Genomic DNA, 144,179 nt, shown 5'->3' on the forward strand with positions numbered 1-144,179 from the left:
TGAAGACATTTAGAAAGTTAAGGTAGAAGCATATATTAAAAAGGAATGGACATCACTTTTCTCTCTCCATTTTCAACAATTTTAAGCCCTCAGTTTTCCTCCGACACTGCCCTTTATCCAGGACTGTGAAGAGTTACTTCAATGGAACACTCCAATCTTGGCTACTATCTTTCCCTACATGGAAAAAGAACTCTCTGGATCTGTCTCCACTCGACCTAACAAATAACCTACTGTACTTTCATTCTCATTATGAGCTGTGACCTCTCCATTGAGATCTAAATATTTCACTTGATAAACATCTCATGTTTTATGTCTGCTTCAAAGATTGGCATTTTACCTGGAAATCTTTATCAGATGCAATGGTCCTCTAATTTTAAGCAATAATTCTTGATAGGCTGTGAAATACTAGATTCTATGGCTAAGTATGTTTTAATCTCCCTTGATATTGCTCTAGGTTGGTAAGCCTGAGCATATTTTTTAGGTGGGAAGGAGGTCATTGTTACAGGAATTTAGATAGCTAAAACTACTCCATGATTCCATTCTTAAGTATGATATTCCTTTGGGGGCTTATGTAAGAGCAGTTCCAGGCTAAAGTTGATGAACCAGTTGCTTTTTAAAATTAACTGTACATAGCTGTTCAGTGAACTCTATGGGTCACAAAAAGGTGGGAAAGCAATATATCCTATTAAGAAGCTTATGAAATTGCATCAGGATGCATAATTAATAACATGATTAGTAAAGTACAACTATGCATAAGTGTTATTGAGGACAACAGAAAAGAGTCATCTCTTGGAGGTGAGATTAGGCTAAGCCGAAATATAACCAGTGAAATTTATTTTAAAATTGACCACAATAGAGAGAAGAAATATAGATTTCTCAATGTGAGAAAAATGTGAACAAATGAAATTTCAGGAAGGAACAATAAAAATAATTAAGGGTCTAAATGAAATGATTAATGGGTGGAGACTAAAAAATAGCAGGCATTTAATTTGGTGAAAAGACTAATGGGAAACTCAATCACTTGAAAGTATCTGTAGAGTAAAAAAGAGGGGAGATGGAGCAAATTTTCTGTTAGTCAAGAGAAAATAACCAGAAGTAATGGAATAGAATTGAGTATAGGAAATTTTTGAGTGACTATCATAGAAAAGGAAGGCTTGTTAGGTCTATTAGGCTGAGGAATTGTTTCCTAAAGGACATAGTAAAAAGCCCCTTTGCTTGAGCCATTTATGGAAACCAGACAATGAAGTGGGTAATGGTATAGGAAATAATTCTATATTCATAAAATTATGGTCATTATGATCTAATAGCTCCTACCCTCCCAGCACAAAAAGTCTCTAATGCATATAACTCTTTGGCTTCCAGCTTCTGTATTTTCTCTTTTTAGGGAAAACTGATAGAACACTGAACAGGATCCTGAAAATGAACTTCTTCAATGTACTACTTCAATGGCTTTTGTAATGGCATCACTTCCTTATATCTATATTATTTATTATATTAGTTTTTGTGAATTAAGATTCTTTAAGCAAGAGAGGTATTCAAATTTATGATTTCCAAATAAATTTTGATTTGCAATACAAGAATCTTAGTGACATATTTAATTGATCTACTAACGAACTTAAAATTCAATAAAGATTAGTCCTTTGGTTTGATCATTCCTTCAAGATATCTTACAATCATAATAAACCTGTAACATATCTAGTATTTAAACAACTGAAAAGTTTTTAGCATATAAAATCATTTTCTTTACACATTGCCCCATGAAACTGATAGTCATAAAAATGATTTTGTGATACATGTAAGATATCTTCAGAATCATCTCATTGACAACATGTATAGTTTGGGTTTTTCTAGTGTATTCAATCTGATTTAAAAAGGCGGAAATCTATGTATTTGATGAACATTGTAAAAAGTTATCATCTAAAATAACTTGGTCCCTAGATGTGCTGGACAAATAAGAAATGTTTGTCTAAATAACCTAATAATTTTTTTGTTGTTGTTATGAGGGCTTTTATCCAGGAGCATAAAATGATTTACTTGACATTATATATGAAGTAAAGTAGGACTGAGCTGCTAAAATATAGTTGATAATATTTCAAGGTTTTAAAGATATATCTAATATTCTCCTGTGTAATCTTCATTATCATCCTCTAAGGAAACTCCAGCTCAAAAAAATTAAGTGACTTGCTCAGTACCACTGGGTCAATATCAGAATAGGATGCTGAAATCCTGTCTTTAGACTGTAAACAGTGTTATCTTTAAACCGCATCATTTTATCTTTCATAACAAAATAAGCAGTAGACTTTCTCAAATAATCATTTCATTTTCAGTTTGTGGGATTACCCTTCTTGGATAGGCAACAACACGGAATAAATGAAGAAGAAACAGACTGTAAGTCAGAAGTCTGGAATTCTACCACTGGTTCTGCTGCTGTCATAGCCTGGGTAAATGGTTTAATTTTGTGAGTCTCAGTTTCCTCAACTATCACATATTTGGTTACATAGAGTTTAAGAATATTATTCCACTCAAAATTTGATTCAAACTCTAATGGCATAGCTTTCAAATAATGTAAGACCATTTAAAAATTATGTATGTGATTTTATCATTACAATTTTGTATTTAGCACTATCTTTAATTCTGAAAAGCTAGTCAAAAAACTTGAAATATTCCTCATTTGTCCAATAAATTAAATTAACTCACTAGATGATAGGCATTTTTAATGAATAAGTAAATTGCAATTAATAATGAATATTAAGAAATTTCTGTAAAAATATTTCTAACATTTTCATGTTTTAAATATTTAAAAATTTTCAGCTTTTGAAATGAGTGAGATCAATATTTGTATTTTCTCCTGTTAGATACTAAAAACATGAAGGAAGGGATTTATATTTTTCAAAATATAGGGATTTATATTTTTCAAAAGTATCAGAGTGATAGAGTTTATGCTCTTGCTCTCGTCTGCATTATCAATTTCCAGACTTGGCACTTTAAGAGGAATATAATAACCTGGGGTATTTCTAAAGAATGACTTGGAGGATAAGGAGAGCCAAAATATAATATGCTTACAATATTGAAGAAACTGGGGATGTTTATATTGCAAAAGTAGATTTAGATAATTTTTGGTAGCCAATAAGTTACTTTTGTCTTTACTATGATCAATATCCTGGAGAAAAAATTATTGTACCAATACAAAGAGTTGCATGCTAAGGCAAGGTCAAATTTTCTCTGTCCCCTTAGCATGAGGGTACACACTTGTGCACCATTAACTACTATACACAAATTCAGTATGATATGATAGTCATATATTAGTGAAAATCACAATTGTCTGTAATTTTTAAACTAATTTATTTATCTGAGAAAGAAAGAAATGGTACCTCTGGAAGATTCATAAATGTATGGAGCTGTCAGGCACTATGTTAGTCTCTACAGGTACAATATGAAAGCAACCTACACATTTTGACCCCATGGATTGAAAGAGATAAATATGAAAACAAATAGAATTCAGAGTAACTACAGAACATGACAATTGATATGAAAAAATGCAGATAGATAATCAAGAAAAAAAAAGACCAGAGTACATAAGATGGGCAGAGAAAGACTCTTTGAGGAAATGACACTTAAGTGAATATCTTACACATAAAAACAAGTCAGCCATGTGTAGAACTAGAAGAAACACAACTCTACAGGGATGAAAGAGGAGAAAAAGTGGATTTAGGAAGCATAATGAAAAAATATCAGTAACTAGGGTAGAGGATTAGGCTAAGAGAGGATCTATATGAATGCATGGGGAAAAGAGCCATGGTGATAATGGATGGATAGGGGCTTGTTATTTTATTAGTGGCAGAAATAAACATGGAGGTAAGATATGAGTGAATGATTCCTGATATCTATGCCAGAGATAGGAGAACAATGAATTTCAGAATACTATTAAGTCTTGGAAAATTATCTCAGAAGTACAGGGACTTTTGAAAATCATCTTCTCCTATGTCCCATATTCATTATCTACACAAAAACTTGCATACCGATGTCTTTTAGCAGCTTTATTCATAATAGCCAAAACTTGGAAGCAGCAAAGGTGTCCTTCAGTGGGTGAATAGACAGATAAACTGTGGTACTGATACATCCAGACAAAGGAATATTAATCAGCATCAAGAAGACATGAGCTATCAAGCCATGAAAAGACATGGAGGAAACTTAAAAAATGCATATTACTAAGTGAAAGAAGCCAATATGAGAAGGCTACTACTGTATGATTCCAACTATACAACATTCTGGAAAAGGCAAAACTATGGAGACAGCAAAAGCATCAATAGTCACGAGGGGTTGTGAGAGGGAGGGATGAATAGGCAGAGTACAGAGCATTTTTAGGGTAGTGAAATTATTCTTTATGATACTACAGTGGGGACACATGTCACTACATATTTGTCAGAACCCATAAGAATGTACAAGAGCAATAGTGAACCCTAATGTAAACTCTGAACTTTGGGTGATTATGATGTGTCAATGTAGGCTCATCGATTTTAACAAATGTACCACTCTGATGGGGGGTTGAGTGTTGATAATGCAGGAGGCTATGCATGTGTGGAGAGCAGGAAGTATATGAGAAATCTCTGTGTATTCTTCTCAATTTTTCTATGAACCTAAAACTGCTCTAAAAATAAAGTCTTAAAAATTAAATGATAATACTTTATTAATAATTCAATTTTCAAATAATAATATTTAAATATGTGAAAGGCTATGATCTGTGTGGGTCTTGACCATTCTTCATTCATTCATTTATGCAATATTTACTGAATATTTCTTATGTGTCAGGGACTCTTCTAAGTAAAGGGAGTAACATAAACACAAATGCATTTCGTTATTGAGCTTGTCTTCTAGTGGAAGAAACATTCAGTAACACGTTAAATGTCGTATAGCTATGATAGTCATTTTCCTAGTTAATTTCAGATTCATTTCCTGCCCTTCTCTCCCCTGATCTGTATATCAGGTAATTAATTCCCCAGGCTTCCTTAATCTCAGACTCCCAGGGAGGTTTTTCCAGTTGGGAGCACTTATTGAATGCTGGGTGTGAGGAGAGGAAAAGCCATGGTATATCATACCCTCTTTCTAACTTGGGGCTACTCTCACAGCAGCTGTGTCTCTTGCTTCCTCCAGATCTGTCGCTCCTGCTTGACAGTTCCCTGAGAAATGCAAATTAGACGCAAATTAAACACATAATGAGATATCATTTCACATCCAGATTGACAAAAATTTAATAATCATACAAAACCAAATGTTATCAAGGATTAGAAGCAATGGAAAAATTTCTACTCTTTCGGTGAGAGCTAAAATATTTTGAAAAAAACTCTGAATTTTATAGACAAGTTGAAGATAAATGCTACTACTCATCAATGCTAATTATACACTCTAAAGATGAGTTTGCACATGTGAACCTAGAGAAATGTACAAAAATGTCCCTAACAGTACTTACTTCTTGTAATAGAAAAACAACAAGAAAAAAAAAAAAAAAACTGCAAATCATCCTAATAAGCATTTAGAGAATAGATAAATGAATAAATTAATTTTATTTATGTGCATTCAATGGAATATTCTATCACAGTACAAATTAATAAATCAGAGATTCCTGCATTAACAAAGATAAAGTTTTTATTTTTATTTAAAAAATTATTTGAATTTTGTTTTATTTTATTTTATTATTATTATTAATTTTTGTGGTATGCAGGCCTCTCACTGTTGTGGCCTCTCCCGTTGCGGAGCACAGGCTCCGGATGCGCAGGCGCAGTGGCCATGGCTCACGCACCGCGGCATGTGGGATCTTCCTGGACCGGGGAACAAACCCGTGTCCCCTGCATTGGCAGGCAGACTCTCAACCACTGCGCCACCAGGGAAGTCCTGTTTTATTTTATTTTTATACAGCAGGTTCTTATAAGTTATCTATTTTATACATATTAGTGTATGTATGTCAATCCCAATCTCCCAATTCATCCCCCCCCGTTTTTCCCCCTTTTTGTCCATATGTTTGTTCTCTACATCTGTGTCTCTATTTCTGCCTTACAAACCAGTTCATCTATAACATTTTTCTAGGTTCCACATATATGCATTAATATACGATATTTATTTTTCTCTTTCTGACTTACTTCACTCTGTATGACAGTCTCTAGGTCCATCCCCATCTCTAAAAATGACCCAATTTCATTCTTTTTTATGGCTGAGTAGTATTCCATTGTATATATGTACCACATCTTCTTTATCCATTCATCTGTCGATGGTCATTTAGGTTGCTTCCATGACCTGGCTATTGTAAATAATGCTGCAATGAACATTGGGGGTGCATGTCTCTTTTTGAATTATGGTTTTCTCTGGGTATATGCCCAGTAGTGGGATTGCTGGGTCATATTGTAACTCCATTTTTAGTTTTATAAAGAACCTCCATACTGTTCTCTATAGTGGCTGTATAAATTTTCATTCCCACTAACAGTGCAAGAGGGTTCCCTTTTATCCACACCCTCTCCAGCATTTGTTGTTTGTAGATTTTCTGATGATGCCTATTCTAACCGGTGTGAGGTGATACCTTATTAAAGTTTTGATTTGAATTTCTCTAATGATTAGTGATGTTGAGCAGCTTTAGATGTGCTTCTTGGCCATCTGTATGTCTTCTTTGGAGAAATGTCTATTTAGGTCTTCTGCCCATTTCTTGATTGGGTTGTTTATTTTTTTAATATTGAGTTGTATGAGCTGTTTATATATTTTGGAGATGAATCCTTTGTCTGTTGATTCATTTGCCAATATTTTCTCCCATTCTGAAGGTTGTCTTATCATCTTGTTTATAGTTTCCTTTGCTGTACAAAAGCTTTTAAGTTTCATTAGGTCCCGTTTGTTTATTTTTCTTTTTATTTCCATTACTCTAGGAGGTGGGTAAAAAAGATCTTGCTGTGATTTACGTCAAAGAGTGTTCTGCTATGTTTTCCTCTAAGAGTTTTATACTGTCTGGTCTTACATTTAGGTCTTTAATCCATTTTGAGTTTATTTTTGTGTATGGTCTTAGGGAGTGTTCTAATTTCATTCTTTTACATGTAGCTGTCCAGTTTTCCCAGCACCACTTATTGAAGAGACTGTCTTTTCTCCATTGTATATCATTGCCTCCTTTGTCATAGATTAGTTGACCATAAGTGTGTGGGTTTATCTCTGGGCTTTCTATCCTGTTCCATTGATCTATATTTCTGTTTTTGTGCCAGTACCATATTGTCTTGATTACTGTAGCTTTGTAGTATAGCCTGAAGTCAGGGAGTCTGATTCCTCCAGCTGTTTTTTTCCCTCAAAATTGCTTTGGCTATTTGGTGTCTTTTGTGTCTCCACAGAAATTTTAAGATTTTTTGTTCTAATTCTGTAAAAAATGCCATTGGTAATTTGATAGGGATTGCTTTGAATCTGTAGATTACTTTGGGTGGTATGGTCATTTTCACAATATTGATTCTTCCAATATAAGAACATGGTATATCTCTCCATCTGTTTGTGTCATCTTTAATTTCTTTCATCAGTGTCTTATAGTTTTCTGAGTACAGGTCTTTTACTTCCTTAAGTAGGTTTATTCCTAGGTATTTTGTTCTTTTTGTTGTAATGGTGAATGGGATTGTTTCCTTCATTTCTCTTTCTGATCTTTTGTTGTTAGTGTATAGGAATGCAAGAGATTTCTGTGCATTAATTTTGTATCCTGCTACTTCTTCAAATTCATTGATTATCTCTAGTAGTTTTCTGGTGACATCTTTAGGATTATCTGTGCATAGTATCATGTCATCTGCAAACAGTGACAGTTTTACTTCTTCTTTTCCAGTTTGTATTCTTTTATTTCTTTTTCTTCTCTGATCAACGTGGCTAAGACTTCCAAAACTATGTTGCATAATAGTGGCGAGAGTGGACATCCTTGTCTTGTTCCTGATCTTAGAGGATATGCTTTCAATTTTTCACCATCAAGAATGATGTTTGCTGTTGGTTTGTCATATATGGCCTTTATTGTGTTCAGGTAGGTTCCCTCTATGCCCACTTTCTAGAGAGTTTTTATCATAAATGGGTGTTGAATTTTGCCAAAAGCCTTTTTCTGCATCTATCTAGATGATCATATGGTTTTTATTCTTCACTAAGTTAATACAGTTTATCACATTGGTTGATTTGCATATATTGAAGAATCCTTGCACCCCTGGGATAAATCTCACTTGATCATGGTGTATGATCCTTTTAACGTGTTGTTGGATTCTTTCTGCTAGTATTTTGTTGATAATTTTTGCATCTATATTCATCAGTGATATTGGTCTTTAATTTTCTTTTTTCATAGTATCTTTTTCTTGTTTTGGTATCAAGGTCATGGTGGCCTTGTAGAATGAGTTTGGGAGTGTTCCTTCCTCTGCAATTTTTTGGAAGAGTTTGAGGAGGATGGGTATTAACCCTTCTCTAAATGTTTGAAATAATTCACCTGTGAAGCCATCTGGTCCTGGACTTTTGTTTGTTGGTAGATTTTTAATCACAGTCTTAATTTCATTACTTGTGATTGTTCTGTTCATATTTTCCATTTCTTCCTGGTTCAGTCTTGGAAGGTTATACCTTTCTAAGAATTTGTCCATTTCTTCCAGGTTGTCCATTTTATTGGCATAGAGTTGCTTGTAGTAGTTGCAGGATGCTTTGTATTTTTGTGGTGTCCATTGTAACTTCTTTTTCATTTCTAATTTTATTTATTGAGTCCTCTCCTTCTTTTTCTTGATGAGTCTGCCTAAAGGTTTATCAATTTTGTTTATCTTCTCAAAGAACAGCTTTTAGTTTTATTAATCTTTGCTATTTTTTCTTTGTTTCTATTTCATTTACTTCTGCTCTGATCTTTATGATTTCTTTCCTTCTGTTAACTTTGGCTTTTGTTTATTCTTCTTTCTGTAGTTCCTTTAGGTGTAAGATTAAATTGTTTATTTGATATTTTTCTTGTTTCTTTAGTTAGGCTTGTACAGCTAAAAACTTCCCTCTTTGAACTGCTTTTGCTGCATCCCATAGGTTTTGGATCATTGTGTTTTCATTGTCATTTTGCTCTAGGTACTTTCTGATTTCCTCTTTGATTTCTTCAGTGATCTCTTGTTTATTTAGTAATGTATTGTTTAGCCTCCATGTGTTAGTGTTATTTACATCTTTTTCCTGTAATTTATTTCTAATCTCATAGTGTTGTTGTCTGAAAAGCTGCTTGATATGATTTCAATTTTCTTAAATTGACCAAGACTTGATTTGTGACCCAAGATGTGATCTATCCTGGAGAATGTTCCATTTGCACTTGAGAAGAAAGTGTAATCTGCTGTTTCCAGCAGAATGTCCTATAAATATCACTTAAATCTATCTGGTCTATTGTGTCATTTAAACCTTGTGTTTCCTTATTAATTTTCTGTCTGGATGATCTGTCCATTTGTGTAAGTGAGGTGTTAAAGTCCCCCACTATTATTGTGTTACTGTCAATTTCCTCTTTTAATGCTGTTAGCATTTGCCTTATGTATTGAGGGGCTCCTATTTTGGGTGCATATATATTTATAATTATTATATTTTCTTCTTGGATTGATCCCTTGATCATTATGTAGTGTTCTTCCTTGTCTCTTGTAACATTATGTATTTTAGATTCTATTTTATCTGATATGAGTATTGCTACTCTAGCTTTCTTTTGATTTCCATTTGCATGGAATATCATTTTCCATCCCCTCACTTTCAGTCTGTATGTGTCCCTAGGTCTGAAGTGGGTCTCTTGTAGACAGCATATATATGAGTCTTTTTTTGTTTTGTTTTGTTTCCATTCAGTGAGCCTGTGTCTCTGTGTTGGAGCATTTAATCCATTCACATTTAAGGGAATTATCATTATGTATGTTCATGTTACCATTTTCTTAATTGTTTTGAGTTTGTTTTTGCAGGTCCTTTTATTCTCTTGTGTTTCCCACATAGAGAAGTTCCTTTAGCATTTGCTGTAGAGATGATTTTGTGGTGTTGAATTCTCTTACCTTTTGCTTGTCTGTAAAGCTTTTGATGTTTCTGTCGAATCTGAATGAGATCCTTGCTGGGTAGAGTAACCTTGGCTGTAGGTTTTTCCCTTTCTTCAATTTAAATATATTGTGCCACTCCCTTCTGGCTTGTAGAGTTTCTGCTGAGAAATCAGTTGTTAACCTTATGTGATTTCCCTTGTATGTTATTTGTCATTTTTCCCTCGTTGCTTTTAATAAATTTTCTTTGTCCTAAATTTTTGTCCATTTGATTACTATGTGTCTCAGTGTGTTTCTCCTTGGGATTATGCTGCCTGGGACTCTCTGCACTTCCTGGACTTAGGTGGCTATTTCCTTTCCCATGTGAGGGAAATTTTCAACTATAATCTCTTCAAATATTTTCTCGGGTACTTTCTTTCTCTCTTCTCCTTCTGTGACCCCTATAATGCAAATGTTGGTGCATTTAATGTTGTTCCAGAGGTCTCTTAGTCTGTCTTCACTTCTTTTCTTTCTTTTTTCTTTATTCTGTTCCATGGAAGTGAATTCCACCATTCTGTCTTCCAGGTCACTTATCTATTTTTCTGACTCAGTTATTCTGCTATTGATTCCTTGTAGTGTATTTTTCATTTCAGTTATTGTATTGTTCATCTCTGTTTGTTCTTTAATTCTTCTAGGTCTTTGTTAATCATTTCTTGCATCTTCTGGATCTTTGTCCCCATTTTTTTCCAAGGTCCCGGATCATCTTCACTATCATTATTCTGAATTCTTTTTTGGAAGGTTGCCTATCTCCACTTCATTTAGTTGTTTTTCTGGGGTTTTATCTTGTTACTTCATCTGGTATGTACTCCTCCACATTTTCTTTTTGTTTATCTTCCTGTAAATGTGGTTTTCATTCCACAGGCTGCAGGATTGTAGACTTTCTTGTCTCTTCTGTATGCCCTTTGGTGGATAAGGTTATCTAAGAGGCTTGTGGGAGCTTCCTGATGGGAGGGACTGGTGGTGGGTAGAGCTGTGTGTTGCTGTGGTTGCAGAGCTCAGTAAAACCTTAAACCATTTGTCTGCTAATGGGTGTGGCTGAGTTCCCTCCCCGTTGGTTGTTTGACCTCAGATGATCTAGCCTTGAATGCTACAGGCTCTTTGGTGGGTCTTATCTTATGGCAGACTCAAGGAGGCCTCACGTCAAGGAGTATTTCCCAGAACTTCTGCTGTCAGTGTCCTTGTCCCTGCTGTTAGGCACAGCTGCCCCCCGCCTCTGTAGGAAACCCTCCAGCACTAATGGGTAGGTCTGGTTCAATCTCCTATGGGGTCACTGCTCCTTCCCCTTGGATCTTGATGCACACATTACTTTGTGTGTATCCTCCAACAGTGGAGTCTCTGTTTTCCCTAGTCCTGTCGATGTCCTGCGATCAAATCCTATTAGCCTTCAAAGTCTGATTCTCTGTGAATTCCTCCTCCCATTGCTGGACCCCCAGGTTGGGAAGGCTGACATTGGGTTCAGAACCTTCACTCAAGTGCTTGGACTTCTGTTGTATAATTGTTCTCCAGTTTGTGAGTCACCTACCCAGTGGTTATGGGATTTAATTTTATTGTTATTGCACCCCTCCTATCATCTCATTTTGTCTTGTCCTTTGTCTTTGGATGTGAGATATCTTTTTTGGTGAGTTCCATATTCTTCCTGTCGATGATTGTTCAGCAGTTAGTTGTGACTCCACTGCTCAAGAGGGAGTGAGTGCAAGTACTTCTACTCCACTATCTTGAACCCAGGATAAATTTTTTAAGGTGCACTTTGAATGAAGCAAAGCAATCAATCTATCATAATACACACATACACATATTTTAAAATTCCTTTCATCTAGTGCTCAAACTGTATAAAAATAGATATTTTTTCATATGTGCAGACAGATAAGCTAAACTATTTATTTATAAAAATAAAGCAATGATAAGAACAAAAACCATGGTAGAATTTGTGGTGGTGGTAGCGTTTAGGGAAGAAGATGAATTTGAGGATGGAATCTCAGGCATTTACAAGATAATTGATATTCTCTCTTTTAAGATGATGAGTGGGTACATGATATTTATTTTTGAGTATTCTTTCTTTTACTTATATCTTATCTAAATATTATTTTGTATTTTTATAATTTTTCATAATTAAAGTGGTTCATGTTGCAAGTGTAAAGTTCTATAAGATTAGTATCAGCACCATGACATTATAATTATTATTGATGATAACAATAATAAATAATATTTTCTGATACATAAAACACCTTTCAAATATATAAGATACATAAAACAGATTTCACAAATATAAGAAACATATAGGCAATTCATAAGTCAGATACAGTAAAGACAAACCAGCAAAGCTATTCTAGCAGAGAAAATATTAAGTACCATGGACATTTCTATGCCTGTTCTGTCATTCTCATGGAAATTGGTTATCTTTGGGTACTTATAATCTTCACTTTCCCATTTAGTTTTAAGTAGACTATATATCTATATCTATCTATCTATCTATCTATCTATCTATATATATATATATATATAGTTTTTTTCCATTTAGTTTTAAGTATATATATGGTTTTGAATAAGCAGGGATTATCATAATTACAAAGTATTTTCCTGTAAGGATTCTTCCTTTTTTTTTTTTTTTTTTTTACTAACAGTCAGAAATACAAACAAAATATTTTTCTAAGGGTTTGAATCCTCAGGGAATACATCAGTAAGATGGATCTAGTTGTCATCACATACGCCTGTTTTGATAATGCAGTGCATTCCTAGAAACCTCATCTTTGGTTATGCTAACAACAAGTAAAATGTTTAACACTATTAATTTATCTGTCTCAAGACATTTGACATTAATGGCAAAATTATCAACCAAATGTGTCAAATTTGACTTACTTGGCCTTTGATGGATATTGGTGTCTTGGCAATGGAAGCATGCATTCTATCAGAAAGAATAGCAACTCTTTAAAGGCAAAATCTTCCCCAACACTGGAGGAGATGAAATTTTTCTGTTCTACCCCATTTCCCTCAACCAAAGTAGTTGTCATTACAATCTAGAACTTTCCCATGTGTGCATAAAGGATTCAGGGTGGGAAAGGTTTTGATATTTCTAAAGTATATTCAATATCTGGAATATCTCAGTGCAGTTAAAATGATATTAATAACATCAAATACTCTAATAGTATTTACGTTTCAGGAAATATTCTAAGTACTTTAAACATAATAAATCATTTAATTCTTAAAATTTCATGAGGTAGTAATATTATTAACTTTATTTTATAAATGAATAAACTGAAACACAGAGTAGTTAAGAAGACCTGCATAAGAGAATTTAAATGCAAGAATATGCATTTAAAATTTCTTACTCTTAATTGCTAAATGACACAGCTCCAAATGCATTTAGAAGGTGGGCCGAAGCTAGAGCGTATGCAAATGTAGACAGGATAAAAAATTTAAACTGGTTAAAGTTAACTCTCTGGGAAACTTAACTATGGATGGGGGCAGGGATAATAGATTGGTGCCAGCAAAATGCGTCATAGCTACTGTCAAGAGGATAGACTTATCGAAAAAAAAAAAAGACAGGTGGAAAAAAGAGGGCTTCAGATAAAAAGGTCAAAGTGAGGTTAGTTGAGTTTCATTTAGTAACTTGGAAAGTTCCCTGGGAATGCTCAATTTAACCTCTGAAGAATTTGATCTGCTGTCTTTTAGTTTTACATTCTCCAGGTGCAGAATTAGTTTTCCTTCCTTGCTTACTCAGTATTTGTCTTTTTAAAATACTTTTGTTTTGAAAAATTCTCCAATTGAAGAGAAAGTTTTAAGTGCATAACAAAGATGTTTCCCTATCTCTAAAACATTTGAGAGTAACTATCAAATTGTGCATAATTTTGACTTGTCCCTTTGTTGATGATGTTAACTTTAATCAGTAATTAAACTGATGTCTGATAAGCTACTCAATTGTATTACTCTTTTCCTCTTTGTAATTAACAAGGTTTTGTTGGGAGGTATTTTGAAAGTATGTAAATAATTACAGATGTAAAAGTAAATACATACAAACATATCTCCGTCATTCTATGAGTAACTCTTTGTGTCAGTCTGATCTTACAGCATCTCTGCCCCAACCCTAAAATCAATATTTTCTTCAGAGTCATGACTCCTATTATCACATAATACATACTTAAATGTATGTACATGTTTGTGTCTTTCTCTATGTGTAAATATATGTATAAATAGAGTTAACTCAATCCCTTATATATATCAAATCTCTCTTGACTTCTGCTGTCCTGTCCCCCATCCATGCAGACATCATCCTTACCCTACTAGTTTTCTGATACCCCATGCTGAGCTACAGTGCCATGGAGAAGTCCTCACTCTGCCAGGACTCTAATACTCCGTATCTGGATGGCCTAGACTCATTTTTCTTTTTTTAAGACCAAATAACTATTTTAATTCTTTCAAAAATCTTTTTACGTTATATTAGATAGAAAAGATATTTCTCACCTGACTTGATTGGCTAAAATGTTGTATAAAACCCCAGAGGGGCAGGTCAGACTATTATCTCAGTTTCATTATCCCCCTGATTATTAGGTTTTTCATATTCTTTAGGACAAAACTTCACAGGATTGTGATCCTTCCTCCTTTTGTAATACCGCTCTGTCAAGCTGGGAGAACACGTGCATTCTTTTATTCATTGCTTATGGCTGACTTCATAAGGAAGTACTATGAAAGGGGCTGCAAACTTCCAATTACCAGATATGAAAATTCTTATGAACATAATAAATATAAGTAAGTCTTCATAGTTTTTTAAACTACAGAGTCTTCATTTTTCTCAGTAAATGGATTAGTACAGGCTGTGAGGAATTTTGTAGTAGTCAAATTGACAAGAAAGAAAATGAAAGCATGAAAGTCTAAGTGCATGTTTCAGGATTAAGGTATTTAATGTTTAAAGTTTTTTTTTTTTTCTTTTAAGTGCTTGAAAGATGGCAAGTAATCAATGAAATGGAGCTAAAGCATCAGCAATTTTAATATTCTAGGCTCAGGGGTTTTCTTGAATTTGTAGAAGTCAGTGTGTTTCTTTTGTAAAATTATACTTTGATTCATTAAAATGTTGACTTCATCATAGGAGTTAGTAGTCTGCGCACAAAGTTATTATGAGAGAAGGGAGTAGAAATCATCATCAAGGCTATAAATTAAGACAAGTTATTTATTCAGAGGTTGCGTGAGAGATCATACCATGGAAATGCAAAATCTCTTTAAGAGATAGGACTGAAATCATATTTTATCTTGGCATCTCCAGACCATGTTTGACTGACACATAATAATCATTTAACTGATGTGTATTGAACAATGACCATAATAAGCATATTAACACTAATGGGAATCTCTGGCATGTTGTTAAATGGACAAGATTCATGCACATATATGTGTTATCACAGTGAGTATGTAGGTGCAGTGTCATGGAATTCAGTGTTATGCCCCACAAAGACCACGGACCTTGCTCTAGCAGCAGTGGTTAATGTTAACTGAAGTCTTTACATTACAATGGGTCCTTATCCTCCAGATGGTGTCTGTGTTTGTGTGTGTGTATGTTTGTGTGTGTGTGGTGTGTGTGTGTGTTGTGTTTTGCCTCTGTGTGTGTAAGACCATTAACTACCTAGCGCACAACCTCCTAGAGTCATGATCACCAACAACCAGGATATTCTGATGGGTATATCCAGCATGAACCACTGGAAGGAAGTACGTCATAGCTTTGTTTCAGAAAAAAGATTCAACTTATACATAAGCAAACCACATATCCCTTAGTTAAGTATTATGCTTCTGGATCTGAGTACAGTACTAAACTAGTCATTTTTAGTATAAAAATACTCATAGGAAAAATTACCATAGTTAAAATGGTATACATAAAATCCATCTTAACCTACTACTTATCTTTTGCTCCTGCCCTAATTCCTATATCCTCTAGCCCCAGTCTCCAGAGGTAGCAGAAGACATTTTTCAACTTGGTAGAATAGAATTTCTAGTGATAAGGATGGACGTGGATGTCCTATTCTTAAGTGACTTTGAGTTTCCAAATAATCCTGGTTATCAGAAGGCACTGCATAAAAAGAAACATTACAAAACTGAATCCTGCTAAGGCTAAGATTATCATATTTTAAATAATCCCATCCTGATATGGAAGAGTATATTTGCTCAGTGTTAATGATAAAAAGAAAGAAGTGAACAGAACTTTATGTAGATGAAATCTTGCTTTAGTAGAAGATAAATATATTTTCTCATTTAGTTGATAAGCAGGCAAAATAACAGGGATAGAATTATACTGTTTTTTGGATTTTCTATTGAGGTTCCTTCTAATGAACTATGTAGGATCTTTAAGATATATTTGACTTTTCACCTGAATTCAGTTTGAATAATTACGTTAGGTGGTCATCCTTATGTAAGCATTCCATTCACTCACTCACTCATTTGTCCATTTTTTAAACAATTATTTATTAAGCCATTCTTTGAAATTTCCCAATTTAGTGTCCTTCTCATCCTGTGCTGTTCAAAAAGATTAGGAAAAGTTAGGGAGTAATATATGTTGCAGACCGTGGATTTTAGTTCAAATATTTCCTTATTTAAGAATGAATAGTCCTGAAAAACAAATAGTAGCTTTATTACAATTGATCTCCTCAGCTGTATTTGGGTCTGGGCCCATTGCTCTCCTGGGAGAGAACTTTGGCCTGTGGCTCTGCTGAGTTACCAGAAACTGTGATTAAGGATGTGAGGCTGTCATTCTGTCCCAGGAGCTGACTTTAGAGCCAAGATTAACTGGTGCCAGAATGAGAAATAAAATTCAAGAACCTTGAACCTTAAATAAAATTCAAGAACTCTGTAGACTTGCCTGGGGTTAAAAAATGTTACTAAGCATCTTTTTATTTAGGGTTCAAAATACCTTCAAAACTGCTTTCTTATGGTGGTATCTCATTTTTAAAATTTACATAAAATAATTTTTAGAAAGAAATAAAATAAGGACAAAAAAGAAAATAGATGAATGAAAAGATAAATTTTCCATGCAAAATTACAAATGCAAAGAAAAATCTAAAAAGGCTGCAATTAAAATTTTCACCTAAATGATATCATCTTAATATCATGACTAGCAAAAGTCCTGTGTCTCTGTGTTTAAAAGCCTCAGGTTATTTTTCTGGGGGAACACAGTATTATATACCTTTTAGAATTCTGAGATTTCTAAGCCACAGGCAAGAATTGTTAGCCTACCACTAATTAATTAATCTGTGTGTTCATACTGTGGTTTACCCTGTGGGTGATAAAAATTTGTGCCACTATTTATTTTGCAGATGACTTTAGGATCCACAGTCAAATCAAATGAGATGGAATTAACTGTCCCAGCCTTCCAAAGAGCAGGCTCATACAAATGACATACTGTTTTAGCTCTTGGAAGATGACATTTGTCTTAGTAATTTTGAAATATGAATGTGTTCTAGATAGCAATAAATGCACTGTAGTGTTCACATAGGAAAAATATAATAAATGTGATGTTTGAGAGAAGCTCTCTTTCAGTTATAAAGTCTTCTTGTCTCACACTTCTGACTTTTCCATCTACACAACTCATTATTATAAGTTCTATCTGCATTTATTTTTTACTTCTATATGGTCCAAAGTTTCATAATAGTTCTTTACTTTCAACTTTGTCCTCACTGTCAGTTTTCTCATTTTTTTGGGTTATCTTGTTTGATATACTAACATTCTTCTATTCATTGCCTCTTCATTGCCAGAGTTCTCCTCATTCTGGTTTACAGGGCTGTTTCCACAATCCACACGTCATTGTAATAAGATTAATTATTTATCCATAAAGGGTCTGGGCATATTTATTTTTCAGGTTAATAATGAAAATGTAATAATTGAGTCCTATATAGTTCACACTTAGGAATGATGATCAAAGCTATTTATTATTAAGAAGAGTTACTGTTTTCCAGTAGCTGTGGACTATATAAACTAACCCCAATATGAATAGTCATTAAATTCTTTACACTTCTGGTTAAAATTAAGAAAGTAAGCTATAATAGAAAATAATAGCTCTGAACACACCAATACATTTTCAGGAAAATTCAAAATGAATGTTAAGGGTAATGACATTAAATGTTGATGCCTTTTCATGATAGATTTATAGTAATCAAAAAGTCCAAATAATTCACTTTTAGATGAAGCATGCTTTGATTTTACAAAAAAAAAAGGAATCATTCCTACAGATAATAAAGATATCAGTATTACAAATTTAATCTTAGAGGTTAAAAATTTATTTCTGAAAATGTCAATCATTTGGGTATATAAACTAAATTACAATTTTTCTATAATTCTAAAGATATTTGCTTTACCTCTTCAGTAACTTGTTATTTTCCAGAAAATCTAAAGGACAAATGCTTTTCTGGATTTCTTCCAAATCAGTACATTAAATGACCTTGGTTGTGCTTAGACTTTCAATTTGAAACCTCTAAGCTTGGATATGAATTCCAGTATAAGGTTTTTGTGAAATTTCTACTGAGGCAAGATGTGTAACAATACAAAACAAATAGTGGCAAAATAAGCCTCTAAAATAAGCTGTTTGAGGATAAATGAAAAAATAATAAATTGATTGAACATAGGAAAAGAAGGATATATACATATATAAATATATATTTTTACATTTAAGATTCCTTCTAACTGTAACATTTAATCAAGAATTCCCTTTAATATTCAATTGGATTGACTTTTTTGATTTTAGATTTTTTTTTTCTGAGTACTAGAAATAGAAAATCACCTGAGCTGGTCATGAAAGAAGAGGTTTTCAATAAATCATTTTTCTTATTTTAATTTCTTTTCTTTGTACATTTTACTAAAATCCTACTTTTAACAAAGCACCTACATTTTTCATGTTGATCCCTTGAAGTTTGCCAGCAAATACTATATAGAATTTAATTTAAAAATATTTCACTGTGTATCCCTGTGATTATTGCTGAAAAAATAAAGAGAAATGAACACTGGTTTGTGCTGTCTCAGAATAGTATGCCTCTTAAAATTGCAGTGATGAATGCAGTTGGAAGATACATACACATTCTTGGGAAACAAGTGACTTATGCTTACAAATGTTACCACAAACTGTGTTAGAATAGAATCTAAATCAATAACTTTGAAGAGTCTATCTAGCAAAAGCTTTGAGGTCTTGGTAAATACCTGGTGAATGAGTAAAGTACTGACTTTGCAAATCACTTTCATAATATTAAAAGGATTAAGCAGTTACCTTATGAAACATTTTAATTCACTGACAACAACAACAAAAAATGTGCTGAGTAGAATGAATTTTTCGTATTGTGAAGTATACAAAGAAAGTGTAAACTTATGTCCTCGAAATGCTCACAAACTTACTAGGAAAAAAATAATTGGTTTAGAATGAGAAAAAAATAACTGGTTTAGAATGAGACAAAAATAATTGGTTTAGAATGAGAAAATACTCTGTTATTATGTGTTAAATTCATATATTCTGTGCAATGACAATCGTTAACTTTTATTGAGAGTTTTACCTTCTTTATCACAACAGCCCTATGATATGATAGGCACTCTTCTGATTCCTGACTACATGGATGGTAGCTGAATCAAAACATATTCATAAGCTTGCCCTGATCAAAGACTCATGAACTCAAGCAGGCTTACTGCAGCATCTAAGCTTTCATACACTGTGCCACAGCTCAGCCTATGTTAGATGGTCAGGAAAAGTTTCATGCAATATGTGGACCTTGATTTAGGTTTCAAAGAAGAATGCAAATTTTGATAGTATTAACAAGCCTGGAAAGCCTATGGCAAAGACCAAATTTTTTACCATATGGGCATGGTAAAACTGGGGGCAGAGATGAGTCTAGATTGAGTAGGATTAATAGGGTCAGAATTTTATTGATTTTCATGACAGTAAAAACATTATAGATTTTACACTCAGAAGTGGGAGATATTGACTATTTGGGAGACTTATACAAATTATCTATAAACATTTCATGCACAGGCCCAGCAGTCAATGTTAAAGAGTAGTCTAAAGTAAATTACTGCGATATAGCCTATAAGATATAATAACAGATACATATAAATATGCACAACTAAACCAGAGAAATTGCAATAAGGCCTCCAGAATAGGTGATATCTGAGTTTTGTCTTGAAAGAAAAAATAATGTTTTAAAAGATTCTTCTGACACTAATGTAAGAATGAATTAAAGAGGAGAAGAACTTGATATTGGGTAGAAAAGATAAGAGACATTGTAGTAAAAGATATAGTTTGTGGTAGAGGCATAATCAGATGCCAATTTCTTTTAAGCATGATAGATTATTGGTGAGAAAGAGTTATTCCTAAAGAATTATAGCTTTAGATTAATATTATGCATAAATAAGATGACTCTGGGACAGTTAATTTACTTATACTAACATGATGTTAATAAGACCAGGGTTATAGGGTTACTCATTCTGTTCTGTGACCTTGGAGTAAAGGCCAGCCAGGAATTTTAGAAATCTTTCACAGAATGACAAAGACAGATAGTGTGAAAACCTTCATAAATTTCATGCCTATGGTAGTCAACATTGAAAAAATAAAACCCTCAAAAACATTTATTCAATTAAATGCAGACCAAGTGTGGGTATCGTCACACAGAATTCTAGTGTAATAATAAGATTTCCTCTGAGCTTTCCAGATACAGGTGAATATTGAATTTTATTTACATAAGGTTTTATTTGTTCATGCATAGTACCTCCAGCACTATCACTTAGGTGATCTTTACTATTGCTGCCTAAAGACAATGATAACAATCACAGTAATAATAAAGAGGAAAATATCTATCATTCCTCAAATAGATTTGGAATTAGGTAGAGAATGAACAAATAGCTATAATTCATTTAGCACATAACATATTGGCATAACATAATTTAATTTTTACATTTCATGAACTAGGAATTTTTATGTCTATTTTGCAGATGAATAGACTGAAACTCATAGCTGGTGGGTGTCGAAGCTAGGATTCAAACCTGGGAATATCTGCCCTCAACTCCAATCCTTTGAACAACATAAGATACATCCAATGATCCTGTCTTACGGGCTTCCCTACTATAGACCCTCAGCCTCCCATTTCTTTTACCTTGGGCTGTAACATTGGGTTTTAATTTGCAGTGCAGAGAGACAGTAGAGTTAAGACTCCAACGCAACAGCATTTTGTCCTAATTCTTCACTCTGCTGTCACCAGAACTGGCTTCAGTAGTTTTCCCAACTGCAGTTACTCTCTCCATGTGCATCCTCTTTAGGCATCCCATCAAGGCAGGCAGAGGTAAAGCTGCATGTTCTCCAAGGTCCAATCCATCTCTAAAAATTCTACTCTTTTAAGAAAGTTAATGAATGAAGTTGACCCAGTACTATTGATGTTCAGGGAATTCAAAGCATCTGGAAATTCTCTCTGGAATTTCTCTTCCTTTAAAATTTTGTTATTTACAGAATTTATCTTGCTGTCTGAAATTTTTGTCAGTGGTTTCAAATATTTACTATTAATTTGTTTAAACAAGTGATAAGTAATATGTGTCAGGTCCAGTATAGGCATTGGGGATAAAGACCCAGGAGAATTTATTGCCCCAGGAATCCAGGGCATATTTGCCATATCTATGGCTTATGACCTAAAAGTCTTAGTAGGGGAGTGAGAAAAGTAAACTGAAATTATATGATATGTTTTCATTGATATTTTTTTTCTCCCAGATAGAACAGCTTCTGATGATGAGCAAGGCACCAAGGGACATACCGTTTGGGTGGGGATGATCGATGATTGGCCACCAAAGTTTGCATTATAAAACTAACTTCAACTTTATTGTAAAAGTATAGCTTTGAATGGACTTCTAGTTAGCTACCAACAAAGTTTGTTGAATCAACGTTCTGATTAATTGATAACAAAGAGATTCCAGTATTATCTGCCTTATTAGAGTACTTATTTTTACTGGTACCAGTCCCAGCTGGCTTTCATTTGCTGGCTGAGCTTGGGTGAGGCATGCCATCTAAGCCTCATTTTTCTCAATTGTCAAATAACCCTAGCAATATTACTATGAGAACTAAATAAATTCATGCATAAAAAGTACTAAACATACTATCTTATATATCAAGGCCTTTTAATTGTCTATATTTCAACCCAAATTTCAATTGCTTTTTCAGTGATATTTGTTGGACTCTAATAGTCTATACTGTATTAAAAAATTAATTCTAAGAGATAAATGCATTTAAGTAAAATGAAAAATATTAAAATATGAAGCATGGTACATTGAGACAAAAATTAATTATTGCTTATTCTCTGGAAATTGATGAATTAAATATTTTAGCTAGCTCTATCTTCTTTTTTGTGTGTGTGGCTGTTTTTCAATCTGATTTCACCTGAATAACCACAGAAACCCCATGCTAAGTGATGACTCAGACACACTTTGCTATAATAGCTATGTTAACTGACTTTTAATGCTATTTTACTTCCCAGTTGCTCTCCACATGTCCCCAAAGTTTAATAAAGCTGAAAACATTTTATATTATTGTCTCAAACTATTGATTATCTGTTTAATGTAATGTTGAAAACTCTGTGATATATTGCCTTTGCCACAATGATTAAATGAATTATCTTAAAGAAATAAGAGTTCTGCTTTAAAGCAAAGAACCCTAATGTAAAATAAAATTGTTTCATTCCGACATTACTTGGGGCTCCATTAGAAAGCATACAAATCTTATTCTCAGTATTGCAAAGAAAAGGAATTTGATTGTTTTACAACTGATTTAGATATTCCTAGGGGCACTGCACGACAATTTAGATTTCTACTTCTTGATTTTATTGCCAACATAAGCTTATTTAAAGAAATGAATAACAGAGTCACCGACTTCAGAGAAATGGAAACATAAGAAAAAAAAGTCTTTGAATTTTGACCTCATAAACAAACAAACAAATAAACAATTTCAGCCAAAAGAAAGCACTGTATTTGAGCAAGACAAAAGATATGTCACAATTTAAACCAATCTTAAGAGTTATCTAATATTAATACAGAGTAATAAAGAAACAAATATGCGTGAAATACTGTGTTTGCTAGAGCTGTTGTAAAAATGTACTACAGACTAGGTGGCTTAACCAACAGAAATTTATTTTCTAAAAAAATAAATTCTGGTCTAGAAGTCAGAGATCAAGATGTCCACAGAATTTTTGTGTTTTTGTGATGTCCCTCTTTGGCTTGCAGATGGTCATCTTCTTCCTCTGTCTTCACATGGTCTCCCCTCTGTGTTTGTCTGTGTCATAATCTCTTCTTATAAAGACACCAGTCCTGTTGGATTAAGACTGGCCCTAATGATCCCATTTTAACTTAACTACCTCTTTAAAGACACTATCTCCAAATGTTTAGGGTTTCCATACATGAATTTTGGCAGGACACAATTCAGTCCAAACAACTACTTAATGTAAAAATGATGTATGTGAGTCACTTCATCTAACTTGAGAATGTGGCGTTGAGACATGGTTTTTGTTAACAGACTTTATTTGCAGGCATGACAAACACTGCAGAAACACATTCCCCTGACCACATAGCCCTGACTGTGGACATTGCTTTTCCTCCCAATACCTCTTCCTTATCACAGGAATAGTATATACATTTTTCAGGGAACAACTCCTCCTCCTCTTTTCACTGTAGTATCTAAACATGTCCAAATAGGATTATCCTCTTCTTAAATATATTCACATGCCTGACCAAACTGATTGCTTAAGGGGAGAGCATGTTTACTAAATCATCCCACTACATTTTTAGATCCAGAGCTGAGGGAAGGGACTGCTTCTTTCTGGAGAGAAAGCTGAGAATATGTAAGCCCAGAAATTCCAAAGTGTGCCAGTTCTGGTCTTCTGGAAAACACCAGTCTGCAGGGGGAGAGAATGAAACTCATATGCAAAGATTACAGACAATGGGCAGATAGTCTAGAAAATTCAAACTTTTTGATCATCTCTAACTCATCAATGCACATTGTGGTCATATGAATCAAAAAATTCTCCGTTTTTCCAATCCTGGCTTAAATTTAGATTTAATAGCTTCCAAGAAAAGGTTATAGTTTTGGCTCCAATGAGACAAAAATGAAGAAGCACAGCAACAGAAATATAATCTCTTGCTACTTTATTTTGGAAACAATTTTTGAAAATACCGTGACCAGTGTCTTTACTGTGAGTCTTTCTATGGGAAAGTGTTTCTACTGGTTCTGTCTTGAAAAAAGCCTCCAGAGGTACATTGTATTTATTTAATTTTGCTAATATGGAAGATGAAAAGAAGCAGCCTCATCAAGGAAATGTGAGTTAAAAAAAAAAAAAGGATAAAAAGAATGAGTCAGTCTGTGTTTCCCCATCAGGGCCCCTGATGCTGAGACCTGACCATTTACATGGTTTCACTTAAAGTTACACACTCAACAAATAATTTACTAAAAAAGTGAGACAGTTGCTGAATACATCTGTGAATACTAAAAAACTCTTTTACTTAAGTTGTGTTGCAACTTTCTCTTGTTAACCTTAATAATAACACCCTCCAGATCATGCTACCAGAAAGAGTTGCATGAACACATCCCATAGTGTGAGCAAGGTACTTTTGGTTATATTTTGCTGGATAAAGTGAAAGTCAAGATTTCTAATACATAATGGATGGGTTGACATGGCTTCCCTACTTAGTCTCAGTGGCAAGTATCCATGTGTTTTCTATGCTAGATGATTCATTTTAAGGAAAGTGTGTGAATTCCAGAATGGTGAGAATTGATAGTAGTATCCTGATTCATTCATCCACTTTCAGCATAGTGCAACAAGTTGCATTTTTTGTATAATACTTTAACTGTGTTTTTAAATTATATTATCTGGTTTTAAATAACTTAAAACTGGAAATAGACACTTAGAAAATGCAGGTTAATACCAACTATAAGAGCACAAGCAAACAACAATGGCAAAGTTGACATTGCTAGTGTGGGTCATTCTTAAGTCACATTAGAAAGGTAAAAATAAATCTTAAAGTAAAAATGATCAAAAATATTGGCAAATAATTTGGAAAAATGAAATTTTTAATAGGACACTTTGAAACAAAATTACATGCCTTATAGCAAATTATAAATTTCACCCTAACACTAATATTTATTCTCATATCTAATACTGGTATGAAGCCATAATGACTACCAAAATATTTTTACAATTTTGCTTATAATATTTTAATCTCCTCCTTAGAAGTATATCATCCGTGTATGTTTAATAATATAAATAATATATTAATATTGTAGTACCTGCTTATAATTTACAAATAACTATGCATATTTTTGCACATGTTCAAAACGTTTTATTATTCTGGTACACAACTAGAGGTTAAATTCCAAGGGATCTAAGTAATGTCAATATTATGCATAGTGTACCTACAGAATTTATTAAAAAGTTAATCTTATTTAACTGAAAAAACACTAGATATACATTTATGTGTGCTCCTTTTTTATAAAGTAACTTAAAAAGATAATAAGCAAAAGGTGCATAAGACAAGAACAAAATTAAGAAGTAGTTTTCTATAATAGTGTTTGTATTTAAGATTTTACAATAGCCATACATGAGGAACCCACTTAAATGTTCAGATACCAGGGCCTCATCAGAAATTTTGATCTTAATCTAGGCCCCAACAAATGTAGTTCCAAAAAACTTCCCTGGTATTTCAAATCAATAATTCCCATTTATAACATTATGAAATATTTATTCAGATATTTTCATGTATTGATGTAGAAAATCATCTCTCTCTTTTTTTCCTCTCTCTCTTTATTCACTTTGTTTCTGGAAATACACCAGAGACAGATCTGGTATTGCTCTGTAATCCTTAGACTATAATGAGTCCTCTGTTGGACGTAGTATTGCATATATCATTTCTTACTCTGTGACTTTTTTTTTCCACTCTGTTAATAAAGCCTTTTGATGGTCAGAAGTTCTAAATCAAATGCAGTCCAGTTTATACATTTTTTGCCTTATGATAAGTGTTTTTGTGTCTTGCATGGAAATCTCTGCCTATTACATCATGAGAAGTTCTCCTATTTTTCTTTTAAAAGTTTTGTTTTTTACCTTTTTCACTTAGCTCTGCAATCCAATCAAAAAGAATTTCTAGTGTTCAATTCTAGATACGCATAAAACAGTACAGGGAACCCAGAGAAAAGAGGTAGGATAGTTGGCAGGTAGAGATGGGGCAATAGACTGCTATATTTCAAAGGCCAGTGAAACAAACAGAGGGCATTTATTCTTCTTTGTTACTCATTATTTATTTTTTTTTTCAGTCAGTGTCATTTGTTTTAGAGAATTTCCCACATTCTGAATCTGGTAAATTACATCCCTGTAGTAAGCCATCATTATTTTTTTATCCCAAATTTACTATACAAGATAGTTAGATCCAGAAGAATGATTAGATTTAAGTTCTCCGTCTCTTCCTCCATCTCTTCTTTATTCTACGAGAATACTTTGTAGATGAGCTTTTTGTTTTACCTTCCTTCACATTAAGAGTTATACAATTTCTAGATGTTTTGCTTTTACATCTGGATGTTTTCTGTCACTTGATGTGAAATTGATCAGTGGATCCAGTTTTTGTGTGCCAGTTTCATTCGTGATAAAATTCTCTATTAACCTTCCACCACCTAATGGTTTTATTTTTCTTTGATGATGCCTAGATCTGTTATTTCACAGTAGCTTGTTGTTACTGTTGTTATTGCTTGTTTTATTTTGTTTTGTTTTAGTTCTACCTTTTCTTCCATATTTATTATTTGGAATTCTTCTCTAAACAAAGATTTCCTCTCATCAACTATTTGGGTATAGTAAAATACAGGACAAACAGGAGGAGCAGGATGCATTTTTATTATTTCCCTTTATTTACTAATTTTTAGAATAGAGTCAAGTTATAACAGTTTTCAAAGTTGACCAATGATATATTTTTTAACATATTAACTCAAGGATTTTTAAAATATAGTTGTTGATATGTTTAAATTTAATGTACACATTCTTTCTGATGCTCAAGCTATTGCATCTTTGGCCAACGAGAGTTATTTCAAGTTGACTTTTGTGTCCTTTAACTAATCTTGGGTAGTATTTGAGAGCTTTGTTTTCTGGAATGAAATTTTCTTTTTTTCATGGAATCCTGATTCATTTTAGTGGAAATTTTATTTATTAGAGTCTACAATCTAGGTACCTAGGTGTTAGAAATTCTCATTACTACTTAATATTTTATTTTATTTTTTCTAGACCTTTTCAGTGTACACTGAAACATATTGGCAAATACTTTTTTTCAAGAAAGAGAAAGGTAAATGAGTTTATATTGATATTTATAAATCAAATTAAAGATTATGAGATAAACCTATCATCTATCTATCTATCTATCATTTATCTATCTGCCTTTCTATTCTTCCAAGTTTAGTTGTTTCAATTAATTTTTAACTTCAGAGGTTTTTTACTTTTATACCTAACTTAGTTTTCAAATTAAATACTAAAACAACCAAAACACAAAGAACAAGGTACAAAAAAGTTATAACAATGTGAACCACAGAATTGGAAACAACAGAAAAAATATATTAATAATAATTATTATTTTTATTTTTTACAAATTAAATCACCATGAGTAGGTCTTGGGGAATATGTTAAAAGTGTAAGCCTACTCAGTGAAATAACAAATTGAATAGAACATGTATTATAATGTAATACCAAGGAAACATTTATTATGTACAGTTAGCTGTATTTCCAGGCTTTATTGCTATGCTCTAGTTAGGTCAGAAATTTTTGTAGTATCCATAACATTTTTAAAATTTTATTTATTTATTTTTGGCTGCATTGTGTCTTTGTTGCTGTGTGTGGGCTTTCTCTAGTTGTGGAGAGCAGGGGGTACTCTTCATTGTGGTGCACAGGCTTCTAATTACGGTGGCTTCCCTTTGTTGCAGAGCACCAGCTCTACTCGCACTGGCTTCAGTAGTTGTGGCTCGCGGGCTTAGTTGCTCCATAGCATGTGGGACTTCCTGGACCAGGGATCGAACCCATGTACCCTGCATTGGCAGGCAGATTCTTAACCACTGTGCCACTAAGGAAGTCCCTATCTATAGTCCTTATTTGAGAATCTTAACTGTTTTTTTGCCTTAATTCTTCTCCACTTCACTTACAGCTCTAACCTTACGTCCCTTTCCTGGGCAAAACTCTCCAATTGCCTCTTATGTCTCATCGTAAAAGTCAAAATCCTTGCTATGCTCTATTAGTTCAAGTATGATCAACCCTTCCCAAGCCCTCTAATTCATAGTCCTCATCACTGTTTACTTTCTTACTACCTCACTCTCTGTCCATATTGGCCTCATTTCTAATTGCTAAGAATGCCATGTATATCTCACTCTCAGTGCACAAAGCTGGGTTTTAATTGATATTGGAGAGATACACAAAATCTTTTGTCATCTAGTGTTGTAGATATTATCTATGATTTCTTTTGTATATTTTTGCTTTGTTATTTACTTAAGTTATTGTATTTTCTCTACTTTCCTGGTGGAGTAAGTAAGCAGATTAAAAAATTGCTAGTATCGATTTCCAGAATATGGTGATCTGTTCTTTTGTTTTTTGAGTAGGCACTCTCCTACTATTTATTGAATGGAAGTTGATGAGTTTATAAAATTTCACAAAATGTCCAAAATGTTATAAGAGGGTGAGATTTCTTATACATAATTCTAACGACTTTATTGGATCAATGATCTGTGTTTTAGGTGAGACCCTCCTTTAGGGAGCAAGGAAAAGAGGACCCAGGAAATAGTTACAAAGAGAGCTTTCGGAGAGATAGGAAGTCTCCAAGGGGGACTTGGTTTCAATATATCAGAAGATGAAAGAGGAAACACGGACATCAGCAGTATTAGTTACTTCAAGAGGTAGAGGAAACTGAGAAAAGTGGTAGGTTGATTTTGGAGTAATCCTTTTAATAGTATAGTAAAAGTAGAGCCAGAAATTATCATGTTGCTGTCCAATGTATTATTGAATAATATTGAACATTAACATGCAGTGGCTGTGTCTTTCACAAATATTTATATTGCATTCATTATTTAATAGTGTTTAATGCAAAGTCAGAAGATGAAAACAGAGACTGTCTTATATGAGTGGCATTTTTTATTGAAATTTTATTCTGAGGTTGAATTTAATTGTAAGCCATATCTAAACACATTAAACTCAAACCTTAACCAGGTGTGACTTGCATAAACTGGGATGATTCAGAAATCTTTTTTTTTTTTTTTTTAAGTAGAGCACATTTTTTTCTTCTTAATGTTGGAAGTAGGAGTTTTTATTAATTAATTTTTTATTTTTGCTGTGTTGGGTCTTCGTTTCTGTGCGAGGGCTTTCTCTAGTTGTGGCAAGCAGGGGCCACTCTTCATCGCAGTGTGCAGGCCTCTCACTATCGTGGCCTCTCTTGTTGTGGAACACAGGCTCCAGACGCGCAGGCTTAGCAGTTGTGGCTCATGGGCCTAGCAGCTCCACGGCATGTGGGATCTTCCCAGACCAGGGCTTGAATCTGTGTCCCCTGTATTAGCAGGCAGACTCTCAACCACTGTGCCACCAGGGAAGCCCCAGAAATCATTTTTAAACATAGCTTTAAAGTAAACACATTAACATGATGAATTTGAATAAATGTTCTCTCTCCTGATTCATTTTAGAAAACTTTCCATTTAAAGTAAACATCTACAGCACTATTCATTATACTTAGAAGTGTTTAATTAATACTATTTTTCAAAAGTTCAGATAAAATTTTTCTTTAAGTACTAACTTTGGATTAAAAGTATGATGGAATATTCAGCAAAACATAACTACATGTAAAATTTAGACTTAAAAAACTTAAAAATTTTACTCCATGATTAGTGAGAGAAACTAATTTACGGTATACATTTGAAATGTCAAGTATTTAGGTGATGTTGGAAATCTATTTCAACTATGACCACACAATTTTCTTAAATGTAAGATTAAAAAGAATTACCTTATTTGTACATTTTTAGGAACATATATAACTCATCAAATGATCTTAATTATTTTATTATTATAATTACCAAAGAATTGTAAAATTTTATACTAAATACTTTTTCAAATAAAAGACATTTATTTTGAAAAACAGAAACTCCAGATAACCACTTTTAATATTTTGCTTTAACCAATTCTGAATCCCCCCCATCAATTTTATACTGAATATACAATTTTATACCCTGGCTTTAAAAATTAAACATATTTAGTAATATTTCCACATTAGGAAATGTGCTCTTATGGTCTCTTTCTTGGTGGCTGCATGGTATGCCATTGAATGGATACAGAATAAATTTTTTAGTCAATTGTTAATTATTGGTGTTTGTCTATGATGAAAAGAAAGTTTCGGTGAATATCATTGTAACTATATCTTTGTTTATACAGTGACTTCTTTACAAAAATATCTAGAAGATAATCTCAGGACTAAACTGTACTTACCTCTTTAAGATTTTTGTTGCATAAATTGTCCTTGAAAGTTTTTATTTGCAGTGTAAGAATTTTTTTACTCCATTCTCTTTGACCTCACTGCATAGTATCATTTAAGTATGAAACCAGGTACAATAATAAGCTATGCCACAATAATGCTGCATAATAAGATACTTCAACACTCAGTGGATTTTAACAACCTTCTTTTACTTATTTGTTCACAGCACTTATCCATGCTGTGGAGTGGTGGGTTTGGTTGCAGGCTTCAGACTGCTCTCAGGCTTCTTCCTGGTCCAGGTCTACTTCACATGTCTCTTCAATTCTTCTGGGAACTCTGTTACCTGGGCATGTTTTTCTCATGACCACAGATTGCACACGGACTAACAGGAATACCTGATGCCTGCAACCTTGGCTTTGAACTGACTGACATATTGTTGTTTCTGCCAATACCTTATCTGAGCATGGGTCATGTGGCAAAGTCACATGAAAGTGGCTGGAAAAGGAAAAGTGATGGGAAAGGACATCCACCCTGCCCAAAGAGGAGTAGCGTCATTTGCTGAATAATCTGAACTGTTACTTTTAGTGATTGGTTAAGTTTGCATTATTTTATCATTAAGTGTTAATATTTGGGGACATTTATCTTTTTGGTGAATAGTCCACTTATGATTCAGAAGCCTAAAAAGTGTATGTATTCCAGTCTACAAAACATTATTCTTTAGGATTTCTGACACAGATATAATTTTTATCAGATGCTTCCTTATCAATATACCATGTAAATATTTACTTATAATTTTTTCTGGTTTCCTAAAAATTACATATTGTTACTGTTGCATAACATATGTTTAAACATTTACTTCATCTTAATGTGTTTTGGTATATGTTGTGAGATAGGAAATTGGTTTAAAAAGTTACCAGTTATATTAATTTATTAAATATTTAATTTATTATTTATTTATTTCATTGATGTATTTAACAATTCAAACTACCCACTACAGTTTTGCTAGTTTTATTTTATTAAATACTATATTATGCATATTATTGCTGCCTGCATTTTTGTTTCTTATTCCTCTTGATCACAATAGCCAGAAGTCTAACTATTGCACCGGTCAATTCAAATAATTCTCATGTAAATTCATAAATTCTACCTTCTTTTCTTTCCTCTTTCTCATTAATGAATTAATTCTAATACCTATATACAATAAATGTTTTTGTCTTTATTAGCTCTTTCTGCTTATGTTGCTTATTTATTTTTATAGCTTCTTGAACATAATGCTTGTTACTTTCATTCATTTAAAATATAAACAGGTTTAACATGAATTTTTCCCTATGATATTGGAAGTGTCCAATAAATATTAGCATTAGTGCACCTAATGTGCTGTCATTAATATCTAAATCTTTTGTATATAGTTTGGCTTTCTTTATAAATCAGAAATTATTTAGAGCATAGCTATCAACTATGTATGACCTTGATTTTAACTCTTATACTTAATATATTTTTAAATTTATACTTATGTTTGCATTTAGTTATGGTAAATTGGTTTTGTCATCTTAGTTTTGATTTTTTCTATGACTCAAAAGATATTTGCAAGATTGTTCCCTTGTTTTTGAATTTCTAAGTAGCTAAAATTGTTGGTCTTACTTTTGTTACTTATTTCTAATATTTGTGTGATATGATCAGAGAATGTGACTTGTAATAGTTTTATTAAAGTTGCTGGAATTTTCTTTGTGGTAAATTACCTTAGATTCTGTGAAAGTATGATACAGAGACTTTCTATGAAGATGCATATTTTCTATTTTTGTGTGCAGATTTATCTATAGACCTAATTAGTTATTTTACTATTTTATTGTAACCCCGTGTCCTTATTTATATTCTATTAAATATATTATTTTACATTCTGATAGAGGAGTTTGATAGCTATTGGATTGTCTTTATTTGGGGCATGAAATGAAATTGCTCTTTCCTATTCATGTGAAATTAGACTTGCCCAAGTCACTTGTATTGAACAATGAAATATTAGGGAAAGTAATATGTGTCACTCATTTTTGGTTGAAAAATTTAATTGCTTAAACTTGATTCCTATATTTCCTTTGAATATGGTGATCTTAGAAGAATGAAAAGAGATTGAATTTTTTACCCCAGATACTTGAATGAATACAATGAGCAGAAGATTTTGCCAACCCTCTTTGGATAAGTGGCACGAGAAAGAATGAAATCTTTGTGGTTTTAAGCCACTATCTCACTCTCTCTATATATATATATTTTGCGGTACGCAGGCCTCTCACTGTTGTGGCCTCTCCCGTTGTGCAGCACAGGCTCCGGACACACTGGCTCAGCGGCCATGGCTCACGGGCCCAGCCGCTCCACGGCACGTGGGATCTTCCTGGGGCACGAACCCGTGTCCCCTGCATCAGCAGGCGGACTCTCAACCACTGTGCCACCAGGGAAGCCCTAAGCCACTACATTTTTGAGGTTATTAGTTTCCACAGAAATTTTCATTGTTGTCCACTGAAATCTTGCCATGGATTTTAAAATATAGGCAGGCAATCAAATTTAAAAGAAAACAAAAGATGAAGGGTAATGTAAGGCAGATAGAGCAAAGATAATAGTGGGCCAAATTTGATGCATGTGCCACAAGATAAATATCTCTGCATCATTTATCCCACTATGACTGATATTTTGCCAGCTCCTTTGAATTTCAAATAGATCTGTTTTATATATATTTATACAAAAGTTTTTGCTGGTTAATTTTTCAATGCATATTTACTAAAGTATACTAATTCTTTGGCCAAGCAATTTATAAAACACAGAGTGTTTAGAAATGAGAAAAGTACTCACAATCTGTAATGGAAGATAGAACATATGTATATGTAATATGCATATGTGTATATAAAAATGCATGTAATACATATATATGGGAATTTTTTTAACATCTTAATTGGAGTATAATTGCTTTACAATGGTGTGTTAGTTTCTGCATTATAACAAAGTGAATCAGTTATACATATACATATGTTCCCATAACTCTACTTTTGTGCGTCTCCCTCCCTCCCACTCTACTTATCCCACCCCTCTAGGTGGTCACGAAGCACCAAGCTGATCTCCCTGTGCTGTGCAGCTGCTTCCCACTAGCTATCTATTTTACGTTTGGTAGTGTATATATGTCCATGCCACTCTCTCACTTTGTCACAGCTTACACTTCCCACTCCCCATATCCCCAAGTCCATTCTCTAGTAGGTCTCTCTTTATTTCCATCTTGCCCATAGGTTCCTTTTTGTGTGTGTGTATGTGGTACATGGGCCTCTCACTGTGTGACCTCTCCCATTGCGGAGCACAGGCTCCAGATGCACAGACTCAGTGGCCATGGCTCACGGGCCTAGCTGCTCTGCGGCATGTGGGATCTTCCTGGAATGGGGCATGAACCCGTGTCCCCTGCATCGGCAGGTGGACTCTCAAACACTGCACCACCAGGGAAGCCCCGCCCCTAGGTTCTTAATGACTTTTTTCTTATTTTTTTTCTTTTTTGCTTAGCATCCATATATATGTGTTAGCATATGGTATTTGTTTTTCTCTTTCTGACTTACTTCACTCTGTATGACAGACTTTAGGTCCATCCACCTCACTACAAATAACTCAATTTCATTTCCTTTTATGGCTGAGTAATATTTCATTGTATATATGCACCACATCTTCTTTATCCATTCTTCTGTAGAGGGACACTTAGGTTCCTACCACGTCCTGGCTATTGTAAATAGAGCAGCAATGAACATTTTGGTACATGACTCTTTTTGAATTATGGTTTTCTCAGGGTATATGCCCAATAGTGGGATTGCTGCATCTTATGGTAGTTCTATTTTTAATTTTTAAAGAACGTCCATACTGTTCTCCATAGTGACTGTGTCAATTTATATTCCCACCAAAAGTGCAAGAGGGTTCCCTTTTCTCCACACTCTCTCCAGCATTTATTTTTTTGTAGATTTTTTGATGCTGGCCATTCTGACAGCTGTGAGATGATATCTCATTGTAGTTTTGACTTGCATTTCTCTAATGATTAGAGGTGTTGAGCATCCTTTCATGTGTTTGTTGACAATCTGTATATCTTCTTTGGAGAAATGTCTATTTAGGTCTTCTGCCCATTTTTGGACTGGGTTGTTTGTTTTTTTGATATTGAGCTGCATGAGCTTCTTGTAAATTTTGGAGATTAATCCTTTGTCAGTTGCTTCATTTGCGAATATTTTCTCCCATTCTGCATGTTGTCTTTTGGTCTTGTTTATGGTTTCCTTTGCTGTGCAAAAGCTTTTAAGTTTCATTAGGTCTCATTTGTCTATTTTTGGTTTTATTTCCATTTCTCTAAGAGGTGGGTCAAAAAGGAACTTGCTGTGGTTTATGTCATAGAGTGTTCTGCTTATGTTTTCCTCTAAGAGTTTGATAGTGTATGGCCTTATATTTAGGTCTTTAAGCCATTTTTGATTTTATTTTTGTGTATGGTGTTAGGGAGTGTTCTAATTTCATACATTTACATGGACCTGTCCAGTTTTCCCAGCACCACTTATTGAAGAGACTATCTTTTCTCCACTGTATATTCTTGCCTCCTTTATCAAAGATAAGGTGACCATATGTGTGTGGGTTTATCTCTGGGCTTTCAACCTTGTTCCATTGATCTATATTTCTCTTTTTGTGCCAGTACCATACTGCCTTGATGACTGTAGCTTTGTAGTATAGTCTGAAGTTAGGGAGACTGATTCCTCCACCTCCATTTTTTCTTCTCAAGTTTGCTTTGGCTAGTCGGGGTCTTCTGCATTTCCATACATATTGTGAATTTTTTTTATTCTAGTTCTGTGAAAAATGCCAGTGGAAGTTTGATAGGAATTGCATTAAATCTCTAGGTAGCTTTGGGTAATACAGTCATTTTCACAATGTTGATTCTTACAATCCAAGAACATGGTATATCTCTCCACCTATTTGTATCATCTTTAATTTCTTTCATCACTGTCTTATAATTTTATGCATACAGGTCTTTTGTCTCCTTAAGTAGGTTTACTCCTAGATACTTTATTATTTTTGTTACACTGGTAAATGGGAGGGTTTTCTTAATTTCACTTCCAGATTTTTCATCATTAGTGTATAGGAATGCTAGGGATTTCTGTGCATTAATTTTATATCCTACTACTCTACCAAATTCATTGACTAGCTCTAGTAGTTTTCTGGTAGCAATTTAGGTTTCTCTATCTATTGTATCATGTCATCTACAAACAGTGACAGCTTTACTTCTTCTTTTCCTATTGGGATTCTTTTCTTTCTTTTTCTTCTCTGATTGCTGTGGCTAAAACTTCCAAAACTATGTTTAATAATAGTGGTGTGAGTGGGCAACCTTATCTTGTTCCTGATCTTAGTGGAAATGGTTTCAGTTTTTCACCATTGAGGATGATGTCGGCTGTGGGTTTGTCATATGTGACCTTTATTAAGTTGAGGAAAGTTCCCTCTAAGCCTACTTTCTGGAGGGTTTTTATCATAAATGGGTGTTGAATATTGTCGAAGGCTTTTTCTGCATCTATTGAGATGATCATATGGATTTTCTCCTTCAATTTGTTAATATGGTGTATCACAGTGATTGCTTTGTGTATATTGAGGAATCCTTGCATTCCTGGGATAAACTCCACTTGATCACGGTGTATGATCCTTTTAATGTGCTCTTGGATTCTGTTTGCTAGTATTTTGTTGAGGATTGTTGCATCAATGTTCATCAGGGTTATTGGCCTGTAGTTTTCTTTCTTTGTGATGTCTTTGGTTTTGGTATCAAGGTGATGGTGGCCTCGTAGAATGAGTTTGAAAGTGTTCCTTCCTCTGCAATTTTTTGGAAGAGTTTGAGAAGGATGGGTGTTGGCCCTTCTCTAAATGTGAGAATTCACCTGTGAAGCCATCTGCTCCTGGACTTTTGTTTGTTGGAAGATTTTTAATCACAGTTTCAATTTCATTACTTGTGATTGGTCTGTTCATATTTTCTATTTCTCCCTGGTTCAGTCTTGGAAGGTTATAACTTTCTAAGAATTTCTCCATTTTTTCCAGGTTTTCCATTTTTATTGGCATAGATTTCCTTGTAGTAGTCTCTTAGGATGCTTTGTATTTCTGCGGTGTCTGTTGTAACTTCTCCTTTTTCATTTCGAATTTTATTGATTTGAGTCCTCTCCCTCTTTTTCTTGATGAGTCTGGCTAATGTTATCAATTTTGTTTATCTTCTCAAAAAAACAGGTTTTAGTTTTATTGATCTTTGCTATTGTTTTCTTTGTTTCTATTTCATTTATTTCTGCTCTGATCCTTATGATTTATTTCCTTCTGTTATCTTTGGGCTTTGTTTGTTCTTCTTTCTCTAGTTCCTTTAAGTGTAAGGTTAGATTTTTTATTTGATATATTTTTTATTGCTTCAGTAGGCATGTATAGCTATAAACTTACCCCTTAGAACTGCTTTTGCTGCATCCCATAGGTTTTGGATTGTTGTGTTTTCAGTGTCATTTGTCTCTAGGTAATTTTGATTTCCTCTTTGATTTCTTCAGTGATCTCTTGGTTATTTAGTAACATATTGTTTAGCCTTATGTTTTTGTCTTTTTTACATTTTTCCCAGTAATTCATTTCTAATCTCATAATGTTGTTGTCAGAAAAGATGCTTGATACTATTTCAATTTTCTTAAATTTACTGAGGCTTGATTTGTGACTCAAGATGTGATCTATCCTGGAGAATGTTCCATGCGCACTTGAGAAGAAATTGTAATCTCCTGTTTTTGGATGGAATGTCCTATAAATATCAATTAAATCTATATGATCTATTGTGTCATTTAATGCTTCTGTTTCCTTATTTATTTTGATTTTGGATGATCTGTCCATTGGTGTAAGTGAAGTGTTACTATCCCTCACTATTATTGTGTTACTGTCGATTTCCTCTTTTTTAGCTGTTAGCAGTTGCCTTATGTATTGAGGTGCTCTTATATTGGGTGCATATATATTTATAATTGTTATATCTTCTTCTTGGATTGATCCCTTGATTGTTGTGTAGTGTCCTTCCTTTTCTTTTGTAACATTCTTTATTTTAAAGTCTATTTTATCTAATATGAGTATTGCTACTCCAGCTTTCTTTAGACTTCTATTTGCATGGAATATCTTTTTCCATTCCCTCACTTTCATTCTGTATGTGTCCCTAGGTCTGAAGTGGGTCTCTTGTAGACAGCATATATATGGGTCTTGTTTTTTTATCCATTCAGCAAGCCTGTGTCTTTTGGTTGGAGCATATAATCCATTCATGTTTAAGGTTATTATCGATATGTATGTTCCTATGACTATTTTTTTAATTGTTTTGGGATTGTTTTTGTAGGTCCTTTTCTTCTCTTGTGTTTCCCACTTAGAGAAGTTCCTTTAGCATTTGTTGTAGAGCTGTTTTGGTGGTTCTGAATTCTCTTAGCTTTTGCTTGTCTATAAAGCTTTTGATTTCTCCATCTAATCTTCATGAGATCATTGCTGGTTAGAGTAATGTTGGTTGTAGGTCCTTTCCTTTAATCACTTTAAGTATATCATGTCACTTCCTTCTGGCTTGTAGAGTTTCTGCTGAGAGATCAGCTGTTAACCTTAAGGGAGTTCCCTTGTGTGTTATTTGTCGTTTTTCCCTTGCTGCTTTCAAGAATTTTTCTTTGTCTTTAATTTTTGCTAGTTGGATTACTGTGTGTCTCAGCGTGTTTCTCCTTGGGTTTATCCTGTATGGGACTCGCTGCCCTTCGTGCACTTGGGTGGCTATTTCCTTTCCCATGTTAGGTAATTTTTTGACTATAATCTCTTCAAATATTTTCTCTGGTCCTTTCTCTCTCTCTTCTCCTTCTGGACCCTTATAATGTGAATGTCGTTTTGTTTAATGTTGTCCCAGAGGTCTCTTAGTCTGTCTTCATTTCTTTTCATTCTTTTTTCTTTATTCCATTCCACAGCAGTGAATTCCACCTTTCTGTCTTCCAGGTCACTTATCTGTTTTTCTGCCTCAATTATTCTACTATTGATTCCTCCTAGTGTATTTTTCATTTCAGTTATTGTATTGTTCATCTCTGTTTGTTTGTTCTTTAATTCTTCTAGGTCTTTGTTAAACATATCTTACATCTTCTCCATCTCTGTCTCCATTCTTTTCTGAGGTCCAGAATCATCTTTACTATCATTTTTCTGAATTCCTTTTCTGGAATGTTACCTATCTCCACTTCATTTAGTTGTTTTTCTGGGGTTTTATATTGTTCCTTCATCTGGTACATAGTCCTCTACCTTTTTATCTTATCTATCTTTCTGTGAATGTGGTTTTTGTTCCACAGGCTGCAGGATTGTAGTTCTTCTTGCTTCTGCTCTCTGCCCTCTGGTACATTTATTTTTGATTTGGTTGATTCTTTGTGTTTGTGAATATATGCTTACTAGTCTTTCATAGTGATATAATAAAAGCTGACAGTTTACTACACCATTTACATTTTAAAAACCTAACATGGATGGTATGAAAATAACAATTGCTTTGGAAGAAGAGAAAAAGAGAGAAATGACAATGATGGCATTATTTAGAAACATTTGTAAATTTAACTAAAAATTTTTACCCTATTCCATCTGAGTTTACAGGTTGGAACTGCTCTTTAAAATAATTACTAGTTCAATATCCCTGGTGATTTTTCTACTGCGGAGAAGAGATATTCATACCACTGTAAAGATATACTAGCTACCAGGTCCAAATAAATGTCTGAACAATTTTATGACAGACATTGACATTCTTAATACCTAAGTGGCATGAATCTGTAACTAACTGACTAATTAATAGGATGTTAATGTGTCCAATAGCTGAGTTGTGATGGAGCAATTCTGTATGGCTTATTTGGATTTGTATCTGCTTCTTAAAGAATAAAGACAAAATATAAACCAAAGGCAAGAGAACATTGCTAAATAATAAATTTTATTTTACTCAATTTTAAAGGAAAAAAACAATGCAGCAGCAAAGTGGATAGGGTCATTTAATAAGATATTTTCTCAGTCTATTTTTAAAAGAATAGTTGTGAGTCCTTAAGACCAAAAGTTTTTTAATATCCCTGTTCTTACATAGTGATTAGGGAAAGATGTGACAAATCTGATTTTACAACATCGTATAAGATATTATAGGCAAAAACAGTCAATGAAGGAAGGACAAATGGCATCCCCTTGAAGATCTTGGATGGAGCCAAGCTTCCCACTTCCAGGATCCATTCTGTGGCTTCCTGGTGCTTCAAGTGCAAGTATGGACATAAGTCCATAGATCTTGTGGACTCAGCACTTGTGACCATTCCCATATAGCCAAAGAAGAAAAACAAGAGTTAGGATCCACCTGTTCTATAGTCATATGTGCATGAATCTTTCCATACCCTGTCCAACATCTCTGAGCTGAATCTGAGTGATGTTCCCTCCTTATCTCCCAGGACATACACTCTCTGATATTGCATATAATTCTGTAGAAGAGGGAATTCTGCCTGAACCAGGAGTAACATAAGACACACCTAGAAGTGCAGCCTCTTATTTGTCATGCAGAGCAATGTCTTGGTGCCCAGCTTACACAGCTAAGGAGAAGTTCTTGGTACTGAAGAAGCTAAGGTACCAGTGCTAAGCCAATCCTAAGAATTGTAGGAGGAGCTGGGCCACCTGCACAGCCAGCTTGCTAAAGAAATGGCAGCTGAGGGGTTCAAACGTTTCCTCTCTTATGTTTTGGATCCTATGTTTACAGCTCTATAATTAGCAGCATCATAGAAGACATCTCCATACTGGTGCCTGGGCTTTTACAAGAAACCTTCTTTTTATATGCCAGACCTACTGAACTTTGCAGTCATGATAGAAATCCTAAAGGCTTTTTCCCAGATGACACAGTGGCAAGTTCTAAAGCAGAGTTTATTACAAGAAGAAAAATATCCCACCATCCTCATATCAGAGGCTTAAGAAGGAATTTTGCTCACTCTCGGAAGTTCTCCAATTACTAAGTTCCTCATCACTTTTTTTTTTTTTTTTTTGCATCTAACTTAGGAATTTTCTTCTGTCAAAGCTTTGCTGACAGACTAGAGCTTGGGGCGTAACAAAAGACGTGACCTATGTTTCCCCCACGGCCTAACTTAGCAGAAGCCTAAAGCCAATATTTTGAACTAAGACTTTTTTTTTACAGGTAATTGTGTTGCTTGGAGTGTTTTAACTTAAAGGATGAGAGAAGTTTCTGATTTTTCCATGCCCTGCATGAAAATAGATCTTAAATGAATGACTTGTGACACACGCTACACTCTGTAACTGGTCTCATTATCCACTTTGTGTCTAACTATCACTTATTCTCACTTAATTCTTTGTAGCTTAGCAGACTGAGAGAATACTGCTAGATATATGTATGTGAACATATGTACATGTACGTAAGCAGAGGAAATTCTTTTCTGCTACGTTATAATCCCACACCATTGCTCAGCAATCCTGTTTCTCCCTACTTGCCCAACATCAAGAGAGCGGTCAGGTTAGTCTACCATGCATATTCCTGGATTGCTGATGGGAGAACTCTTTTTCTTAAATCTAACATTTAAAAACCAAGTCTCCTTTCTAAAGGCTCTTAGGTCTTATCAGTTCCACTGCACAGAAAAGTCTTGTTATGGACTTTGTACTATAGACAAGTTCAAGACTAGCTGTGAAACATTCAAGAACAGTTAGGAAAGTACTGAAAAATAGAGGTTATTAGGAGGGGTTTACCTTACAAGATAACCAGAACATTTTATGAAGCCTGTGCTATGTAAACAGTATGCTAGGCACAGATATGAACATATAAACTTGTAAAATAGACTAGAAAATTCCAGAAATAGAGTCATACATATTCAGAAATTTGGTATATAATAAAAGTGTCATTCAACAATGAGAGAAAAAACTGAATATTTTAAGAAATGAGTCTGGGACAACTGAATAGCCACTTAGGAAACAATAAGTTTAGACTCATATTAAGTGTCAAACCTAAGAATAAACCTCAAAATAATCAGGGATCTAAATGCAAAGAATAATACCATGAATTAGAGAAAAATGGACAAATTGCTCTATAATTTATATATTGGGAAAGTATTCTGACTATGACTCAAAATCCAGGTGCAATAAAAGTAAGGATTAATACTTATAACTATCTAATAATACTATTAACGATGATAATAAGAAATTTTTCATGCAAAAACACCTGAAGCAAAGTCAAAAAAGAAAAAAAAAGAAAGAAAAAAATACTGGCAGAAAATATTTGCAGTATATGCTACCGATAAAAACCTAATGGCTCTAACATATAAGCACTCTAAACAATTTACTATTCAAGAAATAAAATAAAACCAACAAATATGGGTTTAAAAAGTAAAATATTTTCCAAACAGTAATATATAACTTTGTTTCCAATAAATCGTCACTACATTGATGGGGACAAAACAGTATTCTAAATAAATTATGAATAATTTATTTTTATTTGTAGTCATAAGGGTTAGCAATTCTCATAATATTTTCTGCATAGTCTATAATTAAGTACATAAGTAAAATATATTGAGAATAATGGAAGCCACATTCTTGCTGTTGAGGAAAAGTATTATAAAGAAGGAAGACTAGAATGAATCCTGTGCTATTGGATTGGAATGGGAGGTATTAAGATGATCTTATGAATTCATAGTATATTTATCTGTATCTATATAATATTTATCTATGTCTATCTAATACCCATATGTATGTGTGTTCATGTGTGTGTGTAAGTGTGTGTATGAGAATAATTTCCAAGCTCAGTTCACTAAAAGGGCCTAAAACCAATGACATACCAATGTCACTGAATACACCTAATAGTCACTTAAAATAATAAGGGTTTCTTGGAGAAATTGACTTATTCCTGGACTAGAGCAGGAAAAAAATAAGCCTGAAATATCAAATTCCAGAAATTAGGTCAGAGAGTAAAAAGTGCTCAAAAAATGCTGAAAACATGTCAAAGGACACAGTGATCAGCTTGTATGGGCTCTCACTAGCCAAATGTGGATTAACTTGAACAATTAAATAATGATAGTAAGAGGTTTTAACCCCCCACTGAATAAAATAATCTATCAGTCTACACTGATATAAGCAAATAAATGAATACATGAATAAATGGGGATGGGGAAAGCTTTACATTACAGACACACAACAATAAATTTAAGTTGAATGATGGAATTAGAAAATCATATTTTATCTTAATCACAGTACTAATTGATGCTGGCAAGAATAAGTAACAGATGCTAATATTAATGGGTAAAAATATGATGAGGAAGAGGATATTTTTATGGTCTCAAAGTATCTCCCCACAAGTTATTTATTCATTACAAAGAGGAAACACATATTCGTGTGGAGAAACCTGGCAGACACTACTTTGTCCAAGTGATTAATATAACACTAACAATATTGGAACAAGTCGAAGTTATATACCTCCTGATGTGAAGCGCAGAGAAAGACAACATCACTTCTGTGGTATTTCTTCCAAAATTGTGAACATAAATCTAATTATGGTGAAATATAAACTAAATGGATCAAAAATGTTAACAAGTGGTGAATCCCAGTTAAGGATACACCTGTATTCTTTGGGCTAGTTTTGCAAATTTCCTCTAAGTTGGAAATTACAAAAAAATAAAATAAAAGGTACAAAAACGACAGGCATAACTACCAAGGGTTACAAATAGAAATGATTGGTGGCTGGAAATAAAACTGTATGTATGAATAAGCATATAATTTTACATTCCAGTAGTTTGTTACAGATTTAAGGCATTTGTAACATGAACTTATTCAGTGAGAGAAATGGTGTTTTTCTTGTGTGAGAGATGAGTAACCTGAGGCATGTGGATATTTTAAACCCAGATTAAGATCACACTAAATAATCATATGATTTAATATTAAATATCCTGATTTCAAATGCGTTCTTTTACTTTTCTATACGGCTATGTCTTTTGGGTGGGAATTCTCACCGAGGCTTTTTCCCCTACCATCCAGAGCTGAGACCTAGTTAAGCAAGATTTCTTCTCCCTTGAACAGAACAGATGTTGTTTTTTTGTTGTTTTTTTTCCTACTTTAAACTGTTCATGTCAAATTTGGAGTTTTGGGTTTTACTCAGGTCTCTGATATAAGTTCCCAACTTTTTGTGATACTCAGCCTTTGTTCTATTCTCCAGAAGTGGTCCGTTAAATTTTCAAACATAGTTTACAAGGAATTGACAGCTGCCTGCTTGAGCGCTCATCTCTCTGGACTCAGGCTTTCTTACTACTGTATTCCGTCTGCCTTTGAGAATTTCGGTTCTTTCCTATTAGCTCAGCAATGAATTTTAAATGTTTTCTTTAAAGTCTTTATCCAACATTTTTAGAGGTTTGACAATAGAGAGTTTCAGAAACATTAATTTGACATACTGCCTAAAATGGAATATTCTGTTTGTTGTTGTTGTTGTTTTGCGGCACACGGGCTTCTCACTGTTGTGGCCTCTCCCGTTGCGGAGCACAGGCTCCGGACGCGCAGGCTCAGCGGGCGTGGCTCACTGGCCCAGCCGCTCCGCGGCTTGTGGGATCTTCCCGGACCGGGGCAGGAATCAGTGTCCCCTGCATCGGCAGGCGGACTCTCAACCACTGTGCCGCCAGGGAAGCCCCTGTTGTTGTTTTTTAACAACAGTCGTGTATTAATGGTCAGTGGTGGCACAGTTTATCTGGTGATTTGGTACATTTATTATATGGACAAAAGTAAACACACTACATAATTTTCTTAAATTTTACTTACCCACACTCAGATCTAATTAGATTGATTGTAGCTATCAGAAAATGTGCTAATCATTTTCATTTAATTGTTTTCAAATGTTTCAGGTTTGTCTTACCAATATAATATTGCAAAATGTAATATGTATGTATATGTTTAATTTTAACAAAATCTACATAGACATTGTCAGAGGAAGTTAAGAATTTCAATGAACCATGAGCTCTTATAAATTGCTAAGAGAAGCACAACAATCTAATAGAAAAACTGCTCAATGTTTATGAAGAAGCTTTTTGCAGAAAATTAAATCAAAGCAAAATAAATATGTATAAAACTATGACTAACGACAATAAATCATGTCCTATCTTTTCCTGAAAAACAAAAGAAGACCAAATATACCATATTTCTGCCAGGGCTTAGGAAAAACAATACTCTCCCATACCCAGGTGCTAATGACAATTGTTAGTTTCTGGAAAACAGTTTGTTATTATCCATAAATTAAGTTAGATTTCATAAATTAAGTTAAAGTTACAAATATTCTTCAACAAAGAAAACCCATTTCCAGGGAATCTACCACTCTTAGAAAAGTAAGCAACAATAGGAGAAAATATAGATGCAAGGATGTTTACTGCAGAATTATTTTTACTAGCAAGAAACTGCAGACATTGGCAAGTCCAAAGCATGTGAGTAATTGAAAATTTTGATATAGTTGCAAACTGGCATATTATGTAGCCATTAAAAATAATCATTTTGAAACCTTCATTTAATGACAAGACATATCCATAAGATATTGTTAAGTAGAAAACGATAGTTACAATGGAATTTGTACAAGTATGTTACTATTTTAAAGGCGAGAATGTCAAGATTTTTATATATACAATATTCTATATTCATATAACAGTTACTTAGATGTATACAGGATATGTATGTATGGTATATAAATGCATGTCATATATTTGTGTAAAATTATATGGGCTTGGAGAAAAAATATGGAAATATACCTAAGAAGTAGTTTTAAAAGTTTATATGAAGAAAAGGGAAAGGTAAGATGAAAAGAAGACAAGCAAAAAAGGAAACAAAATCTGTATTCTTTAAAAAACAGAATTACTTGAGAATTACATACATTATATGTAAAATATATATGTATGTATGTATGTATATATATGATACTTAGAATGCCCCAAATATGCATTATATTAAACATTGTTTAAAATAAGTTATCTTAAAATGATCAATGCTCAATTTAAAATGCATTTCTTTTAAAACTTTATTGCATTTTCTCCACAGAGTGTTAGCTGTTGAGTCTTAGAGGTGGAGTAGACCTTAGTTTACAAGTAGATTGATTTGACTCTCTGTAATTTTAAGGTCCAAATGGTTAAAAAATTGCATGGGTAAATGAGCTTTTTACATAATATCTTTGATAATGCTATAAATGTCAATCAGCTATACATTTTTTAAGGGAGAAATTAAAAACCTTGCAGACTTAAACTTAATTCAGATGTCATTAAAAGTAATGTGAGCATAAGTGAATGTCGGGCTGCACCCTGCAGGCCTAGCTTTAAGAACAAAAAAGAACCTGGATTCAGCAATAAAGACATCAATGGTTTAATGGATGTGGGGTTTTACAGGTCTGAAGCAAGGTCCTGGAGTGACACCCCACCAGGTGCCATGGACAGTGGGCAGGACATGGCAGTGGTCTTCACTCTTGGGGGGAAGGGGAGATTGCCAGTTATAGGCACAATTGACATCAGGTTGGCTCATCGGTTACCAAGGGAACCAGCAGAGGGACACTTCCCTCACTGCTCCTTTGATAAGTTCTATCTGGGGCCTGGGGCAGGTATGTGCAAAAGTCAGTCATGTGAGTAGGATATAGGTGAAGCAAGCACTGGTTGGGAGGGGCTGTACAGAGAGCAAGAGAGTAGACATCTTGAGTGGCCCGATCATGCAGTGAGTTTATCCCCACATTTTGGAGACTTCTCAGCTCATATCTCCATGGTTTCAGGCTCTCTCTCCTCACCTCCTCTTAGCAGGCTTTGTAGAGGGAAGTGGTCAGCAGTACTCAGGAACTAGTTATTAACTCCTTCTCCTGCCCTGATGTGCTCCTCAGGTTTCGCTGCCTACAAGATAATGGGGAGGGTGGATCTTGCCATCCCTTTGCTGGCAGAGTCCTAGATGAAAAGGACTTTGCTTCTCTGCCTGAGCTGCGTACTTCTGTGGCCTCAACTTGGTACAACCCTGTGTCGCATGTCACTGCACCCTTTCAGTCCTCTGTGCTCAGGCTTCTGTACAAAAATACCATGCACTAGGTGGCTTAAGTAACAGAAATTTATCTCTCACACTTCTGGGGCTGGGAAGTCTAAGATCAAAGTGTCAGCTGATTAGATTCCTGGTGAGAGAGCTCTTCTTGGTTTATAGAACCACTTTCTTTCTGGATCTTCACATGGTGGAAAGAGAGAGAGTGAGCAAGCTTTCGGGTGTCTCTTCTTTTAAGAACACTAATCTTAGGGCCCCGCCCTTATGGTCTCATTAACCATAATTACCTCCATATAGGCCCTAACTTCGAGTATAATTACATGGTGTATTGGAGGGTCAACATGTGAATTTTGAGAGGACACAAACATTCAGTTCATAGCAGTTACCTGAGGCTTAAAGCAGTATTGCTCTTACTTCCAGTCTGACAAAAACTCTCATAAAAACAGTTCTTTGCCATCAGTACTCAAAACTACAGCACTGAGTCTAGCAGAAAGTAGATGTCATGCTTTTTGTTTGATTGTCCTTATCACTCTCATTGTTTTGTCCCATGAGTTTATGAACCATCTTTTCATCTTCAGATACATATATAGTACATATATAAATATATACATATATACATACACATCTATCTTGTAAATAGAGGCATAAGTGTGGATGGGGATGGGGTAGGTGTAAGGAGTCTTCCTGTCCCCAGGATATTTAATCTTGCTTATGGATCAGCCAGAATAGCATTTTACATGTAACTAGCTAACACTATTTGAGAGTGTGTATATAAACTTAAAACAAAACTAAATCAGCTTGTCCCAAGGGAAAGCTCCATAATCAGACCATTGGATCTTTAGAGCCTAAAATGGAAAGTTGAAGAAAACCGAGTGTATAAAACATAATATTGTAATCATGATAAAGAAATATAATTATTACTTCCTTTAAGAAAAAAAGAAGAACATATATACTAAATACTAATGTAAGTAGCAAAAGTATTAGAAAAATCACAATTATGATTCTTAGGGCAAGCATTATTTTATTTTGTTCTTGATTTGGTACATTTCAAAAGAGTCGACAATTCTTAACAAAATTGTTATATAAAATAATGGTATACTCAAAAGTGGCAGAATAACTTGAATGACAAAACTTATTCAAATTAAATATCAATAGTATGAAGCATTGTTCATTTATGAAGTCACCATTATTACCAGTTAGAATACTTGACCAAAAGAATCCAATACTAGCAGTGACCTTGAGAAAAGTGACATGTGTGTTTTATATCATAACATTTCAGAATTAGCAATAAGTAATGAGGTTGGCAAACATAACCATCAAATAAAAAACATAAGTAATTAACTGCAACAATGTTGAGAGGATACATGAGTCTGGGAAATGGGCCAAGATAAAGGTTACAGTCAGTGTGTTTTTTAAAATGAAGGATAGGACCTAGAAAGTAAAGGAAAAATTTGGTGCCAAGAAAGTACATTGGTGCTATTAACTCATGACTCTAGATAAAATAGAAAATGGGTAAAGGAAAAAACTCATTACAACTGGCCTGCAATCGAATTTCAAAATCCCCAAATTAATTTTACTTTCCTAATAAATATATGACTTCTTTCCTTATTTTGTAAAGTCAACTGCAATCTCATTGATTTCAAAACAAACAACTGTAAGTTATGACACATGCATTAGGCAATTTCACTTAATGTGTTAATTCATGCCTTAAGCATAGTGACCTTAAATTTACAACTTAACATGTAAGTAAGACAATACTATGCACCTCTAAGGCAGCCTGAGATGCTTCATGATACGTAAAGGGGAGGGCAGTTAGTAAAGAATGAAAGTCTTTCAATACGTTAGGGCACAGGAGGACTGTGAATGAATCCGAAACTCAGAGGTAAATGAAGTGTTGACACTCCAAAGAATCTGGAAACTAAAAAGAGAAGGTCAAGGGGGCAAAAGTAGGGCAAGAGAGAACCTACCGTAAGGAAGTAAGCATTCTGGGGGAATTATAGAACTTGTGCAAGATAGCAAAGGTTTAGGTGGAAGTACTCCCCAGGAATCTAGAGAAATGGAGCATTCTGCTTACTTTTCTCACCACATACACACACACACACACACACACACATACACACACACACACAGGCAAGCACCCACACAGGAGCAAGCTACTATGATAACAATGTAAGAACTATACTTAACTCACTGATATTCTAATACTTTGAATTGAGGAAAATGCCACAAGGAAGGAAGGAAGATGTAGTAGATTTTGAATAATAACATAACAAGAAACCCCAAAGGACACACATTATTTGGCTTTTAACCAAATTTAACTTCAACTTTCAGTAAACTTTTCTGTGAGGAGTGACCTGGACACTCAGCTTAGCAGACTATTACTAGAGCTCAAAGTGAGTTTTAATGTGAGTGTGAATTCACATTCAGCCTTCTGTCAGCTGAATGAGATGAGGCAAAGGAGAATATTGGTGCTACATCTTGTGAATTCATAATTCTAACCTTCATCTCTGACCATGGATAAGTCATTCAAGCTCTGTTGAATCATCTTAGTTAAATGAAAGAAATGATTATTATTTTTAATTACATTATTTTACAGGTTTATATTTAATCATACTTTTGGCAGTACAATTTTACAGTTTTACACACTTTTATTTATTGAAATAGCACTTAAAACAAGGGTTGTTGTAATTAAATAGACCATGACCTTGAACTGATAGGTCTATAATTTGGAAATTACACTTCCTAATATAATTATTAAATAAATTTTGCATATATCAAAACTCCATCTTAAATACAGTCAGCTATTATCCTGGAGTTGTAAATCCAATTTACACATGAGGTCTATAACTCTCCCTACTGGCTATATTATTTTGGCCCTTTAGCTGTTTAATTATTCATGAATCCACCACTTTGAAGATCCTTTTCCTGTCTGCAATTGTTATGACAAAGTTGTGTAAATAAGTAGAGCAAATTAATAGCAAATATTTTATGCATTAGTATTTCCATTATTGTTGGCTACACCTGTTGAAAATTTTTAAACTAAACTAATAAATGAAAATTAATTTTATTTGGGTTTAAGCATTCTTTAACTATAAAAATCTGCTTATGTTTTGAATTAGAAAATTGCATTTATTTTTCATGTGCTTGTAAACTTTTTATCATAATTAATACAAAGTAAGACAATATCAAAATTGTAATAGAGTTCTGGTACTACTTAGGATATAGGAAGCATTGTTTAAAAGATGATTAGAAATTAAACTGTAGGGTTTTAAAGTCTTTTTCATAACATCACCGGCCTTTATAAATTACTATGTTCTAAGAGGAGAAAAGGTTTTTATGTCCTATACATCCTGTATCTACAACTCATAACATAGAGAAGGCTTTTAACATTAGTTGAATTACAATACAGCTTTTTACTTATCCAAGTAAAGGAGGCTGTCAGTCACTCTACTATCCCCATATTTGGGTCAGAATTAGGATTAGGGATAAGAATAGGTTTAGACTGAAAAATCTGTGTATCTTTGAAAAAGATTATTATAGACTATATATGAGGAAATAATTGCTTTTTAATTCTTTGGTGTTAAATATTTAGGCAACTGAAAGATTTGAATAAAAACACAATACAAATGATAAAAATGGCTACTTCAAAGGTATTACATGGGGAAAAAATACAACTAATGGCAATATCTTGGGAGAAAAAGTGATGGTTTAGATATGATAATTCCAGTCCTCAGCAACATGGAGCACAGGAGAGAAGGCACCTGCTGTCTGATCTGGGATGTGGATCAATGTTTATGGCTGCCAAGAGATCCAACTATGTAAGCACTCCCTGTGGTTGGAGGAGAGTAATAAAACTAGCCAACATCTGGGTTTTGAATTAGCTGAGTAGAAGGTTTCTTTCTCAGGAATCAGGTGAAGGAGCCTCCATTTTCTTAGATTCTTCAACGTCAGTAGGTAGACTGTGGGTTGTGTTAGGGGTTATACTATAATCACTGGGAAGAATGTGGCATGTCCTAGTAGGGATCAAGTTCTATGGATTGACAAATACAGCAAATGAAAATAGTGCAGGAGAGCTGTGACACTAGGTGCTTGTTGACATTAAAGGAGACCTGGAGGATTGTATGGAAACAGACAGTTAACATAAGTCTCCCAGACATTAGACCTTAAAATATTTTTGAATGTTTAAAGAGAGCATAAGTCAGCACAAATTGGAGAAGATGTCAAGGTCAATTCAGTTAGAAAATAGAATCTTTGCCCTTGGTCTTCTTTCTTACTTCCAGCTGTACATAGAAAATTCAAGAGCCACAGGTCTTAACTGAAGCCAAAGTCATTTCAAAGTTTCTCCTTAATTATGACAGAGATGTTAGGAAACTTCTCCTCCCCACATTTTTTTTCCTTCCAGTTATCCTGAGATAGAGTACATGTCTTATCCACTGGCTTTAAAGGAGAAACAAAACAAAAGAAAAACTAAGCAAACCACATCTTGACAGCATCCTGAATAACATAATATCTTTGATAAACAAACCAAAAAATAATTTCCTAGGATGCTAGAGCTCTGGACCTTAATTCTGAAACAGCTTAGCAGTGATTTTTATTTGTTTATTTCCTAATGGAAGTGTTAGTTTTCCTACTGATTTTCAACCTCTCCTGATAGTATTCTTAAATGTCTGTGTAGTCTGCCATATAAGGTATAGGTTCATGCTGATAGAGTCATCTACACCTATCAATGAGAAAGGATTTACTAAACATAGGCTAGGTACCTGGTATTCTAGGAAATAAGAAAGATGTGTAGGACACTCTTCTTCCTCTAAAAGGATGAACCAATATTTTGTCATAATCAATAATAAGACAGTGTGAGTATAAATAGAAAGTATATTATCTGGTAGAGGATATGATTTCTCTAGATGCGTGAAGAGAGTGTGGAAATGGAAATGGTAAATTTGGCATATTGGGTCTTTGAGCATAGGACATTTTGCTATTCTATGTTTTTTCTTGCTTTTAATTTATCAAACTTTCAAGAATGTATCTTACTCTGTTTATTTTTTCAACTACCTTTTGACTAACACTGAATTTTACTCTCTGCTTGGTCTAATTTTTAGATTGTAACTTTACATATGTTGGTACTCCTGGTTTGGGGACCAATGTGATGTTAGCACATGTGATAAAATGAATAGACATATTTGCTGACCCTAGCATGATTGCTTATTTTTCTATTCTTTAGTGACTTGGGGGAAATTACAGGATACAAATATCTTCAATTCTAATCCCTGGAAGCTTAAAAATATAAATTAGAACTTCAACTAAATAGACTCATTTCAGTTTCAGGATATGTTTGGCTATGTGCATTGGGGACATGGTATGAGGTGACATCCTGTATACAGTAACACCATGAGTAGGATAAAACCTTTAGTTACTATTATCTCTTTTTTTAATTTTTTAATTTTTTTTATTAGTTTCTGCTTTATAACAAAGTGAATCAGTCATACATATACATCCGTTCCCACATCCCTTCCCTCATGCACCTCCCTCCCACCCACCCTCCCCATCCCACCCCTCCAGGCGGTCACAAAGCACCGAGCTGATCTCCTTGTGCTCTGCGGCTGCTTCCCACTATCTATCTACCTTACATTTGGTAGTGTATATATGTCCATGCCTCTCTTTCGTTTTGTCACGGCTTACCCTTTGCCCTCCCCATATCCTCAAGTCCATTCTCAAGTAGGTCTGTGTCTTTATTCCCGTTTTACCCCTAGGTTCTTCATGACATTTTTTTTAAATTCCATATATATGTGTTAGCATACGGTATTTGTCTTTCTCTTTCTGACTTACTTCACTCTGTATGACAGACTCTAGGTCTATCCACCTCATTACAAATAGCTCAGTTTCGTTTCTTTTTATGGCTGAGTAATATTCCATTGTATATATGTGCCACATCTTCTTTATCGATTCATCCAATGATGGACACTTAGGTTGTTTCCAGCTCCAGGCTATTGTGAATAGAGCTGCAATGAACATTTTGGTACATGTCTCTTTTTGAATTATGGTTTTCTCAGGGTATATGCCTAGTAGTGGGATTGCTGGATCATATGGTAGTTCTATTTTTAGTTTTTTAAGGAACCTCCATGCTGTTCTCCATAGTGGCTGTACCAATTCACATTCCCACCAGCAGTGCAAGAGTGTTCCCTTTTCTGCACACCCTCTCCAGCATTTATTGTTTCTAGATTTCTTGATGATGGCCATTCTGACTGGTGTGAGATGATATCTCATTGTACTTTTGATTTGCATTTCTCTAATGATTAATGATGTTGAGCATTCTTTCATGTGTTTGTTGGCAGTCTGTATATCTTCTTTGGAGAAATGCCTATTTAAGTCTTCTGCCCATTTTTGGATTCGGTTGTTTGTTTTTTTGTTATTGAGCTGCATGAGCTGTTTATAAATTTTGGAGATTTATCCTTTGTCAGTTGCTTCATTTGCAAATATTTTCTCCCATTCTGAGTGTTGTCTTTTGGTCTTGTTTATGGTTTCCTTTGCTGTGCAAAAGCTTTGAAGTTTCACTAGGTCCCATTTGTTTATCTTTGTTTTTATTTCCATTTCTCTAGGAGGTGGGTCCAAAAGGATCTTGCTTTGATTTATGTCATAGAGTGTTCTACCTATGTTTTCCTCTAAGAGTTGGATAGTTTCTGGACTTACATTTAGGTCTTTAATCCATATTGAGCTTATTTTTGTGTATAGTGTTAGGGAATGATCTAATCTCAAACTTTTACATGTCCCTGTCCAGTTTTCCCAGCACCACTTATTGAAGAGGCTGTCCTTTCTCCACTGTACATTCCTGCCTCCTTTATCAAAGATAAGTTGGCTATATGTGCGTGGGTTTATCTCTGGGCTTTCTATCCTGATCCACTGATCTATCTTTCTGTTTTTATGCCAGTACCACACTGTCTTGATTACTGTAGCTTTGTAGTATAGTCTGAAGTCAGGGAGCCTGATTCCTCCAGCTCCGTTTTTCATTCTCAAGATTGCTTTGGCTATTCGGGGTCTTTTGTTTTTCCAAACAAATTTTGAAATTTTTTGTTCTAGTTCTGTGAAAAATGCCAGTGGTAGTTTGATAGGGATTGCATTGAATCTGTAGATTGCTTTGGGTAGTAGAGTCATTTTCACAATATTGATTCTTCCAATCCAGGAGCATGGTATATCTCTCTATCTATTTGTATCATCTTTAATTTCTTTCATCAGTGTCTTATAATTTTCTGCATACAGGTCTTTTGTCTCCTTAGGTAGGTTTATTCCTAGATATTTTATTCTTTTTGTTGCAATGGTAAATGGGAGTGTTTTCTTGATTTCGTTTTCAGATTTTTCATCATTAGTGTACAGGAATGCCAGAGATTTCTGTGCATTAATTTTGTATCCTGCTACTTTACCAAATTCATTGATTAGCTCTAGTAGTTTTCTGGTAGCAACTTTAGGATACTTTATGTATAGTATCATGTCATCTGCAAACAGTGAGAGCTTTACTTCTTCTTTTCCAATTTGGATTCCTTTTATTTCCTTTTCTTCTCTGATTGCTGTGGCTAAAACTTCCAAAACTAAGTTTAATAAGAGTGGTGAGAGTGGGCAGCCTTGTCTTGTTCCTGATCTTAGTGGAAATGGTTTCAGTTTTTCACCATTGAGGACAATGTTGGCTGTGGGTTTGTCATATATGGCCTTTATTATGTTGAGGAAAGTTCCCTCTATGCCTACTTTCTGGAGGGTTTTTATCATAAATGGGTGTTGAATTTTGTCAAAAGCTTTCTCTGCATCTATTGAGATGATCATATGGTTTTTCTCCTTCAACTTGTTAATATGGTGTATCACATTGATTGATTTGCGTATATTGAAGAATCCTTGCATTCCTGGAATAAACCCCACTTGATCATGGTGTATGATCCTTTTAATGTACTGTTGGATTCTGTTTGCTAGTATTTTGTTGAGGATTTTTGCATCTATGCTCATCAGTGATATTGGCCTGTAGTTTTCTTTCTTTGTGACATCCTTGCCTGGTTTTGGTTTCAAGGTGATGGTGGCCTCATAGAATGAGTTTGGGCTTGTTCCTTCCTTTGAAATTGTTTGGAAGAGTTTGAGAAGGATGGGTGTTAGCTCTTCTCTAAATGCTTGATAGAATTCGCCTGTGAAGCCATCTGGTCCTGGGCTTTTGTTTGTTGGAAGAGTTTTAATCACAGTTTCAATTTCAGTGCTTGTGATTGGTCTATTCATATTTTCTATTTCTTCCTGATTCAGTCTTGGCAGGTTGTGCATTTCTAAGAATTTGTCCATTTCTTCCAGGTTGTCCATTTTATTGGCATAGAGTTGCTTATAGTAATCTCTCATGATCTTTTGTATTTCTGCAGTGTCAGTTGTTACTTCTCCTTTTTCATTTCTAATTCTATTGATTTGTGTCTTCTCCCTTTTTTTCTTGATGAGTCTGGCTAATGGTTTGTCTATTTTGTTTATCTTCTCAAAGAACCAGCTTTTAGTTTTATTGATCTTTGCTATCGTTTCCTTCATTTCTTTTTCATTTATTTCTGATCTGATCTTTATGATTTCTTTCCTTCTGCCAGCTTTGGGGGTTTTTTGTTCTTCTTTCTCTAATTGCTTTAGGTGCAGAGTCAGGTTGTTTGTTCGAGATGTTTCCTGTTTCTTAAGGTGGGGTTGTATTGCTATAAACTTCCCTCTTAGAACTGCTTTTGCTGCGTCCCATAGGTTTTGCCTCGTCGTGTCTCCATTGTCATTTGTTTCTGGGTATTTTTTAATTTCCTCTTTGATATCTTCAGTGATCACTTCGTTATTGAGTAGTGTATTGTTTAGCCTCCATGTGTTTGTATTTTTTACAGATCTTTTCCTGTAATTGATGTCTAGTCTCATAGCATTGTGGTCGGAAAAGATACTTGATACAATTTCAATTTTCTTAAATTTACCAAGGCTTGGGCTTCCCTGGTGGCGCAGTGGTTGAGAGTCCGCCTGCCGATGCAGGGGACACGGGTTCGTGCCCCTATCCCGGAAGATCCCACATGCCGCGGAGCGGCTGGGCCCGCGAGCCATGGCCGCGGAGCCTGTGTGTCCGGAGCCTGTGCTCCGCAACGGGAGAGGCCACAGCAGTGAGAGGCCCGCGTACAGCAAAAAAAAAAAAAAAAAAAAAAAAAAAAAATTTACCAAGGCTTGATTTGTGACGCAAGATATGATCTATCCTGGAGAATGTTCCATGAGCACTTGAGAAAAATGTGTATTCTGTTGTTTTTGGATGGAATGTCCTATAAATATCAACTAAGTCCATCTTGTTTAATGTAACATTTAAAGCTTGTGTTTCCTTATTTATTTTCATTTTGGATGATCTGTCCATTGGTGAAAGTGGGGTGTTAAAGTCCCCTACTATGATTGTGTTACTGTCGATTTCCCCTTTTATGGCTGTTAGTATTTCCCTTATGTATTGAGGTGCTCCTATGTTGGGTGCATAAATATTTACAATTGTTATATCTTCTTCTTGGATCGATCCCTTGATCCTTATGTAGTGTCCTTCTTTGTCTCTTCTAATAGTCTTTATTTTAAAGTCTATTTTGTCTGATATGAAAATTGCTACTCCAGCTTTCTTTTGATTTCCATTTGCATGGAATATCTTTTTCCATCCCCTTACTTTCAATCTGTATGTGTCTCTAGGTCTGAAGTGGGTCTCTTGTAGACAGCATATATATGGGTCTTGTTTTTGTATCCATTCAGCCACTGTGTGTCTTTTGGTGGGAGCATTTAGTCCATTTACATTTAAGGTAATTATTGATATGTATGTTCCTATTCCCATTTCCTTAATTGCTTTGGGTTCGTTATTGTAGGTATATTCCTTCTGTTGTGTTTCTTGCCTAGAGAAGTTCCTTTAGCATTTATTGTAAAGCTGGTTTGGTGGTGCTGTACTCTCTCAGCTTTCGCTTGTCTGTAAATGTTTTAATTTCTCCATGAAATCGGAATGAGATCCTTGCTGGGTAGAGTAATCTTGGTTGCAGGTTTCTCTCCTTCATCACTCTAATTATGTCCTGCCACTCCCTTCTGGCTTGTAGAGTTTCTGCTGAGAGATCAGCTGTTAACCTGATGGGGATTCCCTTGTGTGTTATTTGTTGTTTTTCCCTTGCTGCATTTAATATGATTTCTTTGTGTTTAATTTTTCACAGTTTGATTAATATGTGTCTTGGCGTATTTCTCCTTGGATTTATTCTGTATGGGACTCTCTGTGCCTCCTGGACTTGATTAACTATTTCCTTTCCCATATTAGGGAAGTTTTCAACTATAATCTCTTCAAATATTTTCTCAGTCCCTTTCTTTTTCTCTTCTTCTTCTGGAACCCCTATAATTCGAATGTTGGTGCGTTTAATGTTGTCCCAGACGTCTCTGAGACTGTCCTCTGTTCTTTTCATTCTTTTTTCTTTATTTTGCTCTGCAGCAGTTATTTCCACTATTTTATCTTCCACCTCACTTATCCGTTCTTCTGCCTCAGTTATTCTGCTATTGATCCCATCTAGAGTATTTTTCATTTCATTTATTGTGTTTTTAATCGATGCTTGATTCATCTTTAGTTCTTCTACATCCTTGTTAACTGTTTCTTGCATTTTGTCTATTCTATTTCCAAGATTTTGGATCTTCAAATAGAATCTTGTATCAGCTTTACTATCATTATTCTGAATTCTTTTTCAGGTAGACTGCCTATTACCTCTTCATTTGTTAGGTCTGGTAGGTTTTTATCTTGCTCCTTCACCTGCCGTGTGTTTTTCTGTCTTCTCATTTTGCTTATGTTACTGTGTTTGGGGTCTCCTTTTTTCAGCCTGCAGATTCGTAGTTCCCATTGTTTTTGGTGTCTGTCCCCAGTGGCTAAGGTTGTTTCAGTAGGTTGTGTAGGCTTCCTGGTGGGGGGGACTAGTGCCTGTGTTCTTGTGGTTGAGGCTCGATCTCGTCTTTCTTTTGGACAGGTCCACGTCTGGTGGTGTGTTTTGGGGTGTCTGTGGCCTTATTATATTTTTAGGCAGCCTCTCTGTTAATCGGTGGGGTTGTGTTCCTGCCTTGCTTGTTGCTTGGCATAGGGTGACCAGCACTGTAGTTTGCTGGTCGTTGACTGAAGCTGGGTGCTGGTTTTGAGATGGAGATCTCTGGGAGATTTTTACTGCTTGATATTATGTGGAGCTGGGAGGTCTCTTGTGGACCCGTATCCTGAAGTTGGCTCTCCCACTTCACAGGCACAGCAGTGACTCCTGGCTGCAGCACCAAGAGCCTTTCATCTACCCGGCTCAGAATAAAAGGGAGAAAAAGTAGAAAGAAAGAATTAGTAGAAGAATGAAAGGAAGAAGGAAAGAAAGGAGGGAGGGAGGGAGGAAGGAAAGAAAGAAAGAAAGAAAGAAAGAAAGAAAGAAAGAAAGAAAGAAAGAAAGAAAGAAAGAAAGAAAGACAGGAGGGAGGGAGGGAGGAAGGAAAGAAAAAGAAAGTGAAAGGAAGAGGGGCGGGAGGGAGGGAGGAAGGAAAGAAAGAAAGGAGGGAGGGAGGGAGGAAGGAAAGAAAAAGAAAGAGTGAAAGGAAGAAGGGAGGGAGGGAGGAAGGAAAGAGAGAAAGAAGGAAAGGAGGGGCGAAGGGAGGGAGGGAGGAAGGGAAGGTAGGAAAAAAAAGAAGAGCAGGTAAAGTAAAATAGAATAAAGTATGAAATATAGTAGCGTTATTAAAATTAAAAAGTAATTATTGAAAAAAAAAACGGACAGATAGAACCCTGGGACATATGGTGGAAGCAAAGCTATACAGAGAGAATCTTACACAGAAGAATACACATACACATTCACAAAAAGATAGCAGGGGGAAAAATCAAAAATCTTGCTCTCCAAGTCCACCTCCTCAATTTGGGATACTTCGTTTTAAAAAGAGGAAAAGGGCGAGAAGTCTGAAATCTTGCTCTCTAAGTCCACCTCCTTAATTTGGGATAATTCGTTGTAAAAAGAGGAAAAGGGGGGAAAGTCTTAAATCTTGTCCTCAAAGTCCACTTCCTCAATTTGGGATGATTCGCTGTCCATTCATGCACTCCACAGACGCAGGGCACATCAAGTGGACCGTGGAGCTTTAATCCGCTGCCTCCGAGGCTGCGCAGAGAGATTCCCCTGTCTCTGCTCTCACAGCTCCCGGGTCTCAGCCTTGGACCTGGGCCCGCCTCTGCGCGTAGGTCGCGGGAGGGCGTCCGTTCTTCGCTCAGACAGGACGGGTTTAAAGGAGCCGCTGATTTGGGGGCTCTGGCTCACTCAGGCAGAGGGGAGGGAGGGGCGCGCAGTGTGGGGCGGGCCTGCGGCGGCAGTGGCCAGCGTGACGTTGCACCAGACTGAGGCGCTCCGTGCGCTTTCCCGGGAAAGCCGTCCCCGGGTTCCGGGACCCCGGCAGTGGCGGGCTGCACAGGCCCCCCGGAAGACGGGGCGGACAGTGACCCGCGCTCGCACACAGGCCCCACGGTGGTGGCAGCAGCAGCAGCCCCAGCGTCCCACGCCCGTCTCCGGTGTTCGCGTCTTTAGCCGCGGCTCGCGCCCGTCTTCGGTGCTTCCCAAAGCAGCCCTCTTAATGCCCTCTCCTCGCGCACCAGGAAACAAAAGGGAAGAAAAGGCCTCTTGCCTCTTCGGCAGCTCCAGACCCTTTCCCCGGACTCCCTCCGGGCTAGCCGTGGTGCACTAACAGCCTCAGGCTCTCTTCCTGCCGCCAGCCCCAGTCCTCTCCCTGCGCTCCGACTGAAAGCTGATACCCGAGCCTCAGCTCCCAGCCCCGCCCGCTACGGCGGCCGAGCAGACAAGCCTCTCGGGCTGGTGTGTGCCTGAGGGCACCGGTCCTCTGTGCCAGAATCTCTCCGCTTTGCCCTCCACACCCCTGTTGCTGTGCTCTCCTCCGCTACTCCGAAGCTTTCCCCCTCCACCACCTGCAGTCTCCGCCCGCGAAGGGGCTTGTAGTGTGTAGAAACCTTCCTTCCTTCACGGCTCCCTCCCACTGGTGCAGGACCCGTCCCTATCCTATTGTCTCTGTTTATTCTTTTTTTCTTTTGCCCTACCCAGGTATGTGGGGAGTTTCTTGCCTTTTGGGGGGTCTGAGGTCTTCTGTCAGCGTTCAGTAGGTGTTCTGTAGGAGTTGTTCCACGTGTAGATGAATTTCTGATGTATCTGTGGGGAGGAAGGTGATCTCTGCGTCTTACTCTTCCGCCATCTTCCCAGGGTCTACTATTATCTCTTAAGCATTCCCTCTCAAGGTTATAGTTTACTTTCAAACCTAGTCGGGTCATTATTTCCCCATTTTTCCAAATAAGATAATCATACCCTCCACTTGGCCTGCTGCTAATGGCTACTCTTTTTCTGCTGTGTATTCTAGCTTCAAAATGGAAAAATCCCCCATTTCCCATAATTTATTCAGATTTTCCAGATCACTCTTTATGAAAATATAAAAATAAACCCACAAGCAAGAAAGCACAACAGGGCAGTAGCAAGCAAGAATACAGGGTATTTTTGTAATCTAGAGTCAAGCCACGGCTTGACACATCTGTCACAAATATCTGGCCACCGATATATACAAAATTCTATCACTATGTTGGCCAGAGCATATTCTATAGCTCTGTAGATGTGGGTGGGTCTGCTTCTCTGCAATTTGCTAGTCACCTAATAATAGTGGGTCTAATTGGTTGATCTCTCTCTCACTATGTGGAAAAATCTTGTGAACTACTTAACTTGTGTCTGATTTTTTTTTTCTATTACAAAAGGGCATACCTTTATCAGGTTGTCCCAGTAACTTCTTTGTAATATATATTTTTTACATTTCTTGGATGTTTCCTAAGTCCCTTTTTTGGGTCACTTTTAGTATCTATTCCTCACAAATCAGTAGATCTTCCTAAACAGTTTCAAGGAAAAGGATTGCATACTTGAAAACAACTAAGTAAATAAATAAATAACAATATAATCAATAGGGTTAGAACCCTCTCGGTGGGGAGGGAATTTTGGGACAAAAGAGAAAGAGAAAGAGAGAAAGAAGCAACAAGATCTGTAGCAAGGAAACTGAGTCACAATTTGCATGTACTCCACTACTTGTTTGTTTATTTTTAGTAGGCAGTGGTTATGCAAGAGAAAAAGAAAAGAGTTTTAAGGCCCTGCTTACACTTCATTTTAAAATTCCACAGGATCTCCATTCTTGGGTTTTACAAGATAGTCCTCAAAGTGTTTTTGTAACTAGATACCAAGGGTTCTAGTAAATATACTTCTCTTTCCTGACCTCATAATTTTCCTTTGATATTTGTTAATTTTCTAACCAGAGAAAAAGGAACTAATTAATGATAGACTCTTTCAACTTTTCTGCTCCTTCTATAGAATGTCATTGGCTTTTTTAGATTTGACACTTATTGTAGAGAATTAACTTTCAGGAACTTTACCTGGAGACTCACAATACAATTTTATCATGCCTACAATAATAGTAGTAGGCTAAACTAGATACACAGAGAAAGATAGAGCATAATTTGGGGCAACTATTTAAATTTTCCATTCTGTAAAATGAAGGAAACTGGTATTAATGTTCTCAACTTTTCTCTCCTATTTCCAAGAATTTTCACATATGCATGTATACATACACTCTCTCTGTCTCTCTTACCAGTTTAACAGCCAATTTGTAATCTGAAAACATTTTAAAATTAATTGAAATAATATTGCACTGTATTCCTCTCATGATACTAATATATATGGGTTACTATAAAATATTTAGTATGTGTCAGAGACACAGAAACACTGTATTAGTATGGTGGGTGAAAAAGGCATTGCAGTTAGAATAAAGTAGTTCAGGGTTTCTTGGTAACTGGAGAATTTACATGACCTCTCTGTACTTCAGATTCTTCACTCCTAGGGCTATTGTGAGAATTAAATAAAATTAACTGACTAAATGGTGTATATGTGTGTGCATCAATTTTCAGAGACTTATACTTTATTAAATAGATGCCTTCTGTTTCTTCAGCCTTGATAGCATGATCTTTTGGGTTGGATCTGGTTAAATATGGGTATAAGTGCATTTGAGAAAATAAGTATATTTGTGTATATATATAATTATATATAGTTATAAGTCATATATATTTTAATTATATAATGATATATAATTATATATTTATATAATATATATTATATAAATATATATTATATAAATATATTATGATATATGCAAATAATATATAATTTAATTATATATCTTGTCAATATATTTTAATATATAAATACACAAAAATATTTTGTTAAGTCCATACATCTAGGACCAGTGGAGAAAAAATTGGTAAGTCTGACTTCAGGAATGCTACAATTTATAAGTCCTTTAAGGGCAGTAACACTATTCTTTAGATGTTAGAATTTTCCATACTTCCATATACAGAATATTGCATAATTGGTATTTGTTATATGTTTAATGAAAAATGGTTACCATAGAATAAAAGTACTCTCCTGACCTCCTATTCCTAATTATTTGCTTAACCTACACATTTTCACAATTCTGTAGAGCTATGGGTTGCTGACAAAGTTTTAAATATTCTCGGTCTGGTATTCTAGGCTAGGCAATTGCTTTTTGAAAAGTAATTGTGCCCTGGTCTCTGGAATAACTGGGTACACCTCCTTATGCACCATCGTCTGTTTAGCATAAGTGCAACGTTTCATAGAGCAATCCTTAGAGCTTAACAATTTGTCTGTAGTTGCCACTTGGAGGATATTTTTCTCTAACAGTTTCCCCACTGGATTAGAAGGACCAGGCTGATCTTTAATAAACCAGACGCCAAGGACTTTATTATCATTGCCCTGGGTGTACTTGAAACTATCTCAATAATCTGATAATTTCTACAGTGCTTGTGACAACCCCAGCTGCAAGTCAACCCGAGGTTTTGTTTTCTTGATGCTGTAGCTGTGCTACAGACATTCCCTTGATCAGAAGTTCATTCATGTGTTTACCCAGAGTGAAAGAAATATTAATACTCAATAATATTGAGTATCTGCTATGCTCAGGCTATGGTTCAAGGCACAGGAAATGCAGATCCCACTTTGCCACTGTGGAGCTTACGTCCTAGTGGAGGGGCAATGATAATTTCAGCCACAGGAACTATGATGCAAAATATAAAAAGTATGTACAGATTAATCAGAGAACATATGTCATAGTGATCCTCCTACTATGAGGTATTAAAAAGATATTTATGAGAAAATTTGAACTGATTTTGGAATTAATAAGTAAGAATTTAACTCAGAGAAAAGGGGAAGAGCATTCCAGGCAAAGGAGAAAACATGTAGTAACAGAGTAGCTGAAGGGAGCAGTGAGCATTTGCTAAACTGAACTAAGTCTTATACATCTGAAGCCAGCAAATGAAAAGAATAGGGAGAGATGAAACTGAAGATATTTTGAAACACTGAGCTCATTAAGTATCTTAAAGATCATGCTAAAGTTTTGGACAACATTTTAAGGGTCATAGGAAGCCAATACAAGATTTTGCATGCATGAATGTGTGGGTGGGCGGTATATGGCATGGTTAGCCTTTTAGTTGGAAAAGATCATGCCAGCTACACTGTGAAAGGGAGACCCAATTGCAAGAGACAAAGAGAACAGCTAGTGGACTACTCCTGAAGGCCAGCTTAGAGTTGATTGAAAAGGATAAGATTTGTAATAAAGGTATGGGTGAAGTAGAGACATCGGAAAAACTTTAATGAAATAATACCTGCAAATGTTATTAATCAACAATATTGGGGAGATGTAGACAAAAAAAAGACAATGTCTAAGATGATTTCCAGATTTCTGGCTTGTGTACTTGATTTTCTGGCCATGTCAGTTTGTTGATATAGAAAATACTGGAAGAGTTATATGAGCTAAGATAATAATTCTGTTTCAGAAATAATGTTTCAGGTTCATATGCAGTATACAATTGTCAAGTTTGGTATAGAGTTTAGTTACATGTGGTTTGAAACTGAGATAGGCCTAGGCTAGAAACATGGGTGTAGAGTAATATATGATAATTGAATCCATGAATGTCGTTGATATTGACTAGAGAAAAAATACAGTAACAAGGTAACAGGTTCCAGATCAAATCTTAAAGAACTTCAAATGTATTTACTAGGTTGAGAAGGATAAATGAACAGAGTACACTGTTTAGAATGGCCAGGGACATCAGGAAAGTGGTATCATGGAAAACAAGACACAGTGTTTCCAGAAGGGCAATGTCAAAAGTCTTAACTGCAACAAAAAGTTCAAGTAAATAAAGACTATTAAATGTCTATTGGCTTTAGTGACAAAGAAACCATTTTTTACCTCAGCAAGAACAATTTCATTGGAGTAATAAAAACAAAAGACAGATTAGGGTAGGTTGAGAAGTTCCTGAGGAGTTAATAGAATAACGCTGTGATGTAAGACAGCTTGTGAAAGAAGTTTGTTGGTGAAGAGAATCAGAGAGATAGAGCATTAGTTAGGAGCTGAGGCCAAATTACCATTTTCATGTATAGCAGGGTAGCAGCTGGAAGCAACCTGGCTGGGGGGGAAATCAGAGACTGAAGTTATTTTTATGAGAGCGGAGAAAACAAGGTAGTTATTCCGCTTTTCATGAAGTCCAGTAAAATAATCATATATAAACAGAATAAAAGATGTAGGCAAGATATTAGAAGATGTCCTTGAATATAAACACTGATATTCTGGAGGTATTTAGTCTGTTTTCCTATTCATTTCTAAAGAAAGCAATCCTATTGGTTTTGTTTGGCTGTAGTCTCCCCCAGAGGAAAGGAAGTGGAATAGGTAATTATCCTCATAAGTTTCCTGCATTCTTTGATTTTAAATACCAGGATGACAGTATATTAGTTTCTGATAGAAAAAAGGGGACTTTTTTTTTTCTGAAATGAGCATATTATGACCTGAATTTATTGAGATTTTAGATAAATTCTGCTTCAGTACATAAAAGACAATTCAGTGACAATAACATGTTGGAAAATTTGAAACTCATTCTCACCAAAATATTTCATATATGTATTTCTAGAAACAATGTTTTACAGGCAATGATTATTATTTCTGCATTCAAAAAGATTTATATTTATAGTAATACACATATTGGAAATGAAGGAATATTCTTTTTAAATGTGTGATTTCTCAATATCTCACATATGAAAACATTGAAATAAAATCATGCACTGTGTTATTTCAATTTTTGATCTCACCTAAGGCTTTTAAAAATATATTCATGAAATACAATACAGAAAATGTTATGATAATCTTCACATATATGGAACTATTCACAGAACCCTAGGGCAATATAATTTAACTTTTCACTAGTGGTCCAACCTACAGGCTCCGGACGCGCAGGCCCAGCAGCCATGGCTCACAGGCCCAGCCACTCTGCGGCATGTGGGATCTTCCCAGGCCGGGGCACGAACCTGTGTCCCCTGCATCGGCAGGCGGACTCTCAACCACTGCACCACCAGGGAAGCCCCCAACTATGTACTTCTTTATATTAAATTAAAGGCTCAGGCAAAAACCACTAGAAGCTATTAAAATTTTTCTACCTTAAATATTATAATTATAGAATGAGACATGTGACATGTAGTAGCTGTTATAATTTTGTTAAATGATAAATATTTTACTCAAGAATTACTAAGGTAGCATGTTCTGGGGAATGAAGATTATTCTCATAATATGAAGACTTAAAATGATGTCACTAGTTTCGGTTTATTGTATAGCATGTTGAAGCTCAACTTAATGAGGAAGTTATTGGAGTTTCCTGGGAGGACTAACTTAACCTGTGGCACTTTTGCCAATTTAGGATCAGTTTTCTGTTCTTAAATCTAAATAAGTATGTTTATATTTAGAGTTAAATGTGTGCTGTATCAATAGGTAATACATATTTTCCGGGTTTATTGTAAGACTAATTTACATAATTTATCATTAATTTTAACTATCAACTTTAAAAAAAGAAGAAAGGAAGTTTTATGAAAAGCATATAGCCAACAAACAAGTTATTCTTAGCATTGGGTAAATACAGACATGATGTGTAAATGAGTTACCCTCAGGCACCTCTAAATTATGCAATAGTCCTTTTTTCTTAGGAAATTCAAGGATTTAATGACCTTGGAAACACAGTAACAGTACTATACATCTACTGCAATGTATTTTAAGAGAATTCAACATCATAAAATATCTTTTTTTCTGGAGGAATAAAATTTCTGTAAAAAAATTAACTTTAACTATATGACAAATTTTTAGATGTCTTGTGAGATGTCTATTAATCTGACAAGGCTCAAGTACACTCAAGGAAAATAAAGAAATTGGCTAGAAATCAATACAGTTTTTCAGAACTTAAAATACTTTGTATCAAAATATTTAAAAAATGAGTTAACATATTTGTTACTCTTTTCTTTGTCATCTAAATAATTTCTTCTTTGCACACATCCTTTGCCCATAAGTACAGCCACCCCCAAACTTTCAATGGACTGCCCTGCAGCTTGTCACAATTAGAGTTTACTGAAGTGCAATTCCTCTGATATTCCTCCCCAAACTCATTTTCTGGTAATTCAAGCTTGCCTCAGTTTACCTCTTTATTTAGGTTGACATGAATGAATGGTAATAAGTATTGCTACATTCCTATAATCAATACATGTTCTTTCTAAAAGTGTTTTCATAATAAAACCTTACAAAATCTCTTCTGCTGTTAATAATTTCAGAATTTCTGGTATGTTGACCTAAAACAAATAGCCTGCCAAATATATCTCTAGCACAGTTAGGTTTATTTGGGACCAACAATGAATTGCAACTTGGGGTCTGAAACCATGGCAAGCCATATGCAAGTTCCCACAAGACAAGGGAAGGAGGACACTTTAATGGAGAGGAAAAGGAAGTTGGGAGAGCTATTGTAAACAGTCTGTGGCTTTTCATTGGCTGAGTCCTTGACAGGAAAATAAAAACCATAAGTCTTTCTTCTTCTTTTTAGCCTCTGCTATCATCTCAAGCCCTGAGAGCTCCCCTTCTGGTCTCCCAACTCTATTTAATTGAGGTTGTTGTTTATTAATTTTCTTTTACACCTGCCATAATATTAAGTTTATAAATTGAATTTGTTAATCTATCTAGGAGACTCATAGAAACTCTCCTATTTGTTTGCCAACCCCAATTTAATTTCTTTTGACAAATGTAAAAAGCTGCTTCATTAATGTGCCTGTTTATTGTTCTACATCAATTGAATTAGTATACTATGCTCTCATGGTGTTAAAATTTTAAAAATCACATGTAACTTGAAGTTAAGTGCCAAGTATCAGGGCTTGACTATTCATCTTTTGATTCATTTCTTAAAATGTATTTGTGATATTGTGATTTATTATATGAAGATGAATATATTTGGTCTTCGTTCCCATTTCTGGTACAGAGTTTCTAAAACTCTTGGAATTTCCTGAACAATGAGAGTGATAATGCTGTCTTTTGTTAATGAGGTAACATTTTCCAGCCCCCAAGCTGGAAGATGCTTAGAGGTCTTTATCCCACAAAGAAATAGATACTGCAGTCTTCAGCTGACCTTACTTTCTCTGGTGTCTGCCAGGCTGATAATCAGGTTAAGGAACATATAATCTACTCAGGGAAATGTTGGGCCTGCTGAGGGAGGGAAGGGAGTATAATCCCAAAGGAATGAAATCTACCCAACATGTACTGGTAGAGGCCTGGGACTATCCACATGACTGTATTGATACTGAAAGTGCTCAAATAAAGAGACCAGAAAATAAGACCCATCTAGGGAGAGTTTATTGACTTGTGAAAACATTTTTTGGGATAAAGGGATTGGAATCCTTGGCTTAGACCCAAGAGGATGGGTCTTGGATTTGTGTAAATATAAGCTCAAAGTTAGAGGGTGACTCCTAGAAACCTTGAAACAAGGATGGCTCACACTGAGCAAGGTGGAAATACCTGAGTGAGAAAGTTATTATTTGGGTTATTTTGGACTCATAAGTCATAAATTGAAGTGGGCACAGTGGTCATCCATCGTAAGCTGGAAATGATATATCTGGGATCAAGCAAAAGGTCCTGGTCAGAAGGCATAAACAAGCTGCCTGTTTAGTTACCCCAGATTCCCAGGTAACCACCATTATTGTATCAACATCCCTCCCTCAGCTCACACACATTGATCTCTGAAGGGTTCTGTATAATTGACATAAAATGAAGAAAAAAAGTGTAACTTTGTTTATGGATGGGTAAGCTCAGTAGGAGGAAGCATTCCAAAAATGGATGGCAGCTGCTGTGCAGCACCACTCAGAAGTGGCCTTAAAAAACATCATGAGGAAAAAATCTTCAAGAACTTCAAGTGGTCCATCACTTGAAGGAGAAATGGCCTGAGTTTAGAATATGTATAATATAAACTTTATAGAAAGAGGAAAATTGCCTGGCTGGCTGGTTAGGGGGTCTGGCAGGAAATGTACTGGAAGATCAGGGACAAAGAGCTCTGTGGTAGGGCACATACATGAACTTAATAAGAGTGGGTATAAAGTGAGGATCTTTGTTTCACAGGCTGATCCCCACCAGGGAACAGCCCCCAGAGAAGAAGCACTAAGGAGCCAAGTAGACAAAATGACTTGGTTGGTATCAACCAATATTTGCTAAAATTCACCCCAATGCTGGGATGGTGGGCACATTAATTCAGGGGCCACGGTAGAAGAGATGAGTCAATGTAAAGGCTCAACAGCATAAATTTCCACTTGGGGCCATCTTGCCACTGCTGCCGCTGAGGCCAGCCTGCCAATGACATGTTAGATTTATGACATTATTCCTCAAAGAAACAGGCTGTGGCCACTTGGTGACAAGGTGGCTACACTTGCCCCTTTTGTCCTGAAAGAACCATTGGTTTGTTTCCCAAGAATAAACACTTAATCCATGCATGTGTTTGTTTTTTCTCTCCATAGAACCTTTGTCTAGAGACTTACGGAAATCCTGATCCACAGGCATGCCATTCCACACACAACAGTATTCAATCAGGGGAACAACCTCACAGTAAAAGGGATGTGGGATTGGACCCATCACCATGAGATCCACTGGTTTTACATTCTGCATCATCCGGAAACTATGGGCATGATAATGGCTTGCCAAAGGTGCAGTGATAGCCTAAAGGCAATGGCCTGTAAGGGTAAGGTGCCACTCACCAAGATGCAGTACAAGCATTAAACTGGAGATCACTAAAGGACACTGTACCCACCCCCATAGAAACAATAGTTAGATTCAGGAACCAAGGTATAGAAGCAGAAGTTGCCCTACCTTCCACTACGCCCCATGATTTACAAGCGACTTTATGGTTCCTGTCCCTTCAACTTTGGATGCTGCTGAGTTAGAGGTTGTGAATCTGGTCCCAAACACAGATGCAGTCTTGCCTGGAGCACAAAAATAGTCTCAAAGTGCTATAAGCTAGGATACCACCTAGACCTTTTAGGGATCAGTGGGTAAGAAGATGAGTCACTTCTTTTCAGGGATGATTGAACCTGATTATCAGAAGGCAATGGGGCTGCTGTTTCACAACAGGGACAGGGAAGACTCTGTATGGAGCTTGGCTGACTCACTTGGGTGACACATGATATTCCCTTGTCTAATTGTAACTGTAAACAGAAAAGTGCATCATTTCCAGCCTGGAATGGGCATGACTACTAGGGCTTCTGACAATTCAGGAATGAGTGCTTGGTTCACCCCACCAGATAAACCACTATGACCAGCAAAAACAGTATCTGAGGGTGGGGAGAATTTAGAATGGACAGTAAAAGAGGGAGAAATGAGTACGTATTATAGCCCCGAGACTACTGGAACATGTGGTTCTTCTCTCTTTTTCCCACTTCTGAGTTTCACCTCAGGAAGAGATTCACACGGGAACCATGGAGGGGATTCATCCCAAACCTACACAGAGAAGTGGATCAGTGAAGTACAATGGGTAGACCATGTCAGACATGGAGATGTGCTGCTCAGATATCCCTTTAAGAAAAGACTCAGTGCCCAGCAGTGAGGAGGGTGGCCAGGTGTTAACTCCTTAAAGATCCACCCTGGTTTTCGAGTTGAGCTCCTGCTCTTCTGTGGGTGACCCCAGTCAAAGACTGAATACAGTAGTTTTAGTTGAGAGCCTGCCCGTCTCAGGGGAAGGCCTGGACAGTGGCTGAACCAGGAGTTAGTGCAGGTCCTAACCATTTCTGCCAAGGAAAAACTCTTCTAAGGGGGCCAACTTTTCCTCAACTTTCAACTTTTTTTCTCCATTTGACTAGCAGAGACTGTATCATGATCTGAGGGCTTCTCTTCTCCCATTCTTCTTCCTCCCCTTTTCCTTCACAGGTGTTACTTCTTAATAAAACTTTTTCGCTCCCAACTTTCTCTCAGTGAGACAAATATACCTGTGACAAAATGACCCAAACAACCTAAACAGTATTCATGATTTTATCCCTATTGCCTAAGAGAGTGCCTAGAAGATAGTTACTATGCAAAAAATCTCAGTTGAATGTGTAATGCTTTGTTCTATATATGATTTTTGAGAGAAGGGAGTGAAATTACTCATAATCCAATTTTCTTTGTTCCTTATGATACACTCTTGAGACCAGAAATAATATGTCATTGGATAAGAGCAGCTGAAGCTAAAGGACTAGTATTTTTTTTCCTTTAAATTCAAGTAGTTTTTACTGGATATTCCACAAATAAAAAGTTATGATAAAGTATTTGATAAAGCTTATCAAATAAGCTATTAAAAAGTTATGTAACTGCCACTTCGTTATTGTTGCATGTATTTTTTTCTAAAACACTTATTCTGTGAACTTCTGTAATTAAGCTGAGATTCATACACAAGTGGTGTTTTTGGCCAATTGTAGAAGTGACATCTAGAGTGATATTTATAGACTTAGTCTAAGTAATTGTGACACACGATTGTGGGTACTGACAAGTATAAAATTTGTTGGGCAAGCTGCAGGCTGGAAATTCAGATAAGACTTGATGTTGCAATCTTGAGAATTCCTTGTTCTAAAAACCTCACTTTTTGCTCTAAAGGTCTTCAATTGATTGGATGAGATTAATTTATGGAAGTTAATCTGCTTTAGTCAAAGTCTACTGATTTAAATATTAATTACATCAAAAGTGTCTCAGAGCAACATCCAGACTGGTGTTTGACAAAATAACTGTGCACCACAGAGTAGACAAGTTGACACATAAAATTAACCATCACAGTGGTATTTTGTCTGGAGGCCCAAGTTTAAATGCATTTCTTATTTCTGACAAAAAGGAGAAATCTTGGAGTTTTGTTATCCTTCTCATACCGTCAGAAATAAGCTTTCTTAGCTAACTAGGAAGCTACAAAATCAGGGTTTGTGAATATTAGAGTTTCAATTGAAGTGAGTAGAATGAAGGGCCACCTTGGGGACTGGGTGTGGCAAGGACAATTCCCGGCTCCCAGGTCTCCATTTATAAGACAAGAAGTCAAGTGATATCTGTGGGTTATGAAAACTGCTAATATGTTCTCCTTTTTAATGTTTTTGAACAATAGTCTGGCTCAGAATATCTGATGGAAGTGATTTGTGGGCTCAATGCCCACAATATATGAAATCCTCTGTTAATGGGAAGTGAGAGATCATTATCGGTTCTTTTTCTTTATTTTTCTTCATCAGACCACATGCATTTCAAATTTACTGTTAAAATATTTACATGTTAGAAAAATATGGCACTTGGCTGTGTTTTAAACATATTCAGTATATAGTCTCTGATTCAAGAAGAAAGAAATTTGGTGCTTAGAGAATGGGGAGGCCAAAAATAAAGTCTGAATTTTATCCTTGAATTTACTGTCAGGCTTAATTTTATTTAAAAATAAAGTTGAAGAACAATTCTTCTCCAACGTGAAATTAAGATGCTTAAAAATGCAGTTAATATTTTGCAACCAGTGATTTGAGGGCAATTTTCTAATACTACACTGAAATGGAAAGTAAGGTAATAGAAATGGAGAATCTACCAGAAACTGCATTTGCTTTAGAGCCAGAATCTTTGAGGAGGAGATGAATTCTCATAAAGTTCTATTGCCCTTTAAATCTACTCTCTAGCAAGGTAGACTAAACAGAAAACAACTCGACTTCACCTTGTCAAAAGATTTAATCTCTCTAACTCAAATAAATGTTCCATTTAATTCAATCATGTTTTTGAACTAAAAGTTTGTTGTAACTGTATACTGTGATTCCCTATCCATCTCCATTTAAAACAAAATAAAATAAAACTGCTCACAATAGTCTTTATTTGATTTTATAGGACTTTATCTCTTGGCTTTCATGTCAGATCTTTAATGCAATATACAGTGCAGAATAAATCATGAATATAAAAACCAAGTGAAATAACATTTAAGCATGAAGGGAAATAGTCAACATTACAAAGTATATATCATATATGAAATCATCAGGGTATCTCAGGGCACTATGTCAATTTAACTAAGTTGTTCTAGAAATGCATTTGCATTATAGTTAGAATTGCCAAAGTAATATTTGACATAGTTCCAGATGTGAGAGAATAATAAAGGATTACCCTTATTGCATAGCTTCAAAACAAACAAGGACATGGTGATTTTTTGTATTGAAAGGTTTTGTGTAAAATTTGAGTCATAATTTATTGTTTACTTTACTGATGGCTTTAAACTCAAAAATTTGGTTTTTTAATGGATATTTACTTTGTTGATCCCTTTGTTTAACAAAGTCTTATTTCTGGTGTTTGTGCATTTGCAATGAGATATTTAAAGGATTAGTAACTGTACTTGTTATTTCTGTAATTGAAGATTTTCACATATTGCTTTTCAGCATAAAATGTTTGTTTGTATGGACCAGTTTTATAATACCACTTTGGTTATATCTACTTCACATTCTGTTTGGAGAACATAATGTGTGAGAATCCAATTTCATACGTAGATATTGACACTCAACTTCAGTAGATGTCCTGGTAGTTTGAAGAATATACCACCAGATTTCACTTGAGCCTTCATTATATAGAATGAAAACCTTGTTGAAAAACAAAGGCTTTCAACTGACCAATAGAGTACAGGGTCCAGAAATAGGCCCACATATATAAAATTAACTGCTAATTGACAAGATGATACTACAGTTTAGTGGGGAAAGAGTGGTAATTAGAATAATTGATAAAGGTTTATTATAACTGGATTTCCATATGAAAAATAATGCATATTGGCTCCGATTTCACATATGAGAAACAATTCCAGTTTGTAGCTCTAAATGTAAAAGACACTCTTTTGTGAGAAAATATAGTTATTTACCTGCATATTTACCAGAACACAGCTATTCCGTTCTCTCACCCCACTCGTTAGTTACCCTTACAGCTCCCTGCTCCTTCTTCCTCAGTGAATAGGTACCATCAGAGGACTGATATTCTCCTTTAAATCAGCACACCCACCTATACTTATACACATATTCTTTGTTTTTCAATTTATTTAAATAGAAGCTCTACCTCTGTCCTATCAAAGAACAAAACCAAAATCAGTTTTCTCCTGTGTTTCCTCCTTCCAGGTATTCTTTGCAAAAGATATCTTAGATATCTCTGAATATATAAATTTTGACTACTCCAGGGCTGGATCTTCTCTCTCTCTTCTATGACCTCTCCCTAAGTGACACAATGGCCCCATGGTTAATGATTTCTATGTTTCGATCAACTGCTTAGAACCATCCTTGAGCTCCAGACTTGTATAACTAGATGACTACTTAACTATTTCTATGTGTCAACACATCTACAACTAAAATGCTGCCTTTCCTCCACAAACCTGTTTTAGTCCTGGGTTCCACACATCAGTAAATCATGCTGTTAGCCACTTGTTTCCTCAAGCCAAACACATAGGTCATCTTCTGTATCGTTCTTTTCATGAGAAATACATCTCCAACTCTCCTATTCTCCCTGGGTTCAGTGTCAGCTCCCCGATATCATCTACAATCTCAACTTCTCTGCTGCTGTGGCTAGTACTTACTGCTATTACTACCACCACTACGCAGCTTCCTAAATCCCCTTTCTCAATGGGGTCCATAGCCCCACTATTGCTTTTGCCCTGTGTTCTCTAAATAGTAAAGGTTGTGTCCATTTATTATTTAAATAGACAAGTGTTCCTTTAGTGAATTTTTATTGATCTTAGAATTCTAAAAGAATTCCAAAATCTAAAGTATACTGCAGGGTCTGTCTCCAGTCTAGTTCTCCTCCAAATGCTTACTTGATTTTAGCTGTATTGGTCTCCTTTCTAATTAGTCAAATTCTCTAAATGTTACTAGATAAGATGTTGTACTCCCTCTGGAGGCTGTTTTCTTCCATTCTGTGAAACTGGCTCCTTCATTTTTTCAGCTCATTGTTATTTTTGTTTTGTTTTGTTTTTGTTTTTTTTTTGGCGGTACGTGGGCCTCTCATTGTTGTGGCCTCTCCCGTTGCGGAGCACAGGCTCCAGACACGCAGGCTCAGCAGCCATGGCCCACAGGCCCAGGCGCTCCGCGGCATGTGGGATCCTCCCGGACCAGGGCACGAACCCGCGCCCCCTGCATCGGCAGGCGGACCCTCAACCACAGCGCCACCAGGGAAGCCCCTCAGCTCATTTTAGTTGCTACTTCCTCAGTTCTTCCCTAAATATCTCATATGGCCAGATATTCCCCCTTTTCTCTGCAGGATACATCATGTTCCTTTCCTTTATTGTTCTTATCAAAAATTTAAAAATGTTTATATTGTCATTCATTTATTTTCTGTTTTCTCCACCGAAATTTAAATCCCATGAACATGGAAAACTTTACTTTTTTCTGCTTACCATTTAATCACTAGAATCTGGCATAGTGAAATGCTTGATATTTCTGTTACAGTTGATGTTCAGTAAATAGTTTGAGTAATTGATTATATCCTTCCCACATGATGTCAAATATTGATGGGTTAACACCTTGCTACTCAAAATGTGGTCTCAGGCCAACAGCAGTGGTATCACCTGGGAGCTTGTTAGGTATGTAGAATCTGCATTTTAACAAAACTCCAGTTGGTTTGTATGCATGTGAAAGTTTGAGAAGCACTAAATTAACACCAAGAGATTTTTCTTTTAAGCCGGTACTGGCCAAGAGTCTACAATCTTTGTATCCAAGTAAGGTTGATCTTAAAATGTCCTTGGAAATGAAGAATATTAAAAAGTGAAGTTCTGAATGACCCCGAGGGAACTTAGCACAACTTCCAAATATTTTGTTTCGTTATTTCAAAGTAAGTGGTAATAATAAAAGAATATAAAAATATACTTTTAATTCTTCTTTTTCTCTTGGTATACATGATATGATTAGGTTAATGTTTTGACATGTTTCTCAGCTGCAGTGAGCCTTTCAACATAACCTGAACAGTTTTTTATAATTTATTCTTTTGCACATAACATTTTCTCAAATTAGGACGATGCTTTTATATCCAAGGTTCCCATAAAGTGCTTGACCAACTACACAGCCAACTCAAGTGCATGGGATTGATTTACTGTTATTTATCTGATCACATGTCAGAAATGGGTTTTGGAATGCCAGATCCCTGGGGTCAAAAGATCACACCTCATTCATCTCTGTACCCCAAGGTCTAGCAAAGTGATCAACACCATCATGACTCTCCAATGTTTCCTGAATGAAGGAATAAATACAAAGAATCCAGATCTTAAAGTAATAATTCACTGTGATTGTTTATCTAGGTTTTAGATGGCAGTTCAATCTCAGAGAAGAAAATCTACTTTCCCACTTGTATTGGTCAGGATAGGCTAAACGTAGGATGCACTATTAACATCTGAAAGTCTTGATGGTTTAAAATGATTAAGGTTTATTTCTTGCTCATGCCCTATGTTTATCCTGGTTGGCAGGTGTCCCTGCTCATTGTGGTCCATAAATAACCGAGGCTGATGGCACACCAGTGTCCTGACAGTTGTCAGAGAAAGAGAACGAGGAATCACATATTAGCTTTAAAAACTTCTTTCTACGGTGACTAACAGCACTTCTCACATTTGATTGGCCAAAACCGATTACAAGGCCAAACTTGCTTCCAAGATTAGAGAAGTCCAAGGGAAGGAAGGCATCCTAACTTGTGCCTGAAAGAGCAAAGCTGAGAATATTTGGCCAAAGTACTAATGATTGTTACAACACCAAATTATTTTCAAAGGACGTTAGGATCAGAATATAGTGATCTTTCACCATCTCTCACACTGGCATAAAGAATGTGTGTGGGGGGTCAGGGAGGAGTAGGAGATGGGAAGGAGAAGGAGGGTCAGATTCTTGCTGCTGATTCTTTTTTTTTTTTTTTGCAGTACACGGACCTCTCACTGTTGGGGCCTCTCCCGTTGCAGAGCACAGGCTCCGGACGTGCAGGCCCGGCGGCCATGGCTCACGGGCCCAGCCGCTCCATAGCATGTGGGGTCCTCCTGGACCGGGGCACGAACCCATGTCCCCTGCATCGGCAAGCGGACTCTCAACCACTGCGCCACCAGGGAAGCCCAATGTTGCTGATTCTAATGTTGGATGTGTTTTAACCCCAGATGAAAAGTCCATTGCTAGTTTTATGACAGGTACAACACATAGTGTGAGTAACACAAGCATGAACTTAACAAATGACAAGTGTATCTTCTGGGCTATTTTGTGATGCTGTGAATGCTTGAGTTATAATTAAATATATATTTATATATAGCCATACCTGTACATATACACATACATACATGCATTTAACATCTCACCTCAAGCTCAAGCAAAAGAAGCATCTAGAAGAGCATCTTGCACATAATTGGTGGTAATTTGTAAGTTTTCATGTTCTCTTACTGATAAGATAGATCATATTCAGATTTCTTATTACTTAATGTCAAACTTTACTAGAATCTTAAACACAGTATTACAGAAATTTTATTTGAAAGCTCTTTTTTTCCTGTTATGTCCAAATTTATAGCTATAAGCTCATAGAATTAAATAGCCTTGTGGTCTTACTTCACAAGCATCTGGAAAGTAAATATACAGAATTTATACCAAAAAAAAAAAAACCCACAGTTTTTTTCAAATGACATTTCTACCAAGAAGGAAATCTTGAATTCAAATTTTTGGCATCATATCCAATAAACAGTATATATTATGAGTAGTAATTATTAATTATATTGATAAAATTACTAAGCACATTTCTAATCTTATTTTGTTTTGAAGCCAAACAATTATTCCTTTGAGTGGTTGCGGTTTTAGACAGCATAGGATCCTGAAGCCTGGAGGTATTTCTTTTTAAAGTATACTTGTGTATCTCAATGCCTTGTCAAAGTGAGTTATATTCTGGAAAAGAATTCTTGGGACCTACACAGGTCAAATCCCTCCTACACGCACCATTGCAATAAAAAGTTCACCATAACAAAAAGTTCATGGAAGTGCTGGCAGGCCGCCCATGTTAACAGAACAGATCTAGTGAGAACGAATTCCCTAGCACTGAGTAACTGTATCAAGAAGTTTTCATCTCCTAGAATCATAGTCATTTTTAATTCCTAAAAGGTTTATTCTCTATTGTGAGTTCTTTGCTTGTGATTTTGTTGAGAAATTGATCACATTTTTCCTGTGAGAAATACAGGTGAACTACCTAATTTTCAGCATTTAAAAAAATGTTTCCTTAGACAGCCAACAAGGACCTACTGTATAGCACAGGGAACTATACTTTATAGCACAGGGAACTATACTCAATATTTTGTAATAACCTATAAGGGAAAAGAATCTGAAAAAATATATATATACATATATAACTGAATAGACACACATATAACTGAATCACTTTTTTTTTTTTTTTTGGCGGTACGCGGGCCTCTCACTGTTGTGACCTCTCCCATTGCAGAGTACAGGCTCCGGACGCGCAGCCTCAGTGGCCATGGCTCATGGGCCCAGCCGCTCCGCGGCATGTGGGATCTTCCCGGACCGGGGCAAGAACCCATGTCCCCTGCATCAGCAGGCGCACTCTCAACCACTGCGCCACCAGGGAAGCCCTAACTGAATCACTTTTGTGTACACCTGAAACTAGCACAACATTGTAAATCAACTATACTTCAAAAAAAAAAAAAACTAAAATGTTTCCTATAATATTTCATATTCTGCAGATCTAGGAGATTCAGGGAAGAGGGATATATATCTCCTGTGGTCTGGGGGAGTGGAAAGAGTACTTTCCATTATTGAAATTTCATAAAACGTTTCCGTCTATATTGTATCATTGAATTATAAATGACAGGTGAACACTGAGTGTCAAATATTTGTTTTTTCTGAGATCAAAAATGTTGACACTGGGGAACCAGACCCTAATGGCAAGCAGATGGCTTCTTCATTACTGTGGGATGGGAGGATGCTATTTTGAGGTATTAATCATCCCCTGGGAATTATCCCCCTCCCTATGCCTGTTTGATCCCTATCCTTTCACACACATAGGCTTTTTGGGCTCATTGTTTTAAGTAAGTGTTGAGATGACATGAAAAGCCGAGTTTTAACTGTCTCAGGTTCCTTAAGAAATATAGAGAATATTCATTTTGGAGAAAATATTTGAGAGGGACAAGGCAAAAATATCTCTCTTCTCTTGACCATGATGTTTTCCCTAAACCTTTACTAAGTCCTTGCTTAGACCTACTTGCTAGAATCCAATGACTCATCCCCCCACAAGTACACAATATGTACCAAATATTAATATAAAGAGGGTATGCCTCGGGCACTTGGTGGGATGATGGTGATATGAAAATAAGGCCTTCCAACCCTTTCATTCCTAGTTGTTTGGGGAATAAAGATGGCAGGGTTGTGTAGAACCATCTAGTGATTCACAGTACATTGGGACAGAGCAAAACATATGGTCTTATTACATATGGTTTTAGTGATAGGCATCCTGTGGAAAAGTCCGTGAGAGAGGGACTTGAAAATAATTGAGTGCGTTGATAAAATGAGTGCATTGATAAAACTGGATTGCCAGATCAGTGATATGGGGATGTGAGAACAGGAGAAGAAAGTTGGCAAATAGAAAGAAACTGACTGTTCATCAGACTTGGGAGAAGTGTGAAAGCCTACAAATCACAAAGAAGGCATAGATCTGATTCAGTGAGAATAAGGGAATCGGGAAAGTGAAAGGACAGGAGATGATAATCTGAGAGGGACTTGTAGATCAAAGTCTTGGAAGTGAATCAATTTTACATGGTAAGAGATACAGCCATGCTGGTGGGAGCTTAGGCATAGTGAATGCCGAGATCACTGGAAATGGGCAATTGGGAGGCCAGTGGAATAAAGGGGATGTAAAAATTCTGGAGCTACTTTTCAAAGCAACATTTTTGATTGGCAGTGATCAAAGTAACAAATTTGGAAGGTAAGTTAAAGGTAGTAAAATTCATTCCACTAATCTGCAGAGTCTAGGTTAAGGAGTTCTTGAATCAGTCAGACCTGGGCTCTGTAACACTCTCCTAGCTTCCTAATATTTATTTCCCCATTTTTCCTTTCTAAGAGAGCTGTGACTTTGTTTTGCATGACAGTGACCTCAGCCAAGCCAAGCCTGTCTTACAGCTGAATGTGGCTGTCCAATTAACCTCTCGCCATTGAGATGATAATTGGAAGTAGCAAGGTGGGCATTCCCCCAAAGGTTTCTTTGTAGTGGTTTTGTTTATTTGTGTGTGTGTGTGTTTTTAAAGAAAACTGACTTAACTTATCTTGCCCTTATTCCTGTGTCCTTTGCTTTTGCCTCTGCCTCTTTTAACTACTTGGAATGAGGATGCTCTATCTGGATGCACGGAAGCCTACTTTTGAATATTCAGATGAAGGCCTTGGGTTAAGGACGTGTGAGCAAAGATCTAGAAAAAGCCTGGATGCGGATACTTTAGAGAAGCCACTTTATTATCACCTCTGGACCCTCTTGCTATACGGTAAAATTAACCCTTATGTGATTAAGCCACAATAGACAATTATCTGTTATAGGCAGAGAAACATGATCTCTCACTGGAAAAGGAACCAGTTGTAATGGTAGTGTTGAGGAAAACTTACGCCTTAAGGAACAAAAATCTGACTTCTCAGATGACTGACAAGACCTAATAGTGAATTCACTGATTAAAAAGAGGGGCAGTGTTTGGCTGGTGTCCTGTTATTTCAAATCTGCCTCTCTCTCCTGCCAGGTGTTCAGGAATATTCATAATCAAAAGAATGTTGGAATTAATTTATGATAATCCATACTATGCTATTCAGTTTTATTAAAATGTTATTATTCTGTGAAATTGATCCTTAGGTGAATTAGGAGGGGGGAAAACTTTCCAGGTCAAAGTTTGAATAAATTAGAGGATGAAAAGTAGCATATGTTCTCAAAAATATGAAAATTACTTGTAAAGTCACAGTTAATTTAATTATCTGGTCTTACTGCCTTGGAATAATAATACAGAATGAGAATTATAATAAAATTAGACAAAATATAGACCACTGGAAATTTTAAATAAGAAACCTGTGTGGTCGGTTATCTACTTTAAATACAACTGTTTTATAAAAAAAGATATTATTTTAATGATAATGGTCTATTTACTTCATAAGACCGCATTTCCATTTCTATTGTGCAGTGTAATGAAATACATTTGTCTTCCATTATCTCTCATACTTTCAACTGAATATTTTCAAATACAGATTCTCAAATTAAGTGGAAAAGAAACAATATGTAACTACAGATACCACTAGAACATTCTATATAAATGCAGTTGAGACAAGTAATGGTGAAGCTATATAACATTGATTTATTATTCCATATAACATATCTAGTCAGATCTGGTATTTTACTTGAATATGACTATATAAACTGTGGAAATGTATGTACATAATAATTGAAACTGTTTGCTTATAGGACATCTCTGGTCTGAGGGTTTAAAAACTGAGCTTGTTTTAATTTAATTTTACATAAGATAGTTTTGAAAGAGAAGATAAGTCTTCCTGACCTGAACAAAGTTCAGGCCACCAATATCCCTCTTAATTTCATTACAAACACACACACACACACACACACACAATTCCATTGCTCACTGTTTTAAAAAACTGTTTACAAATTGAAGGACTTTCAGCTGTGATTCAGTTCTGTTTACTTCTAATAGCTAATATGATAACTACAAGGCAAAAACTGTTAATTTAGAGTCCTTAGAACAGACAATTAAATAAAACTAATGTTATTAAAGGCACTCTTCATAAAATAAGCCTCCTTGCCCAGGTAAAGTCTTTTATTACAAATTTTGGACCTTATCTATCCCAGTAAAAGATGATTATATTCAATTCCATAGTTCAGGGAATTTTTTTTTTTAACATCTTTATTGGGGTATAATTGCTTTACAATAGTGTGTTAGTTTCCACTGTATAACAAAGTGAATCAGCTATACGTATACATATATCCCCATATCCCCTCCCTCTTGTGTCTCCCTCCCACCGTCCCTATCCCTCCCCTCTAGGTGGTCACAAAGCAACGAGCTGATCTCCCTGTGTTATGTGGCTGCTTCCCAGTAGCTATCTATTTTACATTTGGTAGCATATATATGTCCATGCCATTCTCTCACTTCGTCCCAGCTTACCCTTCCCCCTCCCCGTGTCCTCAAGTCCATTCTCTACATCAGTGTCTTTATTCCTGTCCTACCCTTAGCTTCTTCAGAACCTTTTTTTTTTAATTATATATATGTGTGTTAGCATAGGGTATTTGTTTTTCTCTTTCTGACTTACTTCACTCTGTATGACATTCTCTACGTCCATCCACCTCACTACAAATAACTCAATTTCATTTCTTTTTATGGCTGAGTAATATTCCATTGTATATATGTCCCACATCTTCTTTATCTATTCATCTGTCGATGGACATGTAGGTTGATTCCATGTCCTGGCTATTGTAAATAGAGCTGCAGTGAACATTGTGATACATGACTCTTTTTGAATTATGGTCTTCTCAGAGTATGTGCCCAGTAGTGGGATTGCAGGGTCATCATGGTAGCTCTGTTTTTGTTTTTTAAGGAACCTCCATACTGTTGTTCTCCATAGTGGCTGTATCAATTTACATTCCCACCAACAGTGCAAGAGGGTTCCCTTTTCTCTACACCCTCTCCAGCATTTATTGTTTGTAGATTTTTTGATGATGGCCATTCTCATCAGTGTGAGATGATGTCTCATTGCAGTTTTGATTTGAATTTCTCTAATGATTAGTGATGCTGAGCATACTTTCATGTGTTTGTTGGCAATCTGTATATCTTCTTTGGAAAAATGTCTATTTAGATCTTTTGCTCATTTTTGGATTGGGTTGTTTTCTTCTTGGATATTGAGCCGCATGAGCTGCTTATATATTTTGGAGATTAATCCTTTTTCAGTTGCTTTGTTTGTGAATATTTTCTCCCATTCTGAGGGTTGTCTTTTTGTTTTGTTTATGGTTTCCTTTGCTGTGCAAAAGCTTTTAAGTTTCATTAGGTCCCATTTGTTTATTTTTGTTTTTATTTCCATTTCTCTAGGAGATGGGTCAAAAAGGATCTTGCTGTGATTTATATCATAGAGTGTTCTGCCTATGTTTTCCTCTAAGAGTTTTATAGTGTCTGGCCTTACATTCAGGTCTTTAATTTGGGGTGGTTTTTGCACACACATTGCAGTTTCTAAAAATTTTCTAGTCTTTTTCTTGGTTTCTTAATGATATTCTGTATTCTGGAATTCCTGGATCTAACATCAGGTCTTCAATGAAATATGTAAGTTTGAATAAGCAATTTCCACTACACAATATATTTTTTAAAAGACAAGTCACTGCTTCCCACTCAGCAATACTAGTTTATCCGGGGGAAAATCTTCTCTGATAAATATTTCTCCCACATTCATCAGTTGCAGAACTAGAGTTGCAAACATATACTAGTTCTAGACCTAAAAAATAATGGTCTCGATTCACCCTCTATAAATAGATGCTTTGTAAATACAATTGTGTCAATACAAATTATTTTTATTATCAGGTTGCAACCATTGTTTGGATCTTACATTCTTAGCAATAAATATTTTTTTTTACGATTACAACTTCTTAAAATCTGGATTTTCAAAATTAGCTAATCTGGATAGCTATTAAACAAGTTAAAGACAATATTTTCAATCAAAGGTAATCCCACAACTCAGAAATAATCCGTTTGAATTTTGATATAGTCGTTTTTGTTTTTTCTGTGCATAGACATGGTTACAATAGCATGTTTTGTATAGTATTTCATATTGTACCTTCATACTTATTCAGTAATTACTCTTAAAATTTAAAAAAAAAACACTTAATGTCAGGACTTTCCTGGTGGTACAGTGGTTAAGACTCTGTGCTTCCCCTGCAGGCGGCATGGGTTCAATCCCTGGTTGGGGAACTAAGGTTGCACATACCACGTGGCATGACCAAAAAATAAATCAAATTTAATATCTTATGGAATTTCATAGTTGGAATGCATCTTAATAATTATTCATTATTATATGCCTTTAAACATTCTTCAAAAGTCTTCCTAGCATCAGTCCAATATTATAATATTCCTTAAAAAAACTTCTTAGTATCCAGTATCTTAAGGGTAAGAAGATGATTTTGCCTTAAGATATGACATTGCATTTCAGATAGCTCTAATTTTATGTTAGACTTACAACACTGCCACCCATTGTCTATACTTCTGTTCTTATATTTTCCTATGAAAAAGAGGAAAAATTCTTCAGAGTAGGAGAATCTTATCTCCAGGCTAAAGATCTATCATTTCATCAATGACTCCACATAGGGGGTTGTGTTTATTTCTGCTTCTGTTTGTTCTCCTTTGAGAAGTCAAGAGACTTCTAAAGAAGATATTCTTCACATGTGCTCTCTACTCAAGCAGCCTGGAATTGAATCCTGCCTCCCCAAGTTACTAGCTTAAGTAACGTATTTAAACTTTCTGTGACTCAGTTTCCATATCTGTGAAACAGGGATAATAATTGTACCAAATTATAAGTTTGTGAAGGATTACATTAGTTAATACACACTAAATGCTTGGTACAGTGGCTAGCACACAGTAAGTGCTTAACACATGCTAACTATGATTAATTTATCTCATCAATTGTTTACTTTCATGGTTTCCACTACTACCAATACGTTGATGACTCTATTCATTGTCCAGAAATCTTCCAAGCTTCAGATACATATATTCAGAACTTGTAGATATCTGAGACTGAACTTTTTATAAGCACACAGACTTGGCATTATCTCTCACCCTTCCAAAGCTGCTTGTCTGACACCAACTAGCCTCTCCTTAGGTAGAATCCTGGGAATAATATACGCCTCTTTCCCTCTACTTCTCCTTGTCCCCTTATCTCTTCTGCTTCACCTTCCACATTCAACTGGCTTAAACTGTCTCCCTTCCAAAGATATTTTGAAATCCTAACTCCTAGTACTTGTAAATGTGACTCTATTTGAAAATAAGGTCTTTACAGATGTAATCAAGTTAAGATGAGGTCATAATGGATTAGAGTGGACCTAAATTCAATGATTAATTGCCTTAAAGAAGAAAAAGATCCAGAGATGCAGAAGACACACACACACAGATGAAGGCTATGTGAAGAAGGAAGCAGGGATAAGAAGGTTTCAGCTACAATATAAGAAAAGCTTAAAATTGCCAGCAATCATTGGAACCTAGGAAGAGGCAAGGAAGGATTTTCCATTGAATTTTTGGAGATGGGATGGTCCTGCTGTCATCTTGATTTCAAACTTCTTGCCTCCAGAAATGTGTGACAGTAAATTTCTATTTTATGCCACTCAGTTCATGGTGCTTTGTTCCAGTAGCCCTAGAAAACTAATATAAACTGAGTTGTCTGTTTTGCTTTTATATTTCTTGAATTCATACCCTCATTTCCATCTCTAGTATTGATTCCAATTTGGCATCCATGTTATCTCTCCAAATGATACCTCTGCTTCTGGTCTTTCTTAAGAGTCACAGAAATGATAAAACAGGGATAAACAGAAAAATCACAGATAGAGTGATGGAATGCTCAGCTATATTATGAAGAATAAAGGCTAAGTTCACAGGACAGTATATGCTTAACTAGAAATCTGAGTCCTGGTGTGGCATATGTAACTACCCTTTGGCATAGTAATGGATTGATAGTAAGCTATTAGTCTATTAAGTTGCTAATTTTCAAACTTGATGAAATATTGGTGGGATAACTGTTTATTTCTTGCAAATGCAGATTGGTGGAGCCAGACTCTTATCTGCTTTAAATGTTATCCATGTGCTGATGATTCTGTAATATGTATCTCCATGCTGACCTCTATATTAATACTTACTTGACAGTTCCACTTGGATTTCTTATAAGCTATAAAACTTAACATGTGAAAATAGAACTTATGTTTTTCACCAAACTTGTATGTCTCATTTAATTCAATAATATCTACCTTCATCAAGTGCTTAGACCAAAATTTACAGTGTCTCATCTTCTGACATTCAGCCCATCTTCTCTGCATTCTATCCAGAACACATCCAGAATGCAATCACTTCCCCAAACCTCCATGGCTGTCATCCTAATCTGTGGTCCTGTTATCTCTGTGCTGGACTATGGCAAGGTTACCATAAATGGTGTCTCTATTTCCATTTTGGTCCCATGCAAGACAAAATATTTGTTCTCCATAAGCAACCAGATGATTCTTTAAAAATATAAATCAGATAATTTCACTCACTGCCTACTCAAATCCTCTACTGGGTTCTGTTATCTTTAAAATACAGTCTAGGGCCCTTAATAGGGCTTACATTGCCTTACTTAGTGCTTGCAACTACTCCTACTTTGTTCCTTCTCACTCTTCCTAAGGATCACCTTCCCAGATTCCCAGGTAATCTTGCTTTTCTTTGAAGAAATCAAAGATGATTCTCTTCAGAATATTTGCACTTGCAGTTTCCTTTGACTGAACTGTTTGTCCTCAAAATATTTGCATTGTTTGCTCCTTTCGTTTTTATCAAAGTCCACCTCACAAGAAAGATTTAACTGATCATTAATTTAAAAAAATCCTTACATGACTTCAAAATTTACTATGAAGCTAATGTAATCAAGACAGTGTAGTACTGGTAAAAAAATACCAAATAGATCAATGAAACAGGATAGAGCACCCAGAAACAGACCCACACAAATATAGTCAACAGTCTTTGACAAAGGAGCAAAGGCAATACAATGTAGAATTGATAGTCTTTTCAACAATGGTGATAGAACAACTGGACATCTACATGCAAAAAACTGAAAGTGAATCTTAACATAGACCTTCCTTTACAAAAATTAACTAAAAATAGACCATAGGTCTAAATGTAGAATGCAAAACTATAAAAATCTTAGGACAACATAGGGGGAAATCTAGACAACCCTGGGTGTGGCAACGATTTTTAAAATAAGATACCAAGTACATGATCCATGAAAAAATAACTGACAAGCTGGACTTTATTAAAATAAAAAAAATTCTGGTCTGTAAAAGACACTGTCAAGAGAATTAGAAAATAAACCTCTGACAGGGAGAAAGTATTTTTAAAAGACATATCTGATAAAGAACTATTATCCAAAATATACAAAGAACTCTTAAAAATCAACAACAACAACAAAAAAGTGATGAAAAAGATGAGCAAAAGATCTAAACAAATACCTCACCAAGGAAGGTACACAAGACAGGAAGTAAGCATATGAAAGGATGTTCAGCATTATATGTCATTAGAGATTCGCCAAGTTAAAACAGTAATAGGAGACCACTAAATGTCTATCAGGATGACAAAAACCCCAAACACTGACAATATCAAATGCTGGTATTCATGTGGAGAATAAGAGCTCTCATTTATTGAATGAATGGATGGTATGCTGCTTAGGAAATGGTACAGCCACTTAGGAAGATATTTTGACAGTTTTTACAAAACTAACCATACTATTATCATACAATCCAGCAATTACAGTCCTTGGTATTCACCCAAAGGAGCTGAAAACTTACGTCCACATAAAAAACTGCACACAGATGTTTATAGCACCTTTATTCATAATTCCAAAACTTGGAAGCAAGAAAAATGTCCTTCAGTAGGTGAATGAATAAATAAACTATGTTACGTCCAGACAATGAAATATTATTCAGTGCTAAAAAGAAAAGAGCTATCAATCCATGAAAAGACATGAAGGAAATTTAAGTGTATATTATTGAGTGAAAGAAGTCAATCCGAAAATGCTTCATGGTGTATGATTCCATTTATATGACGTTCTGTAAAAGGTAAATCTATGTAGACAGCAAAAAGATCAGTGGTTTACAGGGGCTGGGGGAAAGGAAGGATGAATAAGCTGAGTACAGAGCATTTTGGGGCAGTGAAACTATTCTGCATGATACTATAATGGTGAATACATGCCATTATACATTTGTTAAAATCCATGGAATGTACAACACCGAGAAGGAACTCTCATGGACTCTGAGTGATAATGATGTGTCAATACAGTTTCATCAATTATAACAAGTTGTACCAGTCTGGTGAAAGATGTTAATGGAGGGGAGTGGACAGGTATATGGGAGCAGGGGGTATATGGTAACTCTCTGTACTTTCTGCTCAATTTTTCTACAAACCTAAACCTATTCTAAAAATAGAGTTTATTTTATTTTTAAAGATTACCAGATCTTATATCTTGACCAGGTATTTTTCATAAGAAAGAAGTGATCTCTGAAGTTTTATGTCATAAGATATTGGACTTTGGAAGGGTAAAGAACCTATAACTTGTCTGTGGTCACCAACAGTCTCAAATCAGAATCTGGAAAAGTAGAAAATAAAAACAAATTCTTCTAAAAACAATCCTCTCTCAAACCCGAGTCCCTTGTTCCACTATACCTTTTGGCATTAGCACTCACCAGTCATTGACATATAATTACATTTCATTCATTTATTTTCTGTCTCCCCTAAAACAGGATGAAGCCACATGAAATCTGGGACTTGGCCCATGTTATTCACTGCTATGAATCCTTTGCTTCTATCATACTGCCCAACACTGAAGTATATGCAAAACTATCTGTGGAATGAGGAAGTGGAAGGAAATGGAGTTGAAATCTTGTTATATCATTAATATTTTGCTTGTTTAATAAAAGGTCTGGAACAACTGTCTCAAAATATGAAGGCAGTTAGATTTGGGTAGAAACATCATATATATGTTCATTAGATTATTTTCTATACTTTTCCATATGTTTGAAAAATTTCATAACTGGAAAAAAGTAAAAAATCTCTGTAAGTAGCCAGAGGAAGTGTAGAAGTCAGTAAAATGTTGGGATTGAAAACATCAAAAACTTGGAGAGAAAATGGTGAATATAATTAAATTTTCTAGTTTGTGCATGAAGAACACATTGATTTTTGAATATTTATATAGAATGCCTCATTGTGGCTTTTTGGTGTTTGTTGTAAAATATTATTTCAAACCTATCCATAGAATCATTTCTATCTTGTAAGTTTCATGTCATCTTATTTGTTAGGACTAACACAAGGTAGGGTGAGATATTTTCATTGTATGTCGGGGGTTTTCATATATAAATATTTCTTGATTTTAAGACAAACTATGTTTCATTCCGGTTTAGTTCCCAAACTATGAAATTGCCTCTATCTCTTGTCTGGTAACTTGGGTTTGTGGTTATTGTACTTCAGTTTAATTTTGAATGTAGCCCGAGGCAGAGGCTAGACTCAGTGGGAGCTCAGCTGGTTTTATTCCAGTTTTTTGTGAAGCACTGCCTGCCTTGCAGGAAACACCAACCTAATTGGTACCCTTGCTGTTTCTGTCTAGGGAAAAGCTGCAAACTGAATACACATCAACTTATCCTCAAAAATAAACAGAAGACATTAATAAGATGACTTGTATCTCTAAGGAAATATGAAACAAATCAATATACTTTAGAAACTGAAAGAAGCCAAATGTGATTTTTGAATGGCTTTAAATGTTTAGGGTTTTTCATTAAGTAATTTAAAGTTTCCAGTTGAGAGAATTGAGAGGCTCAAAATAAATTATGACATATTTAATTTTAGCCAGAGTCACGTTTCTTTTCAAAATAGGTAGTGTTAAGAAACTAATTAATTAAGACCAACAATTTCTTTAAAAAAGTATTTGACAAATATTTTAGTGGAATAAATAACCTGATTATCCGGGGTTTACTGTAGAATTCATTTAAGCCATTTATAGATGTTAGTTCAGTATAGACTGTATTTCCATTTTTTTTTTTTTCTCTTCTGAAGATGTAAAGGACCTGGTACCAAGTTGGCATGTTCAACATTACCTTGACATCTGCAAATATATTTCAAAACTACTCAATATTTCAATCATTTAGCATGGTAATGCATTCTTAGAAGTTCCAAGTAGCCATTGAGGGATGAGATATTTTTGTTAATAATAAAAGTTCTAAAACATATAAGTGAAACTTTAAGTTACTGCTTCCCATACTCCTTTCAGACAGTTCCTGAAAAAATAAGTTTGAAAAATGCTGAAGAATTAATCTCCATTCACAGACACATATGCCTTGCATTGAATTATCAGTCACATTCAGGAGACATGTAATAAAAATAATAATAAAAAAATTCAAAACAGTTTGCCCAAACCTATTCATTCATAGAGGTCTTTTTCCTAATACAACAAGTGACATACCACTGCTTAATTAAAACAACATGAAGAACTATAAAAACGATCCAACTCTTAAACAGTTAGATCATTCTATTTGTTCTTTACTGCAAGTACTTTAAAGTTATATTAGGGGAATTGTCATGTAGTACTTCTGTGCCAAGTGATTATAACAGAAGATATTTTGAACCCAGGAGAGATAGGAGAAGACCAGATTACCTCTTGGATTGCTCTGGAGATCTGTATCACCATGTTTTCATGAAGCAAAATCAGTGATCATAATCATCACTGTCATCACATGATTGGATAATATTATCATGTGCACTGGGCTGACGCTTTATGTTCATTGTTTCACTTAATGCACACAGCAGTTCTGTAAGGCAGCTGTCCTTAGCATGTCCATTTTATACATAAGGAATCTGGGACCGAGAGGTGAAGACACTGGCTCAGGGAAATACTGTTAAGAAACTGAGAATCATAAACCAAACCTAGGCTGCTTAACTCCCAAGTTTCCCAAGCACATAATTGTGATTTTATTTCTCAGAACCAGTGTTTCAGATTGAGATTAAGAAAACGTCAATCATTTCTCTGTTTTTTCTGTTATACTTTGGGGTGGCAGCTGTAGCCATACTGACTGTTTTAAAAATGCCAAATGTCTTGAAAAATAAGCATATACACTTTTATACATAAATCTTATATAGAAAATCTAAACTTTTGGATAAGCAAAATTAAAAAGAATAATTACCTGACAAAAACATTAAGAGACTACTTGCATTATCATCTTTATTTTCTTCTACTATTTTGCTATAAAATTATTTGTATACATAAATTATGAATATACAGAAAGAATCGTTGATAGTCAATTTCCATTTACAAATATTTTATGAATATTTCTGTATGAATGATTATAAATGTGCCATCTTTTAAATAACTAAACAGTGTTCCTTGAAATGGATGTATAATAGCTATTTACCCAATCTTCAATTCCTATATATATAGACATTTCAAATTTATATTTGGGGTCTTTCTGTCCCCCAAATTTCAGATAACATTTATTAAGCTCTACAACAACTGATTCTAAAGCTTTACTTTGCCTGAAGTGATGATAGGGGAAAAAATTACCACCCTTCATATGTGTATGTGTGAGTGTGTGTGTGTGTATGTGTGTTTAATTCACAAAACACTGACAACTGCCTCCAAAATAGCCCCCACTATCCCAGTTATTCAACTCCCTTATATAGCCTGCAGGTGGATACTGAGTAATGTGGACAGAGTTGCTGCTACAGAGGTTTGGCATTGACTGCATAGATGATTTAGCGTCTTGCTTTATGTACTTGGGAATTACTATACTGTTTTCAACTTTGAGTCTCTGCTGAAACACTAAGAAGGGAAGGAAAAAAAATAAACACTTTGGGATGGAGTTCAGACACATTGGCATCTAACTACGTTCTTTATCTCTAAACTAGACTCAAAATACATTAGAAATAAAACTTACAATCTAAAAGCTCTGTTCTTGATCTTTCCATTATGCAATTCAGGGTACTTTGGTTGCAAGTAGCACAGAATGACCCTAACCAACTAACAAAAAAGGAAGGAGAAAATTGCCTCAAAGTTTAACAACAAACAACTAGAAATAAAAATTAAAAACTAAGAACCAGGCTTGGAACAGACAAAAATAAAGATGGCTAGTCATGTAAGAGCCACCACTGGGATGCTTGAAATTCAACTGGAGATTGATATTTACAGAAGGAATCTGATGTCAGGAGCTTCCAGGCATTTCTCTCTCTTCCACGATGAGAGGAAACAATACAAGGCTTTATGTTCCCACTACTACAGGGTACATGGTGTGGAAGAGATGATGTTCCAGAAGGAAATCAAGTGCTGCTATGAATGGGCCATAGAAACTAGGACCCCAGAAGAAACAAAAGTCAACTACACACTCAGAAACACTTCTGCAACTCAGCACTGGAAAATATTGAAACATTCAATATTTGAACAAAATGTTCAAACATTCCAAGGGAGTCAGCACTAGAAAAATTTTATTAAATGGTAAAATTTGTTAGATTTTATTCAGCCAACCTAATCAATTTATAGTAACTTTACTCATATGTAACATAGATGAAATCTCTCTATGAAATGTTTTTACATCAAAAATAACTTAGGAAAGAAAATCTGTAATGGAAAACTTATACTTTGATTCTACTTCCAAATAAGACTTAAAGCATAAGAATAGTAATTTATTTTAAAAATATGGCAGAAATCCTTACCATTCAAAATAAACAAATTTAAATGTAGAATGTCTGGAAAATTCTGTTACAGACCCCTGGTTCTTAACGTTATTTCATATTACCCATGAAGCAACATCATTTTGAACATGATGAATTTGCATCATGAATTACAAGTGAAATAAAAACAGCCCTTATATTTTTCTGTATCATGTGGCAATCAGAACCTCTCTGGATGATGAATTAATGTTAATCAGGTTTGATGAGTAAAATGATATAAATTATTATGGGGAGACTCTTGTGGTGTTAGTAGATAGGAAACAGTAGGCCCTAGCTCACTATAGAATGTTACTACAGGGACTTTAAATGGAAGAAGCACAAATATTGAAGCACAACATCCTCTGAGATATCAGTGACCTGAGAAGAATTATTGTTCTTTTCATCACTTTACTATTATATTACCTTAGAGCTTTGATGGACACTAAGGTAATATAACAAAAAAATTAAAGCCAAGTTATTCTAGATGGAGTGTTGCAAATGGCTCTGTCTGTCCTATCATACTGGGAAAAAATAGTTTCCTCAGTGAATTAGAATGCTAATATCACACTCATCCATCTGGAGCACATCTTGGGACTCTGCTGAATATTACCCCATTACTTAGAATGGACAGGAGAGACTGGACCAAAGGACAGGGTCCATGGATACTTCTCCAGAGAAAGTTCAATCTCTAGGTTCTTAATCTGTTGTCAGTAGGACAATGGCAAATTGGGGATTAACAATAAGCTAGGGCTTCCCTGGTGGCGCAGTGGTTGAGAGTCCGCCTGCCGATGCAGGGGACACGGGTTCGTGCCCCTATCCCGGAAGATCCCACATGCCGCGGAGCGGCTGGGCCCGCGAGCCATGGCCGCGGAGCCTGTGTGTCCGGAGCCTGTGCTCCGCAACGGGAGAGGCCACAGCAGTGAGAGGCCCGCGTACAGCAAAAAAAAAAAAAAAAAAAAAAAAACAATAAGCTAAACTATGGTGGTGAGGCACCTCAAGAAACAGGCAAAATGTTGCTAAGAAGTACACAGTGGCAAGTGGACCAGTAGTTAACTAGTGGGCACCATAATTTTTTTATTACTTACCTACCTGAGGAACAGATTTAGCCATACTACTAGGAAAACAGGATTGCAAGAAATGTAAAAAATATATATATTAAAAGATTAAAGAATAAAAGACTGTGAGCACAGATAGGAAATCTGAGGATAGTTTCATATAGAGAAAAGTGGATTTTGGGAAAAAGAGATATTATTGGGTTCTTTTGTTTGTTTGTTTTATGCTGGGATTGAGAAAAAGGTACTAAACTAAACCAGTGTCAACTAGCATGAATACCACAGTGCTGAACTCCAGAATGTGGGTGTGGTGCTCAGTCGTACTATGCAATTCTTAAAAACCTGTTGACAATTTGAATGGATTTCCTTCTCCCTTAAATCTTCATAATTCAAGCAGTTTCTCCTGATCTAGCAGTCCGTCTCTTAGAATTTTCTTATTCTCATATGATTTCTTCCCAATGTGTATGCTTTTGACATATACACAGATATTTCTTCCTTGTTTGTCCTTTTAGATTTCTGACCTCTTTGGCTTTCTCAGTCAGCAATTTTAGTTGAATGGCCTTATAATTATTGTTAAATGGGTGGTCCACTGAATAGCAGCAAATGATGGGGCTCACTCAGTTATCAGGCACCAGCAAGCAAGCAACGGTTTACTTAGCTTTAAGGAGATAGGTTGGGAGGTGAGGAAGAATGCAGAGAAGAGATAGGCAACAGCCTAAAGAAACTTGTCACTATAACAATCAGAGAAGCCTTAATCTTCTGTGGTACCAGTTCCCCAAAAGTGATCTGTGTTTAATCATGAGTTGGGTATTTTTTTTTAAAGTTTCACATGATTCTATTGTGCAGACAGGAATGAGAACTACTGTTAGAGCAGTTAGGAAGTTAGATGTAAGGATAACAAAAAAAAGTGATCTCTGAAATTTGGGGGTCCTCAAAGACCTTTCCAATGAGTTGTAAGATCAAAACTATTTAAATAATAGTTGCATGAGGTCATTTATTTACCTTTTTTACTTTTATTCTATCATGACTGTGAAGTATATTTTCTCAAGGGCTACATGATATGTGATATCAACAGATTGAAAGCAGAAACAGAAAGATGAATACACTTGTCTTCTATTAAGCCAGACTTCAACAATTCTTGTAAAAATATACTCAGCAAGTTTTAAAAATAAAGTTATTTTGAAAATGTGTCATTTATGTTAGGTAGGGGTTTATTGTTATTTTTAACTAAATTAATAAGTAAATCTTATTCAGTTTTAGTTTCTAATCAGTGAATATTGATTGTTTTAATCCAAAATAAACAATAACTCTTCACAGTTTTTGATAATTTGTCAGAGTATAAAGGGTTCCTGAGACCAAAAATATTGATAACTGCTGCTCTGTAGAGTGACAGATGCTTCAAGAAGTTGTGAGAGACTCATAAGTCTCTAGATATAGAGAAACTTTCTACAGATTTGTTTGAAGAAGTGTGCTAAGCAGAGGTGATATTTATCAATGCAACACATAGCTGAGCATATTAAATTGAACAAGATGCATATTCAGATCTAACACAGTGGGTCAAACACTATCAACTGATTTATATCTTTATTCCTTTGGAAGATTGTTAGGGACATTCCCTCTGAACTCTAGCTTCCACCCAGGAGCGACTGACCATTGTTGCTGCATCTGTGTTGAGACGAATACTTCATGCTCTCAGGGCTTGATGACATTAGGCAATAAAATATCCAATTAACTGCTCCTGCTTTATTCCCATGTTGACTGTGAAATCATATAATTATAATTTAACTTGCCTATAGGGAAGGAATATGCTGATCTGTAAATAGAAGTATTCATTCCTCTTGATAGCTATATGTTTTATTTAATAAGAATTAGGTCTCACTTGGTTGTCTTGTAAATTAGTCTCTTGTGAGTGTGGTTAGCCTGACTTCATGCCCTGGAGACAGAGGGACTCAGGGTACACCGACCATCACATTTCTGAGCCTAAAAAATTGAGTGCTATGCCCTAGAAATGGAATTCCTGTCAAGTGAGGATGCTTCAGAAAAGCCAGCCTCCCCTTCTCTCTTAAATATATCTTTTTGAATTTGCAGTAATGAGTTAAAATTCATTTCACTTGGCTTTGGGGCCCATAAGAGATACCATATGCTTAACTGCCTCTCTAACCTCCTATATCAACCTGCAGTCACTGTAACACATGGTGTTGAAAGATTTCATCAGTGTATAGATTTTAACCAAGATTATTATGTGTCTTAAATATTACAGGAAACTATACCACCATTCCACTTCACAAGAAAAATAAAATGCAAGGAAAGAGTGAATTGCCCATTGATCTCCATAAAAACACTTTTAGTCTGTTTAAGCATTAAGTGCTCTTAGAAGCTTATTGAACTTCTGAGCTATAAGTTTAGCTTTTATACTAACTCTTTACAGCAATGTTTTCAACCAGAAAGATGAATGTTTTAAATTAGGTGTCCAAGAAAACCATTAACCTTTTCAGGTAAGTTATGTTATTTCCTTCACTGCTGTGAATGACATAACTAGAAATAATGCTGTGTACACAGACAAAAGATGTTCCTTGTGACCCACCATAAAAAGGAGATGTATAGAGTGGTGTTTTGTGGAATGATGAGTTTGTGCTGATTCTATCATACTCTTCTCAGTGTTGCCCTTAGCATATGCCTCTGTGATTCACTGAGTTTCATTGAGAAAGCTGTGGCTCCTATCAGCCTGTGTTAACAAAATAAAAACAAAAACCCTGAGGCTCATGTAATCACCATTCCTTCAAACAACTAGGTGGTACATGAGGTTTGCTTACCTGCCTGGCAGTTGCCTTCAATTTATAATACATTTTACTCTCAGAATATTCATTTTATCTATCTTGCATCTGGATCTCTGGATGGGCAGGACAATGTGTTAAGCCAGAATTGTCACGCTTCTCTAAAGATAACTTCATTCTTCCTCCGACCACATTTAGTCTCTTGAGCAATGGAGCACATATTTAAAACAATTAAGCATAGGTGTAGTGTATAATCTGTAACTGTGGAACAGTCCATTCACTGCATACTAAAAAATTCTAATACCTATTGTTCACTCAGGAACAAAATAATTATCTCAGAGAATTCTGTTCTGAGATGGTCTGAATATCAATGGACTGGTAGAGAAGAATTTTCCATCTAGGTGAAAATAAAATAACAGTGAAATCATTTTTTCCCCTTACACAATTTCCTATGGTTTTTGCCCGTAGGAAATGTGAAAAATTTAGCAGGGGGAAAATTGTAAAAGAGATGTGTCTCATCAGTATTAAGAATGTCATGGCTTTGCAGCTTTTCCACAACTATGGCTAACATATGGAGAAAGGAAAAAGCCCTTCAGACTATTCTCAGAGGGAACTAGAAGAGGCTACATTGCTTACAAAGCCTGGAGAGAATTCAAGTCAAATAGAGCTAACTATAGAAATATAAGGATAAGGACACCTCTCTCAGCAGTGACACAGATCACAGGAACCGCAGAAACCCTTCTTTCTATCTCGACTTATTGCTTCAGGCAATCTGCCCAATGAGAAGCAGAAGCTATTGAAGTCAATAGTTTTAGGCCCTGACCTGTGGTATGTCGTTTTGTTGCAGTAGGACTTTAGTTATTGGCACTATTGTTTAAAATAATTCATTTTAAATTTATATATCAAGTAATAATATATGAGGTGTGTATATGAACATTAAAATACCTATTCATATCTGATATTCATATATGAATAACATTCATATAAGAACGTTCATATATTCATATATGAACCTTAAAATACCTGTAAAATTTGCTAGTAGAAAAAATATTAGTCTCAATGTGATCAGTCAAATGGAAGGCAGTTAAAACTAATTAAATAATATATAACTAGAAATTTATCTCCCTTTTCTGGAATAAAATAAAAAAATAAATTTCATCTTTCTAACACAGGCAATTTAATCACAAATATTGGCTAGTTCTTTCACAACATCCTATATAAGTTGAATAAATAGCAACTAACAAGAAAACTGATTTGCTTTGAAATTATCATTATTTGAATATAATGAATTACTCAAACTAAGAGAATTTTCAATATTCCACAGTGTTAATTAAACAAATATATATTTAGCACCTACTATGTGCCATGTAATAGGTTATATGAAGAGAATACAACAGGCAGAATTAACCCCAGCCTTCAAATCTTAATGTAGCCAATTATAATGTAGTATAAACTATTAGAAAACAAAAAAAGATATTTGGATAAGACAACAAACTCTTTCTTCTGGAAGATAAACACATAAAATACTGTATGAAACATTTACCTGTATATAAATCTATATCACATGATAATTCTCTAATGACAGAGGGTTACTGTTGGAACATTGATTTTGTTCAGGTAACCAATCTCTGCAGAGTCCTGTATTTAAGCCCCAAGATCAAGACTTCATGGTTTGTGTGATTTACACAGGCTCCAGTGTCTGTCTTGACAATGTCTTTCTTTACCCTTTATACCAAATCGATTCTATCTTCCTGGTTGCTGCAAAGAAGAGGGAGGATATTCTGTGATCCTGGAAGGCAGTTATAATGCTGGAATCCCAATTCAACTCAGGGGCATTGCTAAGGAAATGAACAATCCTGCATTCCCCTCTTAGGACCAGTCAAAGCAATTCTAATAGGTAGAGGAGATAAAACAACTCAAGCTCCTTAACACTGCTTATTTACAGATTTATTAATGGTCACAGGAAACTAGGTTAAGGGGGAAATGACTTGATTTTCTCAAAAACACATGCTTTGATATACGTAAATTATATAAAACATTAACCCCCTCCATTTTTTGTTCTCTTGAGTAGCTGAGTCTGTATTTTGCCTTTCTACCTCTGTTGGTTTTGCGTGTTACATCTAAAGAATCCCTTAGCACCTCCTTTTTCTTATGCCCACATTTTTCTTATTTATCTCTTTTAACTTATTGTGTCAATAATAAGGGCAGTGTTTGGGGATCCTAGGATACCTTGTTTTTTTCATGACCAGTACTCCCCGATGATAATCCTAATTGTAAATGGATTTTATCTAAGTATGAGTAAACCATAGGATGCTTCTGTATTGACTACTATGCAAAGTATCAAATGTTTATTTTCCATTATATTGTATAAAAAGCAGTTGATTTTACACTGGCATGTCTTTTTTTCCACAGTCCTTGTATTTTATAAAACCGTTATTCATATATTTTAGAGTGAATTTCACACACATTATTTTACTCCTTGTAATTCTAAACATCTGGCTGTGACTTTTAAATTGGCAATTTTGACAACAAAGTAGGTAATTAAGGAAAAAGCAAAATGGCCATGAATAAACAGTACTAATATTTGTTTATTACACTACTAATCTGCTTGATTATTTATCATTATCTTAGCATGTTTAGAGACTTTGAAGGACCAGGTTTGAAAAATTGATGTCAAAGATGTCTGTGGAAGAAGTATATAGATGAAAGCCTATGGAAGTGTAGAAAATGTGAGACTGGTGCCATTTGAATGACTCCAGTCATATTGAAACTTACGGATCAAGATATTTTGTGTAAAGACACTGTAGATATTGTATTCAGGCTTTCAGACTCCCTTAGTTTAGTTTCTTTTTAAGCACTTCTAATACAACTTGTTTGTTTACTTATTTGGCATACACTTTAAATTGAATATATGCAACTAAAAAGTACATTAAAAATAGATGTGTAAATCAGTGAATTTCCACAATGTGAATACACCTGTGTAATCAGTTGTTTTACCAATAAGCAGAATATTAGCAGCATCCCAGAACCCACTCTGGCCCCTTCCAACAATATCTCCTTTCAGGGTTGACCAATATCTTGACTATAGATTAGTTTTACCTGTCTCTGAAATGTATATAAATATAATAACACAGTACATATTTTTTTGTGTCTGTCTTTCATCACTCTATATTATAAGATTTATTCATGTTTGCTGTGTATAGTTGTACTTCAAAATTCTCACTACTGTATAGGATTACTTTTTATTATTATACCATAATTTCCTCAACCTTTTTTCTTTTGATAGCAGTTTGGAGTGTCCTTGTTATTACAAATAATGCTCTTATAAATATTCATGTACTTGTTTTTGTGAATATAGTACTTCTATTCTTGTTGGGTGTATATCTAAGGAGAATTGTTTACTAAAATGATATGCAAGAGTAGATACAAAAAATAGTTGCAAAAGTGGCTGTATCGGGCTTCCCTGGGGGTGCAGTGGTTGAGAGTCTGCCTGCCGATGCAGGGGACATGGGTTCGTGCCCCGGTCCGGGAAGATCTCACATGCTGCAGAGTGGCTGGGCCCGTGAGCCATGGCCGCTGAGCCTGCGCGTCCGGAGCCTGTGCTCCGCAACGGGAGAGGCCACAGCAGTGAGAGGCCTGCGTACCGCAAAAAAAAAAAAAAAAAAAAAGTGGCTGTATCAATTTATACTTGACATTTGCTTGCCTCTGAAAGTGAGTGATTCCTTAAATTAGGTGCCCTAGGCCACAGCCTAGTCCTGGCCTTGCATTTTCCTAATGAATAATGAAGTTTCTTAATGAATAATATATTTATTGCTCATTTAAATATCTTATTTTGTGAGATGCATATTCAACTCTTGCGTATTTTTAAATGGAATTGTCTTTTCCTTACTGAGTTTTATGAACCCTTTATATACAGTATTCTGTATGTATTTTTTGTCAGATTCATGTATAACAAATATTTTCTCTCACTTTTAACTGACTTTTCACTTCCTTAATGATGACTTTTGAGTTGAGTAGTTCTTAATGTATAGAATAGTTTTTAATGAATAGAGTGGTTCTTTATCTTTTTTTTTTTTCACTCTGTGCCTAGTATTCAGTTTGAAGAATATTTGCCCACTCCAAGTTGTGGCTGATATTATCTTATAATTTTTACTAAGAGGTTTATATATATATATATATATTTTTTTTTTTATTTTTTATTTTTTGCTGTATGCGGGCCTCTCACTGTTGTGGCCTCTCCCGTTGCGGAGCACAGGCTCCGGACGCGCAGGCCCAACGGCCATGGCTCACGGGCCCAACCGCTCCGCGGCATGTGGGATCTTCCCAGACCGGGGCACGAACCCGTGTCCCCTGCATCGGCAGGCGGACTCTCAACCACTGCGCCACCAGGGAAGCCCAAGAGGTTTATATTTTAATTTTCTAATTTAGATCTATAATCCATCTGGAAATTATTTTTGTGTTGATTTTGAGGTAGAGGTCAAGATTAAATTTTTTCCATGTGGGTAGTCAATTGACCCAGCACTATTTCTTGAAAATACCATCTTTCTCATTATTTTTCAGCATTATTTTTATCATAAATTAAATAACCATTGACATATGAGTACTAGAGTATCCATGCTGTTCCACTGATCAATTTTTAAATTCTTTTATCAATATTATACTGACCTAATTAATATAGTTTTATCATTGGTCTTCATATCTAGAATATGATTCTTCTAGTTTTCTTCTTTTTCTGTTTTTTTTTTTTTTTTTTTTTTTTTGCGGTATGTGGGCCTTTCACTGTTGTGGCCTCTCCCATTACGGAGCACAGGCTCCGGACGCGCAGCCTCAGCGGCCATGGCTCACAGGCCCAGCCACTCCATGGCATGTGGGATCTTCCCGGACTGGGGCATGAACCCATGTCCCCTGCATCGGTAGGCAGACTCTCAATCACTGCACCACCAGGGAAGCCCTAGCTTTCTTCTTTTTATTCTTTAAAATTATCTTGGTTATTCTTGATTGACATTTGCATTTTGTATTTACATATGGCTTTTATAATTTGTCAGTCAATGCCTCCCACCCCTCTCCACCAAAAAAAAAAAAAGATAAGATTTTAAGATATTGTATTGAAAGTACTTTCTATTACACCTGAGAGCAATGTTAGAGTGGCTTTATACTAAGGCATATGTCTTGTCACTTAGACTGCCACATTTTAAAAAGAGAAAGTTATTTCCATCCACAAAGAAGAGTTATAAGACTGAATTCTTACTAAAAAGCAGTCTAGAATAGCTGCACTGTAGGTGTTTGTCACTTCTTCTCATTACATATACAAGATCAGTAAAGAAAAATGACATTTATGGAGTACTGCCTGGAGAACATACAGAACATGTATGGCTTATGTAAATTGATAGCATCCAGGTTTCTACTCAAATTCCATGCTCAGTTGATTAACAAGTGGCCCCCTGGGGCTACTTATGAACCCAGGCAACAGGATTTAACAATCAGTTAAAGAGACAAACACCATCAGCCCTGGAGATGCCATCAGTGAGAGATGTACATGGCATGTATTTTCTGTCCCATACCTGCATACAATCATCTTCTTCCACATTAGACCTGGTTATTGGAGTTTCTTGATGAAATTCGTTTTCTCTGGTTCCTTCTTAGGATTTTTTTTTTCTGAATTTCAGGGTGATGTTTTATTTTTCTACACTAACAGAAATGTTTCTAAAATTATCGTCTGACATTGTACATAACGTTTACTAATCCTATGTGTTTTGTAGAAATGTTATTTGCTGAATTATATTGTGCTATTTGTGAGGACAAATAGGAAATATATTATTTTCAGGTTTCTAACTGAGAGAATTCAGATTTTGAACAATCTTGTTTTTATCTTATGGAGACCATGAATCATATAACTACTTACGTTCTCAAAGAAGAGTTAAAATGTTAGAAACGAATGTATAGATTATCATGGATAGTTATTTCAGAATCAATTTTTGTCTTAATTTTACTCCTCTATTTTTCTCATCTCTTTTTTATCACACTTTTTTTCACTTATTTTCTTTCATTTAATTCATTTTTTTGTATCATTGTGACTTATATTATACTATTGCCAGATTTAAAGTTTTTCTTTCCTGATGAATTAATGAATATTTCAGTGAATATGAGATGGGTGGAGAGAATCAGGGAAACTGCATGAGAGAGAAAGGTTGACATGAGTTAAAACGTATTTGTGGGCAATATATTAAACAGAAGTTAACCATGAAATCAACAGAGTTATGAGTTAAAAATAATTTAAATAGAAAGGAGAAACTTAGGAAGAAATTAGATGGTGGGAAAAATGTATCGAGGAAGTAACTCTTTGTCCAGTCACTGAAGGGCAACAATGAGAGCTTGGTTATTGTCTAAAGCAAACCACGAAGTGGAGGAGTCAGGTAGGATGATGAGCTTTGTAGTATAGTGAAAGTAGTTTTCTCTTCTGAGGCCTTTTACAAGTTGGCTTTTCATATTACAGCAGCACAAAGATTTAAATTCAACCTGAGTTAGAGGGTATTGTTTCCTGGCAGAAGATCAAATTACTTGGTCATCAACCAGGAATGGGAGAGATGGTGAGCTGAGTAGTGCAGCATGGTGCCTGCATCGATTCTGCTAATGCAAGACACACAAAACATTGATTATCATAAAGATGGTATGCACTGATTGTCATAAAATTCTTAACCGAATCCTGCAATGAAGTTCATCACGAATTGGGGACTTTCTTCCAGAAGCCAGAAAGAAACACACAGACACACACACACACACTCACCTGAGAACAATATTGGAAAGGTTGCACTGAAAGAAAAATTTGCTTCCTGATATAAGACAGAGGAAGATGAGGCCAGAGCTGCTCTAAAGACTAGTGAAAAATTAATGGAGGAATTATGAGGTAATGCATGACTCTCCTGAGGCTTGGCTTGGAACTTCTAAATCTGACCATGCTGGTCTTAAAAGGAAAATTCTGGAGTGGGGATGAGAGCAGTGTGGCCTAACACATAAATACTACCCATTGTTTAACAACCAAAGTTAAACCAATGTAATTCTGCTGAAATATCTCTATAGAAATACTGGAAGGTTTTTTAAAAAATAAAACCTTTTAGATATAAAACGGTTTTCTGCTTTATATACTTATCACATGCATATATGTCTTAAACTATCAAGACACATTAATGAACCATAAAAACATATGTAATTCTGGGGTAAATGTTGGCTTATTTTAATAAGTAATACTCAGAATATTACTATAAGATCATTCCTTAACTTGAATCACTTAAATTCTCTTAGAACTCAGTTTCACATCAGTAAAGTAGGAGTATTTTTTAAGATGATCATGAAGATGCCTTTAGGCTCTCAGATTGCAGAATTCTCTAATTATGTATGACTACTTGTGGTTGAGTTATCTCATATTATCTCACGGACAACAACAGTGCCATACATACTAGGAAGCTAAAAATGTTTAATGCATGAGTGGATGTTAATTTGTATTGCTTAAATTTAAATAAAGAAACCTAATAAAATATATTTCCCCAAAAAAGAAATATTTCCCACAAAATATCTTTAAAATATGTCCTCCGCATTCTAATTTTTCAAAGTAAAGACAAACTACAGCTCGCTTTGACAATATAACAGATAACAATATTAGTTCCACTCAATGTAAACAAGTACTACACTAAAATGTCTTTAGCAATTACTTTCATTTTGTCCAGTGATATATTAACTTTATGCCTTGTTTTCTTATACAACAAATATTCATGAAGTAGTTGGACAAAGATGCCACAGAGATATGCCATTCAACCATATGTGTCACATAGGACTTATACAACAGGTGTTTGAAAATAAATACATAATAATAGTAAGGGTTTATGCTGTCTAAACAAGGTTTGTGATAAGGGGAGAGGAATTCAACTTAAAGTTTGTAAAATTATAATCAAATTATAAAGGTTATTAATTTATAAATTACTGGAAACATCTTCTGCCTTCAATATTAGAATTAGTGGCTGGCAAAAGAGTACACAGACATTTGGATAGGATAATAAAATATAGAAATGTCAGTCTAAAGGTAGGTGAGAAAAATTGAGGCAAAACAAAAAGAGAATAAAAACAGTCTCTACTGTGAGACTGTAGAGAAAATACTTTTATGCTTCTGCATGGTTAGAGATTTCTGAGCAAATTTTACAGGAACTTCGGTTAAGGGATAAGCTTGGAATGTAAAAGATGACTAGACCAATAGTGAGAACTTTGGAAAGACTGAACTTCTCAGAGCTGTGTTTCTACATATCAAAATGGAATGGAACCTGGAGCCATGGAGACATTTTTAGGGTTGTAAATCTGGAGACAATCATTTTATCTTTCTACTCACTTCTCCCCACAAAGTCATTTATTTATATTCCAAAGAGATAGAATTTAGGGGACTTCCCTTTCTCTTCCTGAGGAGAAGTTATTTACATTAAGAAGAGCTTCTCTTCCTCTCCTTAACAGGGAGACAACACATATATAAGCACACAGATTCTTATCTTTTCTTTCCTCTCTTGTGGTGTACCATCCCCTTCTCTGCACATGTGGGGTCCATCTGACACTCATAGCATCACCAAAGGGAGAGGCAAGGTAGGGAGGTGGGAATCCAATGCTGTTAGTGTTGTAAGTGACAGTAACTTTGATCTCTGCTCCAGAAACCTTTTGTATTCACAGGAGAAATATAATATGTAAAGATATTAAAATATGTATTAGTCACCAGATAAATGAGAGATTTTCTTATACATTTACTACCAGTTCTCTCTCCATTTCAATCACAAGGAAACCTTTTTGTTCCTTACAGCTTTCTCTCAATAAGTATGTTTAGCCATTCATTTATTCATATATCAGTCAATTCATTTAAATTTCAACTGGGCCAAACACCTAAAAGATTACAAAGAAGTATGAAACCAAGCCTTGACATGAGAAAAAAAAAATAGAGCTGATCAAAAAATCAAAAACAAAAACCACCAATCAACTAAGCAAACAAATAATCCTAACCCCTCTAAATAACAACATGAGGTACATGGAAGTATATTGTAAAATACATTATGATTCCTGCCATCGAGAATGGCAAGATAATTTCATCAGTGAGAGCTTGAGATAGCTTGTGACTGACATGTACAGGGATGTTTTCTTAGTAGAAGTCTTTGATCTTTCCCATTATAGTGAAGGGAAAAAGTATTTGTTTCAAAATATAATTACCTTGAAAAATGAAAGCAAGAAGTAATGCCTGATTATTCAGCTACATACACTGCCAAACAGTTTTTATTGTAGCACTTATTACAATCAGATATTTTTTCTAGTACATAAGTTTTACTTTTTGTATTTAATAGAAGTAACTTGCATTTAATATGAGTAATTGTGTCAAATCTTAGTTAAACAACAACAAAAACCTTTAAAATTTATTTTCTTACCTAATCATAATTAAATGTATTGATAGATAATTTCATTTTCTATGGAAATGAAACTTTCTACAACTTATTTTCCTTGTAAAACTTGTGGTAAAATATACATAACATAAAAGTTACCACTTTAATCATTTTTAAGTGTTAAGTTCTGTGTCATCAAGTACTTCACATTGTTGGACAGCCATCACCACAATCCATCTCCAGAATGTTATCTTCCTCAGACAATACTCTGTACCAATTAAACAGTAACTCCCTATTCTTCCCTCTTTCAGCCCCTCTTCTGACCACAATTCTACTTTCTGTCTCAATAAATTTGACCACTCTAGGAACCTCATATAAATGGAATCACTCAATATTTGTCCTTTTGTGACTTACTTCACTTAGTAAAGTATCCTCAAGATTTATCTATTCTGTAGCATGTGTCAAATTTTCCTTCCTTTTTAAGACCATATTATTCAATTATATGTGTATACGCCATTTTATCTATTAACACATCCATGAACAATTGGGCTACTTCCATTTTGGGGATATTGTGAATAATGTTGCTATGAACATGGGTGTACAAATATCTATTTGAATAGCTTCTTTCAATTGGGGGAGGGGGTGTAGTAGTATGTACCCAGAGGTGAAATTGCTGGATCAGATGGTAATTCCATGATTAGTTATTTTATGAATCACTATACCATTTGTCCCTGTGGCTGCGCTATTTTAAATGCCCACCAACAATGCACAAGGGTTCAGTTTTCTCCACATCCTCACCAACACCTGTTCTTTTCTGTGTTCTTTGTAATAGCCATACTAATGAATGTTAAATGTTATATTCATTTGATAGATATCAAGATATCTTCATTCTATCATATTCTTTTGCATAATTGGAGTAAGCAGTAATTAAATTCTACTCTAATTTCTGAGTTTAAGGACATTGGTGACAAACACTCTTTTTAATATCTACTGTAAGATGTCATTCTGATAACTTTTGAATAATAAATGATGCCTATTTTATAATATATTATAAATTAAAATGTGTCCAATTACAATCTGCTTTATAATCATACTCAGAAAATAAGGGAATACATCATCTTTTCTTAGTATTTTACAGTATAACCAAAGGAACTGCTAACTGGCTGATAGGATAAAAAATGATAAATATTAATGGTTAACTATCCTCTCTGTGTTCATATTTAATTGGTCTTCAGATAAAGTACATATTCATGGAAATTAAATAAGTATTCAATAATTAATGGCAAATTACACATAGTTTCACTTTGACATTTCATAATACTCCATTAAAAACACTGAAGAAAATCCAATAAACATAGGCATGTTATTTAAATCTACCAATTCTATTTTCTTTAAACAGGTTATTTACTTTTAGATCAAGAAACTTGATGAAAAAGTTCATTTCATAAGGTCATAAAGCAAAGCAATATTCTTATAATAATGATATCTAGTTTTATTTAATAATTAACACCTGGTAATGTAAATCTACTTTTGTTTACTCTCAATAAAAATATAATAAAATAAAAAATAACCAATATAAATTTGCATTTAAATGGAAATATTTTCTTTTGTTAACCCAATTGCTTCTTAAAGAATGTGATTAGAGCTGACAGTTTATTGGTTTTAATTTGAATTAGAATTCACTTCTCTGCCCCTTACTCAAATTGGTAAATTCCACTGCTAGGTGTATACCGAAGACAGATAAGTGTTTAGGTCCAGTAGTATGATTCACAGGAAACTTTATATCAGTACTAGATATAGCAGTTTAAAATTTCAGATAACTGGGGACTTCCCTGGTGGTCCAGTGGTTTAAGACTCTGAGCTCCCAATGCAGGGGGCCCAGGTTCCATCCTTGGTCGAGGAACTAGATCCCACATGCCACAAATAAATGAGCCCGCATGCCACAGTGAAGATCCTGTGTGCTGCAACTAACACCCAGTGCAAATAAATAAATAAATAAATAAATAAATACTAACAGAAACCACATTTAAAAAAAAAAAACTTAAAATGGCTAAATGTGCATAAAATGAAGAATGTCTCAAAATAGATTATTTTACAGCAATGAAAGGAATGAATTATGCTACATTAAACAACATGGAGAAGTTTCAAAGGTATTACTGAGTAAAATAAAATTATGAAATTTAAAAACAGGGTAAAATAATCTAAGGTAATAGAATTCAGACTAAGTGTTACATTTAGGGAAAGTTAGTGTCTGAAAGGGGTACAGGAATGATTCTGATATGTTGTGCTGTTCTCTGTCTTAATCCCAGCAACAATTAATTCAGTTTTATATATTTATAAAAGCTCATCAAACTGTATCATTATGATATGTGACTTTTAGCAGATTATACTTTGATAAATAGGTTAATAATAATAAAAGTAATGCAAAATATTTCTCTATTACCTCTCCCAAATCTAAAATTCTATGATTCTGTGAAATCCTTAATTACTCTCCTATTCTTATTATTTTTCTTGTCTATGTCTATATACTGTCCCTTGCTTCATCTGCTTCCCAATCAATATAAATTATTCTCATGCCTGGTAATTCTCTAAAACTTCAATGAATAATTTGACTCACAGTTATGCCTTCAAAATTTCTACTACCCCACTCTCAACTTCATCTTAACAATCTCTTTTTTTTCCTCCAATAAAGCTTTATAATTTAAGTGTTAAACAGACCAAAGTAGCAATATCACGCATCAATTGTAAGCTGCTTTTCTACGTTGGATTGGGAGAAAAGTATTAGCAGATACTAATCCTATAAATTGGTAATATACACTTTTAACTGACATATTCATTGACTCTGATTTAATTTTTGATCATTTTCTTTTGAAATTTCAACATCAACATATCGAGAAAAGATTGGGGAATAATTTATTTCTTTAAATTGTAGTTCATTAAAATAAAAATGTATTAAATTCATACATTAATTTCTTAATAAATCAAGAAATTTACCTATTTTAATTTCACATTTTACTATTTAAAAAGTTCTTAGAAATTAGTCATTATTAGTTAGTATATGTGTTTTTAAAAATAATAAAATAAGATTAAAAACAAAAGCTTAAAATATAGAAAATTCTACATCTCTCATGGTATAATAGAACACAGTGATATTTTTCTTTCTTGGGAATTTCTGATAGCACTCATCTCGGATCAATCCTCACGCACAAATGTATGGTTTGAATACCATGTTATTTGCAGAGAACACCTTCTTCATAACAATGTGATAGAACATCTAAATTCTAGGGGATTTTATACCTCAGTAAACATCAATACAATGCAAATGATGATTTATGGGTTTTCTTTTATCTATGATCTTTTATTCATTGCCTCATGTAGAGCAAATGTGAAATATAATCTTTGTTCCTCAAATACAGAGAGAGAGTACGGAATTCTTGGATCAGCTATCCTTTATTAAAAAACAACAACAACAACAACAACAATGAGATGGCAAGTATTCTACATTTTTGCAGTTTATTTTGTGATAAGTCCCTTCTAGTATTAAAAAAAAAAATTCTAATAATGATTTGTCCTGAAGAAAATGAATTTGGTTTTGGTTTTTAAGTATTATATTTAAAAATATTTTCTTACTCAAAAAGAATTTTAATTAAATAAAAATTAAAAGTGCAATTATATTATATTCAAATATGCAGTGTTGACATTCATAAACCTGCTTTAAATTCTCTCCACTTGAGCTGTGATGGCAGGATGAGTAGTGGAGAAGCAGAGTACAAATACCAGAAAAAAAGCACTGGTGCTAAATAGAGTGTATTGCACTTAAACATTAGTAGTGTTCAATATTTAATGTCCAAATATGACAAGTTATAGGTCTTATCTCAGAGTCAAAGAGCACCTTAATTATCAGTAAGACAAGGAATTTCTAATGGATAAAACTCCTTTATGAAAGTTTTCCCAAGCACTCACCAGATATGTAAGTGTCTGGCAGCAAGTTGCCCGTTCTATTGTTGGATAACCTTTACTTTGTTACTTAGATTTTTGAGGTACTTGGTGTTTTGTTTTGTTTTGTTTGTTATTTTCATGTTGACATAACTGCCTACCTGAAATTTCTGCTTAGTAGTCCCTTACAAGATCTGCCTGTGAGTACACAAAGAAGACATGCAATCGTGTGACAGCACAGAAAATGTATACAGATACCTTTCATGACCTTTCAGAGTTGGCTCCCTCAGGCTAATCATCTTCATCCTCATGTCTTTAACCCATTTTTCTCTTTCAACATCCTTCCTCTCTTGTTCCCCCTGCCTTTTCTTTTATTTCTCTTTCCCTGTTTTTATGAAAATTAATCAATAAAAATTTCAATTAAAATAGAGTTGGGAGGCCAGAAGGGGGAGCTCTCATGCCCTAAGAGATAGCAGAGCCCAACAGGAAGAAGACTCCTCTTCTTGCCTGGCAAGAGCTCAGCCAATGAAGTCACAGTCACAACTCAGCCATTGAAGAGCCATGAACCCTTTGTTTACTATAGCCCTCACAACTTCTTCCCTTCTTTAAGAGTTCCCCTCTCCATATTTGCTGGGGACTTTCATGTGGCTCACCCTGGTTGCAGACTCAAACTGCAGTTCTCTGTTGATCCCAAACAAACCCATTTTTTCTGGAGAAATAACTGGCAGTCTATTTGTTTTAAGTCAACATTTTCAATTAGCGTTTGGCTGGGATCTCTTATATAACAAACATTGTAGATGCCATTTTGAGAGTCCGCCTGCCGATACAGGGGACATGGATTCGTGCCCCAGTCTGGGAAGATCCCACATGCCGCGGAGCGGCTGGGCCCGTGAGGCATGGCTGCTGAGCCTGTGCGTCCAGAGCCTGTGCTCCGCAACGGGAGAGGCCACAACAGTGAGAGGCCCGCATATTGCAAAAAAAAAAAAAAAAAAAGAAAGAAAGAAAGAAAGAAAAAGAACTTTAATAAAGTGTCTAGTGTCAACTAAACAAATGATTATAACCCTATAAAACAACTGCTATAATGGAAATAAACACATTGGTTATTACTGTATACAACCCTTGACAATACTCTAGAGATGGGTATTATGTTTATTTTGCTAATTATAAAGGTAATGTATGCCCATTGTAGAACATATATACATGTAATGATAATAACAATTGTTGTTATTATTATCATCAATATGATCATTTACCATGCATTTGTTTTGTGTCAGGCAACATACCAAGCAGTTTGCATTTATTAACTAAATTAAAACGCACAATAAAACTTTGTTATATGTCTTATGATCCTATCATTATCCTCATTTTCAGGTGTAAAAAGTGAGGCAAAAAGCCATTTCACACTTAAAAACTGTTAATTCTTTGTAGGAGCTGAGGTCATTTGATTCCTGAGCCTACACTTTTATAATGCTGTAAGTGACATGAATATCACTCAAACTGCATTGGTTGGCATGTTCTGCCTTTTAGTCTTTCACATTCATTAACCCTTTTCTTTGGCCACAGCACCCTGGTTTTTCAAACAAGAGTTCCCTCTAAGTTTGGAGCTTGTGCCATTCCTTACAACTCCAGGTGTGGGCCTTAAAGCAATCAGCAACAGCTTCTTCCCATGAACCTCTGAATGGTTTGTAGATCACGTGACACACAAAGGCACATCCATCCTAGAAGATATTGGGTGGGGGCTTCTGAGTAAGAAAAATTCCTTATTCTTCTTCATAAGAAACATATATTTCTCCTAAAGGTGAACAAGGAAGAATGCAGCCCTTTGAAGCTATTGGATGTCATCTTATCATCGTAAAGGGAATCTAGTTTATGTATCTTAGAAACAAAACATAAACAGAATTAGGTAAACAGCACTATAGGATTATTCCTTATTTAAGCTATTCAGATGTCTCTGCTAATTTTTTTCTTTAAATATTCCAGCCTGTTTGGGTTCAGTTTCTGTTACTTGAAAACAAAATTCCCCAATCTGATACATGTCAATAAACAAGGTATGCTTTACTAACCCCACAGTATAAATAAATACATAGTATAGATAAAACTGTGTATATTATCCCTTCCAAATCTTCTCCAACCACAATCTTACTGACTCAGTCAACCTTGACATAGAATTCTGCCATTTCTCTCCCACAATTAATATTGATATTTAAATTTAGGTGCTATTGAAATAAAATAGTAAAGAGAATATGCCTTAGAAGAATCCTGTTATGAAATATGCAGGAAAACTTAAAGATTGGGATGGGATTGGTTTTATCCACTTACATCTTTGTTTAATAATGTTCACTAAGCATCTACTGTATGTCTACCCTGGAGATAAAAAATTGAACAAGTAAATACCTGTGCTCACAGAGTTTACAGTTTAGTTCTCTTCCAACATGCACACAGTCTTTAATGACACTAAACACAGATAGAGTGAACAAGCAATTTAGAGATTAGTAGGAAATAAATGTAAAAACATTTAACATACGTTTTTCTAGTTGCATAATCAATTTAGAATACAAAAATTGAACTGAATGTTTATGTTTAACAAGTGCCCTTTACCTACACAGAAATGAAATTATTAATAATTAGAAAAATGTCACAACGACTCCATGTTGTTCCTGTAGAAACCTTTGCCACAAAGGAGATGTGACATACATTCCACTGTTTTGACTGATTAAGTGTCAAGGGAATGACATTTCTGAGGTAATGTGAGGTTAAATAATGGTGACTAAAAAATACAGGTTTCTATCACCTGAGCTTGAAGGAATATATATGTATAACATTCACCACTGTAAATGATTAATAATTTAACAGAATTGAATTTTTTTAGTAGAAAGAGAAAAAGTCAATTAAATTAGGGGGAAAAAAAACCCCTCCAACTCAGAGAGCAGGTAATAATGTTTTGGAAATATATTATAACTCAATGCATCCATTTTCATTCCAATATTATTACTTATGGATTTTGCTGAAAATAAATCTGTTGGTTTTTTACACTGAATCAACACTAAATAGACTATTGTGAATCAGGCATTTCCAAAAGACTTTGCCTTATTTCAACATTATTAGCTAACCATTATTTGTTAAATAATATTAGCTATCTATTCTGTTTGTTTTAATTTTAGATATATTTCAAAATAAAATATGCAAACTATTTTCCTTCATTGCATTTTATTTTACAGAAGAATATTTTTCATATACTTTATCCTACAGAAAACTTGGTTTACAAAGATTGAATTTCCCCATCCATAATTATAATGAAAATATTGGTGGGTCGAAAACCTATGAAATCTACAGTTTACTAAAGAACAGCTATCTTAATTTTTTATCTCGATTTTCTGAAAAAAGACCCTTTCCTGTTTGTTTTGCTTCCCCACAGAAGTCTGTGAAGTTATTTATTTAGGCAAGATTCAGTTAAATTTGTCACTAAGTGGTTAAGAATAGCATAACCATTTTTTTTATTTAAAAAAATTGTGTTTCAGTATAACAGCTTTAAATTACCATTTGGAAGAAACATCTTTTGATTACTAAGGATTATAGTAGGAAGTGTTTTCAGTCTAAGAAATTTGAAGATTGAAGAGTGCTCTGGACTGAACTTTGTTTCCCCATATATTCAAACGTTGACATCCTAACCCTCAATATGACTGTATTTGGAAACAGAGTATATTAGGAGGTAACTTAGGTTAAATAAAGTCATAAGAGTGGGGCTCTTGAAGAATTAATGCCCTTAAAATTGAAGAGATGCAAGAGAGCTCACTCTCTTCAACAGGTGAGGACACAAGAAGATGGCAGTCTTCAAGCCAGGAGGAGAGCTCTCACGAGAACTCAACCATCTATGCTGGCACACTGATCTCAGACCTCCTCCCTCCAGAACTGTGAGGAAATAAATTTTTGTCATTTAAGCTACTCTGTCCATGATAATTTGTTATGACAGCCTGAGTTGACAATTACAAAGGGAGATCTAAAATGGGCACCTAATCCCACAGTAGAAGAAAGAAGGAATAATGATAGTGGTTACAAAAGTTATTTAATATCTATTCATTAATTCCTTTATTAAGCAAATATTTACTACATACCACTATGTGCTAGGCAGAGAAAACAGCAATGAATAAGATTCTGCTCCTGATTCAGCAGAGGGTGTATTTTAATGAAACAGGTAATAATAGATATGAAATATCAGGTAGCTGTAAGTGTTGTGAAAATATATATATAAAGTAGTATATGAGCACAGAGTTTGACAGTATTGCTATTTTAAATATGATGACATAGCAGTCACAAATAACTGAAGAAAATGGTAGTGGATATTAGTGGAAAGCCATGCAAATATTTGGAAGAAGGCATCCAGGAATAGAAAAAAAGAAAAAAAAGCAAGTGAAAAAGCCTTGAGAAAAAAAGCCAGGCATACATGGCCTATCTGTGTGAACATCAAGGCATTGATATGGATGAGCATGTGTATGCAGTGGAAGGAATAAGGATTGAAGAAGTTGGACAACATTGGATACTGGAGTCCTTGGTAAAGATGCTGGAATTTATTCCAAAAGCTTTAGTATAATGATGTAAATTCAACATACACCTTAATTTGAAACCTGGAGAATTTTAAAAAACCTGAAGAGCGTCTAATTGATTTAAAGATTCTGATTTTTTAATAACGAAATGCAGAGGGGCAAAGAAAAAAATAATGGTCTATAATATTGTCACCTGTTAATGGAATCAGACTTTTGCATGTGGTAATTGAGGCCTTCTTCAATTACCTGTTTATCTAAATGAGCGTCTCTCACAAAAGTCTTATCCTGCTTAACTTTTCTTCATGGAGCTTACTGTTACCTCACAAAGGGCCATCCTGAAATCCATATGCAGATTATCCCTAAACTTATGATGGTTCTGCCTGATTTTTTTTTTTTTTTGGCTTTCACTATGGTGTGAAAACAATACACATTCAGTAGAAACCATACTATAAATGTTGAGCTTTTCCTGGGTTAGTGACATCTGGTAGATACTCATAACCTCAGTTTCCAGTCAACCACGGGGTCAAGAGGGCAAACAACCAATACACTTGAAACCATTCTGTACCCAGACAACCATTCTGTTTTTCAATTTCAGTACAGTATTCAATAAGTTACATGAGATATTCAATACTTTATTTTAAATCAGGCTTTGTGTTAGATGATTTTGCCCAACAGTAGACTAATGTGAATGTTCTGAGCGTGTTTAAGGTAGGCTAGGCTAAGCTATGGTGTTTGGTAAGTTAGGAGTATTTAATGCATTTTCTACTTAAGATATTTTCAACTTACAATGTGTTATCAGGACAAAACTCTCTTGTAAATTGAGGAAAATCTGTATTTATTTATTTTATTTATTTATTTTTTTTTGCGGTACGCGGGCCTCTCACTGTTGTGGCCTCTCCCGTTGCGGAGCACAAGCTCCGGACGCACAGGCTCAGTGGCAAGGGCTCACGGGCCCAGGCGCTCCATGGCATGTGGGATCTTCCCGGACTGGGGCACGAACCCATGTCCCCTGCATCGACAGGTGGACTCTCAACCACTGCGCCACCAGGGAAGCCTTGTGTATTTATTTTTTTATTGTCCAGTTCTGTCAGATTTACCATTAGAACGTAAACTTCCTGAGGGAAGGGATTTTATCTCTCTTCTTCAGCATTGTACTCTAAATGGCTAAACTGGTGCTCATTCACTGTTGAATGACTGCATTAATGAATCACAACAGTTGAGAAGCAATTTTGGTGTTATGATGAGGGAAATGTCATAGATAAAATGGAAGCACTAGCACAGTGGTGTATTTGTCTATTTGTGCTACAGGGTTAGTCATGAAGGCTTGATTGGAACTGCATCTTTCTTATTTATGTAAAAAGCAACTAGTACAACACTTAATAAAGGCACCTGCTATAGATAATCTAAAGAAAAATTAGAGTCAGCAGGAAAATACCACAAATCAGCTTAGAAAAAAATTTTAAACTCATAGGAAAAATAATTCTGTGATAAGGACACAATAGATTGAGAATATAACATGCTGAAGAAACATGTTGAAGTCTATGGATACTGGGAACTGGATTGTATCGAAGAAGTCAAAAATCAAGAAGAGCATGAGATAAAAAGAGCGAATGAAATTAAGTAGAAGATCCGTCATTTACTCAATATTTTAAAAAAGGAAGAGTATCAAATCCTCTTTATTTTTAACTAGTATACTTATCAATCTTAAATTAAACTGAATACAATCCCCATTAAATTCTAGTCTACTTTGAGAGGATATTGACAAAATTATTTTCACAGTACCATTTTTTAACTTACTGCCATAACTACCTCTATAACAATGTTTTAAAACATTTTTTTGCATATTTAATATACTAGGTCACCTAGCACATTTTCTATATTTTTATTGCTTAATTTTGAGAATATATTTAACTATGTTGTATTTAAAATGTGTCTACTTTAAAAAGGGAGACTATTAGCTGCCTATGAATTCCAGCTAGAGGAAAATCTGCATTACTAATTTCAAGAATAAACTTTTTCCTTGTGATCATTTAAGCCAGATAAGATTTCAATGTCACTGTGGAATTAAGGCAGGGATGATTTGGGGATTTGCATAGTAATTGGTGTGACACATATGCCATACTGTACAGGGCTATGGACACAGATGGTGACGAATTTACTTGCCATGGTCCCTGAGATCAGTATAAAAATGTGATGAAATTGATTTTTTTTCATTCTTTGAGGTTTGTAAGTAACCATGCTGGCTAATGAGCTAAGTTAGATAGGCTTTAAACAAGAATATAATCACATTGATGCTAATTATTAGAAAGTAGCAAAAAATGAAACTTTTTAGCTTCCATTCCAAGTTTTAATTAGCAATTAAAAGTTATTTGACCTATGATTAAGTTTCAATGTGTTCTTATACGTATATATGTAAAACAGTTTTAGAACTATAATTTCCGTAAAAATGTCTCCAAAAGAAATATCACCAAATATCTTTCCAATAAAAAATATTCTAAAAAATACACTTAAACTAAATACTGGAGATGCATCCTAGTTATGAGTATCCTTGCAAGTAAATTAAACTCTAACAAATGGAACCAGAAAACGTTCTATATGAAAATGTCATCTAAATTAATCCTAGTTCTTAAAGTATTAAATTATTTCTGACTCACATATTTGCTTTGTTCATAATTGGGTAATTGTCTGATGCATGTTGTGCCATAATGATTGTCATTTTTAATATACAAAAATATTCAGTAGTGACAAAATAAATTAACAAATGAAAAACATTTAAATGTCTTTTGGGGGCACTTCATTGTCTTTGCAGCCATAAAATTTATATGATAAAGTGTTTAAAAATAATGTTATTGCCAAACACATGAAATGTTAGAAAAGGATATAAATTTAACTTTAGAGGTATATATATAGTAGATTTCTGTATTATTCTTGATACCACTGAACCTTTTTTAAAAAATAAATTTATTTATTTATTTATTTATTTATTTTTGGCTGCATTGGGTCTTCTTTGCTGCACGCAGGTTTTCTCTAGTTGCGGCGAGCGGGGGCGACCCTTCTCTGCGGTGCGTGGGCTTCTCATTGCGGTGGCTTCCCTTGTTGTGGAGCACGGGCTCTAGGCATACGAGCTTCAGTAATTTGGCTCATGGGCTCAGTAGTTGTGGCTCACGAGCTCTAGAGCAGGACAAATCCACAGGAGAGGAAAAGTGTAGAAGGGATTACTATTCTGAAGGTGATCTAATTTCTTTTCAATCAAGGTTAATTCTACAACAAAACAGTTTTAAGTGACATAGAAACTTAAAGCTTACAGTTTTCATATATTCCTTATCGATTTTCCTAAGCTCTTTCATATTCTATTTAAAATGTGTGTTTCCTGCTAGCGCCTTCCCCATCACCACTGCAGAGACAGCAGCATTATGCAGATAAGACAAAGTCTGTAACTTATTATTTTTAAACCTTATTTCTTTAGTTCCTGGAACATAGAAGGTGCTCAGTAAATGATTGCTGAATGCAGGAGCAAATCCAGTTTTACCCGCTATTATCTGCAATGAAAACCTTTTCAATATTCAAGATAACAACTAAGGGTAGTCATATTTTAAAAACTGATATGGGGCTTCCCTGGTGGCACAGTGGTTGAGAGTCTGCCTGCCGATGAAGGGGACACGGGTTCGTGCCCTGGTCTGGAAAGGTCCCACATGCCGCAGAGTGGCTGGGCCTGTGAGCTGTGGCCGCTGAGCCTGCATGTCCGGAGCCTGTGCTCCACAATGGGAGAAGCCACAACAGTGAGAGGCCCGTGTAAGGCAAAAAACAAAACAAAACAAAACAAAACAAAAACAAAACTCTGATATGTTAGTAATTCCAATGGTTATTATACACATTTCACAGAAATTGAAAATATCCTTCAAACTACTATTAACCACAAAGTTTAACCAAATAGACTTCTAAGCATGTTTAAGCATGAAGGCTTAAAAAGATAATATATCCTTCACAATCCATAATACTAGGAAAATACATACATGGCACAGGACTAACTACTAAAATACTGGCCTTAAAAATGTATATATATATATATATATATATATATATATATATATATATATATATATATATATATATATATATATACATGTATCCATATAACTTGTACTCTGTGCTTCCCTGCTTCTTCAACAGATGAAATAGAATATAATTTAATGCTTTCTTGATGACTTGGACTCATTATCATGAACTTCAGTTATGTGACATCCTATACCATTACAGATAGAATGTGACTACTGATGCTGATGGCATACATTCTATTATTAAGTTTTAATAGTCTAATGTAATTAGCTGCAAGGTACATTGTAAAGCAGCAATTGTTTTGTCTTCTTCCATGTTTTAGTCACTTTCTTTGATACTGTTATTATTTGTTAAGTCCCTGTAATTAGTTAAGGGAAAGCTCAGGCTATATTTAAAAAGAAATCCTGAGGAAAATATATAATCTACTTAAAAAATCTCCATAGACTTGGTTTAACACATTACTTGGTACTGTTAATGACCACTAAAACAGTAGAAATTTCCCAAAACACAGACCTGCACATGGTGCCAGATGTTTTATTTAACAGATTTGAAACTAAAAATCAATTTGGTTGTCATTCATTGCCCTTCTGAGGATTTAGCCATAAAATGAATCAGTGAAAACGAGAGGGAGATACATAAGAAACTTTATTTTATGTTAAATATAAAAGGGAATATTTTTGCTAACATAAATCCATAATTGTGATAGGATTATTTTATATAAATAGTCAATAGGTAGGTACACATATTCATAAACTCATAACAACTCTACTTACTCATAGGGATACTTGGTATTAAAAATACCCTGCATAATAAGAATAATACATTCAAATGTTCTTTAAAAGTGTTATCAAATATTTTAATGTGAATATTTGAAATGGTTTACTTATTTCTTTTACATTTACATTTTCAAGCTGGCAAAAATTTTACAAGTTGAGGAGAATGTTTGCAGTTTGCCTATTATTTTTCCTGTCACTAGTGGAGATAGCTGATCTAATCCCTTTAAAGAATTTATATCATTTATATCAATGCCATTTTAATTTTTTCTATATTATTCTCATGTAGTAAGTAATCCCATGTTGACCTTTACTCATATCCTGCTTCCCCATGAAAGGGCATCCTGTAAACTATAGACATATCTAAAGAGGCCAGGAAGGTTAGGATGTGCTGTCATATATGCAAAATGTCATCAGATAGAGGGTGCCCCAAGGAGAATACAAATCCTTCTTGCTATGGTCAAGCATCTCAATGATGCTCCATAGGCAATCAAGTACATAGATGCTGGTCTGACCTGACATTGACTTGAGTAGACTGCCTGACGTTTCAAGCTTGCTATTTAATTGGCCAAATTCCAGTTATAAGAATGGTTAATTTCTAGGGGAGACTATGGAGTACTTTATCTACTTTCCTCAAGTTTACTTTACTTTTTTATAGCCTCAGGGGTTTGCTCATGTCCCTTCTTTCTGGAATTCATTTTACCTCCCATGTGGGGGGAAAGCGACACCAATTCTTCTTTTGGAACTTAGAAGGAAGCACTTCTGTGATCCTAAATTAAGTAGCTCTGTAGCATGCTGGCTCCTGTAATAAATCCATTGCACCTGCTCTATCGGCCCCTTCACCAAACCACGCTGCACTTACCTGTTCTCTTAGTCTAATTATCATGATAGCAGGACTTTCCCCACCTACTGCCTAGGTGTGTCCAGCAACGCTCACATATGTATTCTTTAATCACCGTGTCTCTTCTGTTTTTAACTTTCCTTCTAAATACAAATTTAACAAATGTATCTTGATGGTATTCTTCAAATATTACCAAAATAGTTAATCTCTCCTTAACACAGAGGTATCTCTTTTACTGAAAAGACTTCTTTCTAGCTGTTCTATCAGGTGATTTTTCAGTTCCGTTAAAGATTTCAGGAACTTGCAACAGGAACATGACGCTCTCTGCAATCTCAGAAAAGCCTGAGTATTTTTCCTAGTCTTCTACTCCTGACTGACACCAACTAGATTGAAGATGAAGACTTCCCCTGACAGAGATAAGATATTAAAACTAAACATAAAAACAATGAAGCAAGTTTTCATAAGCTAAATCCATTCTAATAAGAATAATTAAGAATATTTTCTCTCTAAATGTATATGCTGATATTGTCTTTTCATTTTAAAAAGTAATGGAGGTAAATGATGGTAGTTTTCTAATGGTTTTTATTTGGAAAAAGAAAATGAGATAATATTAATAAATAAATGTCATCTTTAGGTCCTCCCATTTTTGTTGTTGTTACTGCTGAACTAGCCCTGGCCTCTGAGATCTGTTCTCTAAGAAGGCCTTTTCTAGATCAGATGCTAGAAATCCTAGCATCCTGACCAGGAATCTTTGTGGATCCAGTCACAGGCACTATAACTAAAATGTTTGTTCAGAAGTAGATTGCAGAGTAATAAATACATGGAAGTGACTAGGAAATAATGCTTTTCAAATAGTTTCTGCAATTTAGAGTTGTAATATTTATCTTGTTTTCAAAAGAAAACAGCATCATCATTTTAGTTCCAAATGAGTAATTTGTGGCCTTAAGGCTCACGGGAGGCAAGCTTGCATTCCAACGCTGCTCAGAGTGAGAGCTCGGATGTCTACGAGGGGGCTACATCACATCTGCTTTAGACACATTTATGCCTTGCAGCCACTCAGGAGCTCAGAGAAAGAAAAGCCACTGTGATTGTATGTTGGAGGAATAATGAAGTCATGTAAAGGAAGGAAAAAAATACTGTGTAGATCACAGTAGCAAAAGAACATAAATCCCTTTAAAATATCAGTTAGCAGATTTAAGCCTTATACCACTAACAGTCATGTTGCCATCATGAACCTTTTGAAATTACATTTTTTACCCTTTCTAATTCATGTTTCCTTTATCATTCAGAATGAGTAATTCCCATATTTTGTATGTACCAAAGAGCAATATGTTGACTAAGACAGTTTCAAAGGACATTGTAAGATATTTTTGAAGTAAGTCTACTTACTAGGTCTGAAAATTCATATATTCATTTTTAATATTATGTATCTTCTATGTTTTTAATCTTTTCTTCCCAAATGTAACATACTGAATATATAACAAATGCATCTTGATTGTATTCTTCAAATATTATAAAAATAGTTGTTTCTAAGTATTTAATAGTTATAAGTATTTTTAGTCATTATATATAAAATGAATTATTTCCATTGACTCAGCAGATACCTTTATAACTATGAAATTACTGCTACCATTGTAGTGGTTTAAGTTGAAGAGGTAAAACTTGGAAGAAAATTTCTACCATTTAATACATAATGAGATTTTTAAAGCATTCTAAGATCAAAGAATAATAAGGCATTTAATAGGCACAAACTTTGAAAAGAATCATAGGCACAAACTGAACTCACAGTTTAAGCCAACTTCTTTTCTTAATTAGGTGTTAGACCAAAGCAATGCACAGAAATTTTCTTTAATTAAAAGAAAATTATACCTGGTACCTCAGCAATAAATATTGGTTAACTGATCATAAAATTATTTTTAAAACACCAAATATTATCACTTAGTACAGTTATCATTATAACCAACTTGTTCCAAATCCCAATTTTATTTGCAGCTTTGGTAAATGTGTTCTTTAATAAGTCATCCTGAGACATATGCTTTGCTCTGGGGCTGTGGCGTTTAGTCAAGTCTCTCTAGCTTCATTTACTTCTCACAGCCCTGCTATTTTTGTACCTCCATTATCCCCAATCAAAGAGCTTATTATAGCATTGCTGAAGTGCTCGAGATAGATTTCCATCCTATGAGAGTCATTTCCTCTTATCAAAAGCAGGCTCCTTTTCCCAATCTCTTCCTTTTTCTGCGAATCTCCATTCCACTACTGGGATGAATTAGAGGCAGTGGTTATTAAAATGCAATAGCTTTTCTCCAATTTCTTTGGACTCCTAAAGACAACCCACAGTTTATCTAAAGTCAAGATTTTTAAAATTTAACTCTCTGCATGGTATTCTTCTGGTTTTATAGTCGTATGTCAGCACCCTTAAGGGGCTAACAGTCTAGAAACAGTTGAATTTTAATTTTTGTAAAATCCATTCAAATGTGATTTAATAAGGAAAGAAAAGTAAAAATAAATTAAGAACATAAATTTAAAAAAATAAAGTTATTTAAAGAGATTTTTGTCCACAAACACAAATAATTTACTTCATCCCTAAAGTTGGTAATATATTTTTGTATGTTTTTTTCCTTTTTAACCAAATGTTACTCTGATTAAAGTGTTCTTTAATCACAGTTGGTGTTTCATGATATATAACGGGCATCAATAGCATTGCAATCTAGGAATGGAATAGAGAAGCCTCATTACGGTGCCCTTGCCCAGACTTTAATTTTGGACTTGACCAGGATATTCATTACAAACAGTCAATGCAAATGCTGATTCCAAAATAGGTTGTCCCTCTTCTCTCATGTAGGTGTGGTCTTGGTTTAATAAGTAAAGCAAGGCAAAGGAAAAGGGAAAGTAAAAGAAATTAATAGCTTTCCCTAGATGTTGAAATACAGAAATTTTGTTTAAACAGGACAAAACTCACGCTAACTCAAGATTTTAGTGAAAACATATAATCAGCAAACTCTTACATTCTGTTAACGCTAAAAAAATCAAATCCTTTGCCTTTTAAAAAATCTTTTGCTTGGAAACATTAACTTTTAGGCAATATATCCATTGATTCATTCTTTCCTTTATGCATTCATGGAACAAATATTTGAGCCGCATTGTATCAAAAATTTGATACCTAGCCTCAAGTAGCTCCCTAACAGGATAGTTAGGGAAAATATACTTGCAGGTATGAACATTACAGACAGTATTAGGATTTATATGTGACTGCTACCTAAATCTTCGCTATAGACCATACTTCTCATTTTATTAAAATTAGTCTTTGTACTCATAAACCCAAGATGAAAAGCAGATGAGAATGGCATTGCTTTTATTAATGATTAGGTGAGGGTCTTCTCTGGTGGTGCAGTGGTTGGGAGTCTGCCTGACGATGCGGGGGACGCGGGTTCGTGCCCCGGTTCAGGAGGATCCCACATGCCGTGGAGCGGCTGGGCCCGTGAGCCATGGCTGCTGAGCCTGTGCGCCCAGAGCCTGTGCTCCGCAATGGGGGAAGCCACAGCAGTGAGAGGCCTGTGTAACGCAAAAAAAAAAAAAAAAAGAAAGAAAGAAAAAAAAAAAAAAAGAAGCTTAGGTGAGTGTCCTGGAAACATTTGTCCCATATTTCCATTACGCTCTTGGCACAAGGCTTTGGATCATTTGAAGACAATACAGTTACAGTACTATTTACAAAAGGATGGATGTAGGCAGGGGGAAAGAAAAAGATAATCCATTTCTTGGTGCTGTTCTTACTCTGGGCGAGAAGGAATCAGGGAAGAAGCAGCTCCCCGATATTGGATCCCAAAGATGGATAGATGTGGACAGGGCCTTTGGTGGAGGATCACAGCAGCCTGAAGTGATCCTGTGGTCAGCATGCCTGGATATATTAATAGATTCCTTGATGACCTTACTTTTTTTTCCCTCCCTCTGATAGAGTGTAAGATAAGAGTAGAAAGACTAATGCTTATGTGGATCACTAGCATTTCTCTCCAGCTTATTACATTTGTTTTATTCTTAAAGGCAAAGTATAGATTTCTGATTCTCCAGGTGATCTGGCTTTGGAACTGCTGAGATTTGTTAAATGAAAAATTTCTACAGATAATTTGCTGATTTAGTTGACTTTTACTTAGCAAATCATGAATCAAGAGCATCCAGTCTAGAAAATAGAAAGGAGTTTGAAAGAGTCATACAAGGAGAAATTTTTATAGACCAAAGTGAGCAGGAACAAGGAAGTTATACATTTGCTGACTAGTTAGAACCAGGTTACTTTCCTTATATTGGAGCAGTGTATTGGAGATGGGGGAGCTAACCTGTGCTGAGCAGACAAGAGCTGATGGGTTGCCTTTGGCCTTCCTTTTCTGGGAGAGTGGGACAAAGAAACTCAGTTAAATTTCATTTTGCTTAGCATGAGTGACTCCATCTTGAGTCTACTCTGGTAACTTTAAAAGATGCTTTTGTGCCTTCTTTTTCTTTTCTTTATATTCTTCAAATAGTACCACTCTTTTATAGCCAGAGGCTCTCTTTATTCTTTGAGAACTGAAAGAGTTGACAATTGTAGGGTTTTTTTTTTTTTTTTTTTTTATCTTCAAGAGTTTCACTGTCTTGGCATATAGTAAACTTAGCTGAGGCTTGAAAAAGGAAATGGTGAGGACTTGAGTGCCAGGAGGGGAGAAGCAGTGCTTTGTATCTGGTAAATATTTAAGACTCTGATTAATAAGTTATATTTTCTGAAGTTTTTTCCTGGTCTCTCAGCGTTACATCCTCTTCTCCCCCTCCTAATACTGAGTGACCAGAAAGGAAACCTTGGTAGCTGCATTTACCCTCCTTAAATTTTTTAGTTTAGCCTATGAATTTTTATTGTAGAATGATTGGAAAGTTTTTATTCTCCACTAACATTATTCCCTGAGGAAACAACTCTCTCCAAATCCCATCACTGATAATTGGATTTGATAATACAGATGACCAAAAACCAACAATAGGTTAAATACAAGTGTCATAAAAATGCTCTGCAAAAATAAGTTGGTAGAATCCTAACTTCCAAAAGGTTTTGAAAGTCTAAAACTTAATTAACTATAAAGAAATGTCTCTAGTTTTGAATCAGAAGCAACCCTAAATTGATAAATGTTTGTAGAGATAATAGAGAAATTAAAAAGAGAATTGAGGCAACAGAGACATCATTAATTTTTGAGGAAAATGGTGAATCAAAGACATTGTAACAGCTACTGGGGAGAAGGAAAGTGTTCAGTAGCTAGGCTTCTTGTTTCCAAGTGATAGCTGACATGTACTTTTGATTAAGGATGAATTGAGTTGTATCATTGTGTTGGATCATTAACTATCAGTTGAGAACCCACTATGTACCAGGATTTCTACTATGTACTGGAATACTGCAGGGAAGTAAAAATAAATGTCTTTGTTCTTAGAGTTTTTAGACTTTATTATTAAAGATATACATTAAATGACTGCATAAACATGATATTCTAATATGGAAATATACTTAAGAAATATACATAGTATTATAGGAAATAAAAATGGGAGAAATAATATAGTCTATGAATCAGGAAAAATCACTCAATGGAGAAAGCATTTAAGGTGAAACTTGCAGGTAGCTCCATGAGTCACAAGTTATTAGATGTCACCCTGAAATAAGGCTTATGATTATATAATTCTCATCTGCATTTCTATCAAAATCTAAAGTTAAACACTTATGAGAGCCTATGACATCTATGTGGTGCCAGTTTAGTTATCTCCTAAGCAGGCAAGTTTGTTAAATGCAGAAATCATGAAGTAGATTTTAAAAATGTAGTCATCTTTCGCCTTATCTTCTTCCACCCTGTGCTTATTCTTCCCTCACTGAACTCTGAAGACACCATTTCCTTCTGTTCAATAATGATGTTTGTTGGCTCTGAGCTATGACATCTCTCTGCCTTTAAAGGAGATTAAGTGAAATTGATTACTTTTTTCTGCTCCCATGTGTAAAACAGAAAAAAGAAAACTTTCCCCTGCTCCATCATCATCATATTCATGGATGTCTTTACCTGTCTATCTATTGGCCTGTCTGCCTATCTATCATCTATCTGTCTACTACCTACTTATCTGCTTACCTATTGGGGAGGTGGGGAGAGATGTAAAGGTGGGAGATGGAGTCAATAGGAAAGAAAGATGACAACTAGCCAAGCCAATAAAGCATATATCATTGAAAAATGGAGACTTGACTCTCCCCCCATGCCACACAGTTATGCAGATATTTCTGGCCTTTTAATCCATGCTATGTTCCTATATGCTGGTTTCCAAGATCAAATGATATCTTTTCTGTAGTGCACCATATTGCTTACCAAGGTAAGACAGTGTTAGAGTCTAGAAAAGTGTGGCTTAAATAAATGTAAATGTTTGCACTTCTGATTCATTTAATTTTAATTCTCAGAGAACAGCCTCTTACATAGTCTACTTATATTTATATGCAATTTTGTAAATCACCCATGTGAGTAAAGAATGTAATCCTCTGTTTAAATGAAATAGCAGTGTTGGTAGAACCAACACGGTCTAGGACATCAATATAAGAAAAGCACGTTAGAAGGCATGTAAGTAGGGAAGGAGACATTATGGCGGCCCAGCCCAAATACTCTTCAATTTCAGCCTATATTGTAAGTTCTTGACTTTTTTCAGAAATAAGAGTTTTCCATTTTCAATACAAATGATGTTCTTCAGGAAAACTGTGTTCATTTTGGTATGATCGGCAGTGTTCATCACTAATCCATATATCCTGAGGCTGAGTATAAGTTAAGGATTCCATTATTATAACAGTCTTTTTGTGCTATTCTTTGCTAACACTATGATCTTTTTGTATCCTTATCCCATTGACACTTTTGTTGGCACATTATCAGCAATAAGGAGTTTTCATCATAATCATGTCATATGTTGATAGGAATTTCTAAAGATAACCTTATTGATCCATCATATGAGCTAAACCCTTAGGAAGTAGAGAAGATAGAACTTCTATTGGACTATAGTTATTTGAAATATAGACAGAGAAGGCAGATTTTTATCTTTCTTAAACACTTCCACTGTCTTAACACAATAATTTAAATCTTGTGTAATGACATAAAATTTCTTAGTTTCTAAATGATGAAAAAAACCCAACATAAGTACAATCTTTGAATGTATATATGCTATGAGAAATGATACACATTTCTTCTTCCTGCAATGCAGCTATGCAGAAACAAAGGTTATTATGTTAGAGAAGATAAGAAAAAGGAAAAATATTAAAAGAAGTAAAAACCAAATTAAATTTGACAATGCTGTCAAACTAGCTTTGGGTTCACTCATGTCTTTCATTATATATAATCAATTCTATGTCAGAATCTCATTATCACCAGTGGGTGAATTCCCATAACTTACTGACAGGTAACACTGCTTTCAGGCTTTTCTCACTTCTACTCTTCTTGTTTTTATTTAGGGAACTAATCTTTTATTACAGACATTGTCTGCTTTAGGTTATTCTCCTATTAAAGAATATTTAATCTGTTACAATCAAAATAGAAACATCAAATGGAAACCCACTCTTAATACTTAACTGATATTTTGAATTTATTTCCTCATATACTTAAGGTTTCTTATGGTTCCTTACATATTTTGCTTATTCTTTTCTATTATGCTTCAGTGGTATCTTCCTCATCTTCTCCTCTCTTTAAGGTAAATGTATGCACTTTCCCTTTTCTGGCTCAACAGTCACTGAAACAAAATATTAATATTGATGACTGTAGTACAGATGAGGATTTTTACTTTCAAAACCAGCATTGTGCTTATATATGTTGCATGCACAGTGAAAACTAAATACATGGTTAAATGAGCAAGGTTCAAAACATTCATTTCTTCCTTCATTTCTCCACTTTCAATAAATAATCATTAGACCATACTATGTGTCAGACATTGTACAGGTCATGATTTAAGGTTCTGAATGGATTGAATTTGGACACTTAATTTGAAAACAAATTTGACTTATTAATTAGCACATATCAAAATGATCCATTGTAAGGTGGACCAAATATAAACTTTAGCTAGGCTCTACTGCTACTTATGTTGACTTCAATTAATCTGTTAAGAAATAAATATTGTGTGCTAAGTTTTGTCTTAGTATATGTATTGAGCTTGAATAGAGGGGAGGACAGATGGACTAGATAAAGAAAATGACATTAAAAAATAAGTGGAAGAAAGAAAGTCAGAAATAAAGAAATAAATAAAAGAAGGATGAGAGGAAGAAGGAAGAAGGAAAAAAGAAAGATGAAAACCATCTGGTCTATCCACTGAAATATTTAAAATCTAGTCAGTTACCTAAGTGTGAGCTAGGCAAGTGCAGAGACATACAACTAAATGGGTGTTTGCAGCTTTCCAATGCTACCCAGCTTCTCTACAGAGACTTAACCAAAGTGAGTTTTCAACACAAGCCAACAGAGAAAGTTCAGATGAGCCCAGAGTTACCGCTGGCTTCTTCTATAGGGAAAGAGTCATGCTAGCACTCAAGAGTTTACCTACTAACATGTTAACAATTCCCTGCTGGGTCACATTTACGTACTCTGAAGTTCCAGTCTTACTGAGTCATTCGGGATACTAGAAAAAATTACAAGTTGATATTTTATCAAATTTTAGAACATATGTATGAATGATATTGCTTTAGGAGTCAGAGAAAAGAAATGTTCTTTTCTTTTCCCTCTTGAAGTATCATGGTGTATTTGGGTTATAAATTAACCATTGGTAGAAGTAAAATGTTTCAATTAATAGATATAATTGATGAAAACATTTAAACAGCATATTTTTGTTTTTAATTTTTAGCTTGTACTCTTTATTTTTTTAATTAAAGTATTGTTAATTTACAATGTTCTGTTAATCTCAAGTGTACAGTGAAGTGATTCAGTTATATATATATGTATATATATATATATATATATATATATATATATATATTCTTATTCAGATTCTTTTCCATTATAAGTTATTACAAGATATTGAGTATGGTTCCCTGTGCTATACAGTAGTTCCTTGTTGTTTAAATGGACTTTCTAAATGCCTTGTTTCAGAATGGAATAGTGGGAAATCTGAATTTTGAAGACATGCAAATACATATTCAAATATTAACCCATCACATAATTTGGGGACTAATTAATTAGATTTGTTAACCTGTTTGTTACTCATTTTCCCCATCAGCAGAATTCAAATCATATTATTCTTTCTTAGAATTGTTTTGTGAATTGAATAAAGTAGCATTTATACCACTTGTGAAACACTTAACACAGGGCTTGAAAAATGGAGGTGTTGAAGGAATGGTTGTTGATTGATCATAATGATGAAGATGACAATAACAAATATGATAAAGCCTGGCATTAACGATATTCAGTACATATTAGCATGCTTTATTTGGAAAATATCATATTTGACTTAATGAAACATTATAAAGTGTTGCAAGTAGGAACCATGCCTGGGGTCAATTTCAGAAGTGTGGTGAGTAGGTTTTGAATTCAAGCAATGAAATAACATTATGGGGGAGAAATTACACGTTAACATATGAATTACACTGAAAATAAATAACATCCAAGTGGTGAGTAGAGGGAGGGAGGGAGTGAGGGAGAGACTCAGAAACTGAAAGAAAGAGACATAAATGAAATAGGCAGTGATATAAAGAACAGTTGCTAAGCTGATTTAACTAATTCCCCTAGACAACGTTTTACTTTGGTTTAACACTTTTTAATGAACCAGAAATTTGTCTTGTGGAATCTTAAGATATCAGTAATTACTTGATTATATAGAAGAGAGAAATACAGAAAATTATAATGGTAATTTGGTAATATATAAATGAACTGTCTTGGAAAAGTCTTGGTGACATTTAATGATTAACAAAATACACTTAAACCACTTTACATGAATACTCAAGAGTGCCTTCAAAAGAAGATGTTCATTTTCTCTCATCTTCTAAGCTTTATGACTCTTTGATGATATATTAGCTGTAATACATAAAGTTATCTTTAAGACAGGTCTGTTGTCCTGTGAGAATAAGCTTCCCTAAAGGAAATGCCACAGATCATATGTCATGATATTAAGAGCTTACTTCGTGAAAGCTTGACAAAAGTATATAAGAAATGTGTGCTCCCCTCTTAAATAAAATAGGAGGTGTTCATTCTAATGTAGGAAATAAACCAGACCTGCATTTCAGACTGTGGAAATAAGACAGAAAGGATTATTTTTATCTTTATATATTCTGTTCTTTTTTTAAAGTAGAATATTTTGGTAGATATATAGAATTATTACCTTACTAAAATGTCTCAAAAATCCTGACCTAAAAGGGCTTCAGAAGGTGGAATAATTTTTTAATATCCTTTAGGAGAATTTTACACTTTAAATTATAAGGAAAAGCCATTCTTCAGCTTTACATTTTAGTGATGTGAAAGCTGGTTGGTTATTTGGCACCTCCCTCTTCTCTCTCTCTCTCTCTTACACACACACACACACACACACACACCATGTCATCTGTGCATATCTGATGCTACTATACTACATTATTGCAAATATAGTACAACTATATTAATACATATGTGTATATGTGTGCTTGTGTTTGTACTTTTTCTTTGCCATAGCACTATCAAGAATAATTTAGTAAAATGCACTTCCTACTTCTGATAAGACTATTCCATAATAATTGTGTTATTAAAATTAAAAAAAATATAAAATTATTAACAAGGTATCCAAAGGATTATGCTTTAACTTTGAAGTAATAAAATTTGATTTAGATGACCTTTTTAAAAAGTTATTGCTTTCCTTTTAAAATACTTTTTGGATTGCAGTTTGATATTGCAAATTGGGAAATAGTATCCTTAACTATAAAGAAAATTACCAAAAGAGAACAAAGTTATCTAAGTTTAAAAGTTTTAAGAATAACTTAAAGTTAAATGTATAAAATTTTTCAGATTAATTTTTCTTCAATTAACATTTGAACTACTTAATGAATTTAAAAGGTATAAATATTGAGTGATACAACCTGTTGGAATGGGCTTATTCTTTAGGTTTTTTGATATCTGAGTTCCTTCTTATAATATGAAAATTTTGTTGCCACAATTTAATTGACGTTTTTTCTTATATTTTTTATGTGTTGCTGATGATAAAATAGAATTTTGATTAATATTATTAATACTATGTGAGGACCCATTGTTTACAAGATATTGTCCTAGGAATAGAACAAAATGAAAGAGATGTTTTATTATATTAAATGGTGTATGCCTAATGGAGAAAAGAAACATCTAAATAAATACATTTCAATAGAACATTGTAAGATATAATAATTAAACTGTAAATGTTGTTCTTGTACTCAGCAACTGTATTTCATCTATTTCCTCAGCATTTTGTTATATATTCTACTTCACAAATCTGCTTTTCTTGTTTGATTTTCACCATTTCTATAATATCCAATACTAATTTATTTAAGATAAATAATCTTGCCTTTTATTAGCCTTTTGTTGGTGGGGAATACAGGATTCATATAAAAATAATTGAAGATGTACAGTTACATATAAGAGTTATATTATATATATTTATTCTATTTAGGGAAATATTTTTATCCATGTGTTTATATCAATTTATTTTAAAATTACACAAACATTTTAACAAAAATGTTACTATTTTGATAACAGTGGAATCCATCTTGTGAGAACATTGATACAAATAAGTACAAATCAAAACACTGCAAATAACCTATAAAGTAAACCACTATCTTTAAAATCTCTAATAAATAATACCCATGTCAATATGTTTTAATTCTATTTGTTGTTAGTGTATTTTTTGGAACATTTATGAAGTTTGACCAAGTTTTCATTCAGTAAGCACAAATTTGTTGCATGCAAATATGCAAAGTATCATGCTAGACATTGAATAATATTATGATGATTAAAATACAACCTTGTCACTAAAGAATTCACAAGATAGTAGAAAAGATTGTCAACAAACAAGCTACTACAATACTAAATAGCACAATATAAGATACACAGTGGAGGAATTTTGGAAGAAAGAAATCAATCCTTGGTGGAGGTCTGAGGGAGGGTCTTAGCACTTTGCAGGGGGAGGAGGCATTAAAATGACTTCTGCAAGATACATGCAAGCGACAGCTACACGTGGAACAACTCCTACAGAACACCTACTGAACGCTGGCAGAAGACCCCAGACCTCCCAAAAGGCAAGAAACACCCCACATACCTGGGTAGGGCAAAGCGGAGAGATTTCCGCACAGAGGATCGGTGCCGAGCGGCACTCACCAGCCCGAGAGGCTTGTCTGCTCGCCCGCCGGGGCGGGCGGCGCTGGAAGCTGAGGCTCGGGCTTCGGTCAGAGCACAGAGAGAGGACTGGGGCTGGCGGCGAGAACTCAGCCTGAAGGGGGCTAATGCGCCACAGCTAGCCGGGAGGGAGTCCGGGAAAACTCTGGAGCTGCCGAAGAGGCAAGAGACTTTTTCTTCCCTCTTGGTTTCCTGGTGTGAGAGGAGAGGGGATTTAGAGCGCTGCTTAAAGGGGCTCCACAGATGGGCGCGAGTCGCGACTGAAAGCACGGAGCCCAGTGACGGGCGTGGGACGCTGGGGCTGCTGCTGCCACCGCCAAGAAGTCTGTGTGCGAGCGCAGGTCACTGCCCACACCGCCCTTCCGGGAGCCTGTGCAGCCCGCCACTGCCGGGGTCCCAGGATCCAGGGGCGGCTTCCCTGGGAGAATGCAAGGCGCGCCTCGGGCTGGTGCAACGTCACGTCGACCTCTGCCGCTGCAGGCTCGCCCCGCACTCCGTGCCCTTCCCTCCCGACCGGCCTGAGTGAGCCAGAGTCCCCCGAAGAGGCTGCTCCTTTAACCCTGTCCTGTCTGGGCGAAGAACAGACGCCCTCCGGCGACCTACACGCAGAGGCGGGGCCAAATCCAAAGCTGAGACCCAGGAGCTGTGAGAACAAAGAAGAGAAAGGGAAACCTCTCCCAGCAGCCTCAGAAGCAGCGGATTAAAGCTCCACAATCAACTTGATGTACCCTGCATCTGTGGAATACATGAATAGACAACAAATCATCCCAAATTGAGGAGCCAGGAGTCAGTGCTGTGCCTCTGAGGTGGGAGAGCCAACTTCAGGACACTGGTCCACAAGAGACCTCCCAGCTCCACATAATATCAAACGGCGAAAATCTTCCAGAGATCTCCATCTCAACACCAGCAACCAGCTTCACTCAACGACCAGCAAGCTACAGTGCTGGACACCCTATGCCAAACAACTAGCGAGACAGGAACACAACGCCACCCATTAGCAGAGAGGCAGCCTAAAATCATAAAAAGTCCGCAGACACCCCAAAACACACCACCAGACGTGGACCTGCCCACCAGAAAGACAAGATCCAGCCTCATCCACCAGAACACAGGCACTAGTCCCCTCCACCAGGAAGCCTACACAACCCACTAAAGAAACCTTAGCCACTGGGGACAGACAGCAAAAACAACGGGAAATACGAACCTGCAGCCTGCAAGAAGGAGACCCCAAACACAGTAACATAAGCAAAATGAGAAGACAGAGGAACACACAGCAAAAGAAGGAGCAAGATAAAATCCCACCAGACCTAACAAATGAAGAGGTAATAGGCAGTCTACCTGAAAAAGAATTCAGAATAATGATAGTAAAGATGATCCAAGATTCTATTTCCATGAGCCAAAATCTTGGAAATAGAATAGACAAAATGCAAGAAACAGTTAACAAGTATCTAGAAGAACTAAAGATGAATCAAGCATCGATTAAAAACACAATAAATGGAATGAAAAGTACTCTAGAAGGGATCAATAGCAGAATAACTGAGGCAGAAGAACGGATAAGTGAGGTGGAAGATAAAATAGTGGAAATAACTGCTGCAGAGCAAAATAAAGAAAAAAGAATGAAAAGAACAGAGGACAGTCTCAGAGACCTCTGGGACAACATTAAACGCACCAACATTCGAATTATAGGGGTTCCAGAAGAAGAAGAGAAAAAGAAAGGGACTGAGAACATATTTGAAGAGATTATAGTTGAAAACTTCCCTAATATGGGAAAGGAAATAGTTAATCAAGTCCAGGAGGCACAGAGAGTCCAATACAGAATAAATCCAAGGAGAAATACACCAAGACACATACTAATAAAACTGTCAAAAATTAAACACAAAGAAATCATATTAAAAGCAGCAAGGCAAAAACAACAACTAACACACAAGGGAATCCCCATCAGGATAACAGCTGATCTAGGATAACAGCTGATCTTCAGCAGAAACTCTACAAGCCAGAAGGGAGTGGCAGGACATAATTAAAGTGATGAAGGAGAAAAATCTGCAACCAAGATTACTCTAACCAGCAAGGATCTCATTCAGATTTGATGGAGAAATTAAAAAGTTTACAGACAAGCGAAAGCTAAGGGAGTTCAGCACCACCAAACCAGCTTTACAACAAATGCTAAAGGAACTTCTCTAGGCAAGAAACACAACAGAAGGAAAAGACTTACAATAACAAACCCAAAACAATTAAGAAAATGGGTATAGGAACATACATATCGATAATTACCTTAAATGTAAGTGGACTAAATGCTCCCAACAAAAGACACAGATTGGCTGAATGGATACAAAAACAAGACCCATATATATGCTGTCTACAAGAGACCCACTTCAGACCTAGAGACACATACAGATTGAAAGTAAGGGGATGGAAAAAGATATTCCATGCAAATGGAAATCAAAAGAAAGCTGGAGTAGCAATTTTCATATCAGACAAAATAGACTTTAAAATAAAGACTACTAGAGGAGACAAAGAAGGACACCACATAATGATCAAGGGATCGATCCAAGAAGAAGATATAACAATTGTAAATATTTATGCACCCAACATAGGAGCACCTCAATACATAAGGCAAATACTAACAGCCATAAAAGGGGAAATCGACAGTAACACAATCATAGTAGGGGACTTTAACACCCCACTTTCACCAATGGACAGATCATCCAAAATGAAAATAAATAAGGAAACACACGCTTTAAATGATACATTAAACAAGATGGACTTAATTGATATTTATAGGACATTCCATCCAAAAACAACAGAATACACATTTTTCTCAAGTGCTCATGGAACATTCTCCAGGATAGATCATATCTTGGGTCACAAATCAAGCCTTGGTAAATTTAAGAAAATTGAAATTGTATCAAGTATCTTTTCCGACCACAATGCTATGAGACTTGATATCAATTACAGGAAAACAGCTGTAAAAAATACAAACACATGGAGGCTAAACAATACACTACTTAATAACGAAGTGATCACTGAAGAAATCAAAGAGGAAATTAAAAAATACCTAGAAACAAATGACAATGGAGACACGACGACCCAAAACCTATGGGATGCAGCAAAAGCAGTTCTAAGAGGGAAGTTTTTAGTAATACAATCCCACCTTAAGAAACAGGAAACATCTCGAATAAACAACCTAACGTTGCATCTAAAGCAAATAGGGAAAGAAGAACAAAAACATCCCAAAGTTAGCAGAAGGAAAGAAATCATAAAGATCAGATAAGAAATAAATGAAAAAGAAATGAAGGAAACGATAGCAAAGATCAAGAAAACTAAAAGCTGGTTCTTTGAGAAGATAAACAAAATTGATAAACCATTAGCCAGACTATCAAGAAAAAAAGGGAGAAGACTCAAATCAATAGAATTAGAAATGAAAAAGGAGAAGTAACAAATGACACTGCAGAAATACAAAAGATCATGAGAGATTACTACAAGCAACTCTATGCCAATAAAATGGACAACCTGGAAGTAATGGACAAATTCTTAGAAATGCACAACCTGCCAAGACTGAATCAGGAAGAAATAGAAAATATGAACAGACCAATCACAAGCACTGAAATTGAAACTGTGATTAAAAATCTTCCAACAAACAAACGCCCAGGACCAGATGGCTTCACAGGCGAATTCTATCAAGCATTTAGAGAAGAGCTAACACCTATCCTTCTCAAACTCTTCCAAAATATAGCAGAGGGAGGCACATTCCCAAACTCATTCTACGAGGCCACCATCACCTTGATACCAAAACCAGACAAGGATGTCACAAAGAAAGAAAACTACAGGCCAATATCACTGATGAACATAGATGCAAAAATCCTCAACAAAATACTAGCAAACAGAATCCAACAGCACATTAAAAGGATCATACACCATGATCAAGTGCGGTTTATTCCAGGAATGCAAGGATTCTTCAATATACGCAAATCAATCAACGTGATACACCATATTAACAAATTGAAGGAGAAAAACCATATGATCATCTCAATAGATGCAGAGAAAGCTTTCGACAAAATTCAACACCCATTTATGATAAAAAACCTGCAGAAAGTAGGTGTAGAGGGAACTTTCCTCAACATAATAAAGGCCATATATGACAAACCCACAGCCAGCATCGTCCTCAATGGTGAAAAACTGAAACCATTTCCACTAAGATCAGGAACAAGACAAGGCAGCCCACTCTCACCACTCTTATTTAACATAGTTTTGGGAGTTTTAGCCACAGCAATCAGAGAAGAAAAGGAAATCAAAGTAATCCAAATCGGAAAAGAAGAAGTAAAGCTGTCACTGTTTGCAGATGACATGATACAATACATAGAGAATCCTCAAGATGCTACCAGAAAACTAGTAGAGCTAATCAATGAATTTGGTAAAGTAGCAGGATACAAAATTAATGCACAGAAATCTCTGGCATTCCTATATACTAATGATGAAAAATCTGAAAGTGAAATCAAGGAAACACTCCCTTTTACCTTTGCAACAAAAAGAATAAAATATCTATGAATCAACCTACCTAAGGAGACAAAAGACCTGTATGCAGAAAATTATAAGACACTAATGAAAGAAATTAAAGATGATACAAATAGATGGAGAGATGCACCATGTTCTTGGATTGGAAGAATCAACATTGTGAAAATGACTCTACTACCCAAAGCAATCTACAGATTCAATGCAATCCCTCTCAAACTACCACTGGCATTTTTCACAGAACTAGAGCAAAAAATTTCAAAATTTGTATGGAAACACAAAAGACCCCGAATAGCCAAAGCAATCTTGAGAATGAAAAATGGAGCTGGAGGAATCAGGCTCCCTGACTTCAGACTATACTACAAAGCTACAGTAATCAAGACAGTATGGTACTGGCACAAAAACAGAAAGATAGATCAATGGAACAGGATAGAAAGCCCAGAGATAAACTCACGGGCATATGGTCACCTTATCTTTGATAAAGGAGGGCAGGAATGTACAGTGGAGAAAGGGCAGTCTCTTCAATAAGTGGTGCTGGGAAAACTGGATAGGGACATGTAAAAGTATGAAATTAGATCACTCCCTAACACCATACACAAAAATAAGATCAAAATGGATTAAAGACCTAAATGTAAGGCCAGACACTATCAAACTCTTAGAGGAAAACATAGGCAGAACACTCTATGACATAAATCACAGCAAGATCCTTTTGGACCCACCTCCTAGAGAAATGGAAATAAAGACAAAAATAAACACATGGGACCTAATGAAACTTCAAAGCTTTTGCACAGCAAAGGAAACCATAAACAAGACCAAAAGACAACCCTCAGAATGGGAGAAAATATTTGCAAATGAAGCAGCTGACAAAGGATTAGTCTTCAAAATTTATAATCAGCTCAGGCAGCTCAATAGCAAAAAAACAAACAACCCAATCCAAAAATGGGCAGAAGACCTAAATAGACATTTCTCCACAGAAGATATACAGACTGCCAACAAACACATGAAAGGCTGCTCAACATCTTTACTCATTAGAGAAATGCAAATCAAAACTACAATGAGATATCATCTCACACCAGTCAGAATGGCCATCATCAAAAAATCTAGAAACAATAAATGCTGGAGAGGGTGTGGCGAAAGGGGAACACTCTTGCACTGCTGGTGGGAATGTGAATTGGTACAGCCACTATAGAGAACGGTATGGAGGTTTCTTAAAAAACTACAAATAGAACTACCATATGACCCAGCAATCCCACTACTGGGCATATACCCTGAGAAAACCATAATTCAAAAAGAGACATGTACCAAAATGTTCATAGCAGCCCTATTTACAATAGCCCAGAGATGGAAACAACCTAAGTGTCCATCATCGGATGAATGGGTAAAGAAGATGTGGCACATATATACAATGGAATATTACTCAGCCATAAAAAGAAATGAAATTGAGCTATTTGTAATGAGGTGGATGGACCTAGAGTCTGTCATACAGAGTGAAGTAAGTCAGAAAGAGAAAGACAAATACTGTATGCTGACACATATATATGGAATTTAAGAAAAAAAAATGTCATGAAGAACCTAGGGGTAAGACAGGAATAAGACACAGACCTACTAGAGAATGGACTTGAGGATATGGGGAGGGGGAAGGGTAAGCTGTGACAAAGCGAAAGTGCGGCATGGACATATATACACTACCAAACATAAGGTAGACAGCTAGTGGGAAGCAGCGGCAGAGCACAGGGAGATCAGCTCGGTGCTTTGTGAACGTCTGGAGGGGTGGGATAGGGAGGGTGGGAGGGAGACGCAAAAGGGAGGGGATATGGGAACATATGTATATGTATAACTGATTAAATTTGTTATAAAGCAAAAAATAGATAAATAAATAATAATTTAAAAAAAAAAGATATATGCATGCCAATAAGGTAAAAGAACACTGTTGGTTAGGGGAGACAGAGCAATAAGGGAGAGTAACATGCCTACTGATCCTGAATAAAGGAAAAGAGGACACTGGAATTGGAATTGTGCTAAAATTAAATGAATGTTCAAGTGAAGGTCATTTTATGATCCTTTGAAGTTTACCCTGAAAACAACGCAGAACCTCTAAAAGATTGCAACAAGGACATGATACCCAGATTGAAGTTCTAGAAAAGTCATCAGCAATACCCATAGTGAGCACTCATGTATGTCAATCTATGTTAGCAGCACTTGAACTTTTGTTAGAAATATGTCTTCCTTCTTGGATGTTTTGGAAAAAAGAAAAATACATTTCCTTGAAGTGTAGCATTTTCTACACTCTAGTAAAATATAAGCTTCCTGAGGATGGAGGCTATAACTTTTATTCCACACAGAGTATTTTACAAAATAAAATATTAATGACCAGGGTTTGATTTGATTGACAGTCACTGTTGTTTGGGGATGTTAGGATGCATGCCAGATTACATGGAATGCAGTTTTAATATGAAATAGTCTCTCTTTGTGAATGCTGCTGCTCTTTTCCTTGGCAAAGATCAGTTTCACTGAATTCTATTTTAACCTTTAAAAGTAAAACTAAAGAAACATTAATTATAGGCATCTCAGGTAGATAAGAAGATGAATTGACTTTTCTGCTTCCACATACCAGTATCTCAGTGGTAAAGTAAAGAATTTTTCCCCTTGTCTCTTTTAAAGGGGATTATTTTGTAGAAGTCCAATGCTACAAAGAAATTGGTAGTGTTTATTGCTTGGCTTTAATGGAAATTACATTTTATGGGGAATTGAGATTGATTATCCTTATCTTGACAAGTGAAGATTGAGGATGTATACTATGGAATAGTGTACTGTCTCAATGCAAAGGGGAAATGTTTAACATCTTAGTTACTAAGTTTTTAAGACCAGGATTATACAAAGGGTCTATTTAATGCAACCATTTCTAATTTTCAAATTAATGCTCTTTAAATTCTATATATTTACTGGTCTGTTTTCCTAAGGGCAACAAAAAGGTCCCATTTTATTGATTGAAAAAATCTGGTTTGGTCTCAATTTTATTTATCTATCAAGAATAATAAGAAACATGGGATATAATTATTATTATTATGTGAAACCTAACCGTGTAGTTCCCTAACACCAGGTGTAGGAAAGTAATAAGGAATTTATAATAATATTGGTCTCTCTCTGTAAATTATATTTCTCAAATGTCACCCACAACCTATTTTACTAGAAATTAGTAATAAGAAAGAATACATTTTCAAATAATATAAATTATAGTCTTAGAAATATAGTTTCTATGAAATATAAATTTCAAGTTCCATTATATTGTAATTTAGTTTATAAAACCACTGTAGATCCCAAGTGTTATTCATTGTCTCAATGTCAGTGACTTAAAAAAAATGGTTAAAAGTAACCAAGACCCAGTTATAAAATAAATAAGTTCTGGGGATATAATGTACAACATGGTGACTATAGTTAACAGTACTATATTGTATATTTGAAAGTTGCTGAGAGAGTAGATCTTAAAATTTCTCAACATAAAGAATATTGTAACTATATGAGTGAAAGGTGTTAACTAAACTTATTTTGGTAATAATTTCACAATATATACATATATCAAATCATTATGTTGTACATATAATGATTTGATATATGCCAATACAATATTATATGTCAACTGTATCTCAATAAAACTGAAAAAAACACTTTAAAAATAATCAAGAACTGAGAATTCTATCTTAATCCTAATTTGGAAGCCAGATTTTAAGGATTTATGAGAGTATATAAATACATATTTGATGATATAGCTTCTGAATCTCATTTTATTGTCTCATTGTTTCACTGTCAAGACCACTAGGGAATAAATATAATACAAAACTCTGTAGAATATAATTGAGTTAATTTTGAATGGACTGATGTATAGATTTTATGATCTAGAGGCACAGGAAAAGACTCACTTTTCTGAAGATATTTTCATACTGTCACTTGATATTTCACTGCTCAGGAGTCATTTCTTACATTCTAAATAGTGTTTTCAGCTGGACCATAAATACCCTCAGAGGAGACAACCTTTTCATTTTGTAACCATTTAATGACTTTATTTAGTTGTATTTAGTTATTGACTTGCATTCCAGCTGACCACTAATATCTAACACAGTGTATTTTGACACAGGGGAGATCAGTAAGCTGGAAGCATGAAACATTGCCCAAAGAGGGTTCCCCTGGTTAGGCACTGTGTACCCAAAATGTAGCCAGGAAGAGCTATCCCACCTACAGGGAATGAAAACCAGGGTCAATGAGGTAGGTCAGGATTGTAGAAGAGGAATACTGATTACCTGGGTGATTCCTTGATCATTATGTAGTCCTTCTTTTTCTCTTGTAATAGTCTTTATTTTAAAGTCTATTTTGTTTTATATGAGAAGTGCTACCCAGCTTTCTTTTGATTTCCATTTGCTTGGAATATCTTTTTCTATCCCCTCACCCTCAGTCTGTATCCTTCGCTAGACCTGAAGTATTTCTCTTGTCGACAACATATATACGAGTCTTGTTTTTGTATCAATTCAGCCAGTGTATGTCTTTTGGTTGGAGCATTTAAGCCATTTACATTTAAAGTAATTATCGATATGTATGTTTCTATTACGATTTTCTTAATTGTTTTGGGTTTCTTATTGTAGATCTTTTCCTTCTCTTGTGTTTCCTGACTAGAGAAGTTCCTTTAGCATTTGTTGTAAAGCTGGTTTGATGGTGCTGAATTATTTTAGTTTTTGCTTGTCTGTAAAGGTTTTAGTTTCTCTGTCGAATCTGAATGAGATCCTTGCTGGGTAGAGTAATGTTGGTTATAGTTTTCTCCCTTTCATGACTTTAACTATGTCCTGTCAGTCCTTTCTGTCTTGTAGAGTTTCTGCTGAAAGTTCAGCTATTAACCTTATGGGGATTCCCATAAGGAATGTTATTTGTTACTTTTGTTATTTATTGTATGTTATTTGTTGCTTTTCCCTTGTTGCTTTTAATATTTTTTCTTTGTATTTAATTTTTGATAGTTTGATTAATATGTGTCTTGGTGTGTTTCTCCTTGGATTTATCCTGTATGGGACTCTCTGAGCTTCCTGGACTTGATTGACTATTTCATTTCCCACGTTAAGGAAGATTTTAACTATAATCTCTTCAAATATTTTCTTTTTATCTTCTTCTGGGACCCCTAAAATTCAAATGTTGGTGTGTTAATATTGTCCCAGAGGTTGCTAAGACTGTCCTCATTTCTTTTCATTCTTTTTTCTTTATTCTGCTCTGTGGTAGTTATTTCCACTATTTTGTCTTCCAGGTCACTTATCCATTCTTTTGCCTCAGTTATTCTGCTATTGATTCTTTCTAGAGAATTTTTAAATTCATTTATTGTGTTGTTCATCATTGTTTGTTTGTTCTTTAGTTCTTCGAGGTCTTTGTTCAGCATTTCCTCTATTTTCTCCATTCTATTTCCAAGATTTTGGATCATCTTTATTATCATTACTCTGAATTCTTTTTCAGGTAGACTGCCTATTTCCTCTTCATTTGTTTGGTCTGGTGGGTTTTTACCTTGCTCCTTCATCTGCTGTGTATTTCTCTGTCTTCTCATTTTGCTTAACTTACTGTGTTTGGGGTCTCCTTTTTGTAGGCTGCAGGTTCGTCGTTCCCATTGTTTTTGGTTTCTGTCCCCTGTGGGTAAGGTTGGTTCAGTGGCTTGTGTAGGTTTCCTGTTGGAGGGGACTGGTGCTTATGTTTTGGTGTGTGGGGCTGGATCTTTTCTTTCTGGTGAGCAGGGCTGCTTCCAATGGTGTGTTTAGAGGTGTCTGTGAACTTACTATGACTTTAGGCAGCCTCTCTGCTAATGGGTTCAGTTGTGTTCCTGTCTTGCTAGTTGTTTGACATGGGGCTTCCAGCACTAGAGCTTGTTGGCCGTTAGGTGGAGCTGGGTTTTACCATTGAGACAGAGATCTCTGGGAGAGCTCTTGCTGATTGATATTACGTGGGGTCAGGAGGTCTCTTGTGGTCCAGTGTCCTGAACTCAGCTCTCCCACCTCAGAGGCTCAGGCCTGACCCCAGGCTGGAGCACCAAGACCCTGTCAGTCACATGGCTGCCACCAGATTAGCTCCAGTTGCCTCCCCGGGCTGCAATATCCCCGGCCTGTTCTGTCAGGAGTGTTGGGGAGCACTTCGTGGGTTCAGTGTTCCCCAGCTGGGGAGAGAGCCGCACTCCACTCAGAGTACGATTCCAGGCACTGGCTTGATTTTTCCCTTGATCAGGCTTTCATGAAGAAAATGAGTCTGCAGAGCAAGACCAAACAGAGACCTGGCTGGACTGGCGAGCTGGGCGGGATTCATTTCTTCACCAAAGTGCTTGGGGAAGTAGTAATTAGTGTAGGGACAACTAATTACTAATTAGTTCGGTGCCTCTGGTGATCTCCTAGTGGAATCTGCAGTTTGAAGGCTCTGGTCAACATGCAGGCTGGCTCATGTGTGCGTTCCTGTGTGTATGCATGTCCGTGTGTGTGTGTGTATGTGTGCACTCATGCACTTGCTGGAGCGGGTCTCTGCACCCAGCAGCTTTGGTATAATAATAGGACATGTGTGTGTGTGTTTATGAGTGTGTGTTCGATTAGCTGCAATGGGCTGACAATTTTCTCTCCGTATATATATTTTTTCACTGTCCTCCCACTCTTATTCCAGTTCTAAATCCAACTCCTAATAATACCATCTAACCTTGACGAACAGTTTTAATAGACCAGGCACTGTTCTAAGGACTTGCATGTATTATTTCATTGCATCACCACCTCTTTAAGAAGATATTGAAAGAGTTATGTATAAGTTTTAATATTTTATTATGCATTTATATTTTATGTATGTTTTATGAAAAAAGTAACTTCTAGTCACATCTTTTGCTATTTTAATATTAAGTCCTTTTTTATTTTTATCTTAACTAATTAATTTATTTTTGAGTTTTTATTGTGATGAAATACATCACATAAAATGTAACATCTTAACCATTTTTACGTGTACAGTTCAGTAGTGTTAACTATGAATATATTACTTGATCTTAAAAAGGAAGAAAATCCTGTCACATGGTACAACGTAGATAAACATTGAGCACACTAAATTTAATTTACTTTTAAGGATTTAACCTTTTTCTTATTAGTGGTGTTTTATTTTTAATGTTATAATAGAAGAAATGGAAAATATGACTTGATTAATAAAAGTGCTATAGCCAATTATTTGATAAGATGTCTGTTCATTTTTATGAAGAACATTGTATGTGACAGTTGACTGAAATACTCTTGGTTAGAAGTTTCAAAATTAGGATGTGCAGCATCAACTGTAGAATCCACATGTAGATCATAAAAAGTTGCATGAATAGTGTCTCTTGTCAGAGACATCCCAATATTGGGTGGCCCTGAAAGCCATATTGATGTCAGGACCAATATCACCTCCTAAATATCAGGCCAGCTAAAGTTCTGGCTTCCACCAACCTATTCTTTAATCATGAACCTGGGCAATTTTTTTAACAAAGAGTTGGTAAATTTGACCTCAAGGAGGGAAAGCAAAGAGTTCCCCAATATTTAATTTAGCTGCATTAGATTTATACTCATGTCTAAATTTTGAAATACTTATAGGGTTGAAAATTGAAACAGTATATATTTAAAACTTCTCTTCAAGTATCTATCTTGTTTTATACAAAGGCCATTTCACAGGTATCTTTCTTGAGTAACCTCCTAATCAGACTTTGCTGCACTTCATCTTTCTCTAGTTCATGGGCTCTGACAGGGAAATAACTCATTATCTTATATTTCTAGGCTAATGATATTAGTATGTATAGGTCATTTTGGTTTACAAGTCCAAATGAGTTTCAGTTTCCTGATAAATAAGAATCCTTGTAAATAACCTAAGAATATTCTCTCGCAAATACTGTTATTTATACCTTGCTAGCCTAAGAAAAAGGCTATTGCCATTTTTATGGATTCATTAAACTAGTGGTGGGTTGCTATATTGTTCATATCTTTCCATTGAAATATAGTCTACATAAAAATTAATCTTAAAACAGCAAAAATTCTCTATACAGCATTATTTATCCAGACATGAAATTGGAAGAAGTTACCCCGCAAGGACCATAAGCTACAGCATAATATTTGATCCAGAAAGCAGAGCAAAACAAAATAAATATCAGGGCGAATAGAAAATGTGCTATTTTTCTGAACCTGTGGGAGCTGGGTGGTCAGGAATAGGTCTCAAAAGAAGGCCAAATGATATCCAGTACTGTTTCTGGGTATTAATATTCATTTGCTGGATATTATGACTGAGAACATAATAACCTTAAAAATCAAGTAATACATCCAAAATTGAGAAACATTCAGCAATATGTTAATTTGTAATGAGGAAGAAATAAATGACTAGGGGCCAAATGTGACAAATCAAACAATTCTATAATATATAGAGACTTGTGGGAAGGTAGAATTACAGTAAATTCTCCCTTCAAATCTCAAAGGTTTTAATTATTTATTTATTTAAAAGTTTCTTTTTTTTTTTCACAACTCACACTCACACACTGTATTTTATTTTTACAAGAGATAAATAAACTGACACCATCTTCCAATCTAAGAACATAGTATATCTCTCCATCTGTTGGTATCATCTTTAACTTATT

The sequence above is a fragment of the Mesoplodon bidens genome, assembly GCF_964165515.1.
Source record: "Mesoplodon bidens genome assembly, chromosome: 5".
Classification (NCBI taxonomy): domain Eukaryota; kingdom Metazoa; phylum Chordata; class Mammalia; order Artiodactyla; family Ziphiidae; genus Mesoplodon; species Mesoplodon bidens.